A 144179-nucleotide genomic window follows, 5' to 3' on the forward strand; every position below is an offset into this window, starting at 1 on the left:
AATATCAGTGTTTAGATAGTATCTACATATCCTCTTTGTTATGAAAACAGTCTAATCTAATAATAATCTGTTAATCTAATTATTAATCTAATAATTGATCTGTAATTTTATATGTAATATTTAAGTTATTTATTTATTTATTTCCTCTTGTATTTTGTATCAAGCTTGTGATGTTTTCCTGCGAGAAAATTACCTGGTTGCTTGCGATTATGGAATTCAATATGAGACTCCATGGGGCAACTAATTTCCATTTCATCTCTGTTGGGAATAAGCCACATAAAGAATAAAACTGAGTCAATTCACTTACTTTATTTTTTGATTGTTAATTAAAAATTTTTAATTGAAGTATAGATGATTTACAACGTTGTGTTAGTTTCTGGTGTACAGCATAGTGATTCAGCTATATGTGTGTGTGTGTGTGGGTGTGTATGTATTCCTTTTCCTATTCTTTTTCATTATAGGCTATCACAAGATATTGAATATAGTTCCCTGAGTCAATTCATTTATTCTTATTACTTGTTGAACACCTATTATGTTTAGGTGACTGTAAATAATACCAAAGTGCATGACATTCAATGGGTTTATAAGCTGGTTAGGGAGATCTTATTTCTACATAAATATCTGAAATGCAGTTGATAAGCCAAATTCACAGGAAGTAATACAGTTAAGAGTGCATTCTCCTCTCGGTTAGGGAAGAATTACATTTCTGGTCATTGCTGCCTAGCTTGGCTATGCTTTTGCTTCATAAAAGCTTAATAATTTTGATTATTCTTACCTTAAAGGTTATATTACCATTTATCATAGTGAATTTAGGGTAAAACATGGGTTTTTTTTTTTATCAGTCTTCAGATTTAGTATTAGATACAGAACATATTATAAGGAGCCTTGATAAAGCCATTACTTCCAGAACTTATTACAGAAATAGAATTAGAAACCCTATGCCAAATCAAAGAAAATCTTATTTGAAATTATATGTATTGTTCAAATATTCACCTCCCTCAATTCTAATATTGGTGATCAATAAATGGTTACTGAATGAGTGAATGCAAGCATGAATAGATGATCCTGACTTTCTGCCTACTTACGGACCTGTCTGTCCATCTAGGTGGAGAAGTTTATTTCTGTTGGACTGTATCTAAGTCCTCTTATGGTGGAATTATTGTATGTGGCACTGAGTCTAGTGGTTACCTCCCTGAGATCTTCCATGAACTAAAATCAGTGGTGACTAGCTTAAATAAAATATACACAAAATCTATCAATATTTTATGGTATATATCATCATATGAATATGATCTAAAGAAAGGTGGGGGAGGTGGTGGTGATTTGTGGATGAAATCACTCCCATGGTATTGGCATCTTGACTCATTCTTCACCCTCCCTGAACCAGGGGTGGAAGTTCAGTTACTTCCCATATAGCTGATAAATTCTGGCTGCTAACAAATCCGAGTGCTCTTCTTGCTTATTTTTTCCTTCTGTTAGAAACAGAAGGAATCAGGCAAAAAAAAAAAAAAATCTTGTGAGAAAACAACAGTTCCTTACTCTGTACCACCTGCTTAAATGCAAGCTAAAGGCATCCAAATGATGCAACCCTTGAGTGTGGAAGAGGCTGGCGGATGGGCTGTCACGTCTGGCTGATCTGATGTCAGAGCAGATCATGTGGTGCTCTGTGGGCAGCTGGGACTGGCCCGCCGAAAGCACATGGATTACAGTCTGAGGCTGTAATGGGAAAGTCGGCTCCTGGACTACCGTCTCATAGACATCAGCCTGCGGGGAAGCTGGGGGCTCCCTGATTTGCCCTGCTCTGGGGCCCCTCCTGCTGCGTGACTCACAGGCACAGTGCTGAGAGAAGCTGCCGCTCCCTGTAAGTGCTTAAAGAAGGTCTTTATTCAGAGCATTTTGGAAGCGGAAAAGAGGCATTGGTGTTGATGGGGGTTCCTGGAAGCCCTTTGTAAAATACTCTCCCAGGGTCTGGGCTGGGCAGCTTTGCTTTCTGTGTCACCCTGGAGTTCACAGGCTCAGCTGGTATGCAAATGTCCCTCCAGCCACGATTTCAGTTTGTTCTCCACGTGATGCATTTTTCTGAATTGTATTTTCTATTTTTGTAATTGAAGGATAGATTTTTTAGATCTGGTTAATGTGAATCAGTTTCAGATTTGCAGACCCTTGAGTGGACGTGGTATTCTCCATATGGTGAGCCGGGAGAGGGGAAAGAGGGTGGTGGCTCTCTTGGTCAAAATCCCTGATTATGTTCAGATACTGGCTGTGTCTGTGCTGGAGAAATATTTAGTGGTTGCCGCCTCTTTTCTGCTTTGGGTGAGTAGGTGGTGAGAGAGAAAGCAGGGTGAAGCAGCAGGGAGGAGTGTGTAGCTTTAGGTAGTTACTGGTAAATTGCCTTCTTTTAATGGTCAAATTGATATTAGGTGGTGTCAGCTGGCAGAACAGGTGCCGGTAGTGGGAGAATGATGGAGTTCTCTCTCGCTTTTTCCAGCAAGCAAATTGTCTTTCCTGCTTCACAAGCCCAATTAACGAGCGGTGAGAAGTGCGAGAGTACAGATTTCTAAGCGTTGGTTTTTGTTTTTTTGCTGGTAACAAACATCACATTCCCACACCCATGCATCAGGAGCGATCCTCACCTTGGCTGTTTAGGTGTGGCCTTTTGGGAGAGCAAGGGAATAAATCCAATTAACATCTTTCTCTTCCTTCTAGGCATATGACACTAAATTTGTTTTAGAGACTGAAAATAAGTGTGTGTGGTTGGAAGGGGCTGTAAAGGGAAATTTAGGAGAACAAATTGTTTATTTGCCTTCACACTTTTCTATGAACACTTAACTGAATTTTAGCTCGAGGTATAGGATGTCCACTTGAAAGACAATGGCAAATAAAATAAAATATTTATTTTTCGTTTTATTTTGAGGGATGATCCTAGTCTCTTCTGTGAGTATCTGCACGAACTGTAGGCTTTGGGGCCAAAGACTGATTCCAGAAACATTTAGGCATTAAAGAAACTTTTGGGTGGGAATGATGGTGAGCTGGGAGCAAAGACAGTAAGGTTAGATGAGGTCTATTCTTTTTTATAGCCTTTTGCAAGAGATGATTTAAGTCACAGAACATCACACAACAGACAAGGACTTGCCCCACCCATAGTGTTGTGAACATTATTCACTTGCCATTTTATTCCACTGAATTGCATGGGCACTAAGTGCAGAGAGGGTTCTAATTCATCCTCTGAGTTCTGTGAAACAGAGGACAAGTGAAATAAAATGAAGCCATAGGAAAATGAAGATTTCCCCGTCCTGCCCCACCCACCTTGTTCTCCTTCCATATTGTTGAGTGAAGCTAGATTTGTGCTGGAAAGGGACCTACCACTGCTTGTCATTTTGTTAGTTATTTCAGAGAAGCTGACAAAGCGCACAGGACCTACAGCTAGTACTTGCCAGGGGTGAGTGGGTGAGCACAGTGTGAGGAATGTTTTCAGAGGTGCTCTTACTGACCCTCAATCTCTGCCTTCTCTGCCGGACCTGAGACCACACCCCCTTTATTGGCTACGTGCCAAACACCATCTCTCTCTGAAGGGAAGCCTGATGCAGCGATGCCCGTGCTTGGGTGTGTTAATTCTTTGGACATAAAACCGAGGAGCCCTCATCTTTCTGTAAGCAAACAACACCTGCTTCTCAGGGTAGTGATGACCATTTATGGGAGTTTTAGAATTTCTTCTCTTCAAAAATTGATCCACTACTATGAAAAGAAATGGAAGAAAATTACGCATTTCCCAATCTCACTCACACAAGCTTCATGTTACTGTCTTTGTGTTCCCTTGTCTTAATCGTCACTTTCGGCAGGCTATGATTAATGCAGAGGCCATCTACACCCCAGATTTCTACTTTTCAGGGAAGGCACATGCAGTTAGGGACTTATTGCTGAACAAACCTTCAGGACTGACAGTTCATCCCTCTCCCTTTTTTTTTTTTTTTTTTTTTTTTTTTATAGAGGGGAACACTGGCCAGAGTTATACATGAGATGAGTGACAGAATCAGGACCAGAACCCAGATCTCTTGATTTCTGACTCAGTGCACCTTCTGCAACCACATAACTTAAGGAAAGAGCATTTTCCTACAAACTTAGGTGTTTCTTCCATTTTAGGTTATTTTTCTCTTTATTGAGCTGTAATTTTACTAGAATACCACTGCAATTTCACTTTCTAAGAATATCTTGGAATAGATTGAAAAGTCCTTAAAAAGAAAATTATTTTATTTTTTTAGAGGCATAGCATGTATATATTCTTTGCAGGTCACGTGATGAGATCTCAAAAACGTGATCATTAGTCTTCCAATCTTGCCTTACTGGGATTGAGGACCACCCTAATTAATAAGGGGATGATTGTTCAGTTTTGGCCATCAAATCAAATGCCACAAGAACATTTAGAAACTTTTTCCAATTTGGGTAGTTTTCTGAGTCATATTAGTGTTCTTTCTTTATGCAGGTCCTGTTTATAGTGACATATTTAAAATCATTTAAGAGATGTTTAATTTAAAATAAAGCTTCACTCTAATTCGAAAAGATACATGTACCCCAGTGCTCATAGCAGCACTATTTACAATAGCCAAGACATGGAAACAAACTAAATATCCATCAGCAGATGACTAGATAAAGAAGTTGTACTAAATATATACAATGGAATACTACTCAGCCATAAAAAATAACAAAATAATGCCATTTGCAACATGGATGGACCTGAAGATCATTATTCTAAGTGAAGTAAGCCAGGAGGAGAAAGCAAAAGAAAAATACCGTATATCTAAAAATACCATGTGGAATCTAAAAAAATTATGCAAATGAACTTATTTACAAAACAGAAATAGACTCACAGACATAGAAAACAAACTATGGTTACCAGAGGGGAAAAGGTCTGGGAAGGGATAAATTGGGAGTTCAAGATTTGCAGATACTAACTACTATATATAAAATAGATAAATAAGAAATTCATATTATACAATGCAGGAAACTATATTCAATATCTTGTAGTAATCTATAATGAAAAAGAATATGGTAAAGAAATGTGTATATATGTATGACTGAAACATTAATTACATTGTATGCCAGAAATTGAGACAACATTGTAAACTGACTATACTTCAATTAAAAAAAAGAAAAGAAAAAATAAAATAAATCAATAAAAATTAGAAATAATTATAACTGTACATGAGCTTGAAGAATAAAACCCAGCTCAATCTGTTTCACCAAATGTGGAAGCCATTAATTCAGTTAAAAATTATTTTCAAGCAAATGCTGTTTTCAGCTACTTTAATCAATAAAATTTTGCCTGGAAAAAAGTAAAATAAAATAAGCCTTCATCTTGACTTACTCTCCTTAGATTACTGCTAGACTCAAAAGAGATTTTTGAAAAAATACTTATTGATTGAATGAAAGAATTTACAGAACACTACAATGCCTGCTGATGAGTATAATGAATTTTAAAAGGTAGTGCAATGTTATGCCATCCCTTAATGGTACTAGAAAGCCCATCTGTTAATTAGTCAATCTAATTTTAGTCAGGGTGAGATTCACATATTTGTTTGAAATCAATATACATATGAATAAATGTCACATGTAATTCATCTATGTTAATGCTGTTTGTAAAAGCATTAACACATAATTAGATTGGGTGTGTTTTAATTACATTTTTTGGAAACCTTGGCTACTATACAGAAGCCCTCTGATTATATCCTTAATGTGCAATAATCAGTTTCTACTGGTCTAGTGAGGGCATCTTTTCATTCTAGATGTTAAACTATAGTGATATATTGGGAGAAATTAGTTCTGGTCGCTTTGAGTGGTTTCAACAAGAATAATTGGAACACTGTTCTACAGAGCCTGCACTCTAGCTTAGAAACAAATGACTGCATGTGTGGCATTTCTAAATGGTGACATATTCAAGGAACCCTCTAGCTGATTTTTTTTTTAAGCTTCAGGTTATGGAGTGGGGGAAAAACACAGAAAAAGGAAATTAGGCATTAATGTTCCTAATATGGAAAGACAGAGACTCCAAATAAAGGTACCACTTATTTTAAAAAGATGTAACTGAGAGGAAATGGAAAAAAGAAAAAAAAACCGAAAACAAAACAGATGTTCAGTGGATCCTCAGTACAGTGAATAGCTGTTGTCTTGGATATAAATTTCACCGTTTAAGGTCTTGGGTGCCTTTAACCAGTTCCATTTAGGCAGAAAGCACAAACAAATATCTCTTGTTGTAAATAAAGCAACAGATTTAAGTTCATGCTAATGTGTTCACAGCCATAGCCAAAAGCTTTTCAGGGTTATTATAACACACTGAGCTCTTAGCCCATCCATCTAAATGTCTAACATAGACTGAAGTTATGGATCAGTCCATTGTATACACCATCCTTCTTGAGAGCCAGATGCTACTGTTTACTGTGCTGGTGACTTTGCCAGCTTCAATATGAAATCTGAGCTTGCTATTAGAAGTTATAGACTGATTTTTCTGATCATGAATTCAAGGCCCTATATTCCAGTCTGTTTTGATTAATGCTGCTTTTTTAGAACAATCTCTTAAATCTAATTTATACCCAACTGTCTAAATTGTTTAGATGGAGGGCTTCCTTATGAAAACTGTTTATTTATTGTCTTTTTGGCTCTGGGTTTGATGTAGGTCTTCAGCATACTTTTAAAAAAAATTATCAAATTTATTTTTTATTGTGGATATTATAGCAGAATGTAAAAATTGAATGATAAAAATTTCTTCTAAGAGTACAATTTAACTTCATCTTAAAAAAGGTTCATCTTTTTTTTTAAACTATACATATTCAGGTAAAAAAAGGCTCTTTGACTTAAACTTATGGCTTCAGAATTAAACTCTAGAAATAAATGCTATGGCCATCTAAAAGTTTATATTGACAAACTGCATGTATTTTCAAATTATAATGCAATATTTGTACACAGAATAACTATATATACACTTCACTTACATTGCTGATATATAATAGTTACCCAAACTGTCTTGAGAAATGAGGCTTAATATAGATTCAAACTAAGTAGATCACTCTCAATTACAACGTTTCTTTCACAACTAAGAAGAGATAATCCACAAACATTTGCTGAATGTAAAAAAAAGTCCCATCCTTCGTGGTGTGTTCTGGGAATTCCAGTATATTTTAGATGAGATGTTGACCACGAAGGAGTTCACTTCTGTGCTCACTTGTAAAGCTGGAGGAACTCTGGTCCAAAGGAAGGGATTGCCCTCCATCCATTGGCCTCAGTGCAGCTCAAATGGAGATCTGACTGAGTAAGTGAATGCAGCCTGACCGTTTGGGAGGCCTGAGTGGAGGGGAGGGAACAGCACAGCTTTAATACAAGGGCCCACTCCTGGGAAAAGGACCATCAGGACTTGGTGCTTGGTCCCCTGGCTGGTTTGTAAAAGCCCCTTGTGATGTGCTGATTCTCATGACCTCTTCCAGGAACTTGAGCACTATTAGCATCTCCGCCATTGCTTCTCGTATAGACTGCAGGGATCTCTCTATCTTCAGTTCTTGGAGGAGAAAATTGATTTCCTTCCTTGAACTCAGGTTGACCACCGTCATCAACTTTCTGTAAGTGTCAGCGAGACTGGGTATATTTGCTGGCCCCTTCTCTAGCCTGGCATTCTTTAAAGTTGTCTCCATCTTGGCATACTCCTTTTTAGCCACACAGATCTTGTCAACGAGGTGGCATTTCTCCTCAATCTGTGCAGCCAGTGTTTTTGCCAGTTGCTTTTCATGTCTTCCATTAAGTTGACTTCAACAGACTGAATAAATCTGAAAGAAAGTAAGACACCCACCAATAAGCTGAGGACAGGCAGACTCAACACTGTCTCCCAGTGGAGGCTCTGGAACATGAACTGGGAACACAGGCCATTGGGCAGCAGCAAAACCAGGCCCATACTCAGATTTCTAAGGATCAGCCCGAAGCCAAGCTCCACAGAGGACAGCAGCCCCTCCATGGCACTGATCCACTAGAGGGCTCTGCCCAGTTACCGTGGATCCACCAGCCACAGCAAGCCCCAGGGGACACCCCAACATTCTACCTAGAACCCAACCTGCAGCTGACATCCTGGATTGGTCAGTTATCTGGTCATTGTCGGTGGGGAGGAGGGGAGGTTGTCAGAGGATCTTCAGCATACTTTCGTCCTTTGTCTCGAGCATGTAAAAGAAGTCATGAAGATCTATTGCACCAACACACCACTACCACACAGCCTTTGAGAAGATTGGGTAGAAAAATAGTTCTATGTGTACAGATAGAAAACAGCTATCTACTGCTCTCAGTTGAAAAGAAAATTCCATTATTCAAGACCCAGTACTGGGTTTTGTTGACTCAGTTAGATCCCTTGTTTTAATCTTACCCCATTTGATTTGTGCCTTTTTATCATATTTTGAGGAAATATCATAAGCAGTAATAATAACAATAGCAATTGCCATAGGCTGGCACTTCCTATATGCTAGGCCCTTTCAACATTACCTTTATTTATGGACATTTCAAAAATAGGAAGAGTAACTTGCACCAAAGTACATGACTTGTCAGCCAGGATTTCCAACCAGGTCTTCCCAAGTCTAAAGCTCTCTCTCTCTGTAAGTTAGAAACTTATGCTTATTGTTTCAACTATCAATTTCTGTTGAGTTGTGTATACAAACATAAAAGTTGTGACAAAACAGTTTTTATCTACATACAACACAGATTTGGTGATGGGGGGATGTTGACTTACAGATGAGAGAATGCCTTTATTTTAGAGAAGATTTCATTATGTTAATAAATTGTGGTGTGATACGGTTAAAAGGCATGGAGAATGCTTGGAAGTAACACTTACTGCTTGTTAGTTCTACTGTAGGTATCTAGAAGATAGTCCCCTTAGCAAGTTCCTAATGAAAATATCATAATTTAATAAAAATTTGCATTATAGGACCTTATTATTAAAAGGATACTTCTTTTAACTTTATCCAAAACATGGTAGACTTGAAAGTCCTGCAATGATTAAGGACTTCCTGAAGGTAATCAATGTAACTTAATTCATTAATAGAAATATTTCACATAGCAATATTACTAGAAGTCTGAAAAAGCACATTGTCATATTTGTTATATTTTCCTCCTTTTGTGTATCAGTTCACGTCCCTGAAATTGGGTTGCCAGTTGCCCACTTACCTTAGATTTCCTTAAGTTCCTTGAGAGAAAGGCCATGTTTTACCTGTGTGTTCTCAGAGCTGGTCACAATGGCTGGTACAAGATGTTACTTGTTCACAAAATTGCCACCCACCTGGAGGGCAGCTCTCTAAAAAATGTAAGCTTAGTGGTTGGAACTTCAAAGTAGGATTTCTTTGACTTTTTAGGAGAATATGTTGTAGAAAAGCAGGAAAAAAATCTAAGTAATCCAAACTGAATTGCTTGTGTCTTGTGTTTTAGCAAAGCAATTTGACAAGTCCTTTCATGCTAGCCATTCAGAATACCTATCCATTGTTGCACGTCTTGTTTGTGAACTTAAAAGTATACCTAAAAATGTGCTATTCAAGTATTAATGAAAAAGAGGTTCCAGGAAGTTTTACATGATTAGATTTTTTCTCATCTTGGTGTTGATACATCAGTTCTACAATTTATACTTTTTCCTTACAGCTCAATGTCATTGGGTTTTATAATAAAAGAACCATTAAGCCATCCCTCATGAAGAATGAAGCTGAGTTACAAAGTAGATTCTGCGTGATTTTACAGTTACACAATTATTTTGTTTTGCCTGTAAAAGACTATTGTTCCTCCATGTTGTATACTTAATGCTTACTAAAACTGTTGGTATGTATAAAAGCACATTCTTTCTAGTTGTAAATTTCCTTGTGGAATAGTACTGCAGAATTTTAAGTGTCTCATCCTGATATTGTACGGTATTTAATTTCAGAATAAACTAAATCTTATAAGAACATTTGGCCCAGATGTTACTAAAAATAATTGTTGCTCTAAAATTTCACAAAAGGAATAACATTCCATGATTTTCTACTTTTTATGTACTCTGGCTTCATTTTCCATTTGGGACTGAAAAAAAATTTAGAAAAAATATTTTAAAAGGAGATGTGCTTTATAAGCTCCCAGTATGCTGCCTCAGTTAAATCTAAATTGTTGCTGTAAAAGACAACTGTGCACTTGTGTTTAGGCACTAATCTGTTTAAATTATTTAAAATTTAATTTGGAAAAAAGACAAATCCCCTTAACAACAGCTAGCCCAGTATATGTTACTTAATCAATGCTTAGCTAGGTTGGAAGGACAGAAAATGATCTGTAGCAACTGGACTGTAATACAGATCTCATTTGGATGTGGGACAATTTTGAAAAGTGGTCTTGCTTTCAGTTTAACCACCAGAGAAATAAACAGAGAGAGGCTTTGCTCTACTGAAGAAAGACTTGGAACACAAATATAGAAAGATTTGAACCGGAATAAGCCAAACTTGTCATAGTAGGTAAAGGAGATGACAGTACGCTGAAGTGGCGATCTTTTAGACCACAGTAGCTCTAAAACCCGAACACAGTATTGGATTAGACAGATGGCTGGAGATTTCTGATTTTAGAGATAGAAGGGTAATTTTCCAATCTAAATCTGGTAGGATACCAAAGTTAGATTATTTTAAGCTGTGACTGGTAATCATAGTTAATTATTTGTTTTAATGATATATGATACATCAAGTGCCTGTACATTGTTTTTTTCTTTTAATTTATGAATGATGTATGTTTTTGAATAGATAATATACCATCCTGAATCCAAAAGATGCAGAAGGATAAACGCATCTTCCTTCTTCCCTGGTGCTTTAGTTCCCCTCCTCAGAGACAACTGCTGTTTTTATTTCCATGTGTATTTTCCAGTTATATTTCATGACTCTCTCTCTCTCTCCACACACATACACACACACACCTCTATATATCTTGTTAAACCCAAATTGTAGCATAGTACATATACTATCCTGTGTCTTCTTTCACTTAACATGTCTTGAACATTGTTCCATATTACTACACAGGAAGTTGCCTTATTCCTTAAGCAAATGTTTCTTCATGAAAAATGTCAAACATACACAACATTAGCATGTATAAAGAACCCCCCAGGTATCTATTATCCAGCTTCAACATATATATTAATATTTTGACAGTCTTACTGTATGTTAGAAAATATTGAGACTATGATTAACTTTGATGTGATATTGGCCAAGTCGTTATGTGAAAAAAAGTCTCCTTATTAATTGATGTGTGTTGATATATTTGTGAGTGAAATGATATTTTGTCTGATGTTTGAGATTTACTTTAAAAAATACAAGAAAAAAATACGTGTGAGAGGAATAGCTTGAATCAAGATTGGCAAAATGTTGAAACTGGATGAATACAGATTCATAGTATTACTTCTCTGCTATTGTGTATGTTGGACGATTTCCACAGTACCTTTCCTTTGGTAATCTGGCTTCATCTATAGCTTCCCTTTTTTCTCTGGAGTATATTAAAATAAATCCAAAATATTATGTAATTTCACCCATAAATACTTTAGTATGTACTCCCAAGACATAAAGACTTAACAGAAACCCATTATAGTGCCATCATCACATCTCAGAAAATGAATATTTTTAATGTAATCTAAAATCCAGTCTATTTTTCAATTTCCTTGATTTTTTTTCAAAAATTTCATTTTAAAATTATTTTGTTTGAATCAGGAGCCAAATTAAGTCCACATATGGCATCCATTAAAACTTTTAAGCTTCAATAATGTTCTTCCTTTAAAAAAAAAAGTCATTTATTTGTTCAAGAAACTAAATTATTTATCCTGTAGAAGAGCCCACCTTCTGGATTTGACTGTTCCCTACAGGTATTGTTCAACTTGTTCCTCTGTGCCTCGTATTTGAGGCTTGATTGGATTCAGATTGAATATTTATGGCAAGAATCCTTCCTAGGTGGTGCTTGCTGTGTTCTTCATGCTGCGTCACCTTTGGGGGCTCCTATATCTCATGTTTCACTTTGAGTGATTCTAAGATTGAGCAGAGGGTTTGGGTGGTGTCAGCCTTATCTGCCCATTGTAAACTTTCCCATCAACATGTTATCTAATGTTTTATCCAGTGATTATTACTGCCTTGGTCCATTATTCCATTAAGGGTTGCAAAATGATTTTCTAATTCTTCTACTTCTTTTTAAAATTTATTTTGCCTGAGATTGTCTACAAAGAAGTACCCCTTATCAACTTGTTGATTACTCTAAGTACAGTTGGTTTATTCTTTCTAAAGACCATATAGCATTTTACTATCCCATAATTTAACTGGTACTCTATTTATGGGTACTTGAATGTTTCTTTGACTATTTCTTGGATTAAATGTTTTTTCTTACCATATTTACTATTCATTATAAATACACAAGTATATGAATAAACTATGGAATTTTAAGAGATTTATATTTTGATGGAAAAATAATTATTGGATTTTTTACCTTCCACACATTAGTTTGGTATAAATATGAGAGTTAGTCACACAGACCTGTATTTTAACCCTGGATCACTTATTAATCATATGACCTTGGGCAAATTATTTATCCTAAGTCTCATTTTTGCCATTCATATATTGGGAATAATAACATCCAATTCCTGATTTTATTTAATCTTTAAAACAATCTTTCAAAGTGCTTGGTATAGTGCATACTATATAGCAAGTGCTCAGTAAGAGGAACTTTGTTAATATTTCAGGTTTACATGAAATAGCACATGCGAAGTCCATTGCACAGCCCCAGGCAAATAGATGCTCATTAAATATTGCTACTTTTCTCCCTTTCTTCACTTTCCTCCCTATCTAAGCATTAATGATTATTTTTTTTCCTAGACCATTTTTAGGAATGAAAAAAATAGAAACAAAGAACCTGAGCTGCCCAGAGCTTTTTGCTGAGAGAAGTCATCTTATCATTCTGTCTACCTTTGTAGATACCCACCTGGAATTTCTGGGGGTCACAGCTTACTGTTGCAGAGGCCTGGCTGCATACTGAGAAATGGCTACTTTTCAGGTGTTCTCTGTTCCAAAAAAAGAATGCAAACAACACTGGGTGTTAACAGTGAGCTGTGGAAATAGAATGTTCTTCTCCTCTGCCTGGCCCTCTCTGCCCAGTAGAATCATGACAAATGAACATTCCCATCAAACATAACCTTATGGGGGGAGGGTGTGGCTCAAGTAGTAGAGCACATGCTCAGCATACACCAGGTCTGGGTTCAGTCCCCAGTACCTCCTGTAAAAATAAATAAAGTAAACCTAATTACCTCCCCCCTCCCCCCCAAAAAACCCCAAACAAAAAATTCTTTAAAAAAATGGCATTTGCCTGAAAGCTGATGCTAAGTTATTTTTGCTAGCAACCCATGAGAATTATTTTCGCCTGCTTTCTTGGCATTTCTCTTTTCCATCAATCCCTCACATAGTGAAATCTTTTTTTTTTTCAGTGCATCTACCTAAAGTTTGTTTGTTTGTTTGTTTGTTTTAATTGAGTTATAGTCAGTTTACAATGTGTCAGTTTCTGGTGTACAGCAGTGAGGTCTTCATCTTGACTTTATTTCTCCACTTTCCCCTATCAAATCATGGCTGCTTTTCCTCTCCCCTATGGACTTAGGTTTCTAGCATCTCCTCTTCTTACTTTTGCTATATTCTTTCAATTCTCAGAAGCACCATCTGTCCATGAAGGAGATGTTTTTGCATGACTCCTTTGTCCATGTGATTGGATAAAACTGGCATTTCTTAGCATTACCTCATTTCTTTTTCCTGTGTTCCTATAAAATAGCTGACAAGCACTGTTCATTCACTGGTCCCAGGTTTTTAGATCTACAGAATGCAGAAAGGTTGATTGATTTGAAAAGATATGCCGAAGATAATAACAGAGTCAGCACTGCAGACTCTAAAAGAACAGTCGGCTCCCGGACACGGGATCAGGCTATTTTCAGTGAAATCTGCTGAAGGAGCACACACACATTTTACTAACAGCCTGGTAAACAAGAGGTGCTTTTGGTATTTCTAGTGATGTTCTATCTACTTGGAGAGAAAGATGAACATGTGCTGATCTTTAAAGAGTGGTAAATCTAAATATTTTGACAAATTTGAATGAATTTTCATATTAAAGTGTGATTTTGGTTAAGATTAATGCCATTTGTTGTATTAACTGAAATTTGGAGCATCATAATCTCTCATGAATGGCATCCCTACTTAACTAAAAAAGTAAAGTATAAAGCAGAAGAAAAAGATCAGGAACACAGAGACTGCTTGTTTTTTCAGTCACCTTATGATTAATCCATGACAAGTAAGTTCAGATGTCAGTAACCAACTTTAAGCCATAATGACCCATGTCTGCTCTTAATCTTTGGTGTAGATATTTTTCTATTGAAGGACGAGTTAAAAATTATATGTAGCAGTTGAAATTTTGTCTTGCACAATCTCTGTACCTGGGATTCCTTCAGAGGAAAACCTGTTTAAAATACTAACTTGTGATCTTTCTCTGCTAGCTTTGCACTCCTCTGTATGTTGGGCAGTGGATTGTTCTCATCTATGAAGGACAAGTATTATTCCTTCTGCTCTCACTCATTGATGCAATGATAATTCATTAAGCAACTACTATGTGCTAGATCTGGTGCTGGGTGCTGGCAGTGCAAAGATGAATGAGACATGGTCCTGTTCTGGGAACTATATTCAATAACTTGTAATGGCCTATAATGAAAAGGAATATATATATATATATATATATCACTATGCTGTACACCAGAAATTAACACATTGTAAGTTGACTATATTTCGATAAACAAAACAAACAAAAAAATGGTCCTTTTCAAACAGCTGGCACTATGTTTAGTGTCTCTGCCTGGAACAGGCAGGGTTTCTCAGAGAGTGGTCCGTGGCCTCTCCTGGGGCCCTACCCCAGCTCCTGAGGCAGGGTCTAGAGATAGATCAGGGATCTGCATTGTCACCAGATGGTTCTTGTGCACTGGCCCAGAGCATGGTAGGAGTCAGGTGGTTGAGGGGGAGAGTCACAGCCTGCATGCAATGCAGGGCATCCCTCAGAGAGAGCTTTCCACTCAGCATTAATATTTCTGGGAGGCTCCTCAGAGGGAAACACCTTGTCTGTCTTGAAGGAGCTTCCCCTGGAGGGGGCATGCTGAGTGCTGAGATAAAGACTTCTGGGAATGGTGTAAAGTCTGTCCTCCAGAGAGTCTTAGTCCCAGACTGAGGGGCAGATTCTGGGTTAGGCAGGGAGTGGTGGTGGTGGGGATTAGGGCCAAGGTCTTACATCCCTAGAGGGTCCATAATTTAGCCCCTGGATTCTCCAAGGGAAGACTAGAGCTGACAGCTGAAATTTTGAGGATTCATTTACAGAGAGAATAATGCAGATATAAAATCGTAAGAGCTAGTACATATATAGTGTCTTGTTACTCCTAGGTGCTTAGAAGCACTTTACATATATTAATTCACTCAATCCCAACAACTTTATTAGGTGACTCTGTTAGTACTATCATCCTCGGTTTACAGAGGAAGAAATGGTGAGGTTAAGTAATGCCCAAAGTCACCTAGCAGAGCTGGGATTCCAACACAGGTGGTGTGGTACAGAAGGTAAGCTCATCACCACTGCAGTCAACTGCCTCTTAGAAGTATCATCATTTAAAATGGTAAAAGCAGAAGTACATAGACCATTCACACTGTTCTACTTAAGCATTGGTTTCCCTCAGCTTTCCACTGAATTGTATCCTCCTCCGCCTTGGACCACAGAAAGAACACTTCTGGGAGCCCTGACAACTGCCCTCTTAAATGCCTTCAGAACTGGTTTCTTCTGTTTCAGAGAAGAGATTACATGCTTCTTTTTGCTATTGCTTTATAATCTAGATGCATGTGAAAATCCCCATTACAGAAGATCTGGTCCTTCACTTCACTGCCTGAGTGAAGACTGGATGCACTATTTTTAGAGATAACCCCCCAACATCCCAGTCCCCAACATCCCAGTCTTTGAGTGTGTGATACCAGAAAGCCCCAGAAACCAACCTACCAAACAAAAAGCCCCCCAAAATTCACAGCACATATTTAGAAGGCTGAATAACCTTTCAGTTTCTTTTATTTGATTTTAATTTCAGATTGGGTATCTAAAAGCTTTCATATTGTGTATTCAGTAACTTGGATAATTATTAACAAGTTTAAAAAATGTTAACAAGGGAAAATACTTTCGAACTTTTGAACTGTGTCTCAGTTTCTGACATGAAGAGTTATTTGACTTGAGTTCTTTTTCAGAAGCCATTTAACATTTTTACATATTGCACCAGATGACAGAAACCTGGCTTACAAACTGATCTGAAGGTATCTTGAATCAGAAGGTACTTGATGACTGAGATCGCTCTCTTTTTTTTCTGTAGAATGAGGAGCAAGAGGCCTGCCATTTCTTGGAAATTTTGCCCAGTAACCTGGCGCTATAGACATCTTCCTGGCTTCCTTGGTGGAAGAATTACACCTGCAAAACATGATCTTATTGACCAAATCATTCTTAGGTATAGGTTTGCTGCATAAACAATTATTCTTGCACTCAACAATAGGCTTGCCTTAATGGGTCAGCTCTTGTAGCTGTAACTGTAACTGAGGGGCATGGTTATTTCTGACTGTGAAAAGATGCATGAACTTCTGATAGACAGCACTGAATATCCAAAACCAAATTATTTTATTAATTTAAACTAATTATTTTCTGTTAAAATAATATGCTCCTCTTATAAAAAATTCATTAGAAGAAATGTTTGAAGTAAAAGTGAGTGATCCTCGCCCCTCAAATTCTTTTCTTTTAAAAAATTATTTTTTAATATGTTTTACTATTTTATTTGGGGGAGGTAATTAAGTTTATTTTTTTTTTAATTTAATAATTATTTGATGGAGGTACTGGGGATTGAACCCAGGACCTTGTGTATGCTAAGCACATACTCTACCACTGAGCTAAATCCTGCTCTCCAACCCAAATTATTTTCAATGTCCACAGATATCTGGTGCTTCTCTTAAAATAACATTTCCACTGAAGAAAACAATAGTTTAAACTTCTGAAAACTAGAGTTATTGATTCATAAGAGTAAGTTTTAAATTTTTGACTATTAAGAGATTGTATTAATTTCCTACTGCTGCTGTCATAAATTTCCACAAATTTAGTGGCTTAAAACAACACAACTGTATTACCTTACAGTCTGGAGATCACAAGTCCCAAGTGAGTTTCGCTGGGTTGAAACCAAGGTGTTGGTAGGGCTGGGATTCCTCTGAAGGCTCTAGGGGAGAATTTGTTTCCTTGCGTTTTCCACATTCTAGACGTTGCCCGCATTTCTTGGCTCCTACTCCATCCACCATCACCCCGACCTCTGGTTCTGTCATCACGTTGCCTTCTCCCTTGTTGACCCTCTTGCCTCCTTTTTATAAGGATCCCTGTGGTTCTATTGGGCCCACCTGGATAATCGCCCGTCTCAGAATCCTTAGTTTCATCACACCTGCAAAGTCCCTTTTGCCATCCGTGGTAACTTTCACTGGTTCCAGGGATTAAGATGTGGACATCTCTGGGGAGGGAGCATTACTTAGCTACCATAGAGAGATACACCTCTGATTTACTAAGGAATTTTGTGTGGGAGAAATTCATATTAAATTATCACTTCTCCCTCAACGATCCTTTCTGTTTTCATCCAAATACCAGAAGCTCCATTAAGGTCTCGCATTTGGTTTATCTGAGAACACCTGACAGTGATGTGAAAGAAGCCCCAGAGCAATGTTTACCAGAGTTGCCAAACTAGTGGCCTATGAAACGTTAAAGATGTTCTGTGTTAAAAAGTATACTGAGTCAATAGGATTGAAAATCATTGCATGCTTCTTCCCACCCACCTTCCTCTTTAATACACATTAGCAAATAGGAAAGTACTGAGAATTCTTACTATTGCCTGTGATTCTGAATGTATTTTACAATGAAATCTTTTTTTTACTATTTTTTTTAAAAGAATGCTTATTAATGATTTTCTCAAGGATACCAATGTATCACATTCAGGAAATGTCCTTAATGTGGTCTTCCATTCTAAAACTTAACTATATTGCCCTGAAAAAATAAATAAAATAAAAAGGTTATATTGGAGCTAACCCTAAATATCTCCTAAGTGACATCTTTCCTATTTAATTCTGTCTCTGCTACCTATGTGGGACTTAGTTTCTTTAGACTTTAAAGCAACCAACTTTCATAATTTAAATTCAAAACCTAATATTAAGAATAACTTATGTTTCTGTTAATAAATATTTAGAGTAATATTACATGCATACAAACATTTTGTGACTATGACAGCACAAACAAGATTGTTTTGAAAACTGAGATAATGTTTTGATGTTTTTCAAGGTGTATAAAATAATTTTCTATTGTGAATACTATCCTTGAATCATTGGACTGGGATCCATTAATTTCTTAAAAATTATATTCATCTTTTTCCTATTTTGAGAAGACATTTCCTCTAAAGTGGTCCAGAACGGTACTTGATAACTTATGCTCACCCAAAAGCTCCCAACAATGGTATGAGGACAGCTTTAGCCTCCTCTACTGGATTCAGGGAAAGATGGCCCTGAGCGTAGGTTGGCAGTGCAGTCTTCATCAGATAAGACTTTCATTACACTTCTTTTTTTTTTACCTTTAACATTTTTTATTGATTTATAATCATTTTACAATGTTGTGTCAAATTCCAGTGTAGAGCACAATTTTCAGTTACACATGAACATACATATATATTGATTGTCATATTTTTTTCTCTGTGAGCTACCACAAAATTTTGTGTATATTTCCCTGTGCTATACAGTATAATCTTGTTTATCTATTCTACAATTTTGAAATCCCGTGTATCCCTTCCCACCCTCTGCCCCCTTGGCAACCACAAGTTTGTATTCTATGTCTATGAGTCTGTTTCTGTTTTGTATTTATGCTTTGTGTGTGTGTGTGTGTGTGTGTTTTATATTCCACATATGAGCGATCTCATATGGTATTTTTCTTTCTCTTTCTGGCTTACTTCACTTAGAATGACATTCTCCAGGAGCATCCATGTTGCTGCAAATGATGTTATGTTGTCGGATTTTATGGCTGAGTAGTATTCCATTGTATAAATATACCACATCTTCTTTATCCAGTCATCTGTTGATGGACATTTAGGCTGTTTCCATGTCTTGGCTATTGTAAATAATGCTGCTGTGAACATTGGGGTGCATGTGTCATCCTGAAGTAGGGTTCCTTCTGGTTATATGCCCAGGAGTGGGATTCCTGGGTCATATGGTAAGTCTATTCCTAGTTGTTTGAGGAATTTCCATACTGTTTTCCACAGTGGCTGCACCAAACTGCATTCCCACCAGCAGTGAAGGAGGGTTCCCTTTTCTCCACAGCCTCTCCATCATTTGTCATTTGTGGATTTTTGAATGATGGCCATTCTGACTGGTGTGAGGTGATACCTCATTGTAGTTTTGATTTGCATTTCTCTGATAATTAGTGATACTTAGCATTTTTTATGTGTCTATTGATCATTTGTATTTCTTCCTTGGAGAATTGCTTGTTTAGGTCTTCTGCCCATTTTTGGATTGGGTTGTTTATTTTTTTCTTATTGAGTTGTATGAGCTGCTTATATATTCTGGAGATCAAGCCTTTGTCAGTTTCATTTGCAAAAAATTTTTTCCCATTCCGTAGGTTGTCTTTTTGTTTTACTTACGGTTTCCTTTGCTGTGCAGAAGCTTGTGCATTTCATTAGGTCCCATTTGTTTATTCTTGCTTTTATTTCTACTAGGAGAAAATTTTTGAAATGTATGTCAGATAATGTTTTGCCTATATTTTCCTCTAGGAGGTTTATTGTATCTTGTCTTATGTTTAAGTCTTTGATCCATTTTGAGTTGATTTTTGTGTATGGTGTAAGGGAGTGTTCTAGCTTCATTGATTTACATGCTGCTGTCCAGTTTTCCCAACACCATTTGCTGAAGAGACTGTCTTTATTCCATTGTATATTCTTGCCTCCTTTGTTGAAGATTAGTTGATCAAAAGTTTGTGGGTTCATTTCTGGGCTATCTATTCTGTTCCATTGATCTGTATGTCTGTTTTTGTACCAATACCATGCTGTCTTGATTACTGTAGCTCTATAGTATTGTCTGAAGTCTGGAAGAGTTATTCCTCCAGCCTCTTTCTTTCTCTTCAGTAATGCTTTGGCAATTCTAGGTCTTTGATGGTTTCATATTAATTTTATTATGATTTGTTCTAGTTCTGTGAAATATGTCCTGGATAATTTGATAGGGATTACATTAAATCTGTAGGTTGCCTTGGGCAGTGTGACCATTTTAACAATATTGATTCTTCCAATCCAAGAGCATGGGATATCTTGCCATCTTTTAAAGTCTTCTTTAATTTCCTTCACCAATGGTTTATAGTTTTCTGTGTATAATTTTTCACCACCTTAGTTAGATTTATTCCTAGGTTATTTTATTACTTTGGGTGCTATTTTAAAGGGGATTGTTTCTTTACTTTCTTTTTCTGTTGATTCATCATTAGTGTAAAGAAATGCAACTGATTTTTGAATGTTAATCTTGTAACCTGCTACCTTGCTGAATTCTTCGATCAGCTCTAGTAGTTTTTGTGTGGACCCTTTAGGGTTTTCTATATATAGTAACATGTCGTCAGCATATAGTGACTCTTTAACCTCTTCTTTTCCAATTTGGATCCCTTTTATTTCTCTCTCTTGCCTGATTGCTGTGGCTAGGACTTCCAGAACTATGTTGAATAGGAGTGGTGATAGTGGGCAGCCTTGTCTTGTCCCAGATTTTGGTGGGAAGCTTTTGAGTTTTTTACTGTTGAGTACTATGCTGGCTGTAGGTTTGTCATATATAGCTTTTATTATGTTGAGATATGTTCCCTCTATATCCACTTTAGTGAGAGTTTTTATCATAAATGGGTGTTGAATTTTATCAAAAGCTTTTTCTGCATCTATTGAGATGATCATGTGGTTTTTGTCCTTTCTCTTGTTGATGTGATGTATTACATTGATTGATTTGCATATGTTGAACCATCCTTGTGTCCCTGGGATGAACCCCACTTGGTCATGATGTATAATCTTTTTTATGTGTTGTTGTCATTACACTTTCTTTATCCCTTTCTTATGACACTGATCATGTTTAACCATACATTATTAGTTATGTATTATGGCTTATCTGTACAAAGTAAAGTTCCTGAGGGTAGGAGCCATCCATATATCCCTTGTGTGCCTGTTTCAATGTTTTCCCTTAGCAGGGACTGGACCAGTGTTTGTCAGATGAATGCCTCAATGAATGAACTTAGGATGGGCATCCTAGGAATATCAGCTGTGTTTGTCAATCATCCATCAGTTGATCTATCCATTTATATCCTTCCCTAAAAAATTTGAGGAAACTCTCAGGGTATATATAGAACAAGGAAAAAGTAAATTAAAATTAGGTAAGATAATTAAGGCAAAGGAAAGGTAAGGGTTGGAAAGTAAAATGGATTTAGGACTGAGCTTAGTTCTGAAAAATATATACCATAAAATCTTATGCATTTGTAAGGGTAGAACATTGATTTGGTGCTAAGCGTACTAGAAGCCTATGGAGGAAGCAGTGGTTATTTGATTTTCAGTATCTAGAAAATTAGGATGTCAGTTGCTCACATGAAACATAGTTATTCCTAGAACTAGGGCCAGAGAGAAATTCTTCTCATGGTGTATCAGAAGGAGTTTACTGTGTGGTATAAAGAATAACATATTCAGCATATCTTTACACTAAACACAGCAGTGCATTTCAAAAAGAAATTTCTTATATTACCCTCCTTTTATACTGATAGTGCCCTCCCCATAACCCAAATAAAGAGTACAGCTGTGGAGGGGGATAAACAGTGGTTCATGAAATCCTGTTATGCAAACAAAATTGCAAAACAGCTATCAAATATTTCTTGCAAAATCCATACTTAGCAATTAATATGGATGTAAAATTTCACTAGCAGGTAAAAGAAAAGAATGTGGAAATAAAGCAAAATCTAGTGCCTAATTATTAGAGAAAATAAATTGTAGTCAATTAAGATAATCAGTTATCTGAAGATGGGGCTCAAATATTGAGAAGCATCCTTTACTGTGTGTTTTCTTTTTTTAATTTTCTCTCTTACTATAACTACAGAATGCAGCAAATTGGACTAGTTATTAAACAACAGGGAAAATTCAGTTAAATATAGAATAAATTTCTTCCTTAGGCTGCAATTTGAGTTCCTTTTCAGTAGAAGGAAATGGGTTCTAGTGAGAAGTCATTGTTACCAATTATCCCAGAAAATGATGACTTGGAAATGGAAGGTGAGAATAGAAACCAATTAAAGAAGAGCATGCACCTGGAGCCCTCTCTTGGGGATGGGGAAGTTGGATGGGACTGTCATAACTGTAGGGATGTGATAGATGGATACAGAGTATGTTTTGGGAAATTAATCATCACTCGCCTCCCGTCTTAATGAGCCTATGTGGATTTTATATTGCCATCTTGTAACAGAGGTGCCACCAATGTCAGTTTGGAAATATCTGTCAACATGCAAAAATTTACTAAAGAATTTACAGAAATGTGAATTCCCAAAATTAATTATTAAATCTTAGAGATTTTTCTTGGAATGTGGTCTTAATATTGGAAGTTCTGAGGTTAGGATAAAAACTCACCCTGACTTCCTCTCTTACTTCTGACTTCTGGTGTTGGTACTGGCAAGGTTACCCAGTCAGATCTAGGATGGTAAATAAGCCCTCTTATTTGGTTTCTAATTCCTTTGAGCCACTATACATTTAGAAATTTTAAGCCTATTTAAGAAATTGTAGGTGGGGAGGGTATAGCTCAGTGGTAGAGAGCATGCTTAGCATGCACAAGGTCTTGGGAGGAAAAAAATTAAAAAAAAAAATGTAATCCTGACCCTCAAAATACTTTTCTCCATTTCTTTTCTTCTCTTTACTTCTTGAAACAGTAGTCTTCCCCAACTGTATCTGCTTCCTTCCTTCCTATTAAATTTTTTTTCAGTTGAAGTATAATTGATTTATAGTATTATGCTAATTTCTGGTGTACAGCAGAGTAATTCATTCATATACACGTATATATTCCTTTCCATATCCTTTTTCAGGATAGGCTTTTACAAGATATTGAATATATCTCCCTGTGCTACACAGTAGGGCCTTGTTGTTTATCTATTCCTATTAACTTTTAATAGGCCATCCACCCCTACTACTTCGCTGACTTTGTTCTGGCAAAAGTCACCAAATTCATTAGCCTCTTTTCAATCTCCATCTTAGTTTTCCACTGCCGCATTTTTATTTCTAAACCAGTCTTCCTGTCTGAAGTACCCTCCTCTCTCTTGATCTCCCCCACCTCTGTGGCTATTTCTTTTTGGTCTTATGAAAGAACATTTTCTCACTTTTTAGAGACTGTTGTTCATTTTCATGTTCTTCTAAGTTTTCTCTCCATTTTCTGGTGATCTCTTTCATCCTGAAGTTTCAACTATATGCTGATGATCCCTGTGTTAGTCAGAGTGAGGCTAAGCTGCTGTAACAAAGAGGTAGATGGGTGATTCTGCTCCATGCAGTCACCCAGGAACTCAATTTTCTTCTCTCGTTGCTCCACTAAGGTGCTGTCTTTTTCTGCACAATCCACGGTCGCCCAATAGCACCATGTCTGTGTTCCAGCACCTAGGAAGTGAAGGTCAAGAATTTCCTTCTAAGGAAGTGAAAAAGAAATTGTGTGTGACATTTCTACTGAAATTGCATTGACAAGGACATAGTTTCCTGACCCAATGTAGCCTCAAGAGGGGCTGGGAAATGAGTGGCCATGTACTTTGTGAAAACAGTGAGTTTAATAAATATGAGGAAGATAGGGATAAGGCAAAGTTTGCGGTCTCTGCTAAAAATACCTTCAACTCTACTCTTTATTGTTCCAGATTCATAGATCTGTCTACTTTGTGATGTCTTTTTTTATGGTTCATTAGTTAAAAACATTTTTTTAGCTTCATGGAGGTATAATTGACAAAATTATAAGGTATTTAAAGTGTACATTGTGATGGTTTGATATACATGTACATTGTGAAAGGATTCCTCCACGAATTAATTGACATGTATCTTCTTCTGTGTGTCCTGCAGACACCTCAAACTCAACATGTTAAAACAAAACGAATTCTGAACTAATTGTTTTCTCCAAGCCGACTCCTCCTACCACTTTCCCAATCTTAATTAGTGGTCATTACTCTAGTGCTTGAACTAGAAGTCTCAGCCATTCTTGATTTTTTAAAATGTCTTATTCCATACAGCAAATTTATCACCAAGTTCTATATATTTTAAGTATTGAATTTACCATTCTAACAGTGTCTGTGTCTCTCTAGACCCTAAAAAGCTCTATCTTGTATTATTCCTGAAGGCCCCGATTGGCATCCAGCCCCTAAGTTGTTTCCTTAGATGACCGTCCTCCCTACACAGCCACCATATTTATCTTTCTAAATCACATCTGGATGATCCACTTCTTTTTCTTAAAAGTCTATAATGATGCTCTGTTTGCTCCTGTGGGTCTTTAAACATGATTTTTAGAAATGGAACTCTTTAAAAAAAAAAATCCTACCCCAAGTTCCCCACATAGAGAATATGCAGAACTTCTTGTATGGGCATTGTCCTTAGAATGTCATTTGAATATTACTGGCATACAAGATTTTAATTCAGATGACTTATTGCTAATTAGAGGACCCTTAACCCAATCCCAGCTGACTTTTCCAAACTTACCTTTAGCCAGTATTTCCATCATCTTCTCTGCTCTAGTCACATGGCATTAATCACTCCTCTTACATGAGACAGGCATTCAGGGGTCTGTCTTTGCTCCTGTTCCTTCAGTCCTGTTGATCACTGGGCATACCTTTACTCACCTGAAAGAGCATGAGCTCTGGCGCTAGGCAGACTCAGATTCAGAGCTCATCTGAGCCTTGGCTTCCTCACTGGAAAAATGGATTTAGTAAGAGAATCTACACAAAGTACCCAGGTCATAGGAGAGTCTCAAATGTCAATTTTCCTTTCCCTCCGTCCTCAAATGTCACTTCTGTTTTTTGGTGTGTGTGTGTGACTACCACAGGAAGAAGTAGGTTTTCCCAATCTATGTTTTATAGCATTTGATAATGCTATAAGAGAACTTTTATTATTATATTTACTTATGTATGTGGTTATCTCACTTGTTGGACTTTGAGCTCTTTGAAGGTAGGAGTCTTCACTCACTCACTTTTGATCCTTGGGGCCAGGCCAAAATAGACATAAAATAAATGACTTTTAAACCGAATTGCATTGCATTGAATTGAAATGGATTTGTGGTAGAAAATAAAGGTCAATCAGTTTCCTTGGCTCTGAGTCATCCTCCCCATAAGGAATGGAACAAGAGTTTGATGGATGGGCATATGCTATTTTGTAATAAAAAGGAGCAATCTTCTGATTCTGAACATGAAATAGCAACTGCTGGACTGTGAAACAATCTGCAAAATTGCATTTATCCTGGAGTGTTTTGTTTTGGCATCAGTAGGGTAGAATGTTGTTTCATAGTCCATGTTTATTGAACCATGTAAGGGATTTACAGTAGCATCTGTATGGAGGCCAAAGTTAAAGTGGGGCACAGTCCCAAAAAAGTGACATGTAAGACAAATTGATGTGTTCAAGCATTCAGAGTTGACAACATAATCTCCTATTTTTATAGAGGACATTTTGGCGCTAGGAGCAGGGTGTGTATACATGTGACAAAATCAAGCTCAACATCTACTGCCCCCCCCCCAAATAAACACATTCCTCTTCTTTACTTTTCTATTTTTAAAAAAAATTTATATTTTTATGATTTATAATCATTTTACAATGTTCTGTCAAATTCCAGTGTAGAGCACAATTTTTCAGTCATACATGAACATATATATATTCATTGTCACATTTTTTTCTCTGTGAGCTACCATAAGATCTTGTGTATATTTCCCTGTGCTATGTATTTCTTTTTTTTTTAATGTGGTAAAAAACATAACATAAAATTTACCATTGCAACCATTCTTAAGTGTCTAATTTAGTAGCGTATATTCACATTATTGTGCAAAAGATCTCTGGAGATTTCCCATCTTGTGACAGTGAGATTCTACGCCCACTAAACATGAATTCTTCCTTCTCCCTTCTCCTTGTCCTTGGCAACCACCCTTTTACTTTCTGTTTTGGATTTTGACTACTTTAGATACTTCACATGAGTGGAGTCATACAACACCTGTCCCTTTGTGACTGGCTTATTTCATTTACAACATTCTTAAGGTTCATCCATGTGGTAGCACATGACAATATTTCCTTTTTAAGGCTGCATAATATTCCATTATATGCATATATCACATTTTCTTTATCCATACATCTGTTAATGGACATTTGGATTACTTCCATCTCTTTGTTATTGTGTTAATGCTGTGATGAACATGGGTGTGCATATATCTTTGAGATCCTGCTTTGAATTCTTTTGGATAAATATCCAGAAGTGGGATAGGTAGAACATAAGGTAATTCTATTTTTCATCTTTTAGGGAATGTCCTTGCTCTTTTCGATAATGGCTGTGCCATTTTATATTCCTACCAATAGTGCACAAGTGTTCCAATTTCTCTTCATTCTTACCAACACTGTTATTTTCCATTCTTTTGATAGTGGCCATCCTGATGGATGTGAGGTAATATCTCATGTGATTTTGATTTGTATTTCTCTAATGATTAGAGAATAATATTGACTATTGGGAAGAGAGTATATCTCAAGTTGTAGAGCACATGCTTAGCATGTACGAGGTCCTGGGTTCAATCCCCAATACCCCCACTGAAAAACCAAATGAATAAATAAACCTAATTACCTCCCCTTGTGTGTGTGTGTGTGTATATATATATATATATATATATATATATATAGAGAGAGAGAGAGAGAGAGAGAGAGAGAGAGAGAGAGAGAGAGAGAAAGAGTATCTTTTTTGGAGAAATGTCTATTCAAGTCCTTTGCCCATTTTTTAATCAAATGTTGTTGTTGTCATTGAGTTGTGTAAGTTCTTTATGTATTTTGGATATTAGCGCCTTATCAGATATATGATTTATAATTATTCTTTCCCATTCTGTAAGTTGCTTTTTGACCCTGTTGATTGTTTCCTTTGATGTGCAGAGGATTTTAAGTTTGATGTAGTCCTCCTTGTCTATATTTGCTTTTGTTGACTGTGCTTTTGGTGTCCTATTTAACTTCTTTCTTTCTTTTAATGGCATTACCAGTCTTTGTATTATACACGCCTCAGGTTTTGAAATGATATCTCTCTCTTCTCCCTTGTCCTCTATAGTTAATAGCTGCCTAAGACCACTCAGTTCCGTAGTAGTTCTCATATTAATTCTCTCTCTCTCTCACTCCATTCCACTGCACACCTGGTTTATCACTCCTCTCTGGATTTCTCTTGTCTCCTCCTTATTTGGTATCTCTCCCCTTTCCAGGCTAGTGGATATACTGCCTCTAGTTTATGCTTCTTAAAGGTGCACATGTCTAGTCATAAATCTGTTCAGAATACTTGTGGTTTCCCCATTGCTTTCCAAAAATGTCTAAATTTTTCTACAATCTGGCTCTGACTTACCTTTCCAGCCTTATCTTTTGTTCTTTTCTTCTATTCTCTACATAGACTTTATAGTTTATTCAGCAGGTTTAATAGTTTAATCGCCTTTGTCTTATATTGCCCCAGTTTCCTGACTTGGCCTGTGTTGGTCTTTTTGCTTTGAATGCGCTAGAATGCGTTAGTGACCCTCGTTTGGTCATTCATCTCTCTGTCTTCCATCCTCGGCTCTTAATCCTTTATTCTCACTCCTAGGGAACCAGCCTTAACTTTGACCTATATATTGATATTTCTTAAATCATCATCTTTTTATATGATCTCATTGCCTGAAGAATATTACTGAGGTTTTAGGGGGCCAATGGATAGAACCCATCTTCCACACCCAGGATATGAGCCAGTTAAGGGATAAGAGTAAGACAAATGAAACCAAAAATGCCATCTTTATTATTAATAAAGCTGCAACTGGAAAATGTGGCTTATACTTGGGATAAATTGACTTCTTAATACTGGATGTAAAACCAGACAGTCCTCTTTAAAACTTATTAAACAGGTGGCATAAAGCAGGATGCATTTCCTACTGGCAATTGCTGCCCAAATATAAAGAAAAAGGAGAGATGCTATATGTGTCCAGCTTTAGCTCCCAAGTTCCCTGATCAGCCTCATGTGGGGAGGAATGAGTGAGGAGGTAGAGTGAGGCTGAGGGAGTCACACTGCTGGGCAGCCAACCACATGCAGGAAACATCGGGAGTGGGAAGAACATTTCTTACCCCCCCCACACACACACATATCTCTGTCCTGATGTTTGGCTCTCATTTCACATCCATGTTCATCATATTGTCCTCAAAGACAGCCTTCCTCCTCAACTACTTTTGTTACACTAGAGCTTTTCTTCCCCTTTGACTTGACTTCCCTCATATGCCACAAAGTCGAGTATTGTTATGGATTTTCTTTAAAATGCTTCTGTTATTTGTCTATTCTCCAACATTACCACCACTACTTATGACAAACCCTTAGCACCTTGAATAGATTTTTCCAATCTGTAAGTGTTCTCCTTTGCTTCTGGTTTGCTGCCTACAGAAGATTGTTCATAAATCTGAGGTATTTTGGATTAGATGCACACTGGCATTTAAATGTCTCTTCATTGCCCTAATAAATGACATTCGTTTACAACATCCTCTAACTTAGACAAACAGCACTTTAGAAAGCTAATGTTTTTGGAACATTTCATGTTCATTCCTGTTGCATCTTTGCCCAAGTGGACATTTATGTGTGGAGAGCGGCCTTGTGACCCTTTATATTCTTAAATTTCCAATTCAACTTCCATTTCTCCTAGATGGCTCTCTGTGTACTCTAGTTGGCATCTCTACTATTGTATGAAAAATTATTATTTTATAATTCTCAAATAGTTTATTTTTTGGTTTTATGTTTTTCAACTGATTTTCTTTAGGTCAGGAGGATTTCCTTTACTTATTATGTCTGGCCGCCCTTTCTCCGTATATCTAGGATTAGCTAAACACAACAAAACATCAGTGGAACTGATTAGTAGAGAAAGTTACAGTAACACAAGTTACTTAATACGTTTGAGGTTAAATTTCCAGGCTAAGAAGGCTTTTACTTCTTAAATAACAAAAAATTTCTCTATTTCCTAGTTAGGAATTCCTGTAAATGAATTGGCATTTACATGTGTCCTATCTAAAGTTCTTCTGATGCATTCCTTGTTGGATTATAAGACCCTTTTCTTTGGTGAGTCCTAAGTGAGAGAATTAGAATAGAATACTGACAGGACAAAAAAGCTCTCAAGAATAACACATGGCCTCAATCAAGAAAGCATCAGAAGGAATTAAGCAGGAATTTGGAGAAAAGAAATGTCATCTGGGCTCATTGACTTTAAAAGAAAACATTTGGATACATGCAATATTTAAAGCCACTTTCTGAACACTTCATCTTGGAAAATAAACCAAATTATTTGTTTGTTTGTTTATTTTTATTGACGTATAGTCAGTTTACAATGTTGTGTCAATTTCTGGTGTACAGCATAATGCTTCAGTCATACATGAACATACATATATTCATTTTCACCATAAGTTACTGCAAGATATTGAATATAGTTCCCTGTGCTATATAGTATAAACTGGTTGTTTATCTATTATATATATACTAATTAGTATCTGCAAATCTCGAACTCCCAATTTATCTCTTCCCATCCCCTTCCCCACCATGGTAACCATAAGCTTGTTTTCTATGTCTGTGAGTCTGTTTCTGTTTTATAAATAAGTTTGTCTTTTCTTTTTTTTTTTTTAGATTCCACATATAAGTGATATCTCTTTCTTGTTTACTTCACTTAGAACAACAATCTCCAGGTCCATCCATAAATTATTTATAATGATTCTGGTTTCTCGCTGATGTATATAATGGTAAATTTTTAATTGACCTTGCACAACAGCATAAAATATTATAATTGAAAGGTCAACAAGTACTCTGGAAATATCTACTAGAATTTAGTTACTAAAAGAAAACCTCAAAAGAAGAAGCTTTTGTCTTACTTACATCCATGTAATTGTTTTTTATAACAAATACAGAACAACTTGAGAGGTTGGTTCCTTAAGCTTTTATTTTATTTATTTATTTTTACTGTTTTTTTTTTTTTTTAATTGACATACAGTCAATTACAATGTGTCAATTTCTGGTGTACAGCATAATGTCCCAGTCATACATATACATACATATGTTCTTTTTCATATTCTTTTTCATTAAAGGTTATTACAAGATATTGAATATAGTTCCCTGTGCTATACAGAAGAAATTTGTTTTTTATATGTTTTTGTATATAGTGGTAAGCCCTAAGCTTTTATTGTTTTAGACTTTCAGTTTAAAAATGTGTTTCTTTTAATAGCAGAAGAAAAACTATTACAAGTTAGCTAACCACTTGAGTCTTCCATGTTTATGAGTATTTTGGACAGCTAAGAATAGGAGGAAATCTTGGAGAAATAGGGAATGTTTCTTAATTCACAGGATTTCAAGATCCCGGAGAAGGTGCCATTTCTAGGAATGACCACAAGATGGTATCGAAATAAATCCTTATACATGTGTCATTCATTCATTCATTCATTCATTCAGTAAACAAGCATTTAATAATCCCCAACTACATGCCAGGAATAATGTTAGGCACCAGAGATACTGAAATGATTCAGATACAGTTCCTGTCCTCAAGGAGCCTAGAGTGTAGTAGAGGGAGATGTATCTGTACGGAAATAAGGGCAATAGAGTGTCACTAGGGCTCTGCTAGAACTACATATGACAAAGAATGGGGACCCAAAAGAGGGAATGGGCACTTCGACAGAAGTTGGGGGATGGAGGAGGGAATGTGGGTTTGTAAAGGCACAACAATGGAAATGATTCTTAAATAGAATCTTAGAGATTTAGGAGGGGATTACTAGGAAGTAGATGACATAGGATGTAGACCAGGAGGAGGTGGGACCTGGGAGCAGAGGCAGTCTTTCAGGCAGAAAGAGAGACATGATTGAAGGATCAAAAGTTTCAGAGCCCATCTGGCACGCTTAAGGAACTTTAAGCAGCCTAGTGTGATTAAGACACGTGGAAGGAGAGGAGGCTGTAGACAATGCGAGTAATGGATGGCCCAACGTGCTGTGGTGCCGTGCTAGCCTTGTGTTCGAGCTAGCTCACTTTGGTGGAGGTGTCCATAAGTGGTGGCAGGGAAGCAGGGACACAAGTTGGGAGACTGTTGTAGACTCCAGAGGACAGATGCTAAGGGCCAGTACAGTAGGAATGAGAGGTTAAATCCACACGATTCAGCAATTCAACTGTCTGGAAGAGGTTGTATTTTAGGAAGGCATCGAAGAGTTCTTGCTTAAAAGAGAATGATAAATGATTGACCAAGATTGGAGTTACAGAAGGAAGAGTGGTTTCAGGAGCAAAACATTATGATGAATTCATCATGAACTTGTGTCTGGAGGGTTCAGTTAAGGACTGATGGTACAGAGGTGGGGGCAGGGGTGAGAATGGGAGGACCATGTGCTGAGAAGGTGCCCAGCATGGGAGGACTGGGGTAGCATGGGGGGCGGTTATTTATGTTTTTGTATTGCTTGTGTTTCTGATTGGGTGTTAAAGATTTAGGTTGAAGGCATATAGCTGAACCTCAAAAAAAGTTTTAGTTGGTTTCTAAACATTAAGCTCGGAATAATATGAGTGTTGACTTTGCAGTTCAGTTTCTTAATCCATCAAATACATTGATTAAGATAGGCTGTCCCGTCTCTGGGCACCGATCATGAACTTGGGCCCTACATGACGCTGGACAAATTAATGATTCTTTCCTCAGTGTCGTCATTTTAAAATGGGAAAATTTATTAAGCAGGGGGCTAGTATAGAATACTCCTCTTCTCCCCATGAGTTGTGAATTAGCTGAGAATGACAAAGAGTTCAGGCAAATGGACAGCAAAATTCTACCTTCAACCCTGAAAAAGCTGAATGAAAGGATGTGGCTCTGATGTGTGGAAACGGGAAGCTTCCTAATATTCTCCTTCTCTCGGTGGAGACCCTGCAGTAGATAAGTTGCACTGTAAGAAGGGATACTTTCTGCAGTATTTTGTGAAAATTGAAAACAAGTGTCTGGACTGAGGGCTACCTTCCAGGTGGGCTCGGCCCGGCCTCACGCGGTTATGACTCCTGCCGGGTTGCATCGCCTCCTGCAATCACCTCCTGCAATCACCTCAGTGACAGCTCCTCGGGTCCAGAGCCCCGTGTCCATCTGCATTCTCTCAGCACCCACCAGCCTGCTCAGGCCAAAGTGTTACTGACATTTCCATTCTGTCGTCTTTGTGCATTTTAAGCACCTGCTGGGACCGCTTTCAGCTATGTTAAGTTGTCTGCCCGGGCAGTCCAAGCAGTACCAGGTGTAGTTTTTGGTAGTGCCCTGAGGACAGGATGCGTAGGTTCTGAGAGGTCCCCCTAGGCCTCTTTTTCCCCCGCCCATAGACCATATTTTAAAACACAGTTGTGTAGAATACAGGATTTTTTTTCCCAGAAGGTATACATCAAGCTATAGCAGAAGTACCTTTAATTATAATAACTAATAGCTCTCTAGGACTTACTGTGTGCCAAGCATTGCCCTTCTCGAGTTACACACCACCACAACCCTATGAAGTAAGTAAGTACGACTCTATGCAAGGAAACTAGAGGCACAGGAAGGTTAAGTGACTCATCCAAGATCCCACATCTGGACAGTGGCAGAACCAGGGTTCAGACTCAGGCAGTCTGGCCCCAGAGTCCCTGTGCTTAACCGCTATGGCACCCATCTCGTCAATAAAACAGCAAATGGCAAACAACCGTAGGTGCCGAGATCACCTCTATTCTCCTCCCAGTACTCTGCTTTCTCCAGTCCTCTTCCCATTTTTTAGTGCCCTCAGTGATTGTGTTTCATCTTTCTGAATACATGGGAATGGGAATTGCTTGTGAGCTGCTGCCACCAGGCTGGGCTTTCCCAGTCCTGTCAGGTATAGGTATGTCACTCCAGCCCCATGGGCCACCTGAAATGACTCTCATCCTTCGTGCCTGTCCCAGTGGGGCTCTCCTCTCACTTCCTAACTCTGTCACCAGTAGTGGCTCTTCTGGGTGACTATAGTCTACCTGTAGGCTCTCCACCTTTAAGGGAAAAGCAAAACTTCCTGATTATTCTATTTGTTAAGAGATAAGAAATTGATGCTGGTGGTGTGTGTGTGTGTGTGTGTGTGTGTGTGTGTGTGTGTGTGTGTGTGTGTCTGGTGAATGCCATACCTTAGTCCTATCCTTTATAAGCTTCACTGATAATGTAACACACCCTTTCCTCCCAACTCCTCCACCTTTTCTTTCCCCAAGAAGATGAAGTCCTTACCATAAGGTTCAACAATTTTTGATGTGTGATTCACAATGTGAGATTTAAAGAAGTGTTCTGTGGCAATTGCATTTGAAAAAACCTTGGATCAGAGAAAATTATACAGGCTCCTTTCCTTCAGAACTTTTCAGACCCATGTGAGTTAGAATCTTTTATATACTAATGAACACATGAATCTTTAAGCAGGGAGGATTGAGCATGCATTCTTTTCCAAGTTTACTTGATCAAGAACCATATATATGTGTGTGTATATATATATATATATATATATATATATATATATATATATTTTTTTTTTTTTTTGAGAACGTGGCCTCGGGAAACAGGTGTGGATAATGAAGCACGCAACCAAGGAGATGCCTGTAAAAGTGGCCTGAAAATGTCTTATCATCTAACCGTATTTTAATATCTGCATCTACTTTGACCTATGTTGTTAATTTTTGGACCTGGGAGTATTTAGAGGTCTTTTAGAAAATATCTCCAGTGGGGCTGCTTGATATGATGGGACAGTGGTGTATAGAGTGCCCGGCCCTTTGGAAATGGACTGCCCTGATGTCATCTTGACAGCCTTTGGGGAGATGTGAGAAGAGTCTCCTGTTCTGGGACTTAAATAGAGCAGTGTGAGTGAAACTTAGATGTGGGACCTGGCCAAGAGGTGAGTTAATGCAGGATCACTGGGCCTCTATTCAGCTTGCTCATTTCGATTTATACTCCAAACAGAAATAGATCATTAACATTTTGGGGCTTCACATTTTTGGACTGTTGTTTAGATGTTTGATTTTATTTAGACTATCTCTAACATTATGGGTCAAGTCAAAGCCTTGCATCGCTTAACCTGTTTTTGTGAAGTGCAACAGTCTCAAATATACTTCTAATAAAATAAATTTTATTCAAACAAACTGTTCCAAGTGTTTTACAGCTGTCTATAGATAAGCTATAGTTCTTGCCAGTGTGTCTGTGCTCTGGCTGCTTCTTAATAAGAATTTAAAAAATGCATTGTTAAAGAAAAAAATTATTCTGACGTTTGTTAAAATGGTAAGAAAGACTATTTAGGACTATTATGAAAGATGTCAAGACTATTGTAATAGAGGTGAGAGATCAGGCTCAAATCCCAATATAGCGAAGAGAGCTGGGGATTTACAGCCAATGAGCAGAGTGAGGGGTCAGTGGATAGAAAATTACTAAGAGGAGACATCAAGGGTAGGAGGATTCTTGCTGAGCAGACTTAACAGGATTCTTGCTGAAGGCAAGCCAGGGTGACTAGACATCAAGAGTGGGAGATGGAGAGTTTGGTCAGATGTCCAAGGTGAGAGATTCTCTCCAAACTGACTTCGCAGGATTATTTCTAAATGTGTGCTATCCAGCCCCAGCAAGGATAGGGGCCAAGACTGAGGCTCAAGGGAGCCTAACTAAAGTTTGGTAAAGAGACTCTTTGTCAATTAGTACCAAAGGAAAAAAAAAAAAAAGATAAAAAATTTTAAAAGGACTGTGAACAATAGACATGTGGATGAAATTAGTTTTCTAAGAAATGGATGAAGGTATTCCTCAGACTTATTGAGCATTCATATTTCAAAAAGTCAGGGGAACGTCAGGAGATATTGGATCAGCAGTGCATGTAAGATAATCTACCTACTGAGTTCATCATTAACATATTATGTAAAATGAGGTCCTACCATATAGCACAGGAAACTATATTCAATACTTTGTAATAGCCTATAATGAAAAAGAATAAAAGGGAAAGAAGATGTGGTATACACACACATGATGGAATATTACTCAGCCATAAAAATGAAACAATGCCATTTGCAACAATGGAGGGACTTAGAGATTATCATAGTAAGTGAAATAAGTCAGATAGAGAAAGAAAAATATTGTATGATGTCATTTATATGTGAACTCTGAAAAAGTGATAAAAATCTTATTTACAAACCAAAAATAGACTCATGGACATAGAAAACAGACTGTGGTTACCAAAGGGGAAGAGGTTGGGGAGGGATAAATTGGGAATTTGAGAATAACAGATACATATTACCATATATAAAATAGATAAACAGCAAGGACCTACTGTGTAGCATAGGGAACTATATTCAATTTCTTGTAATAACATATAATGGAAAAGAATCTGAAATATATGTGTATATACATATATGTATGTAGCTGTATAACTGAATCACTTTGCTGTGCACCTGAAACTAATATTGTAAATCAACTGCACTTCAATAAAAAACAAAATTATGAAAAAAGAATATGAAAAGGAATATATATATATACACATATATATATAAATATACACATATATATAAATATATAACTGAACCAGTATGCTATACACCAGAAACTAATACCACAATGTTTTTTTTTTTTTAATTGAAAAAGCCATATTATGTAAACTGTATTCTCTGCTACAATGGCCATAGCATAAAAGGCAGAGATGCTCATGGTTTGGCTTAGGCAGCTTGAAAAACCATAAGGAAATACTCATCTAGTATTCTGTCATCATGTTTAAATCCACAAGAACATATTTGTCCAGAATTTGGCACCATGGATATTCCGAGCCTTTTACACTTTGTACAAGGCCCTAATTGGGTTTTTGAAAAAGAAGTAACATGTTACTATGCTGCAGTGATTTACTTAGTCACCTCTTACTGATTAGAAACAGAATAACAGCATGCTACCACTCCAAGTTGGTTGAGTTTAGAGTGTCATTAAATATGCAAGTTGCGGAATATGGATAGTAAGGGATTCAGTGCTCCTCAGACTTTAAAGTGCATGCAGATCACCTGGGATGTTGTGAAGATGCAGGTTCTGACTCCATAGCCCTGGGATGGGGCCTCAGATTTTGCATTTCTATCAAGCTCCCATGTGATGCTGATTCTGCTGGTCCTTGGATGTGCAGCAAAGATGTAACTCAAAAGAAATAGCACTAAGTGCTCTTTTGAGCTCTTTATTTACTTGTCTCCCCCAAAATTAAGATGAGTAGTTCTTAGTTTCAAATCATATATACATTTGTAGGGGAAGAGAAAAAGAAATTTTTCTCTACCCTCTACCTTCTGTTATTGGGATTGGCAAATTAGGCTGAAATTGACAAAAGACAGATTAACAGGAGCAAAGGCATACAAATTTTATTTGATGTCAATATTTTAATTTTTGTGTGCACAGAGTCCTTCATAGAAAGGAAAAGAAGATCTAAAGAAGCAGTTAGGCTTGAGAGTTTATATACCATTTTAACAAAGGGTGTGAATTGTGGAGAAGTGATTAGACAAAGGAAAACAGGTTTGGGCTTCTAGGAACAGTAGACTGTGGGAAGGTAAATATATGGGAGGAAGCAATGGAAGATAAAGGTTATTTTAGTAACGTTTGCTTGTGCAGACTCACCTTGGTGTTGTCTTCCTGTCTCCAGTGATAATGGTTGTTTTCCTTTTTATGGTATGGGAGAGGGAAGAGAGAACACCTTCACAAAGGGAAATTTCTGTTTTGCTTTTAGGCGGGTAGGGTGAAGGCAGAGATATCTTTCTACATTCTACATTCACTGCATTTTAATTGCCTTCGGCTCGAAACAATTCTGATGCCAGAGTGGCATATTTTGGGGTGGCATATTTTGATCCCCTTCACATTCTTGTCACATAGTGAAGAAAATCAGAATTATAATTTATTTATTACCTCCAGGAAGTGACTATTTCATGGATATGTTGTGCATTATTTATAGATAGCACTGCTTCCTTCGTTCTAGTAGTTCTTATTAAGAGGAAGCATTTTTGTGGATATAAGCAATATTATTATTCACAAAAATAAGGTCAATCACAAAAGTAATAAAAGTGTCACATACTGAGCACAGACTATATGTGAGGCATTCTTCCAGATGCTCTTTATATATTATCTTTATAAGTCCTTACAACAACATTGCAAGATATATTGTTAGATATGTTTTGATTGATGGATGAGGAAATCGTAGTTCAAAGAACTTAAGGTACCTGCAATCAAAAAAGGAAAATTTGAAGTCAGACTTGCTTGACTCCAAAGTTGTTTTAATCTATAAGAGCAAATTTGGAGGCAGTAATAGGAATGATGCTCTTTTATTTTCCCAGGGGGATTTTATTCTATTCTTCACATTCCATCTTAGTTCTTGTATTGACTGAAACAGAAGGAAATTAGAAAGGAAGACCAGCTTGGCTAAATGATTCCATTCAGGGCTGTGGCTGTTGGTAACATCATTGAGGACATAGATGATTTACAGAATATTTATACTCTTATTGTCTCTCTTGAAAGTTTCTCTTTTCTTGACCTGGAGTCTTGATTCTTGATTACGTACTACAAATGCTAATCAGTCACTTCTGAAGTATATTAACACACATACACAAGTATTTTCTTCACAGAAGTGGGTTCTGGTTAAAAAAAAACAAAAAACAAACAGCAGCAAAAGGCTTAATATATAAGCTGACAAGGTCTAAAAACAAAACCCAAAGCAAAGGACCTGAAGGATCCTATTTACTGTAAGGGATGTGCATTTCACAGCTCACCAGACCTTCAGAGGCCCAGCCTCCAGCCATCCTGGACTCCCACCCTGATCATCTTAGCAGCAGTCAGTGGGATTAACAGAGTATGTCACCCATATATACCATTCTTGTCTTTACTGTTTTATCATTTTGCTAAGAAGCTTGGAGATTCTAGAAGTAAATGTAACTTCACAACTTTTACAGTACCTTGTTCTATACGGGGACCTAAGTGTAGGAAATTCCCCATTTAATTTCCCCCCATTCAGGAAAAACAAACACAAGCAGACATGGGCAGTGGTGGGGTGGGTCCAGTGGCACATCTCTTGGGGCCGTGGCCAGCCATGGTTCTCAGATTCTTTTTGTGCACAGAGTAGCTGCTCTGAGTAGAGGAAATGAGCGAGGGTTGTTTTCTATTCCATCTGCACCCTCATTACCATGTGATATGATATAATAAAAATGGGTGTCGGACCAAACTGTGTCCCATGGACATACATTTCATAGCGAGCAAACACAAAAGCAGTCGTACAACCTGGAATGCAGCTTCTAGTCTGCAGTCTCCTTCATGCACTCCTGCGATCACCAACATAAGGGAGATCCATCTCAGGCAAATGTTATGATGGTCTGGCAGCAGGGTTCCTAACCGTGTAGTTGGATCAGGTGACAGAATCCTCTGATATGTGACAGACACAGGAAGAAATGAAGTTCTAGTCATAAGAACTGCCTCAAAGTTGTTATGCTGCTGGGCAGACAGGTGCTAGACCCTGCAGGGCAGAGCTGTCTGTCTAATATTTCCAGCCAGTCCCCGTTGCATGAGCACCACTCAGTTCACTAGTCATAGATTATATCTCAGGCCCTTGTGTTAATTCATGACCCGTCTTGCATAGATTCAGAGGGAGATGCTTGAAGTTTTTTCCTTGGGAATTTGGACTCCTGGTCAGGGTTTGTCCAAAGCGAAAAGCCACCCCTCATGAAACGTGGTTTAGCTGCCCTCAGAGTGTAGATTAAAATCAGTGTCCAACCACGTTGTCCCACTGACGACTCTGAAGTCTTTGAAGTAAATGACAGATAAATGTGTTTGGGCCATGGGCTAAATAGTCACTTGGCTAAATAGTTCCTGGGCAAAGCTAAAGAGCGAACTTAGGGGTTCTCTTAGCTATGCTCTCTCAAAGGGTTATGGTTTTAGATAAGTTCATTCTGATCATTTGTTTCAATGTTCACATTAAAGTCTCATGCCTTTTCCACTCCTGGTACTCTTTATTTTGTGTGTTCTGGATTTGGGAAAGGATGAGGGGAGGTGGACCCAGATAGATGTCAGGCTTTCTCAGTGATTTAGCCTCAGCAGGCACCTCCCCTGGGTCCAGGCGGGCTCCAGCCCTCGGGGGAGCTGTCTTGCCCTAAGCTTGTGCTCTTCTGTTGTCTCTTATTTGCTGTCAGCTTCTATGGCAGGAAGCCAGAGGTTTTTGTTCTGCTGATTGAAGTCTCTTTCATGAAGTCTCTGCTGAGAAGCAATCAGCATGGGGGCAGCTGCATTGCTACTCATCTGTGACCACCCTGCCCAGCCTCAGCCCCTTCGTGGGGCTCCCTCTCACCTGGCCAGCTTCAGCTTAGATCATTCAAAGGGCTAGTACTCTCCTGAACAGATGACCTTTATTGCTTGGAAAAAAACCCAAAAAACAATGAAAAGATGAAATTTTAGTTGCTTACTTAATTTGTCCTGGTTTCCATGATGTTGGTTTGATCCCTAGCAGACTGGACTGCACTGGCTGGTTGCTGCTCTGCTGGTCATGGAGCGACCATTCTGCAGAATACAGAGTACCATTCTCTACATCGGTTGGGTGGCACCTACCAGCAAATCTGATCCATTCTGTTGGGGAAAATAGCTCTAGTGAAAGGAAGGTTTATGTCAGTGTTTCATTATTACAGCATCCTATCACTCAGAGAATAAAACGTTTATTTGATTAAGTGCCATTCACTGTACTGCTTTTCCCAGTCTCTCCTCCACACAGTCCCTTGGAGTCAGATTTACCATTTAATTGTGACCCAAGATTTTAACAGAGGTTTTTTTTTCTTCCTTTAAAAAAAAAAGTCTTTATTTGAACACTAAGAAATAATTGAGAAGATCTGGGTTCCGGACCCACCCTGCTACTAACTGGAAAAGACACTTGAACCCTCTGGGCCTTTGATTAGAAAAATGAAGCAGTTAGAAAAATGATTACTGATATCTATCTTTAGGTCTAAAATTCTATCACCAGAGAGTTACAACATAAGGCAATACTCTCTAAATTAGGAGCTTGCTTCATTATGTGGGTTTAATAAGTACTGGTAGAGTATTTAAAAAGTTAACCTCTTAAAGTGGAAAGATTTTACAATGGCTAATTTTTGGATGTAAGTTTTGCTTTCCAAGCTTGGGTGACTGGGGCTATTGTGATTTGGGGCCCTTAGCCATAGGGGCTGCCAAAGGGTACAAAAGAATTGCTTCACTGTGAATTCTGCTGGACTTTTCTAAGGGTAAACAAACTTCCTTTGACATGCACAAGTTTCCAAAGCGGTGCTCTCCTTAGGGAAGGTAGTTGCAGCTAAAAGGAGCCAAGCCTTTTTATTCAGTGGGTGAACATGAAAGCCACACATAAATCTTAGAAGAACTGTGCTTTGCTGGGAGGCAGAGAATTCTCCCTACACTCTGATGTGGGATATGCAGGAGGAACCCAGGAGGTCCCTGGGAGGGTGCAAACCAATTAAGTAAAAGTCTTGAGCTGAAATAGCTTTTTATCATCTGGGTGAGAAGCCACAGTTTTAAAGAAAAGGACTATTGTTTGACAAAGACCTAATTAGCTGGGCTACACTCAAGCTCTTGGATTTATGTCTTCTTAGGGAAAGGAAAGGTTGAAATTGCATATGGACTACTAATTAGGTTGGGATTCCTTGAAATTTGGAACTTCTAAATCCATTTCTGAGGAATTAGGATTCTCCTAAAGGCTGATCATATTTGACTAAGGAGGATTTAGATTGAGACCCAAACTATATATGTGGTTACTCTGATTTACTGAGGATTGTTTTAAATATTCTCTTTACCGCAGGCTCGGTAGTGCATATATTTTAGCCTATTAAAGAGCGTGGACTCTGGAGTAAACAATATGTGACTTTCAAATTCGGCTGTACAAAATCTCAGCTTTATAAATAGCTACTAAATAGCTATTTGCTCTGAAGGGAGTTACTTGAATTACTTGAGCTTATGTATAAAATGGGGTACATAAAGGGTTATTGAAAGGATTAATACAATTTGACGGTATGGTTCGGGTCCCAGGGCACCTGATGGGGCTTCTAACCCTTACCTGGTACGATGTTTTAACACGTAGCTCTTTCAGGGTGGCAACATTTTATCATAAACACACATTGAGGTAACTCTTTGTTGAAAACAAGCAAATAGATGGTGAGGGGAAAAGAGGGGATAAGAGGGGAGGGACTCAGAGCTATGTAGAGAATATAACAAAGAAAATTTTTTCTTGTTCTATAAGAACATCAAGAACTTGGCCCTGAGTTCAAATCTAGATTCAAATCTAGTGTGTCACTCACTAAGTGACTGAAGCAAATTATTTAGCATCTCTGCTTCAATTTCCTCCTCTAAAATGCTGAAGATGGGGGGCAGGGTATAGCTCAAGTGGTAGAGTGCATGCTTAGCATGCATGAGGTCCTGGGTTCAATCCTCAGTACCTCCATTAAACAAACAAACCAACAAACCTAATTACTAACCTGTCACCCTTCAAAAAAGAAATGAAAAAAATTAAATTAAATGGTGACAATAATAGTGGTCTTAGTGTTGTCCAACCTATGTTTGTGAGCATGATGCACTGTGAGGCCAAACAAACTGAAATGTTGGAGTTTGGAGCAGAGAAATGTCTATTTCAGGGCTGAGCAAGGAGAATGGGTGGCTCTTGCTCAAAAGATCCAAAGTCTCTTCGCTTTCAGGCCAGGATTTTTAAAGACAGTGTGAGGGGAGAGGGTTGTAGGATGCCTGATCAGCTAGTGGACCTTCTTCTGATTGGTAGGTGGTAAGATAACAGGGTGATGCTTCTGGAATCTCCACCTTCTGGTTCCAAGCAGTATGGGGTCTATGTGCTTGTGGTCAGCATGTGGCCACCATCCTCCACCTGGGTGGGGGGTCTTAGTTTCTGTAAAACAACTCAGAGATATATTCGTCAGATTGTTATCTATATCCATTCAGGAGGAACTAGGAGGCCTGCGACTCTACTGTCCTAATCAATCGTTAACTGTTGAGCCTGCTCCTTGGAACTCAGGGGAGGCCTTGGAGACTAAATCCTTTTATTCCCCTACAAACAAGAACTGGCGGGGGGAGCACAGAGGGGCTTTTGTACCCAGGAAGGCCTTATACTATCCTGCTCAGTTTCAGTCCCCCTTTTTCTTAGATACTCCTCAAGCTTGAGGGGGAACAGATGCAGGACAAGAAGAGGAATGAAGTTTTGGATAGAGAGGTTCATCATAAACTCGACAGGGGAACTCAGTTTTAGGGGGACTCAATTTCACTAGAGTAGTTGTGAAGATGAAAGGAAATAAAAGTTATAAAGAAAACATCTGGCATGTGCTCAGCACCCAGTAAAAGTTAAGGATCATCATTACCTCCACCACCAACATTAAACTGCTGAGCTCTCAAAATCAAAAATAGGGACAAACAGCTTTCATACAGTGGTATTTGACAGATTTAAGGAATGATGCCTCCTCTTAAAGTAAATTCATTTCATTATATTTTAGCACCCAATAATTACTTTTTTGATTTCATAAAGAGAGAGATGTTTTGTCCAAAGAGGACAGTTCTAAGCTACATTTTTAAACATGCTAATCTTTCATGTGAAAGCTGGGCTTCATTATTTCTGGAGTGTTCCTGGCCAAGGCAGATCAGAGCTTTAATTTTTGGAATGCTAACAAGGACAGCTGTATTCCAGAGTCCCAGTTGTTTTTATGGGATTTTGTTTTAAAAAGCACAGAAATAAAACTAATGGAGAAGATGTTTATAGACACTAGTTTGAGAAGGGTTATTTCTCTTCAAATTATATGGCAATAAAATTAGTCAATCTAATACTCAAATGTGAAGTCTTATGACCTAATTGTATTTTAGACGAACTAGTTTTTTTTCTCTGCAATTATTTTATATATTTGACTTGGAAAGCATTCGTAAGGCATGAGATAAATGTTTTTCCTATGAGTAAAAAATTAAATGAAAACCATTTACTCTAGAGGATTCAGGAAATCCCAGAATTTGAATTTTCTTGTAAATACAGTTTTTATATGTAAAGTTATCATATGTGTACCTTTAGTGATGAAGATTTTGGAATCTATTAAATGCTTGCCATGTTGTAATTTATTCTAACCTATGTTTGTGTTTTTTTCTAGAACAAAAGATTATCTTTTTTCCCCAAAATACACTGTATTTCATTTTTGAAAAAATGATTTTGAGATACTAATTTCTACGTAGTCAGTGTGATTGTAACAATGAAAATCTAAAGGGTCTTTCAGTAGAGAAAAGGCTAGGAAGAAGAGTGGCCATGTGAGGGTAGTGGAAGCATTGGTGATTTAGAGTTTTTTTATCTTTCCAATATTCTTATTAAAATTGTTTTGATGATCATGTATTACTCCCAAATTAAAAAGTCATCATTTCTAATTTTATGTAAGGTATAATAAATTCAATAGCCTGAGATTTCAGCATCATCTTAAAGGTTGAAAAATCTTGTTTTTTATTTTTTTATTCCTACATAACTTTTAGGAAAACTTCCAACTTTAGTGTACTTTTATATATTTTTGATGTAGTATAACTATAATTGGTCAACTCAATTTTGTGTATTATAAGGAAAATAATCAAATATTTGTAAATAAAGGAAGGTCACATATCATATAATAAAATACTGTTATTAAAAGAATTAATGAAAGATGAATGACAGTACAGTCGGGTATCCCCACGAGCCTTACATTTATGTGGGAATACATAGCAACCAGAATGACTCTCTAGATGGAGAGGTCATGAGAAGAAGAGACAGGGATTAGGTAGGGTATTATGAAGAAGAGCCAAAAGTTATTTGTAGAAAGAAGAACAACAGAGTCAGAATAATAGAGAGGGACTAAAACAAGAGTTCTGGTTAAGAAATGAATGTTAACATTCATTTAGCATTCATTAAAGATATTGTTCAAAGTGGGATCAAGGTATCCTTAACCAGATACATTACTGATTCTCAGTGCCAGCTCATCATTTTGACATTATGACATTTTGGGAAGGACCAGTAACATTTTCATTAAATGGTAAGGATTTTTTAAAACTTAAGTTTTACTGACTTATAATCGACATACAAACTTCTAAGATATTTAAAGTGTACATCTTGGAGATTTGGTACATGTATACATTGTGAAAGGAATCTCCCATCTAGTTAATTAACGCATTGATAAGAATTGTTTAAGATTTTGTTTTGACGGGCATTGCCTATATCTGCATCTATGACTTCCCTTTTGTGTTCTTCCACCACTGATGAATTCTAATTCAAAATAGTGTATTCTTACTTCAGATAAATTCATATAGTAAATGAGATCTCAGAATGTTAATGATCTCAGAAACTTGCCACCCATTCATTAAACAAATATTGTCAAGTCATGAGACTTACATTCCTTCTCTTTATTTTAACTTCTGCTACTCTACCTCTTTAAGATGACTTTGCACTATGGGCTGCTTTTATAGGTTAATTCTCCGAGGCAATCAAATTTCTCATTTGTGACTGTTAACATTAAGTACTTCCTGTAATACAAAAAAATAGGCAATACCTTTTATTAGGGTTTTAGAAAAGGGAGAAAGACATGTTAAGTTCATCAGGTGATTACAGTCTTGAAGTCCACACCTCCAAGATTTTTTTTTTCTAATGTTTACTTGGTCGAAAGTGATTCATGAACTCATGCTGTATTTTGAAATCATATAAAAACAACTGGGTGCTATGCTGATGGCCCTTTAATTCGAATGATTGCTAGGAGTAGAAACTAGGGATTTGTTAGCCTTAGAAATGGCATTAGCTGAGACCTGTGCGTTGTGATGGCTTTGGTCCACCCAGTGTACAGGAAACTTCATTTGTTGCCAAAGTAATGGGGAGAACTCTAGCTCAGGATTTTAAGTCATAATCTCTCATGTATATAGTCCTGAAACTAATGTGGAGAGTTTTAAAAACTGCAGTAAAGAAATTAACCTTCCCATCTTTCATTTTCTCAAAACTTTTTGAGAGCTCTGTTGCTTGCAATTACAGTGAATTTTGGTTTATATCAAACTCACAGCTGTAGAAGGTGTCAATGAGAATGCTTGTGTATTGTTTTTAATTCAGGTTTGTTTTTTAAATCTCTTTTAAAAACATTTCTGGGTATATGAAAAGCATTACTGTGTCACATAAAGAGGATGGACTTTGTTGCAGTAATTTCATACTGCAGTTTCACCCATGAGAAATAGATGAATGAAATACTTATGGAATGGTGAGGGCAAAACAAAGTGTGATGTGGGGATGTGGAGGTGGGAGCATCGTGAATCAAGTTGAATGAAGTTTCGCTGCAGTTAGAATTTATAAAAAGTGAAATGATAGGAAATACTATAGATATCTAATTAAATTACACACCATAACCTTAGAAGTATACATAGTCACTTACCTAAGATTAATTTCCTGACATAATACTTGAAACACTGAAGATAAATGAGTTTCACATATTTCCTTACAGCTCTAAAAAGTTCTATGATTTGTAGGATTGGTCTACTAGGCTTCTTATACATTCATTCCAAAAAAGTCATGCTCCAAGTTTTAAAGAAATTAAGTACCCTGTTATTTTCCATAGAAATGTGCATTTCAATTGTTTAATAATGTTTTGTGGGAAATTAAGATTAATTACACACAGGTACACACACACACACTTTTGGCTTTAAATCTTGGGTGGATCATTTTACTACATTTATGAAGCATTTTAACAAGAGTCAGCACTGCTGTTTTTCTTAACACCAGCCATAACTATTTTTTAAATTGGGATGTGGTATATGGAACAGCAAAGAAAAAATATGTTTTGGAGAATTAAATATTCTTAACTATTTGCTATTTGGCATCTACTTTGTGACTGTATTTTATGTCCTCTTACTACTTGTAAATCCTGGGTGGAAAAAATCCTTAAGCAGTGTGATACAATGGGTGCTGCTTATCCAGCTGCTGGGTCAGAACATCAAAATCTTGATCATAGCAGAGGTCCTGTTAAAGTCCTAGTCAACATACCCGAGGGACCCATTTGTGTGAGATTATAGAATGACAATAAAAAGAGTGACTAAACCCAAACTTCAGAATAGGAACGACAGGAAGATGAGAATGCTTCAGGTACCTTAAACATAATTATATTTACATAGCAAACTAAGATTAATATATGGCATTGCTCTTTTATGTTCTTTTATTATGACTTGGTTATTGCTGAAAAATGATAAAAACATTAACAAAACAAGAGCAAAATGAAAATAATAAAGTTCATTTATTATCCAACCACCCAGAAATTAACAGTTAATTTTTGACATTAGCACTAGTATAAATGTCTTATATATTTTTCCTCATGTTTATTATTACTTTTTAAAGAGCTGGCAGCACTATGCTTTGATGTTAAAGTCTTAGATTTTTCTTAAAAGTGAGTTATGTCTAAAGGAAAACTATGGTCTTTTCCTTTTCCCTCACAATTCTACTTTGTCTGTTGATAATCTTTTGTGGTGGTTTAATCTTGGTCTGTGTCAGAATAGTTACTTCTTTGTATCAAAGCTTATCATAAATTGTAAATAAATCTATGTTTCTGCAGTTACTTCAAACTTACTTTTCATGCAGTTAAAAAATTATTTGTATTTCTATAGGTCTAGCTATTTCCCAGATCCACACTATACTTGGTTTCTAAGTTCTTCAATCTACTTCAAAAGACCTTATGTTTTGTCTGTAATGTACTTCTTTCTGCTTTCACAATGATTTTCCTTTTTGAGGTATTTTAATTTTTTCTTTCATTTTTTTCTTGAACTCTGCCAGCTCATGTTTTTTCTTCTTTGAAAATATTTCCTTATCTTCCCTAAGTACTTTCTACTTTGTGCTCTTATTTTATAAAGGCAATCACTTTTTAAAGTTTAAAAAAATTATATTAATATATTTGATTAATTTTGTCTCTTTTGGGGAGCATTTTTCTGGTCAATACTCTTAATTTGTTATTTATGTTATTTATTTCTTCTGTTTTTCCTTCATTTTTCACATTATTTTTGTATAAATTCTGTTTTAAAAAATTGAGATGTGATAGATAGACCATAAAATTCACCATTTTAAATCATACAATTCAGTGGGTTTTTTTTTTTTTTTTTTTTTTTTAGCATATTTACAGTTGTTTGTGGTGTTCCCTTATGTTCCTTTCTTATTCCCTGTAAGATTGGTAGTAAAGTCTCCTTTTTTATTCCTGATTTTAGTAATTTGAGTTCTCTCTTTTTTCTTGGTCAATTTATTAAAAATTTGTCAGTTTGTTGACCTTTTCAAAGAACCTATTTTTGGTTTTGTTGATTTTTTTCCTCTTCTCTATTTTGCTTATTTATGCTCTAATCTCTATTATTTCTTTCCTTCTATTTGCTTTTGATTTAGTTTGCTCTTCTTTTTCTAATTTCTTAAGATGAAAGATTAGGTTGTTGACTTGAAATTTTTTAACATAGACATTTACAGCTATAAATTTCCCACTGTTATCGTTGTATCCCATAAGTTTTGATGTGTTGTATTTTCATTTTAATTCATCTCAAAGTATTATCTACTTTCCCTTGTAATTTTTTTTTGATCCATTGGTTATTAGAAGTATGTTGTTTATTTTCCTCATATGTTTGAATTTCTAAAATTTCTTCTGTTATAGGCTTCTAATTCATTTTATTGTGGTTGGAGGGTATACTTCATGTGATTTCATTCCTTTTAAGTTAATGACTTGTTTTATGGTGTAATATACTGTCTATCCTGGAGAATATTCCATGTGCCAAATGACTTAGTGAACATTTAAAAATTCATATTTTAATTTTAAATATGATAAATAATGATAGATATAACTCATAAACTAAAGCTTTTTGAGGTTCCCAGTAACTTTTAAGAATGTGAACAGGTACTAAGCTGAAAATGATTGATAACCATTGATCTAAAGGAATGGTGAGAAATGACTCTGGATATAAATTTGACTCTGATTATGAAAAATGGTGATTGCCTTGCCAGTAAGTATAGACTTTCCTCTGTAATCAATAGGAGTCAGTGAAAGTTTTTAGAAGGAATGAATAATTACATTATCTGCTGCATCCCTGGGGTGTAGAGCAGCCTTGTACTTAGAGCTCAGCAAATGTTTGTGGGTTGATAGTCTGAAGTGTGGATTGAAACATTGAGAGACCAGAGGCAAGAAAACCAGTTTGTTTTTAGAATTTTAGGCAAGAGATGTTTAGATGAATGAAAGCCATTCTGATAAATTATGTTTCAACTCCAGTTACTTTTTAATTTCTCTTTATCATTAAAGCAAAGGTGAAATAGTCCCTAGATATTTGGGAGGTTTTCTCCTGTAGAACATTCATTGTCTTTCCAACAGTTTAAAGTGGTTTCTTGAATGAGTATAATCAGTCTTTGGCCAATGCTGTTTTTCAGATGTTTCTATTTTGAATAAATAGAAAGCCAATATGTAAACTGAGCACAAAACACCTTAAAGGTATTCACTATGGTGATAATCACAGTATCTCTTTCAAATAGTGAATCCTGCTTGGAGTTTCTTAACTGCTTTGAAACATATCAATTTAAATCGATGTAACTTTGCATATATTGTGGGGGTATTTTGAGATTTTGCAGCCTATGAATCAGGATTCCAAAAGAGAGCAGCTAGCTGGCACACTGAAAATAGGATTAATTAGGGAGAGGTTTTATTTATGTTGAAACTATTTACAGAGGTAAATAAAGAGGAAGAGGAAACCAGAGGAATGGCAGATATTTTAAAAGCAGGAAAAAAAATACGTGTGGGTTAGAGGGCACAGGTATAGGCTTTAACTTTGAGATGAGGCGTACCACTTCCTTCAACCCTGCAAGGAAGGATTAAACAAACAGACATAAAAATGGATATATCGCAATGAAAAGGTGATGGGAAAGCACATGCTGCTTATCTGGGACTGGACTAACTCTTGCCTTTGATTCTCACAAGACCTGTTGGCTGGTAAGGGGGAGAAGTTATCCTCATCCTCTAGTCAAACAGCAAGTAGTTTAATTTGCTTATTGTAGACACAGAGACACCCATACAGGTCTACATGGGGTTAATCTTCCTCTCCCCATACACCCAGGTGTCAGGTAACACACACTGCGGTGTCCAGGATCACTGATGTACCCCATCCCCATTAGCCGAGATATTTTGTGGCACTGGAGAGATGAGAAGTGCAGTCTGGTTGTTCTGAAAATGACACAGATCTATTTACTTAACCTATAATTTTAAAATAGCTTTATGAAGTTATATACATTATATTTAATATGCAGAATTTGGTAAATTTTGACATGTATGGACAACCATGAAACCATTATCACAATCAATATGGTGATCATATCCATCACCCCAAGTGTTTCCTCATGCCCCTTTGTGTGATTCCCCACCCCCCCACCCCATCCTGCCCCTCCTCTACCCCCAGGCTTGTTGTCACTATAGATTGATTTGCATTTATAATGTTATATAAATGGAATTACACAATCTACTTTTTTTCATCTGACTTCTACTCAACATAATTATTTTGAGATTTGTCTAGGAAAAATATTAAAATACGAGTTAGACTCTCAGTTGAAATCAACCCTTTCACCTGCTTTTGGTGAACATTCTGTCCCATTTCCTTCTGGTTTAGTATCTTTTTCTTATCAATTTTCAACTTCTCTACCCAACAATCTCCTCTGCCTTCCTATGAATACATGACTTTTGTTTCCCTTCATTGAGATAAATAAGCCTTCAGAACAAAACTACATTACTTTCTCCCCATTTTTACCTTTTGTTCTCTAGTCTCAGGGATGACAAGTCTGCCTGGGCTCTGTAGTATTCGTTCCCTTCTTTCTCATCACTTTTTGACTCTATCACCCGTCTCTTCTGTCTTCTGTACCTTTAATTTCTTTCCACCATTGCCTCATTTCCCTAAGCCTGTAAGTCTTTCTCATCCTAAAATAAAAATGTTAACAACAATCAGAACAACCACAGTAATTAAATAGAAGAATGTCTGCTGTCTGTACTTCCTCCCTACTACCTCATCTCTCTTGCCTTGCTTGGTCAAGATTCTTTAAAGTACGGTCTAAACAGATCTGGCTACAGAATTTGCAGAGCTCAGTACAAAAGGAAAATACGAGGTCTCTTGCTCAAAATTTTTCGGGATTTCTAGATGGCAACAGCAGATTAGTAAACCAAGTGTGGGCACTGGGGCTTGTGTAACTTCATAGGTTGCATGTCATGAAGTTGACTCTGGGTCTATACGCCTCACTTCTACTCACTGAGTGCCCATTCACCTCTCACCCCGCTGCAAGCTATCTTTGACCTCCTTCTTAATGCCATGTGGGATTATCACCCAGCTAAAATCAGTGAATAGTTTTCAGTTCTTATTTTGAACTTTTGCATTACCTAATCTTGCTATATATTTCCATTCCCAACTCCCTTTCATGCATTGTGGTTGCTAGAAAATTATCCCTTGAGTGAATGAATGGGGTCATTCTTGGACTTCTGCTCACTGGATTCTCAGGATCCTACAGTCTTCTCACTCCATACCTTTACCCTAGTCCTTCCAGGTTTTCACGTAAGCTTGTGACTTCAAAATCTATATGTAAACTAGTCTAACTCTTCCCCTAACTTTAGGCTCACACACACACACACACTCACACACACACACACAGAAATACATATTTGTTGTCTCTGAGATATCATTACTTGGCTGATCAATCGATACTTCAAATTCAACATTTCCCAAATCAAACTCATTTTTATCCCCTACTCCAAAGTTTTCTTTTTCTCCTGTGGTTCTTATTTTTAAATGGCATATCTGGGCACAAAATACTAGGGAGGAATCCCTGAGGGAGAAGTTGTATTTTCTGACCAGTGTAAGGAGCTCAGGAAAGATGACAAGTCTGAAATAGGGCTTGAAAGGTGACTAAATTTGGAAAGATGTAAGTAAGGTGGAATTTGCGTAACAGATAAGACATTTTTCTTCTCTTGGAAAAAAAAAGATAGGATTATGGTAACCAATTTCTAAGACAGTGTCTAATGATTCCCACCTCCTGATATTTACACCCTGTGTAGTACTTGTGAACATATAGGATATTGCTGAAATAATGAAATTTGACTTCTGAGGCGGGGTTGTAAAAGATATGCGAGTTCTCGCTTGTTCTTTTGGATCATTAGCTCTAGAGGAGGCTACCTTCCTTGGTGTGGGGCATCAAGCAGCTCTGTAGAGAGGTCATCTGTTGAGGAATTGAGGCCTCCAGACAAGAGCCATGTGAATGTCTCTTCTTGGATGCAGATCCTCTACCCCAGGCAAACCTTCAGATGCTTGTAGTACTGGCCTCTGTTTTGATGCAACTTCCTGAGAGACCCTGAGACAGAATCACCCAACCACACCATTCAAATCCCTGACCCACAGAAACCATGAAATGATAAATGTTTATTGTTCTAAACCATTAAGTTTTAGAGTAATTTGTTACATAGCAATACATAACTAATGCAGAAGGCTTTTTGTTGTACACATTTTTAGAGGTATTGAACTTTTGAACCATGGGAGTATATTATCTGTAAAACAAACACAACAGCAACTACAAAGGGAGCTCTGAAAATGAAATCCCTGCCTAAACCCCCCAATGGTTTCCCATTGCACTGAGAATTCCTTGCACTTACCCATCTATGTGATCTGGTTCCTGCTTCCCACTTCTGCATCTCCAGCCAGGAGATACTTAGTGCTGGTTCCCCTGGACTTTCATCTATGTTCTGACATTTCAGAATTTCAGGATCAACAAAGATCAGCCTCTTGAATTGAAACTCCAGCTGTATACCCTAAAGCAGCTCTTTAATGAAAGTGATATCCCCTCCGTGTTTCTAGCACAGTGGGACACACACACACACACACACACACATTTACAGCTTTATAGAGGTATAATTAAAATAAACTAAACTACATATTTCAAGCATATGCTTTGATAAATTTAAAATACATCTGAAATCATCACTCTGCTCAAGATAGTGAACATATCTATTATGCTTAGAGTTTCCGCCAAGCCCCCTCCTCTCACTTCATCCCCGTCTTCTCCAAACTGCTTTGACATATGATGCTTCTCTGTATAAATTATAGAACATTTCCACCATTACAGAAAGTACTATTGGAAAGTGGTTGTGTAAGTCTGTTACAGAATACCCCATTGAATTTTGTTGTAGTTAATATACTAGTTGCTTACAAAGTCAGTGAGCGTTGGAACCTAATAGTGCAGGGAAACAATTCCATCCATTGACAGCTGCTGATGAGAGAGCTCTTGCGTTTTAGAGATCTGTTTGCCAGATAGGGTGAAATATAGGAAGTTTCCACCACTGTGCAGTGTGAAATGCCAACAGTAAAGCATCAGTTTCCTCCAGGAAACTAGCTCTTGACTGTAATTAGAAAAGTTAGCTTTTTAGGTTGAAAGAGAGATTTGAAGTTTTTGATTGAGGTGGGGGAAAAGCAGAACTTGTTGCATTCATTGAATTATTGCATACGAACTTGATCAGAGTATCCTCTGTTTATATCCTGTGATCCTCTTTCCTTTCCCTCTTTTCTCTATTTGGTTAGACCAGAGGTTGGTAACTTCCCTATAAATTCCTCAAAGAGATTGATGGAATTAGGAGGGGTCTTGTTCGGTCCCTTTCACCTTCACTTGGAGGCCTAGACTGAGGGGAAAATGGGATAATACAGTCTTTTCTTAGAGAATAGCTCTGATTTTATTTGTTTCTTGATAAAAAAGTTTATTATTAAAAATTAGATGTACAGATAAACTAAAAAAAGAAAGTAAAAATTATTAGTATGCTTAAATACAGGAATAACTACTAAATATATATAGTTTTCAAATAATTATTGGTTTGTTAATTATTTTATGTTTAGTATAAAGCTGAATTCTCATTCTTTATAAGAATAAAAATACACTACACATTTTAAGTCTTACTTACTTACTATATTGTGAATGTTTTAAGTTATCAACTATGTTCTATAGCAAAATTTAAAATAACCAATGGAACTATATACTGTCATTTAATGACATTTGAATATATTAGCTGCTATGAATACATACTTCTTTTCCCTAACGTTCTGACCCTTGAATTGTTTTTACAGTCCCACATTTAGGGAAATTTATACAGAAGTTATTTCCAGCAATGTTAGGGGCAAGATTGCCAGCTTAGAAAAGAAGATAATATTAAATCTTTTTTTCAGTTGCTGAAATAGTCATTAGTAGTTTAAACGTATTTTCAAACTCTGAATGGTGTTTACTAATTGGAATGGTTGGAAATTGGAATGATCTGGGGAATGGAATTTGACAGCTGTCCAGTGGTTCAGAATAATAAGAATGTTGGTTTAGGATTGGACTCAAAGGATGCCATATCTCACTGAAAATTTGGGCAACTTTATGTAGGCGAAACAGAATTACCCAAACTAGAATTAAGCAAGAATACCAGGTCTAATGCATCAATGTTTGAAAGATTGAAAAACAAAACAAAGCAAAAAAAAAAAAAAAAAAAAAAGAAAGAAACCAAAAACCCTAGATTCTGTTGATTCCATCACTTAATATAGGCTGAAAATATTTAATTTTTTTAGGAATTCTGAGAATATGAAAAATATTTCTAGACAAATTCCATGAAAATAACAGTGTCTTATACAAAGGATACAAACCTTTATTAGCTTGTAACAGGATACAGTAAGTGCTCACAAAGTCATCAGGCTGGATTAACCTAATGCTCCTTTCCCCTGGAGATTATGTTGAATGGGGCCAGAGTGCGCTGAATACATGTGGCTAGGGACCACTGTCTGGTTTGCCTGGGAGTTGTGTGCTGACTCACAGTCAGGTGTGTTTCTGGCTACTTGTATTTGTTATTATAATTAGGCAAACTGATTAAATGGTACATAGGTAGAGGAAACATATTTGAAAAAAGGTTAGTTCTATGAAAAATGAAATGCTTTAATAAAGATGAGTCAATGTGGACCAGAAACTGTAAAAGATTAGAGAGATGTTCCTCTTAAATCTTGAAGGATCTGTATTCAGATTGCCTCACATTTGGCTTGACATGTTCCCTCCACTTAAAGAAGCTGAAATTTGAAATAGTAGACTATCCATTGAAGATGTGGTTTAGCTACGAAGAAGACTGGGAACTCCATATTGTAGACATGAAATTAAACAAAGGGTCTTGGCCCTATTTAATAAAATGGTGAATAAATGAATGTTTAATTAAAATAAAATATTTAAGCTATTTATGTATCTTTTAAAATAATTCTCCATCCTAAGTTTTTCAATTTGTCAGTCAACACCTAGACCTGATTACTCTACATTAGGAGATAAGAGAGTGAGTTTACGCTGTGAGTGATTTTCAGTAGAGATTAAAAACAAAAAAAAGATTCAGTGAGGGTTCAACCACATTTAGTCTCATTTCATAAATTCCCCTGAGTGACTATGAAAATGTGACTTAGCCTCATCAATGCTTTTGGTAAGTAATTACAGAGAAACTTGAAATTCTGGTAAAAGATTTTCAAAAAAGTGATAGACAATAATATGAATTTACAGTCTTTAAAATTCTCTCTAGTAGTCTTATCACAAAAATGAAACAAACTGACCTATTTTGACTTAACTTTTTAAACTTGTTGGTCTGTGGGTAATAGACTAGATTAGAAGTCTCAGTTTTTTAGACTATGGGTTGCAACTTTTTTGGTGAAGAACCAAGAAATAAATATTTTTGGCTTTGTGGATTATATGGTTACTACTCAATTCTACTCTTGTACCAAAAACAGCTATAGACAACACATAAATGAGTCAGGATAGTTGTGCTCCAATAAAACTTTATTTATGGGCACTGAAATTTGACTTTCACATAATTTTCACATGTCATGATATATTATTCTCTTTCAGATTTTTTGGCAACCATTTAAAAATATAAAAACCATTTTTAGCCCACAGGCTGTTAAAAAAATGCAGTAGGCTGGATTTGGCCCTAGACCCCTTGTTTGCTACCCCCCAATCTAGATCTCATTCTAGTTTTCCGACATTGCCTTTTCATGACCTAATCAGAATGTTTCAGTATCACAGAAGCACATTGTGTTCATATTTGCTTACACATTTTTCACTCATATTTTTCTTGCCTGGAATAACTTCTGTTGTATCTTCTAATCCAGAATTAGCTTATTTCCTCTGTCCTTCCTCGTAAGTTTTCCTAGCTTCTCTCAGGAGTCTCGCTGGCCTTCAAATTCTTTTCAGTACCTTCAGTCTCTTTTCTGTGAATAGTGGGAATTATTCCTTTATTATTTCAAATCTGTGAGCTTTGATTCTTTTGATTATAACTTCTCTGATCAGAGATCATGTATTATGCTCCCTCTAATTCCCCTCAGCATAGTTCTGAGCACATGGAAGGATACATGCTTATTAGATTGGCATGTTTGCTATCAAAATACAGTATTTATTATTCTTTCATTAAGTTTTAGAGCATTTTTATTTGGGTCTTTGGTCTCGATATCCTTTCCCCCTCACCTATCTTTACTTAATCTTTCTCCATTGAGTTACTTCCTCGCCCATAATCGTGCTCAAGTCTCCTCTTTATGAAAAACTAACAAGAGTAACAATAAAACTTTGTTTGTATTGGTATTCATCCATTCCTTCCTGAGTTAAGGAATTTGTTTTTACCCTGAGATAATATTTTTTGGGTATCATAGGATAGGGAGGAGGTGGCTCTGAGAACACTTTCCTGCCATGACACATGGAGATGGAGCCCAAATGGAACACAGTCTTACTGGGCTTAGGAGGCAGAGATCAGAGATTGGGCCTGAAGAAGCAGCTGGACGTTTTAGGGTTCTGGAGAAGAGGAGGAGAGTCACAGAAGTCTTCTTAGAGACTCACTGTGCATCCTCAGCCAAAGGCAGCCCTGCATGTGTACCCAAGACTCCATGGGGCCTAGCAGAAAGTGCCTGCTGCAGGGCTGAGAGGTGCACATGATAGAGCTTGTGCTGTGCTGGGAGGTGTTTCAAGTTCTGGCCCAACAAGAATGGAGACACTACATGAGACACCTTAAGTGTTCAATTGACCTCTTCAAAAGACTACATTTCATTGAGTGTGTGGAGAAGGGATGAGGACTATGCCTTAAATCTAAGGTCAAAATGAACAGACTTGCCCTAACAAAGAATGCAAAACTGATCCTGATGGGACCAAAAGTATCTGTGAATCACTTAACTGCTTTCCAAGAAAAAAAAAAAGCTTGACACACTTTACAGGAAGATGTCATAATCCAGACTTCCTACAATATATCACCCATGGTGTTCACCAGACATTAAAAATATTGCTAGTCATGTGGAGAAGTTGAATAAAACCTATGTTAAGAAATAGACACAGTCAATAGAAAGAGTACCTGAGATGACCCAGATATGGCCATCCCACAAAAACCCTGTAGTACCTTTTCCCTTTTTTTTTCAGTTAATATTTAATACATCCTTCAAGATCCTATTCAAATGGTAGAAAAATTTCAAGAGGCTGCCCTGAATTCCTCCTACTTGAAATAATTTATTTCCTGTTTGACTTCTCACTGATTTATGTCTCTTCCATGGTACCTAATTGTATTACATTATAATTACCTCCATGTATATTTTATTTTCTTGGCTGAGGTCAGGGACTGCATTTCCATATCTTTTTAGCCACTAACATATTTACCTGCCAAAGTTGTATGGTAAGCACTCAAAAATTATTTTTGAATATATGAGTAAAAGATGTATGTGTTCTGTATTCGTCCTGTTTTAAAAATACTTACTTTTTGAAATCTTTGTATTTACTCGTGTATTTATATGTATGAGTGGAAAATCTTCCTCAGCGTTAGCATGAACTGTGAGTTTTCATAGAGGTTTCCATGAATTAACAGTCTAAAGTGATGGATCTTTTTTCCCTTTGTATGCATGAAAAAAGTAATAGCTTATTGTTCTTATCCTAAAATACTGAATATAAATTTATTTATTTATCTTTTCCACTAAAATGTAGGCTCCTTGAGGATAGAGACTTTGTTTGTATTCCCCAGTATTTTCAACAATTTGTGGCACATAGTATATGCTTCATAAATATTTGTTAAATTTCTTACATTGACTAGTATTTGGCCAAACTTTGCTAAATACAGTACACATTTTACTATTTCATGATACTTTATTTTAAACCATTTGAGTGTGTCAAGAAAAGCCTTCAGAGTTTTCAAACAATTTTTCTCAGAAATGATAGTTGCAATATAAGGCCTATTAACTAAAATCTATATTTTAACAAAAATTAAGTAGTCTTTTCCTTGTTACTTTTTTCAAGTTAGTTTTTTTCTTAGCTGTAGATTTTATTTGCTATTTATACATATTATACTGACAGTAATTTTATTCTCTCTTTGATAACAGCTTACAAGTTAAAAAAAATCAGTTGGTGGCAATGGTTAATAAAAATTACTCTCATCATATTCTAAAGCTAAAATGGCCCCAAGATATTCATTTAATCACTAGAGGTGATGAAAAATGATTTCCAGAAAGTTAGAGTGGTTCACATATTTTGGATAATTAATAAAACTTTTTTCAAACAAAAATACAGAAGGAAGTTTTTTTTGCATTCTGAAAATAAACAAATGTTTGTGTTTTAAAATATAACTAAAATAAATACTCAGTATAAAAACATATTTTGGGGGAAAATTTTTAGCAGGATAAACAGTTCTAAATTACTTTAATGTTGATATTTTCTTTTGACTTTACAGAAAGGGAATCCTGTTTTCTAACCTCTTACCCATCCACCCCCCAAAAAAGAAACAAACTAACAATGCTCAAAGAGATAAATCCAGCCTTTGTTCCACCAGATTCTTTCAACCTGGCACTGGCACTACCACTGGCTTGGTCTGATTATAGTTAATCCACTGCCTACAACATGACAAATGTTTTTGGTCCAAGTTGAATGGCAAAGTCTTTTCAAACAGGAAAAGCAGTGGTCAGCTGTCGTTGTTGTGGTACCAACATGTATCATGTCAGGAGAGCCCAACAAAGAAGAGGATGATTCAGAATGCTGACCCCAGTACCCTGAACCTTATTGACTCTGGTTAAAACCCACATTATGTTTGGTCTCTTTGATGAAAATTTACCAACTAACTTACATCAAGTGGTGTTACAAAACTGTGAACTGCAACTTCTAATGACATGTTTCTCTTCTCCTTAAAAATCTCAGTTTGTGAAGATTTGTAAATGACATGTTTCTCTTCTTAAAAATCTCAATTTTGAAGGTTTTCATAGAATAAAAATATTTTCTAATATTTTAAGCTTGTCAAATAGAAATGATTTCAATTACAGTTCTTGAATTCTATAAGTGCTATTTCTCTTGAAGTACTCATTCAAAAAGATAAACTTTAAATTCACTAGAACACTAGGTCTGCTCTCTTTATGGGAGGCATTGGCCTCTTTTCCCTTTGGGGAGACTGGTGTATGATGTAGCTTTTGTAATACAGCACTACATACAGACTGTTAGACACGTTTAGAGATGTGTGCTGTATGTGGCCTCCATTGATCCTTCTAGGGACAGTAGAGCCCACAGTTCTGCAGAGCTACCCTGAGTAGAACAGAATAAACACTCATGTCAACTGTATTTTAGATATCCCTCTTCAGATTTGGAGTATCATATTTTTAAAGCACTTTCTTTTTTCCCCATTTTTTTGGGATGGGTTCCTAATGTTTTTCTTTTTTTATTTTTCCTTTTAAAAAATGGCCAATTTTTTTATACTTTACAAAGTTTATCTGAGAAGTTAAAGTACACCATGATACTTTCTTTATTAGTAAAGCATGTTATGATACAATAGGTTTATGTTTTAATTTATCCTTGAAAAGAACTGTATTTATGGTCTTTATTTCACATCCCAGCTGTTAGGGAATTACTAAATCCATAGGGAGTTGCATGAGTTATGTTATTGGCATGAATTATTTAAGTTTAAAGAAACATAATCACCCCACAATATGATAGCCAGTGCTGGATAAATCCACATTCTTCAAGGAGTCAGTGTTCCAGAGGTCTGTGGGACTGGGATGTTTTCTTAGTTGAGTGCAGTTTTAAATTTATTTCTTCTTTTATAGGTGAAAACACATAATTCCTTAGCACTGTGTGTCATGACTATCAAGCTAAGCCATGTTACGAAGAGACTACTTAAAAGATGAAATAAACAATTAAATAGGCTTAGAAAATGTTAAACTAATGATAATTCATGGTTTATAATACATTTAGACCCCCTCCATTCTTTTCTACCTCTTTTTCTTCCTTTACAAACAGTATTTCTTGCCAAATAGTTCAGTTCTTTCAAGTGGGAGAAAGGGAAAGAGTTTCATTTTACCTTGCTGCTCAGGGATTTCCTGTTCCCTCAAGATGTCTTGAAATTTGGCTCCTGAGTCTTTGAAGTCCCAGAGTCTAGAATAAAAATGAGTATCCACAACCATGGTGTGGTTTTGCTACTTCAACCTACATGGTAAGACCACCCTCAATGAGCTGATACTTGGGCTGTCCGAATATTGTGTGGCCTTCATGGAATGCATTATGGAATGGATTTACTTACATAATAATTCCCAGTGCTATCACCCTGAAGACCACAAATTATAGCAAGACTTAATGGTATAAAGTTCTGTTGGCTCTGAATGTTAGGTGCCTATCCAAAGGCTGTTTAATCCCTCAAGAACTCATCTTCACTTTGCAGCAGAAAAATCATGTAGAATATAAGAGAAACTGTTCCAAAGAGTGACTTAACATCTATTTTTCAGAGACATTGTCATGTTCCAGGTACTTATCCTATGTAATCTTTTTCCTGTGTAATCTTATGTGCTTTTCATCACAGCCCTAGGAGTTGGTTTTTTTAAACATTATTTTATAGAGGATATTAATTCAGACTCAGATTATGCATCTTGGCTGATGCCACATAATTAACTAGTTGTAAAACCTGGTCTTGAATCAAGGTCTATTGACTTGTAGTTTTTTGTTTTCCCTTTTTCTCTGTACTCCCTTTCTATCCCAGTTACTATGCTATATAGAATTCCTGTGCTCTTTTCTCTTCCAGCCATTGATTGGAAATTGGGTGACAGTATAATTTATTCTTCAAAGAAGGTCACTTTTGAGAGTGAAAGGGGGTACTACTAAATATTCTAAGAAAATAGGCTCCTCTTAGAATTATCCCAGGCAAATTAGAATGTATGCATGCCCTAATTATAAAAACAAACAAAACACCCTAGAGCAAGTATAGCTTATTATGAGTAGCAGCTCTCAAGACAGAACTTAGTTCAAACATGATTCTGCTATTTGTTAGCCAAATAATTTTTGTCAAAATATCTCACCACTATGCTTCAATTTCCTCATCTAGAAAATGGGAATAATATTGTTAGTACCTATTTTATAAGGTCATTGCCTATTTTAAATGAGGTAATACATGTATAGCATTAAAACACAGTAAATACTTGGTGAATATTATCTACTGTTATACACAGAGAAATTTGAGTGCCATCCAAACACTTGTCTGACAATAAATATAGCTTCATTGGTTCTTAGAATTAAAGCATTAGTTTTTTGGAAGTATTACATGATAAGTTCTCAATAAATATTTATTAAATGAACGAATGAATATACTGTTCCAGAGGAATAAAATGCATTAGCATGCATTTGTGCTACAAAGGTAATCTGTATTTTAGAGACATAAAAGCCTAGCAATGGGTAGTAAGTTCTGACGATGGCAGTGGGAGGATGGGAGTTTGGGTGGGGAAAATGTGGTATGGAGCTTCTGGGAGGGCAGACTCAACTGGGATGCGGGCATTCTAGACAAGATCTCCGGGTTAGTGAACCTTCTGGATTTTGGGTGGAAGGAAGGGGTAGAAATGGAAGAAGCCCTCAGACAAATGTTATTTGCACAAAGATTTTATTGGCATGATATGCTTAGAAAAGAGAAATAGCTCTGGCATAACAGGAAAATTTAGCCCTTAAAATCAGATTATCTTTATTAATCTTGAGCAAGTCCCTTGGGCAAGCAGCCTCAGCTGCTCCACTGGAAAGCTAGGGGTAATAGTATTTATTTTATAAGGCTGTTGGAAGGATGAGAATGAAGTATGTGTGTGCTTGTGTGTATATAATGTTTGCTCACAGTAGAAATTCAACAAATAATAGCTTTATAATTCCTCAGGATCACAACAACTACCTGATGTAGAATTTTGAAGAATTTTGCAGTCAAGTACTTGAAAGCTCTTTGTGACTGTAAAGTGCTTGACAAAGATATGGCTTTGCTATGAATGCTGACATTGTCCCAGTTAGAAGTCCCGGCCCTTGGGTGTGCTGTTCTTAGGAAACAGTAGTGTTCCATATTCACATGAGCTGAGCAGAAAGGATTCAGAGTTGAGGTTGTGACTGATGTGTTTGCTAAGAGGGTAATGAGGTTAAACTTGAAAGCATTATTACTTTTTTTTATTCCCTTTAAAAAAATATCCCTTTGATTCCTGGAGTCATAAGATATGGGGCTTGAATCATTTTGAGCTTAGTAACAATTTTTGAAAAACCAGTTTGACTTCACATATTTGGCCACTTAATGTGCCATGTCAGTGGCATTTTAAGGTGAGAAAAGGATAATCTTCATGCATTTACATGCTCTTCAAGTATCTTATTTATATATGTATATTTTAAACAAATTATTCATTAAACAGATAATATATTCAAAAAATAGTCATTTCAACTGCATTTTGGATAAATCTTTAAGGGTTTTTCAGTAAATTGTTTTTATGGTTTTTTAAGAGTCCATTCTGATAGTCTGACTCAATATTGTGAATATACCTAGAATTATGAACTTCAATTTTCTCAGATATAAAATGGAAATTATACTACATTGTTGATTGGGTTAACATGATAAGCATTATAAGATGGTTAGAAAAGTGCTTTATACCTATAAGCATGAAATATTATTATTATAATAATATTAATATTAAATGTTAAAATGAATAATAATTACGTCAAATCTTAATTTGCTATAAATAACCTTAGGAAATGATAAAATGTATTAAATTTACCATTTTGATACTATTTATCAAATTCTACATTTTACATGTATTCTCTGTTCTATAATAGTCTTGCAAGATTCTTCTTTTTTCTTAGAGATGGACAAAGTCTCTACAGAGGTTGAGTTATATATTTAACATCACACAAACAGGAAATGGTAAAATCAGGATACAAACATAAGCCTGTGTGACCCCAAAGCTTGTGCAGTTTCCACCATGTTATGTTGATTCCTCGTCTCTAAATCCCGTGAAGTCCCAATTGAAGATGTCCTCATTGACTACTTGTAAGCATGTTTTTTAAAACCTAATTCTTTCATTTCTTGAGCACCTTCCGTGTGCCAGGTGTGTACCAGACCCCAGCACTGTAGAAGTGAATACGACACTGGCTCTGTCTTTGAGAAATTCTGTGGGGAAGGTGGACTCCATGCATTTGTATAAGATGGCATCTTCTAGGCTTTTCTTTTTAAGGAGACTGATATTATTGACTGAGATAAAAGTTTGGGGGCTACTTGTTTTCTCTGGGTGTGCTATGGAATGTTCCACTAGTGCCTGCGAGGTAAATGTAGAAAAGACGCTACAATACAAATACTCAAAGCACCATGTCATTCCTCGTTGGAAGCATGATGTTCTCTTGGATTTAGTTGCTGCCCCAGTCTTTCCATGACCCCCTGCCTGTTCCAGCATGACTTCACAGGAGTGAAAACAAGAGGGGAATTTGTTATACTCATGATTTTGCTGTGGTATCTCTGAGTCACATCAATGAAACATGCTTTAGAACAGCAGGGCTCATGGATATGGTGAGGCTGCATGGGCTGGATGCCAAGTCTGAGATATAATATTTCTTTTTTTCCTCAATCTTCATGACCAACAAGTGATAAAATTTCTAGCAATTCTCTAAATGCCAGGCAGGGTTAATGTACAAATTATATCTCTCGTGACATCAGGATGCTGGTGCATTAGACACATTTCATGCAGTAGCTTTGTAAGGCCACTTCTGAGGGAGACGCTTAGAAATGAAGCATCAACATCCTGGTAAGTGACCTAAGTGTAATTTAGTTATCCTGAGTACTCTTAAACACATTTTCCTAATGGAAATTTTTATTGTGATATGCATTAAACCACTTAGTACCGTTGTGATTGTATTCCATTTGTCTGAGTGAAAATACAGATGGCACTAAAAACAGGCCTAAAGCATAATTAGCCTAATGCCACAGTGGATGACATCAATATAGTACTTAGGGAGAACTTGATACACTCACCATAAAGCCAGTGAATCTTCCCTTTCACAGACCTGAGTGGGTATGCCTATTTTCAATTTAAAAGAAAAAAAATCATTCAAAACAGGGTTTGCAAAAGGAATTTTTATTCATTAGTAAAGATCCAGGATCACTTTCTGCACCAATTTGATGACCTTTTCGGTGAAGAATGCCATCAACTTCTCCCCAGAGTGGCAGAAAGTCATCATTGTCTATTCTTTGGGGGAATTAAATAGATTTTTTAAATGCTCCACTGAGGTCACAGGTTTACTTTTATGCTCATATAGTTCCAGAGCTTGGAGATGCTGGCACTTGTCTGTTTTTCAGACAAGTGATACAATCACCATAAGAACCCAAAGGAACACTTGTAAGTCATAAGCAACTGCGTTTCATAGTTCAGTTACTTTGAAATTCTGCCTAACGCCCTTCCATGTGTCCCCAAACTAAAGAGTCATGCAAGACTGATGTTTAAAAAAATGCCAACAACAACAACAAACCAGGCGACATGTCCAGTCAAGTCTAACTTCTTAAGTATTCATGAATTCCAAAAGCAAAATGTGAACAAAAGCAGTTTAAAAATAGTTTTCTTGGTTGGCAGTAATTTCAGAAACAAGCTAGAGAACTATTCGACTCTGGGGGTGTGTGTCAAAGTGAAAGCATTCAAACCGTCTGTGTTTCAAAGTTGGCGCACCATGGCCTCTGCGCTGCCCCTAATTGTGTTGTATTTGTGAGTCAAACCCTCATTTTGTCTCAGCAAGCCACACAATGGAAGTGCTTGTTCTCAGTCTCTTGTCACCCCACTGCTTCAGTTCCAGGCCACTATGCCCAAACTCTAATGGAGAGAAAGGAACCCACTTTAGGGTGCTCTGAAGGGTCAGCAGGATTGCAGGACTTGGAGTAAAGCACTGACTTAATTTTTGTCTCTTGGTGATTTTGAGAGCTTAAGCTGTTTGTATGTTGTTTCCCAGCCACAGGGGGAGGAACTACTTTCAGAAGTTACTTCTTTTGCCATGTGTGATATAGATTATGGATTGAAAAAGTTCTGTTTAGAACAGAGCCATTTATTTACCAGGGTCATATTTTCAAGTGCAACAAACATGAATTTCTCCTGCATTCCGTTTGTTGCCAAACCCTTTGCTTTGTCTAAGAAAGTAACAATTCTGAGAGATAAATCTGTGCATTGTTAAGAAAGTTCAGATCTTTTTCACCAGAACAAAATAAAGAGAGGGAGAAAAAAATTGAGGGACATAGCATAAAACTTCTCAGTTTATTGAGACTGCTCTATCCTTGCAGAAAGAATAAACGAACATCTGGGTGCTGGTAACCCTTTTCTCAAGGTAAAGAAAGACAGCCCTCGAGTTCTCATTTAGGGCATATCAGATGCTGAGAAAGGGGTTAAAGAGCTTTTGGCCAAGGTTTTTATCACTTCTCTGGGGCTGGTTTGGATGAACACTATAAATGCTGGACTCACAGTGGTGGCTTTGTCCATTGTCACTTATGTTGTCACCAACCTGAGACCTTATTAGGGGCTTCTCTCTGTTTTCAACCTTGAAATCATGGCCATGGCCACTTCCCTGCTGTAAGGACAGCTTCTTCCTATGGGTCATCACTGACTCTGTAGTCAATCTCTCCTTGAGAGAACAAACCACTTCACTCCAAGTAGGAGGATGCTCAGCACGTTAAGGGTACACAGACATGCCAGTTAAAGGGCAGCCTCTTGTATTACAGGCGAAGATCGTTCCTCAGTCACGATTTCCCTTTTTCAATTTCCTTTCTCCAGTGCACTCTCCCGCTGGTTCTCTTCCAGCTAGTGATCTGACAAGTCTTCTTTTTCTTACAGCCAAGGCTAGAGTCCCCTCTCCCTGAGCTTTTCTGTTAACTGGTCACTGAGAAAGTGGCCAGTTCTTTAGAGGTCTGGCAATGGGAATTCAGGTGTTCACTTAAGCAAAACAAAAACCATATCTGCCTCCAAAAAGCTGTATGGCCATGGCTTCTGGTTCCCCATGACAGAACTTTCTCCCCTCTCCTGGGTTTTCCCATGAGTCTCAAGTTCATTGACATCGTCTACCAATCCTCTCTTTCTTTGCCCAGAGCCTCCATTTGTGACTGTGTGCTTGCTACTGTTTGCATTTGCACCCCCCTTTTTTTGCTAGCACATCAAAGCATATTTCTTTTAATAAAAAATTGACAGTATGTACATTATTTACAAAAGAAAGAGAGAAAGGAAGAAAGGAAGAAAGGAAGAAAGGAAGAAAGGAAGAAAGGAAGAAAGGAAGAAAGAAAGAAAGAAAGAAAGAAAGAAAGAAAGAAAGAAAGAAAGAAAGAAAGAAAGAAAGAAAGAAAGAAAGAAAGAAAGAAAGAAAAAGAAAGAGAAAGAAAAATCCAAGTTAAAATTGTGTGTGTGAGTGAGAGAGGGAGTAAAGCCGGTGGGTGGCCCTAGGGTAGACACGTAAAGACACAGGCACAAAACAGTTCCACGGGAGCTGAAAAGCATGACTGATTTGAACTCGTTGAGACTGAGAACCAGAGGAGGGAGTAAAGGGTAGGCAGCACGGAGTTGTCGGGAATCAAATCCAGGAGATGAGTTCAAATGGAAAATCTCTCAAGCAAAAATTATTTGCATACATGACGATAAAGAAAAGAGGCTGATTTTCCTCTAACCTCTTAGAATCAGCCTCTTTGTTTTTCATGTTTCAAAAAGGGTTGAGAGGATTACTTATCAGAAATTAGTTGGCCGTTAAAATTCTCTCATCTGTGAAAAGGAAGAGATTCGAGCAAATGACCTCTTAGGGTCTTTCTAGCCCTCAAAATTGCCGTGCTCTGACTATGTTCTGTCTCCTTGTGGGAGAGGACAGATGGAGGCTCGGCTTCCATACGGCGCATCTTTTTGATCGATGGGTTGGACATCTGTTTGGGATCTCTGATCCCACTGCACCGCAATTCCCACACTCACCCTTTCAGCTGGTAGCAGCAGAAAGCCTCTCCAGGAGGCATCAGGCCTCTTGTCTCTGGAAGAGCTTTTTTTTTTTTTTAATTGAAAAATACAGTTGATTTACAATATTGTGTCAGTTTCTGGTGTCCAGCGTAGTAATTCATATGCATTTTTTTCATTATAAGCTTTTACAAGATATTGAATATATATTCCCTGTGTTGTACAGTAAGACCTTGTTGTTTATCTATTTTATATATTGGGAGAGCCTTTTATTCCTATTATTTCCAAGAATAATATAAGAGCTGGTTTCCTCCCGATTTCATTTCTGAGACTGGGGTATCTATTTTGGGGTAATGGAGAAAAAATATATATTCTTCTCAAGTACCTCAAAAGAACAGAGATTTAGTATCCAGTCATAGTATTAATTTATAAACTATAAATTTAAAAGGTAAGGCTATCTTTTGACTTATTTCATCAGGGAGAAGCAAACCTTTTAAAAAATTAACAGACTTTATTTTTTAGAGTAGTTTTGCATCTACAAAAAAATTGAGCAGATAGTACAGAGAATTCCCATATTACTCACCCTCCTTGTATTTCACATATTATTAACATCTTACAATAGTGTGGTGTATTTGTTATAAGTAATAAGAAATTATTATTAATTATATTTATTAGTTATATTATTATTGGCTAAAATCCATAGAGATCACCTTAGTTTAACCTAATGCTCCTTTTCTATTTTAAGATCCCATCCAGGAGACCACATTACATATTGTCCTGTCTCCTAAGTCTCCTCACTGCAGTTTCTTCAGGCTTTCCTTGTTTTTGGTGACCTTAATAGTCTTGAGGAGTTCTGGTTAGGTGTGTTGTAGGATACCCTTCCATGGAAATTTGTCTGATGGTTTTCTCATGATTAGATTGGGTTCTGTGTATTTGAGAGGAAGATCACAGAATAAAGTGCTGTTCTCATTACATCATATTAAGGGTATTACTCTCAATATGACTTGTCACTGTTGATGTGAACCTTGGTTGCCTGGCTTGAATTAGTGTTTGTCAGATTTCTCCACTGAAACCAACTAGTTTGAAACCAGTGTTGACTATTTCTTCAAATAAACATTCTAGATTCTAGATTTGGAAATTAATTTGGAAAATAACCCGAGGAAAGGGCCTTTGGCATAATACAAAACAAATGACATAATCTGTTTTCCTTCTTCCATCTAAAGAGCACAGACCTAGATAGCCAAGCTTCTGACTTACTCAGACCACTCTCTCCATGGGAGGTAAGTTGTGTGTGTGTGTAGTTGACACACCAGAAGATAAAAAGGGAGGAAACAAGAGATGATCTTTTCCTCTGGGAAGGGTTAACCCCTTGAAGGATTCACTGTCCTATTGATGGTGACTGTTGACTCAAATATTTCATTCTGGTCTGAGAGACATTTAAAGAAATGACCATGCAGGGGTACTTGCAGCATTTTGAAAGACCTTGCTGAGGGAAGGAGGGACAAAGCATGTCCTCATCCTTGTCTGCATCTTTCTAGCCTGACTCTACCCAGGTTGATGGGGTTGGGAAGCCTTTCCTGTGGCTCATTATTTTTATTTAAAATTGAGTGAAAGAAGTATTATGAAGACTAATTCCAGGTGTGTAGTTAGTTAAATGTCCTGTTACATATTTTAATATTTGTGAAAGTTAAGAAAGAAATTTCCTTGACAGAATACAGATGTGACCTTAGTAATTAGATTTACTTTGTAGCATTTGAATTCTAAATATCACATATTTGACTTTAGTAAAAGGAGTTTCCTTTAAATAAAACCCATTGCATAGATTAATGTGTATTTACATACTTTTTTGTGACATCCAAAATGATTTTTATAATGTTTATTTATGTATTTCTCCATACTTTTTTTTCTCATTTTGTTAGTAAGTACATTATTACTGCTCTGCATATGTATATACAATTTCCTTTTTCCTCCTCTGGCCCACATGTACAAACACCCTTTTCTTAGCCATTAGCATAGATGGCAGGGTCAAAAATGTGATTTTCTTTACAGAATTGGGTACAAAGTAGGCACCTAATAGAGACAACTATTTTATTATTATTAAGAAAAATTATAAGTACTATGAAGAATTCTATTACTTCCTTAAAATTTCTTTACATTTTATTTATTTATTTATTATTTACTTACTTACTTATTTATTAAATTGAAGTATAGTCAATTTACAATGTTGTGTTAGTTTCTGATATACAGCATAGTAATTCAGTTATACATACATATATACTAGTGAAATCATACAGAGAAGGACAAATATCACATGATATCACTTATATGTGGAATCCTTAAAATTTCTTGTGTCCATCCTTTCTTTAGTGCTGCTGCCTCAGTTCCCATCCTCATTTTCTGCTTTTCTTCTGTCTAGTAAGTACCTTGCAGCTAGAGTGAATTTTCTAAATGTTAAATTTAATTACGTTCTTTGTGTCCCCACTGTAACTTGTCCATATCTGATTGCTGTCACTAGTTTTCTGCCGTGCCTCCTCTGCAAGATTGGGAGATTTCTGAGGGCAGAGACAGTGTCTCATTCACTTGGAATAACCCCCAATACATTGTAAACTCAATAACCGTGGCCTGAAGGAATGAATGCGTATAACTGTATTTGGAGGGCACCTGGTAGACATCCTCATGCATAGACTAAAATATTGGCATTTTTTTTTCCAGCCCATATTTTATAAGCCTTTAAAAAATCTTTTATGGACATTTTCAAACATGGACCAAAGTAAGGAGAATACTATAATGAATCCCCATATATTCAATAGCTTCAAAATCATCATTTTGCTAATTTTGTTCCATCTGTCTCCCATCTTACATTTTTTGGTTTGATTTTGCTGGACTAGTTGAAAGAGAACACCAGACATCATGTCATTTTACTTGTAAATATTTCACTATGCCTCTACCTAGAAAGCCCTTTTTAAAATCATGTCATTATCGCACCTCTTTAATATAACTTAATAACAAATATCTAATATTCATATTTTCATGATGGTCTCAAATCTGCCTTTTTTATGGTTGATTTGTTCAAATCAGAACCCAAGTAGGGCATGTACATTCCATTTGGTTATAATGAGGCCTTATTTAATCTTCACATATAGGGGAGTGTGATTTATGTCAAAGATGGGTAAATGATGGTCTGTATAAAAACCTCTTCACTTTTTCTCTATTCTACCTAAACATTTAATAACATTAAGCCTAGAATTAGCCATTTACATGATTGAGCATTTTGGCTCATGCGTTCATTCATTCAATACGTGTTTACAGAGTTGCCTACTCAGTGTTAAGCGCTGTTCTAGGCACAGAGGTTTAACAGTTAAAACAGCAACTGCAGTCCCTACCTCATGGAGCCCATATTCTAGGGGCTGAGGCCTCTGCAGTTGTTAGCCCTAGATGTGACCTGGAGGGAGGAAAGGATGTGCAACCACCAGTAAATCCAGGAGATTTAACTGATGTAGATTTGTTTGGCATTTAGGAGCTGAAGTATAATTCTTAAGCCTCCAAGTGTTTGGCAGTTGTCAGGTCCTTATTAGAATATTATTTCTGTTGTGGTTATTCCTTTTTAACCCCCGTCCAAGCTGCCTGCCCACTCACTAGATGAATATCCTTAAAACTCCATTTTGATTATGTCTTTCCCTTTCCAATAAACCTGAAGTATGATTCGTCATACTCTATCAATAAAGGTCAAACCGCAGAGCTTGAGACCTAAGACCTTTAAATGGCCCTAACTTACATTTGCAGTTTATCTTTCTGTTTTGTTAACTATACTGCAGCCAGACTGATTTCTTGAACTTGCCTTGAGAAGTCTTGTTCTGTCCCTTTACGTTAAACCAACATGAACTCATCTTACTTTCTTCTTTGGGTCTTTCTCTTCTCTTCCCTCTCCTTCCCTCCAATTTCTTGTTCTTTTCTCACCTCTTTACTACTTCAAAGCTCAGCTCAAGTGTCATCACCTCAGTAAAGATTACACACCACCAAGCCATTTAATGCTTGATCCCCATCAATATGCCACTTAGTTAATATTACCTTCATTTATAAAACCAATTGCGGCAAAGGCCTCTGTTTTATAAATCAGAAAGACCTGGTTTGATTTTCAGTTCAATCACTTATTAGCAACATAGTCTTGGGCACATACCTTTATTTCTCAGAGTCTCACTTTCTGTTTATAGAATGTAACTATAGGATGATTTTCACGGGGCTGTTTTTGAAGAGCAATTGAGATGATATATGTAAAGTAGTCAATGCAGTTTTTGGTACTTGGAAACATTCTATAAGTGATTGGTTATTATTATTATTATTAACTTTTTATTTATTTGTGTCATCTCCAACTGGATTGAAAGGCCCTTAAATAATACCTTGTACACTGTTGATACTATCATTTTGTGGGCAGTCATTTTTTCAGGTTTCTGACCTACCACTTTTAGCCCCTGGGGTTCCTACATAGTCATCTAAATATTAATCCAGTTGTTCAGATATTGTTTTTAGTAGTCAGTTGTGAGTAGATAACTATAAGCTATGAATGAAAACATATATTCTGAAAAATGACTAGAACATGAAGGAAAGCAACTGTACTTATTATTCCTATTAATGCAGTTGTTAAAATAAGGCAAAAAATATGATTCAAATTAGTGAGTCTTTATCTTCATGTAGGATTTCTATTAACTAAGAAGGAAAGAGGCGTTGAGAAACTGATGCTGAGAGTATCTGTCTTGTTAATATTTTATTTGTTTCATATGGTTTTCCAAGCTGTTTCTCTGCCAACCTCAAAGCAAAATACTCTGTCTTGAAGGAAGAAAAATCAGAGGTGTGATATATTTCTACATGGGAAGCTATTCACAGTCAGAGGCCAGGAGAATCCAACTGAATTGTGGATTTGAAGAAGGCCAAGAAAGTACATTTTAAACCGAGCTAAGCATAAGACACTGCCTCATTAAGAGCAGAGAGTTACAGGCTCATAGTGAAGAGGAGAGCACGTCAATTGCTCTCGATTCTCCTGGAGACGAATAAACACGTCTGCAGAGGCCCAGGAGCTGGTTTTCAGTTTCAAAAGGAAATAATGCCTATTCTGTCAGTGCAGCTCAAGCTATTCAAAGGCTCCACAGAACAGCCCGACGGGAGCTGGATGCGAGGACTTCAAGCAGTAGCTCTGTGTCATTGGCAGTCTCTTGAAATTGGGACTAAAATTAAAAGTAGTTGAGTGCAACCAGTTCTGAAGGACAGATGGAACACTTTGCTCAGCATGCGGAGTACAACGTTAATTTTCCTGTTGTGTTCTGCATTGTTGCATGAGATGTTGAATCAGGTCCCTGTGAGTGCATTCACAAATATAAGAGCTGGAAAGCAACTCGGTCCACAATGACTATTCTGTGATGTTATTTGCTATTTGCCTTGAACTTTAATTGGGCAAGGTTTTTTGTGAACATCTTTTATTCTTTTGACACCTGGAGGCAATGTTTTTCTTTCAATTTGGTTGGTCTTTTCCATGGAAACATCTTATGAATGCGTAAATGTTGTACTTTCTAAATTGGTGCTAAGGCGCAGAGAGGATTGTTCATCACATACAAAGTGAACCAGGGGAAGACTTTTTCTAAGAAGTATTACACAAACTATGTGGTCTCTATGGTTACGTACACGATTCTAAAGGAATCTGAAATGATCGTTCTGATTTAAGTGTTTATGATTTTGGTGGCTCCTAGTAGGATTATGTGAATGTGAGCTCTGCACCTGTTGAAACTTTAATCTTTTAATCTAGACATAAGGTAGATCAAATAAGATAAGGGCAGGGAAAGAGATGGTGGTCATTGAATACTGTATGTACCAGAGAGGTCTGTTTTGGGGAGTTAAAGAGCCTCCTGGGAAAGTGAAAAGTGACAGTGCCTTGGCTCCATAATGGCTCTTCAATAGTCCATAAGTGGAAAAATGTGAATAGGACAAAGGATCCAGGAAATGGCTTCACAAAGGGCAGCGGTCCTTACACTTTCACTTGCATCAGAATCACTTGGAAGGCTGGCTAAAACACAGATTACTGGGCCTATTCCCAGAATGTCTAATTCAGAAGATCTGGGGTGGGGCCAAGATTCTGCGTCTCTAATAAGTTCCTAGGTGATGCTGATGTACTGCTCACCCAGCAATCACTGAAATAAGGCTTTTATTCTTGCCTTATTTTCTCAAACTTTAATATGTGGAAGGATCACCTTGCAGAGGGTGTAAAAAGTATAACATCTTAAAAATTATACTGGAGTGAGGCTCAAGACTCTGTGGTTTGAAAAAAAAAAAACACCCTTAGATATTCTGTTGTAATTGGTCCAGGGACACTGTAGGAACTCCAAGCCATTGGAACATCACTAACCCTTTAGTACTTGAGTCCTTCATATTTTCATAACTATTTACGGCTTGACTATCAGGTAAAGACTGTTAAAGTTTTACTATTTCTTGACAAGTAAGAGAAAATAAAATGGAAACATCACAATATTCTAATGACTTAATAATACCGTGGACCAAATCACATCTTATGAAAATATGATGTATTTTGATACAATAAGATGAGCATTTAGCAAAACCTGATACAATATAACAAAACTTGGGCATGATATCAGGTAAAATGTAAGTATACCCAACCTTTTATAGGAGGCAGCAAGATATAATGAAAAAGAAGAGGAATTTGGAAAGGGACAGGGCAGTTCCTGGCTTCAGCACTTGGAGCCTAGGCACATTACTTAACCTATATGATGATTAGTTTTCTCGTCTGTGAAAGGGATTTAGTAATTCCTGTCTCACATGGCATGAGGAATAAATAGATAATATAGATACAGAGAGAGACTTACTATAGATGTTTAATAAATAGTAGGTATAAAAGGAAGAAGAAATGATAGGATAGACTGACTCTGAAAGTAAACATTTCCCATCAAGTTTCTTTCATGTAAGAATTATGAATACAACCCTTGAAGATATAAATTAAAACTAAGAAAATTTTAAACTGATTTTTTTAGATAATAGAAAATGTATCTTTCTTTGATTAAATAGATATGTGGTATATGCATATTTTCTAGAATGCTTAGAAAATATTTAAACAGATGAGTGAGGTTGTATATACTGACTTGGCCAAGGTCCATCTGGATAAAAGGAGCAATGTTTTATAATAAGAATATTATATAATATTTAAGACAATAATTCTATGTATGTATATAAAGTGAACTCTGGAAGTAGTGTTTCTTATTATACCTAGTTATTCCAAGAGCATCTTTCTCTTTACTTTTATATGCTTTATACATAGAATGTCTTCTTTTATGCTTTATATGCTTCCATTGTTTTTGAATGAGAAGGAATAGATGAAACGCTCAGTCAGGATTCTTTTTTTTTTCTTTTCTTTTAACATTTTTTTTTATTCAGTTATAGTCATTTTACAATGTTGTGTCAAATTCCAGTGTAGAGCACAATTTTTCAATTATACATGAACATACATATATTCATTGTCACATTTTTTTTCCCTGTGAACTACCACAAGATCTTGTATATATTTCCCTGTGCTATACAGTGTAACCTTGTTTATCTATTCTGCTTATGCCTGTCAGTATCTACAAATTTTGAAATCCCAGTCTGTCCCTTCCCACCCCTCGCCCCCTTGGCAACCACAAGTTTGTATTCTATGTCTATGAGTCTGTTTCTGTTTTGTATTTATGTTCATTTTTAAATTTTTTTTAGATTTCACATATGAGAGATCTCATATGGTATTTTTCTTTCTCTTTCTGGCTTACTTCACTTAGAATGGCATCCTCCAGGAACATCCATGTTGCTGCAAATGGCATTATGTTGTCATTTTATGGCTGAATAGCATTCCACTGTATAAATATACCACTTCTTCTTTATCCAGTCATCTGTTGATGGACATTTAGGCTGTCTCCATGTCTTGGCTATTGTAAATAGTGCTGTTATGAACACTGGGGTGCAGGTGTCTTTTTGAAGTAGGGTTCATTCTGGATATATGCCCAGGAGCGGGATGACTGGGTCATATGGTAAGTCTATTCCTAGTTGTTTGAGGAATCTCCATAGTGTTTTCCACAGTGACTGCACCAAACTACATTCCCACCAGCAGTGTAGGAGGGTTCCCTTTTCTCCACAGCCTCTCCAGCATTTGTCATTTGTGGACTTTTGTGTGATGGCCATTCTGGCTGGTGTGAGGTGGTACCTCATCATAGTTTTGATTTGCATTTCTCTGATAATTAGTGATACTGAGCATTTTTCATGTGCCTATTTATCATTTGTATTTCTTCCTTGGAGAATTGCTTGTTTAGGTCTTCTGCCCATTTTGGATTGGGTTGTTTGTTTTTTTCTTATTAAGTCGTATGAGCTGCTTATATATTCTGGAGATCAAGCTTTTGTCGGTTTCATTTTTTTGCAAAAATTTTTTCCCATTCCATAGGTTGTCATTTTGTTTTACTTATGGTTTCCTTTGCTGTGCAGAAGCTTGTAAGTTTAATCAGGTCCCATCAGCCAGGATTCTTGATGAGACTTTAATGGAGAGATGGTTTAAAGGGAATTGACTCGGGTGGGGTAGGGTATATAGTTCAGTGGTAGAATGTATGCTTAGCATACACAAGATCCTGGGTTCAATCCCCAGTACCTCCATTAAGTAAATAAATAAATAATACTAATTACCCCCCACCTCAACAAATTAAAAAAAAACAACACAAAACCAAAAACCCAAACAAAACAAAAACAAAAAGCAAAAAAGAAAATTGAGTTGGGTTGAGGGAACCATCAAGAGGTGGTGAATTACCATGGGGCAACCACCCTAACCCTTAGGCAAGACCTGAAAGACCAAAGGAAAGACCAAGGTGGAGGAAACTATGTTACTCGAATGTAGAAGGGGAACCATCTGATGGAGGCTGTAATACTAGAGGAATGCAGCTACTGCCATGAATACAGATTTCAATCTCTGTCTCATTCCACTTTGGGATCCGTTGCTGGCACATCCTACTGAACAAATGCAAATGGAAGCCAGTGTGCAGGAGAGCTTGTGTGACACAGTGTGTAGAGATCACACACAGGATGAGAGCAGGGCAGAGAAGAAAAGTGAGCAGATGGGAGCTCAAGAGTGCTGAGAAAATAACCAGCACAAACAGTTACTTCTTTTGTAATAAATTAAAAAAAAAAATGAATTGTTTTGAGATAAAGCCTAAGGATAAGAAAATGAGATCAAATTTTGCAGGTATGTAAAAGGAAATAGCAAAGAATTTGGTCTGGTTGTAGGACAAATAAAGGGAAGTAGTGATGATTAATGTTGGAAGAGGCATTTTGAATCAGACAGATAATAACGGTTTTTAATGACAGTTTCAAGATTATAGACATTATTCACTGGATTTTAAAGTAAACTTGAAAAGACTCTTTTTCAGTCATTTTAAATTAAAAGGCAATCTGTAGAATATTATGAAAAGCCAGAGCTTAGTAGGGAAAGTAATGAAACCAGGAGACAGGTGGCCATCGTGGAGACAACATTGACTTAGGATCAGAGAGCCAATGGCTAGAATTCTGAATCAGCACTAATTATTACTGTGAACTTGTTCAGTATAGACTCTGAACTCATTCATCATGGACTAAATGTGCATAATATTTCACATGGCTATTGTGAGATTAAATGAATAAACATATGTAAAATGCTTAGAATGAGGTCAAGACATAGCTTTCTGTCAATGGATGATGATACCTATCAGTCTTCGAGTGCCAGAGTTATGCCAGGTGTATCCTACCTACTATCTCTAAGCCTCCAAGTAAACTCACTGCAGGAGAACTTGGGCTCGGAGTTAAGCCCTTTGTGAGGGGCCTGTTGTTAGCAAGTGGCAGAGTCAGGTCTTGAGGCCAAGCCAGTGGGATTCCAAAGCCAGGCTCTTCCTGTGAAACCACAGTTTACATCCTTTGACTTTTTCTCCCGTAAGGTGCAAACACACCTAAAATAGCTTTCTGAGAAAAGCCAAAGGATATAATTGTGTAGTAAGTTTTCTTTAAAAATCTGTTCGGGGAAACTATTTAGTTTGGTACTTACAGGCTCCTAATGCAAAGATATAAAATATTTGAATATTTGAATATTATATATGAGGTCGTACAATTTCCAAATGGAAGGACACACTAGAATCAAAGCCTGCTTTTGAAATGTGGCTCAGTAAGTCATCTTAATCATCCTCACTCATTAACTCCATATTGTTCTGCATATCATAGTCTGTCTAATAATATTAACTTCTGTAATAGGAATACTCAGGAAGAATTTGTGAATTTTCCTTATAGTTTTAAAAATTGTGATGTAATTAGAGAAATGTCAAAAACTTTCAAAAGCCTGTAAACTTTCTAATGAGAATAAACACAAAATGACAGTGTAGGAATTAATAGTAGTAATGTATATCAGAGAGAGAATGTAGTGAGAAAGAAGATTCTGTTGATATTGCTGGAAAAAGTATTAAGTACTTCATAATGAACTTAGCAAAGGGTATACATGGACCATACAAAGAAAACTGAACACTTTTTTGGGGAGATGAAAAGGGAGATTTACATAAAGGATGGATGAGATGACAATTATTGGGATGTAGATTCTTATCAAGTCTATTTATAGACTGAATGCAATGTAATAAATCTAGTTGGACTTTAAGGAATTAAACTGTCAACAAATTGATACTAAGCTTCAATTGGGAAAGACAGAGGCATGACTATAAAAGTATATTCTGGAACAACAAGAACGAGGAAGGATATATTTTACTAGATGTAGGGACACACATAAAGCAGCAGAAGTTAGGACTAAGGATGAGTGGAACTGAAAAGAAAAAAAGGATATGTATACACACATACTTAAATTATTATTATTTATAGAAATTTGACAATATTTAAATATCATTAAAAAGATAATGGCTAAGAAAATTAGGAAACAGCAGCTCAGTGCACAAATTTGCAGGTGTTACAATGACATGTATGAACAGTAGGCAGTGACATGGAAAATAATTATAATAATATTAATAATTATAATTTATAATAATCATCTCATATATTTGTTATATAATTTTATTATATGATATTTATTATATAAATTATATGTTATATAATTTATAATATATTGTAATTATTATTTATAATAAAATAATAATTATAAACAATAAATAAGAAAAATAATGCATTTTGTACTTACATGTCTTGTGTATGATATGTTTAAAGGAGAACATATTTGTACTTGTGCTAGATGTATGTTCACCTGTTTAAACAAGTACATATTTATATTCATAGATTGAAAGAGAAAGAACATGGATAAATAAAAACAGTGTTAAATTCAGATAGTGGAATAAGAGTGATTTTTGTTGTTTCTAAAATTATTTTACTATTTTTGTAATGTTTAACATTAAAGGTTTTAGTATAGATTATGTGAACTTTCATACAGAATATAACAAAAGCATCAACCACAGTGTATTGGCTAAATATTGTTTGGCATACTAAACTTGAACCAATGAAAATAATTCTCAAGTATAAACACAAGAATTTATCTTGTTCTCAATTATCTTGACCATCTCAAATCTGTTAATGTTGCTTAAAGTTCCTTATGAATAGACAAACATTTTCATAGTTTCTTAAATCTGTTCCTCTTTTTAAAAAAATATATTTTTATTGAAGTACAGTCAGTTTACAATGTTGTGTCAGTTTCTGGTGTACAGCACAATGTGTATGCTATTTTTCCATCTTTTCATCTACTCTGTTTTGCCTAGTTTTCTGAGCTCTTGAAATATTTACATATTTTCAGTTGCTCTTTTGCATTTATAATGGAGTCACAATTTTCTTATAAATGAATTTATTAGTGCATACTATAGACCTATTTTTATTATAAATGTAAAAGCTGTTCTTAATGATAAATTGAAGTGATTTCAAACTTATATTTCCTTTTTTGTTCTTTTAGGTAAGTAACTGAACAGGGACATGAAGAACTGATATTTCAAATGACAGCCATGTTGCAAAAGGTACTTTTAGTATTTTAATATTATTGTAGAAGGAATTCTATAAAAAGACACAGAGGTTGGAATGTATAAGTTCTAGTTTGGTAAAAATAAACTTTTGTGTAAACAGAAATATAAAGATGTTATAGTTTTAATAACAGTGTAATTATGAGAAATGTAACACCTATATGATAGGGCTTTTCTTTCTGTAGTCTAGGAAATTGTTGTCAGCATTATCTGGGAAGGGAAAGATGAATAAGTTGATCACATTGCCAACATATTCATTGGTGGAATGAGGGAGGTGGGGGAAAGAAATTAGATACAACAGATAAAATGAACATATTGGGATTTGTGCATCAAAGTCATTTATTTTCCCTAAGGGCTTATGATTTGTTTTCTGTGATCAAAAAATTATCTTCAAAATAGCTTAGCTTATAAAATTGATTGCTCTAAGCTTGTCAATAAGGCAGTTTGATTCTGGATAATTCAAATAGATTGCATCAGTGTGGAGAATTCTCCAGATTCTATTTATATTAAAAAAATTTAAATAAAAGGGAGGGAAATATTACACTTAAAGAAATAATAGAACATAAATGTCTTGGATAGCTATTGTATGCATGGTTTGGGGAAATCTGATTTCTTTCTAAAGTTATAAACCTTGTCTAGAAGAATCTCTTTATTTCCAAAAAGAAATATTTAAAGTATTATAGAAACCATGGTGTCTGGTTACGAGGAAACAATTGCATTATGAACTATTGCATGAGCTGTGTGATGTCATTAACTGCAGTCACGCAAAAGACCAGTGACATTTTAGATGCAATGAAGCGTATTGGTCCTTTATAGTAAATTAAAAATTCATTACAATGAATAAAAGATATATGAGAATACTAAAAGGGAAGAAACCAACTCAACATTTATATAAAATTAGAATTTTAAAAAAATTTCTAATTTTTGCCTAGAAATTTCCTGAAGGGCCTTACAAAACTCTGGGCAGGTACAATGAAGAGACTTAATTTGGAGAGAAGTTAAAAGAAAGGAAAATAATTTTACACCAATAAGTTTATACTCTTCTAATGGTCATTTAATTAGCATGAATTTTATTTACTTTGTGGAAATTTTTTGAGTGTCAAATGAGAAATTAGGCAATTTAATTAGTACTGATGATGAGAGAGCACTAATCAGCTTGGGCTATTTTTAGGAAGGGCAGATATTCCCCTGTCTTATTGTATTACTATATTACAATACAATTTACTTCACTTGAGACACCAGTAAGACTTCTGAGTGTAAGTGCTAAGCTGGCAGTCAAGTAGATGAGTCTTAGAAACTCAGAGTAGAGATCTGTGGTAGATTTTGGAAACCATTGTCTCACATTTGGTAACTAAGACCATGGGGTTCATGAGACCACCTTTGTAGAGATTATATAGAGACCACTTTTGTATAGAGACCACTTTTTGTAAGATATCTTTATCTGATAAAGAACAGAGGACCAATTCCAATACTTAAAAAAGGGAGAGAATGGTAAGATGAGATGGAGTGGCAAATGTTGTCAACAGGTCAAGGAAGATGAAAACTTCAGTAAACCTACGCTGGATTTTTCCAAATAAAGGTCCTTAGGGTCCCTTTGTCTTAGGGAAGTTCATTCCAAGGGAAGTTGTGTGGCATGGTGGGCGCATAAGCCATCTTGGAGTGGGCTGAAGAATAAATAGGATGTAAAGTGATAAAGTTAGCAAAAAATATCGTTCTTGTGAAAAATTTCATCTGCGAATAAAAGTGAAGAGAATCCAGTACCTGGACCAGGATGTTGGGGTGACACAGGGTCTCAAACATGTTTAAATGTTAATGGGAACAGTGCAGAGAAGGGGAGAGCTTAAAGGGTTTCTGAGAGGGAAGGAAGGGACGGAGCAGCAGTGCGGGAAGGGGCATTACCCAGAGCTGATGGGAGGATATCCGCTTCAGCATAACTTGGGCGATGACGGTAGGAAATGGACAGACACAGATAGGCTTGTAGACTTGGTAGGGGAGGTTTAGGGGAGTATCAACAAAGGCTTCTATTTCCTCTGTGAAAAGGGTGTGGCCAGAGTAGTTAGGAAGCATTTGAGGAAAGGAGGAAAGCTTGAAGTAGAGTTTGTGGAGGACGAGAGAGGGGAAGTTGCATTGGGGACACTGTTGTTAGACAGGGCTGGTACCAATGACTAGGAATTTGTAGTGTCATCAAACTCCTTAAATTTTTCCAGTGGTCTTAAGCTTCCAACTTGGTTACAATTCTCAGTCAGCCACTGTAGATCATGACAAGCCTTAGGTGGGAGAAGGATTTTTTTAAACCTAATACATAATGACCTTCTCCCATAGAAGAAGAGCCATATTAAAAGACATATAATCATATTAAAATAGAGCCATATTTGAAGACCTAGAAGACCTTAACCTAAGTAAGGTGTTTTCCTGTAATTTGCATGAACATATGTGTGCTTGTAAGAGTCTATATGTGTGAATATTTCTTTCTAAAAGTCAGAAATCAGAGATCTTTGGCTTGGAGGTAAAGGATGAGAAAGATATCGAGTATTCTTTTCTCAGGTACTCATTATTGGTGTGTGTCTCCTAATGATAATATTTGTATGGCAAAATTTAAGAACACTATTTGACCTTGAGGGATAGATGACTTTTTTAAAAATCCAAAACTTATGTCTTGTTTGCCACAACCGAAGGGAGTCTGCTGTTCGTAGCTACTCAAGTGTCCTTGGCTTGGCGCGTTCTTCCTACTCTGGAGCATGACCTTTGCGTGGTAGAGTTAGACTGTTGAAGTATTAAACAGGGTTGAAGATGAAAACTTGGTTCATTGACTCTGAATATGCCCATTTAAATAGGAACTCTAAATTTCCATTTCCCATTTTGATTTTTTAGAGTGTTTTTTCTTGAGAGTGTAGAGATTTTTATAAAACTGAAGAGATCTTTTAGTCCAGGGACATTCAAATGTTTTCTTAGCTATAAAACCACTTTGCAAGATAAAACCTGGTGTAAATAAAGATAAAAAGAGAACTATTCTGGTTCCAGTAGGCATGGGGGAACTGGAACCCACTTACTTGGGTCACCTCTTTTCTCTCTTCTTTATCCTACTTTTGGGTAGGTCCCCTGAGACATCACAGTTGAACCTCCATGGAACATTGTTTGAAAATTACAATCCTAGGTGGTCACAACTATATTGAATTTCATTAAAATATAAAGTCCTTAAGATAAATTAACTGTGGTTTTAAGATAAGTTTTTTTCTCTCTAATAAAATAGGTTAGTGTCTATTTTGACTCAAAGTGTATAATTATCTTATGTTGCTAATTTTAGTGATAATAGATACTAATTTTGGCCAAAGAAACTCCATAAAAACTATTGCTATGTATGTTACGAATCTGGGGTTTGAAAGGCCAGGTACTCAATTTAATTAGTTCTCATTTCAGGATGACAAAAGTTTGTAAATGGGAACTGTTTACTAAGCTCCAGAGTAGAACTCTTCTTTATTGTCTTCAAAGGATGAACATATGACTATGACAAAGAGGATTTAACTGCCTTGATCTTGAGCAGCCATGAAAGTATGTGGTATAAGTTATGAAGATGTTGCTCTTCCATGAGGGTTTGACTTTGTCTAAGGCTAACAGTATCCACAGACACGGAATTGGATGTTTTCAAGAAAATAATATTACCCTTTTGGGAACTAGACATTGGATAAGGTAGATACAGGGAATGGTGTTAAAAAAAAAAAAAGCTAAATTGGAGTACATAGAACTCAGGGTAATAATCTCAGACTAATATGGGACATTATTGAATGTGTGATTGGTGCCACAATGTCAAATTGTTTTCTTGAGTTATTTTTGATAGTCATAGCAACTGAATGAGATAAATGTTATGACTTGATTTTATATTTGATGCACTCTCGTAGAGGTTAAGTCGTTCTTCCAACTTGCACAGTAAATTACCAGCAAATGTAGTGGAATCAAGATTTAGATCCAGATCATTTTATTTCATCACCAGAGTGGCCTAGTGAAGTCAGACCCAACAGCCAGCTGGGGTTAGAAGTCACTGAAGTGAAGGCGACATTCAAAACTGTTAGAGACGTAGCAAGAAGAGGGCTGGTCTTTCACTGCAGAGTTCTTCCCAAGAAGTTAAGTACCTTCAACAGCTCACTGAGAAAGAGTAGCTCTGACAGTCCAATGAGGGTTTGTTTCCTTAGAACCTATTGCCTTTTTCATTGCCTCCAAACAATCCTTTTTTAATATTATGCTGATTAGAGGACTGTCTCTCAGGGCTCAGGCCACTTGGGGCTTATGCCGCCAATAACTTTTAATATTGAGGCCAGGTGGGAAGAACTCTGGCTGGCTGAGCACTCCTTGTGATATCCTTGGCTTGGTGATCTGGCCATTGAAGGGGAGAGCTTTGTCTTTTCATTCCAAGATTCGTTTCCTGAGAAAAGAGAGGGAGTTCAGTTCTGGGTTATGTCCTGACATCTTCTACTTAGTGGTATATCCCTGAGTGACACATTAAGATCCATATCTACTGGTCTGTGAAATCTTGTTCTAGTTATAGAGAAGAAAGTGATGGAAGGAAATGAGAACAATTAAAAGGGTTGAATGTGACATCATGTGGGCCAGATATAAAATTTACAGTCTTGAGTTTTTAAATGGTTTTTCAAGGTTTATTTAAACTGTGTAGGACTACTGGGAAAAAATAGCAAAGACTAATAAACTTCTCTCATGTTAAGGAATAGAATACCCTGCATTGACATGATTATTGCTAATGTGTGTATTTTTGTTTGCCTGTGGTGTCAAAAAACGCTTAGACCACAGTGGTGGCAATTTCTTATCTTTTTGTTTAAATCAAATGTAGTATTTGAAACATTTCCTACAGTGATGGATAACTGACTTTTGTTCTGATCAATAATTATAACAATTTGCTTAAATTTAGAAAACTCAGGCTCTGTATTTTCTATAATATTTTTCCCCTGGTAATTATATATAATTGGGAGTAATGACAGAATTAAATTTGTTCCTCTTAATCCATTTAAGTGTTAACAACCATCAAATCAAAGTGGGAGTTTCTAGTCTCTTTTTTTCTTTCAGCCAAACATAATAGCTATATTATCCTTATATTATTGTAACATACAATTCTTGTGACTGAAGACAAGAATCTTTTCTTTCATCCTATTTCCTGTTTTGTTATATTTTGTTTTTGGTTAAAGCTGTTTATGTTTGGCATAAAAACCCTTTTTCTGTCCTCACTGTGAAAAAGGGAGAAAATGAAAATTCAGTAAACCAAAGTACTACCAATTTTTCTGAAAGGAAAAAAAATAGGATTTTTGAGGGGGAAAGTGTTCGCTCTATGATGAATTTTTCTGGAACCAATCCCTCATTCTGTATTCAGTCTATGTACAACATGGACCGTGTAGAAAGAATTGGTATCCAATAAAGTGAACAAAGCTCTAATGAGCTAATTGATCACTTAATCTTTTCAAAGCAAAATTTGCCTTCCTCTCCCAGTCCCTCCATTTGACTTGTACAAATTATTTGTAATTCTAGCAATGCTAGTAATTTTTTATTACAGTTACCATATTGGTCACATAATTAATCAGGGGCACAACAGTAAAATTTGTATTAGTTATTTTTATCCACCATGTTCTTTAGTGTTTAAAATTTTGTAAACAAATAAACAATGGAGTAAGCATGTTCTTCTTGGGCAAGTTGGAGAGCTTTTTTCCCCTACAAACTTATATAAATCATAGTGATCTCCGATGTCTGAATCCCCATGCTTAGAGACAAAGCATATGAGGAAAGCAGGACCTTACCCTCAACAGTGGACTAAAGCTGGAAATACTGATCTCACAGAAAAGATCGTGCCCTTCTCAGCATACATCTGGCCCTTTTCATTTTGCTTTCATCAGCTGGGGCTGTTCAGTGGTGCAAAGAAAACATTGTAAAATGCTTACAGCTTTTAGAAGTGCTTCTGAACTCTTCAAATAATGGTAAGAATTGCAAAACTTATAGGAAGAGCTCATCACAGAAAAGCTTTATTCAGCTCCACAGGGAACGGTGAACGCCAGTTAGAGAGCTGCTCTAAAGTAAAATACTTATAAGAAGGGGATACTGAAGTATGCATTGTCGTAAAGCTTAAAGGGAACAAATGTGTGTTTCATCGCATGTCCAAACCTAATATCTGTGAAGGGTGTCTGTGACCGCCAGCAGAGGGAGAGTGAAATTTTGCAGATGGAGAAAAAGGAACTTTCAACAATCCAGCTTAGTTCTTTGGCCAAGATCCAGTGCACTGGGAATTCTCCAGCAAAATGGGTTGAACTTGGCAGATATGCAAATATGCATATTTCTACTCAGAACAATAAGGCAAACATGGAGACTTCCAGAGGAACTAATTATCTTTTGTATTTTTTACCTTAGAACGAGGGTAATATTTGGAAGACAATTAACTGCTAAGAGATTTTAGAAGCAGCGTTTGAAAAATGTTTAAAGAAAAACCTGTATTTAGCTTTTTTCAAAAAGGGTTTTAATACCCACTTGTGTTCCTCAAATAATTTATTATAATTGACAGAAACCCAAGCCATATGGTTTACAATTTGAAGACATTTGTTTATTATTTGCTGTTGGCCTTTTAACGAAAAATTCTATTTCATTATCTTTTGTTTTTCTCGCTGCTTATTGCTATAGTTTCATTATGAAACCAGTGCCATCCTTTCTCTTATGATGTGTCCATATGAAACAAACCCTGTTTACTGACTTACATTACAGAAAAACAAGCTACAAAAGAGTAACAATGAGTTTATCTCCAAAGAATACTTTCTGGAAAATATTGGCATATATGAAAATGTTCTGTATATATCAACATTAACAGATAGTAAATGTTTTATATGTGTTTGCATGACTATATATGAGAAGAGTGATGCCATGGTCTTTCAGAACAAATTGCTATAGTAATTTAAAGTAATTTGACCAAAGTGTTTTTAAGTTCTAATATACATATTTAAAGTATTTCATTATAAAAATTAAATCATACAAAACAGTAGAGAGGATGACTTATTTGAAGTGCAAATCCTTGATTTTTCACACTCTGTAGAATTTTTTAGTTACAGTTGGGGCATTACAAAATGTTTAATGTGCTTAAAATAGGCACCTTAAAAGAAAATATGCACGTTTAAGAGTGGACTGGTGAATAGAGAGCTTTTTAAATAAAATAAATAAATGTGTATGTTCTGGGGTGGAAAGATGGCCAAAGTAAAAAAAGAAAAAAGAAGAAAGAAAAGAAAGGTGTAGAATACTATGCTTGAACCTGCTTCTGTGCATTGCCTGCGTAGCCATAGTAAAGCTCTGAAGGACACGAAACTGTCAATGGTGGGTTGCCTTTGGTGAATAGGACTCTCTCAAGTTGACATAAGCAATCTTAATAAATACATTCTGTATTGCTTGGATTTTTTTCAATGAGTGTGTTACCAATACATATGTATTAAAACAGACATACACACACATATAAGGGAATGTGTATATATTTTAAAGGGAATAATGCAGTGGAAAGGCTACTAGTCCTGACGTTGCAATTGAGTGTGTGACCATCCAAAAAAGTAAACAGATCTATTTATTTTACATGATTATTATTATGTAATTATATATTTTGTAATTATTATGTTATTATGAGACTCATTTGAAATTATGGATCAGGAAGAGAAAATTAACTTTTCTGCTGTTAAACAAGGGCACTGACAACTAGAAAATGTGTCAGTTCTATTGAGAGAATTAGGCTAAGAACTTACCCTATAGGTCTGATTGACTTTGCAGAAAGTGTAGAATTAGGGTAGTGTCGAGAGTAGCACTGACATAAAGTTATTTCTATTGGTAAATATTACTCTGAAAGGACTAAAATTAGGGAATCACAAACACATCAGCGTGATAGAAAAGATTGGATTTGGTGGAGTTACAAAATACATCATTAGCCATTGTTAATGAGTGGAAAAATAATTACTAATTAGGTTTTTATTTTCCTACATAACATATGTAGTTTTGGTTTGGGTCCATCAGTTTCACTTACTACAAATCTACATTAAAACTGCATACAGACTGTATCCTTCAGAAACATGATAATGACTACATCTAGGAAATCATCATTAGGGAAAAAAAAATCTACTGGACTGAAAATCCATTGACATCTCTAAGGTTTCTTCCAGATGTATAATTTTCTGATATAATAGCTCAATCAATGATTAGAACAAGATACACCATGAGGCCCAGGTTGCCTGTGTCACAGTAAAAGAACTAACATTAGCTTGTGTGTTGGGGTAGTTTACATAGTTGTTCACATCTGTTGTTGCTAGTTCTTCCCATTGTAACTATCCACACTATCTGATAACACTAGAATTGTGCTATATTAAATATTGCCTGAATAGTTAATATTTATGATATGAAATATTTATATAAAATTTCAGTGATCAGCACTTCAGTATCTTTTTGTGTACAGTTTTATGGCAAGATGAAGCTTGTTTTAAAGGCATTAGACAAGTATAATTCCTTTCCCTGTTCAATAGGTAAAGTTACTATCATTCCTACTTTCTAAGCAAGGTAATTAGGATACTGAGAGGATAAGAGATTTGCTCAATATAATAATCCTTAATAAAAGTTTAAAAAAATGAATACAATCTCTACCATTCTAAAAACAAAATAGGTAGAAAGAAAGGAAGGGAGAGATGGAGGAAGAGAAAGAAAGTGAGAGAGACTTTCCAGTGAATCATATGAGCACTTTATCAAGTCCATATGAGCCCCTTTTAAATGGAATATTTTAATGTTGAAAATTGATTTGAGTTTGTACTTTTTACTTATTTTCTTAACATTTTTTTGATCAGGATTAATTTTTGAGTAATATATTTTGAAAAATAATATGCTTGAATTTTTCCAGTTAGATTTTGGAGTCTATATTTGAGTTCAACACCTTGAATTCTCTAAATGTTTCAAAAGTCTCTTCTATAGATTCTATTCTCCTTATCTGTATTGGCCTCATCTATAAATGTGTTAGACATATACCATAAAGTTGTTCAGATATACCTATTTTTGTTCAATAGCTTAAAAGCCCTATTTGGAAACCATAGAGAAGTTTTAGTGTTTGGAATGGAATTTGAAAAGAGATCCAAGTCTTATGGAAATGGGACAATTTGCTATGACATTTAGAGATAATAGCATCTTCAAGATATTTTTTCTGTATTTATGTTTTCTTATATTAGGGGACTTTCCACAGATACTTATTCTGTGTTCTCTTCAATGGCAATGTGTTATTGCAGTAATAGCTGACATCTTTAGTGCCTACTAAGGACCTCAGACATATCATACTTTGATGTAGATTTTTATTATTCCCATTTCATAGAAGTGGAAACTGAAGCACAGCATGGCTGTAGAACTTGTGTAGATCTCATCAACTGTGACATAGCTAGGCTTCAGATCCACACTTGCCTGATTTCAAAACTCACGTGGTTAATCGTAAAATCAAACTGTCGCCTATGTATCTATATACATAGATAACTGTCCTATGTCAACATAATAATGTGTGTAACCTTTATTGCAGCCTATCATTGATGGAAATGACGTAGGGTAAAATGAGATGTGATTCCATAGCGTTTCTAATGTGAATAACAATCTGATTGCACACCTGCTCAGTTATCTTTCTGTAACCTGAGGGAGAAAAGGCCCCAGCATGTGGGTATTCAGATTGTGAAGGAGTGGCACCTGCTGTTTCCTAAAATTTCGAGCCAATAGGGGCCTTAGAGAGCTAGTCCAGCTCCTGATTTTTTTACATTCAAGTCTCCGAATTGTGGTTTAAATGATAGTCTAGGAAGAACATAATGTTTCTCTGTTGGAGGAGAGATCTGTTGGGGATACATAAAGGAACATGTGAATTTGAAAATGTGAATCCTATTTTTGGAAAGCTTAATGCAACACAGTCTTAAGGATAAGGGTGATGACTAGTGCTGCTGGGGCTGAGTCCCAGTGACTGCTGATTTCTTCTAAACAGTTACTAGAAAATACATCTAGACTAAGGTTTGTGACTAAATTTAGGGTCTATATTTTCTGATTTTCCTCAAGATAGGTATATGACTCCAGGGAATTGAATTGAGTTGTAGAAATTAGATTTTGATTTCTTCTCTGGTTATTATTTCTCTTTCTACTTCCTTGTGTGTTCTAGAGAAAGCTTTTTTGTGGCAGGAGCCTTATCTGTTTTTTCAGTCTCAGGATCCTCAGTGCCTGGAAGCTAATGATGGGAGCTCAGTAAACATACTGGGATAAACAAGTAAGTGGTAAATGTCAAACTTGATTTAAAGAAATCTTTACCAAGAACATGAGATTTGACAGGAAAATTAGACTCCAAAGAAAAATTTTTTAAAGGAAAAGTTAAAATTGTCAAAGAAAAATATAGGCTGGAGTGTATCTTGAATAATATTTTCAGTTTTAAAAACTGGTAACAAGGTAACATCATTTGTTTTTCAATTTGTTTTGTGTTTTAGTCTTGCACTTGCTGTCATTATCTAGGCTTTGCAATTTTGTTTGTGGGCCCAGGACTTTGCTTAGTATAATTATTAAGTATACTTTGTATAACTTTGTACAGCATTTGCCTGTTAGCACAGAATTTTATACCTAGAATGTAAAAAATTAGCATGCAAATTTTTTCCTTTTCTGTATACTTTTTAGTGTTTTTAATTGATATTTAGGTGCTGCATTGAGAAAAGCTGATATATGAATTTCATTAAGATAAAAAAATGTTGTTAAACTATAGTAAATATATTCTTTTTAGGGGTCAAACAACACTTCTGTTTTGTGGATTCTAAATGTTACAATTACTGAATTAATAAACCAGACACATGAATCTGTAGCATTTTTGTTTTTTGATGTGGTTTTGAAGAGGAAATGGGCTAACGTTAAACTGAATAGTTTGGACATAAGTAATAAAAATCTGCCTTTGATTTGGTTATTGAAGGTTAATGCACTAAATGTACTGTTTCATCATTATCACTGAGCAAGTCAGTGAGTCTCAGTAATGGAAAATTGGGAGAATGTGGGGTTATTTGTCAAATTCATCTTTGATGCACATTGTAGTTCTATGCTGAAACTATGTTTATTAAGCAGAGGAAATTAATCTATAAATGTTGCCAAAACTTGGCCCTCGTACCCCACTTACTGAATTGAGACTCAAGAACAGAGTTTTGGAAGAAGTAGAAGAGGCAGCTTTATTTCTTTGCCAGGCAAAGGAGGTCACCGTGGGCTAATGCTTCTAAGACTATCAGCCTACTGGGGAAAGAAGACAAGGGGTTTTACAGTAAAAGTCCAAGAGTTCAAGGGGCAGACCTAGTTTCCATAGAGAGATCATATACAAGGTAAAGAATTGTTGCAAAGTTGTTCTTGTTTTCGCAGATGCAGTGGTCCCCTTCCCTCTGCTGGGTGTGAAGTCTACCTCCAGCTTTGGGATTCTCTTAATATTCTTGTACCTGGAACAAAGGATGCCTAGGAAGGGGCTCCATGGAAGAGAGTCCTAGTGAAAAACTTGTGCATTTTAAAGTCAGGCTGATAAATGCTTTTAGACTTTTAGGCAGGCTGAGGCTTGGGACCTCCTGCTACAGGCTGAAGCCTGCAGCTTGAACAACAGGATACAAGGAAGTCGCAAAGAGTCAAGAGCAGGGCACTGAGCAGGATCCCTGCACACAGCACCATGAGGTAGTTGGGTGGACCACCCAAGCCTCCCTCCTCTCCAGCCCAACCTTGGTCAGCAAGAGCATGAGAAAAACCCTTTAAACCATTATGCAGTTAAGCAGTTATGAGCACCATTACAGATATCAGATGGTCACAAATGATGTCAATATAGTCCTGCTCAGTTACATAAAGACTTGATGAATAACCAATGCATAAATTAAAATTCTCACCTTTAATCTATTATTTAAATAGTTCAACGAAACATTTATAGTCTATGTGTATTTTGTGGGAATTTGGATAGCAACATGACTGAGTAAAAGTGTCAACTTTCTGCTAAGACTGTAATTTTCTTAATGGTCAAGATTGAGTCACTTTCATATCTCCCATTCCTGGCACAAAGTCTGACACGTTAAAGAAGTAGAAAACAAAAACCTCAATATGCATTTGTCAGATAAGTGAATAAATATCTTCAACCATTATAAAAGCATCAAGATTTCCCATCAATATATTATAATGAGTAATTCAATGATCAAATTACATATCTTTGCTGTACATAAAGTTCTGTGAAAGGCACTTTAATGAAATGAAAATGACATAAAAAGGGCTCTGCTTTTAAGGAACTTACCCAATTATAAAGGAAATATACAGGGACAATTTAAATTCCAATTCCGTAAATGCTGTGGGAGCAGAAGGAGGGGAAGGCTTGAGTAAAGGGATATTTTGGAAAAAAGGAAAAGTATGTGCGAAGGCACAGGAGTGTGGGAAACATACCAATTCCAGAGCAGCAAGTAATCAAGATAGCTAGACCTAGGGTTTGTGCACAAGGTTGGTTTGAGTAGAGGGGTACAAGAGTCACGCAGCTGCTTTCAGCTACCGTCTTTCTGCCAAAGCACGAAGCATCACAATACAACAGAACTCCTAAAAGTCTCCTTATTGATAGAGCTTTTGGATCTAGACCCATTTTCCATATCATATTACAACCAGGTTAATACTACAAGCTTTTGATGCTTCCAACTTCCAATGTTGTTTATCATTCTCCTATTTTATATTTTGCTTCATTAACTTGAGATTCTATGCATCCTATCTTCTTTCACCAACACTGCAGTGGGTGACACTCCTGCTGTTGGTACTAACTGTTGGACTTCATCAGAGGTAAAATTGGTTAAAAAAAATGAGGCTCAGATCACAAGGGACCTGTCTTCCATGTGTTAAATTTTGAGGGTCTGGTGGGAAAGAGGTCGCATTAGCAATAAACTCCAGCTATTTCCTTGTTATGATACATCATAAGATGACATAGATTTTGGGGAGAGCATCATGGTTCTGGATTGAATTCTTACTTTGTAGGCTCAGAAATTATGTTTGTCAACACATCAAGAATTGACCAGTTTCTTAGAGGTGAATTCATGTTAACTGTCCTCACAGGAAGTGATGTATAAAACAGAGTTCCAATGTATTGTCACATAACATTTTTTTTTTTTTACTGTGGTAGGTATTTATTGAAAAAAAAATCTGCCTATAAGTGGACCCATGCAATTCAAACCCATGGTGTTCAAGAGTCAATTGTAATTGGTAAACAAGTATCATTATTTCGGCTTAGTGAGAGGAAGGCATTTGGGGTTGTGTGGGTTGCAGAGTGAACTCGTTTTGTTCTCACTCCGTTACAGTCCCAGAGTGACCTTGTCTAACACTGAAGTTCATGTTCTGTTATGTTCTCCAACAGCAGAACAAAGCTTAGCTGTTAATGATAGTCCAAGTTGAAGTGGCGTGCGTGTAAGACCTAGTTGTGAGCATCAGACCGGTTTCTGGACATTAGAGGTTACTTTTCTTCTCTCCTACTGTGGAGTCAGTGGATGGGGCAGATCTATGACTCCAAGCTGCCAAGCTTGCCTAGACCTCAAATGGAATGGCTAGGTCACTGTAAAGAAAACTTTTTGGAAATCTGCTTTTACAAAATCAAACCATCGGATCAAAGCAGAACAAAGCAGCATTTCCTATCTACTAGCGCCACAGTAATGTAAATTGGAAAGCTAGCTAAATCTGACACCTGGAAAGAATTAGGTTTGAGTCCTGGCACTGCTTCTTGATTACTGTGTGACTTGATATATATGTGTCACAAAACGTTTAAATAGTAGTGCCATCATGGGCGTGGTATTCTAACTCTATAGGCAAATAAAATTGTATGGGAACGAAATATTAACAGAAGATTTTTACATAAGCAGGGGACCAGAGGAAGAGGAAGATAATTATATAATTGATTGTCAATGGCATCAGCCTAGGATCCCAAGACACCATCTGCATAAAAGGATTATCTGGCCAGCAGGGTAAAAATGCAGGTGACATGGGGCCCACACATCACTTTCCTTACTTGGACTGGCACTGTCTACATCTTTCTTCTCTGACTCTGCCCTACCTGTGAATCCTCTGCTGCCTAGACCCTCCTCTGGGCAGAGCACTCTTCCAATTAGCAGTGTATTCAGGAGGCAAATAGGTTTTATTTCATGGCCGTCTTTGGTTGATTGGAAGTGGCTGCCTGAAGCAGTCTGGAGAAAAACTCCCAGACTCAGGCAAGCTAAGTGGACCAGAGTGCCTGGGAGGTTGTGGTTGAGGAATGCTCTGGGCTTCTGAAGGGGGAGAGTGAAGATGAGTTACTGTATTTGCCTCCCATGCGTGAATAATTCATATTATGCACAGCACCTAAAAAGAGTATAAGCAGAAAAGTAACATCATCAGATTTTCAGGGGAAGGGTCCAGCTCAGTGGTAGAGTAAGTGGTTAGCATGCATGACATCCTGGTTTCAATTCCCAGTACCTCCCTTAAAAATATAAATAGATAAACAAACCTAATTACCTCCAGTTGCAAAAAAAGAAAGAAAGAAATTTAAAAAAAGAATGTAAAAAAAAAAGATTCTCATTTAAGGAGGGACACAAGATGATCAAATCACCTGTCCAGATTTGTTCCACCCAGTACCACTCTGAGCGCAAGCTATTGGACTAGAAGCAGCTGAGGGACAGAGTGGAAACATCTAACTTCAGACACTAGTTCTCTGTGATTACCTTCACCATGGCTAGTGGCATTGGTTGTCCCAGTGAATACTATTGTATACTATTTTTTCCTGTTTGAATAATAATGAGAAGCATATTAAAAATCTTGGCTTTGTTGGGCAAAACTGAGGAACTTTTTAAATTCGGTCAACACTCCTCAATTATAAAGCGGAACATTCCTATTTAATTCTTAGAAATGGTTTATTGAAAGACAAGTCCATCATATTTTATGGCTGAAATCTATCTACTTGTGCCTTTTAATTTGAACACTACTAGTGTTCAGACCATTCCACTAAGAGCTTTTAATGCTCACTACCTCACTTCTATGTTCACGTCTAAAGATTTATAGTCTGTTTGTTGCTTTATTTCATTAGTAAGTGGAATCAATTTGATAAAAGACTATTTAATTGACGAAGAGGGTCATTTTCATCAGTTTTGCTTTGGTTGGATTAGGCAGCCCTGGACTGCAGATGAGTTGAGTGCACACCTCACTAACAGAGTTAAGCTGAGAAACTTTCTTGAGCAGATTTCTTTCCTGGAAATAGGAGACTTTTTAATGACTTGAGTCTCATTTGCATGTTAAAGATTATTTATAAAATATTATATATGAGGCATTCTGCTTAAGGATATAATTTATTGTAAGACATGGCTATTTTGCCAAGTAACTACAAGCTAGTAGACTTGGGCCTTTTATGAACCAGATGCTTTTTATGTGCTAGACATTTTGTGGATGTAATTTTACATCCCTACATCTAATCTTTGAGGGAATATTATTAATATGCACTTTGAAATGTACATTATAAGGAACAGCGATCAAATAATTTGCTCAAGTTTAGACAGCTAAAAGTGATATTTAAATTGGAACCCAGGCCTGATTTAATGACAAAACCTACAATCATTATAACTTCATAGGAACATATGTGAGGGAGTATAGTTTGCAAAATACAATAATTTGGGTTTTTTCCTTTTTTAATTTCATTTAAAAAATTTTTTTAATTGAAGCATATTCAGTTACAATGTGTCAATCTCTGGTGTACAACATAATGTCCTAGTCATACATATACATACATATATTCATTTTCATATTCTTTTTCATTAAAGGTTATCGCAAGATATTGAATATAGTTCCTTGTGCTATACAAAAGAAATTTGTTTTTATCTATTTTTATATATAGTAATTAATATTTGCAAATCTCGAACTCCAAATTTATCTCTTCTCACCCCCTTACCCCTTGGTTACCATAAGATTGTTTACTATGTCTGCGAGTCTGTTTCTGTTTTATAGGTGAGTTCATTAGTATCTTCTTTTTTCTTTTTTTAGATTTCGCATATGAGTGATATCCTGTGGCATTTTTCTTTCTCTTTCTGGCTTACTTCACTTAGAATGACCATCTCCAGGTCCATCCATGATGCAGCAAATGGCATTATTTTATTCATTTTTATGGCTGAGTAGTATTCCATTGTATAAACATATCACAATTTCTTTATCCAGTCATCTATTGATGGACATTTAGGTTGTTTCCATGTTTTAGCTATTGTATATAGTGCTGCTATGAACACTGGGGTGCATATATGTTTTCGAATTTGAGTTCCCTCTGGATATATCCCTGGGAGTGGGATTGCTGTATCATATGGTAAGTCTATTTTTAGTTTTTTGAGGAATCTCCATTCTGTTTTCCATCAAAATACAATAATTTGAATTATTTGTGCTGTTGTTCCCAAAGGATTCTGCAGGGCATAAATTGATGACACTATTTACATTCTGTCTCAAAATCTCTTAATCTGAAGATTATGCCACATTCTAACAAATAAAATAAAAAAGCGTGACAGTAATACTAATGATATTCTCTGCTATCTTCTTAGTGCTTTGCATTTTAGATTTATGTTGTTTGGCATGCTAATAGAATTATTGGTTTTGGATTACAAATTGGTTTTTTGTGTCCTTTAATTTTTTTATTTTCAATATTCATGCTGATTACTTTCTGTTTTTGAAAAATTGTTACAGTTTTTCCATGGCAGTTTATTTTCCTATGTTCCTACCTGTTGTTTACTTGGCTATTATTTATTTGGCTACTTCTGGGACTGGGATTAGTGTTTGCTTATCATCATTTCTGCATCATTATTTAAGTCTATTATACTGCTAATCAGGGGTGGCAGTATCCTCTGCTTTAATTGACTTCCCCATTACTTAAGCTTGCTATTGAATTTCTATTTTCTTCTACTTTGTATTTAATAAATATTTATCATTTTCTACACGCAAAGACTTTTTGGATTGACTAAAGTGGAACTTTTCTTAGCTTACGAGACATTTATTAGTATACTGGGATATGCATATTAGGAATGTCCTCTGGCCTTAGTTCCATATTGAAAATTGGCAGATACATCTTCTAGAGTAAATGAATTTATAGGTGACAGTGAAGACTTGTAGCAGCTCTACAGAACTGTAGTTTATAATTCCATTAGCTTTAGTCAGGTTACATTTCTTTATCACAGATATTTTTCTTTATAAGTATTAAATATGCTTTTAAAAAAACAAATGATATTTTTAAATAAATAGAACACTTAACATTAGCTCACTCATTGGCATTAACGTTGGTTGAAATCCAACCTTTCAGGTGAGGAAATAAAACAATTAGTTTATTTTATGAAAGCCAATAAAATAATTAATGTAACTAATTTTAATATATAGTGAATTATTTTTAATGCACCTAAATCCTAACAATTTGAGATGCATACAGCTTTTAATATCTTTTTATTTTTCCTAAGACAAATGAAATAGGCGTATTACAAGATAGAATTCTCTTAGCACAAAATAACAAGCAGAAAATTAATAAACCAGCATTTTGTTCATACTTCTGTAATAGGGAATAATCCTTTGTTTGCTTTAATCATATTAAATGTCTTGCTAAGGCTTGCAAATGTAGCTAAGTGCAGCCAAACTAAAGTTCTAGTTAGGAAATGCAAAACTGAACTTTAAATGCACTAAAATGTCTGCCAGTAATGAAAATTGAACATCATAATGAAAAAATTATTTGTCTAGATAAGAATAAATATCATTTTAGTTAATGATGCTGTCAGTATGCCTATAGTTTTTCCTTATGCAGATATTAATATAATTTATTATACTTTAGAGGGGAATAATAAAATTATAGAATTTTATGTCTACTGGAAAGGACTCTTACAGACCATTCAGTCCAGTGATCTTACTTTAAGTGCTATGGAAGTGAAGGTTCTCCACCTGGCTGGTTAGTGGCAAAGCTAGGTTTAGAACTCACATCTCCCACTTCCAAGCCCAGAATGTTGTTCCTCACACAATGCTACCTCTGATTATGGTATACAATACCCACTAAATCTTTTATATGACCCAAAGTAAATCTGCATTCCTAATATTGAGGAGATTCAGCTCATTTTTCTTTTCACGAATATTTATAAAATACATTCTGTGCAGGCAGCAACTCCTGAGATGGTGTCAGGTATGAGGCATGGTCTTATGACATCTGAATGGGAACTGTCGATATAAATATTCCCCTTCCCACAGCCAAGCACAATGTGTTTCTCTATCAAAAAGCAATTAGCTAAACTTTTTAGAAACAATGAATAGCACATATATGTAAATTTTAAAAATGTACAGTGGAAAAAATTTTTAATCCAAAAAAAGAAAAGAAAAGCAATTAGCTAAGAAATAATAAATGTCTCCAGAATATCAGACACATGACAATGGATAGAGAATGTAATGCTAAAGAGACAAGATATATTTTTATGAAGATCTGTGCTTTTAAAATCTGAACAAAATAAAACAATCTTCAAGGATTTTTGATTACTAAAAATTATATATATTATTTTCAACTATGAATAACAATTTCGGCATTGAAATCTTAAATTCTCTTGGCTTTTTAGAAGGATTTACCACATTGTTATAAATAACGTGCAGACTGGCAAAGAGAAGCCATTTATTTGCTTAAGTTCCTCGTAGATACAGTGTGTGTAGATTTTTATACTGCCACCAAATATGGTCTGTTCTGTTCTTATTTAATTGAATTGTCATGTTTACTCTGTAGACTTGCTTTAATTCTGGCTACACCTTATTGCACACACATACTTAAGAATCAAGAATTCTCCTTTCCACCCTCCTTCCCTTTCTGCTTGATATTGCCTTAAACGCTAAATATAAAATTGTTAAATTTTACATTTAAAATCCAACCTTAAATCGAAACTTTGGCTTCTATAGCTCAGGTATATCTCGTTAAGAAACATTCAGAGACTCTTATTTATTTAAATTCATCATGTTATCTGAGTGTTTTTAATGGTGACTAGTCCAAATGAATAATTCTAAGTATATTTTCTCATGAGAAAATTTTCTGCATTAGGTTTTCTTTCAATCTTTTTATAGTCGCTATTATATACTCTGATACAGAGTTAAGTAAAGATATTTTGAGAAATATGAAATACCATTTCTCTAGTTTTTATCAGGTTTTTAAGAGTGAATTTAAATACAGTTCCACGTTTTTGCATCTTCCTCTATTTGTTCCTGTATTTAAGTTTGTTACCACGGCAACTTAGAAAAATTTATTACTTGTTCCTTTCAGAATGTCAAACAGCATGATCTCCTGTGTATAGTGGTTATAACTCACAGCAATTCAGCTCTCATTCATTTGTCCTTGAATACACCTGCCTGGGGACCATCATCTGACAGGCAGCAGAGGGAACAGAACTCTGGTCTGGAAGTCAGAAGACTGGGATTGCTACTTCCAGCCCCCAGTGGTGCTCAATCTTGTGGCCTTGAACACCTAACCAACATCTTTGGGCCTCAGTTTCCTGAGTTGTTAAATGAAGACATAGGACTGGATGGTTTTTAAGGTTCTTGTAGTTCAATTATTGTTAATTAATGAAGTTGTAGGGCTGCTCTAAATGATCTTGGGAGTGCCTCAATATACTAATCTCTAGAACCCTCGATTCCCTTTAAACTGGACAGTTAGAGAGGGAAGGCTGGTTCTTACCTTTGCAATTTTTCAGGAGAGTAAGCAATTTTTGGGTAGATCTCTATTGGGTTGCACTTGAGTTATCCATCTACTGACCTGTAATTTTCTTGAGTGGTTGGTCTTTCAATCCTCTTTTTCATGGAGTCCAAGGGTTCTACGTCTGCTCAGTATGCCACATTCAGTACTGCGATCAGGTTCTTTATTATCCCTGTGAGCCATAAAGTGATAGAATAGTTGACAAAGAATATTCCCCAACTGTGAAATCTTTCTCAACTGACTTAGCCCAATCAGGATTTATGTTGGCAAACTTTGAACTTTAGTAATGTTCTCAAATACTGCTCTGTGTAAACTGATACAAAGAAGCAAAAGAGGACTTGAATTAAGGACATTTGAGTAGGAGCAACTCACTTCTCTGTGTCTCCCCTTTACTACTCACCCAGAACACTTCACCTGATACTTCTGGACACCAAATTTGTGACCTCCTCCCACCCCTCGCCCCAAGCAGGGTGTTCTACAATTTTTTTTTAAGTTTTTTTCTTTTTTCTTTTTTCTCTGGGGAGAGGGTTAATTTGGTTTATTTATTTATTCATTTATTTATATTTATTTACTTTTAACAGAGGTACTGGGAATTGAACCCAGGACCTCGTACATGGTAAGCATACACTATACCACTGAGATATACCCCCCAACCCCCCAAGTGTCCTACAATTTAACTCAGTTTTGACAATATTTATCTGGAGATAATGTCAGATCCCACACATTAAGGGCTCAAGACTGCCTCCACCCTTCTGATGTCAATGGCAAGCCCAGGTTGTTACTGGTGTTTCTGACCGGCAAACTATAAGTTGGAGGTTCCCATGACTCCCTCTTCTGCATTCTATTAATTTGCTAGGCGGGCCCATAGAACCTGGAAAACAGTTTACTTACTGTTTCCTGGTTTGTTACAAAAGAATATGATAAAGAATACAGATGAACATCCAGATGGAAGAGATGCATAGGGCAAGATATGTGGGAAGGGGAGACGAGTTTCTATCTTCTCTCCTAGCGTGCTACTCTCTCAGCATCTCCATGTGTTCACCCTCCCCGAGGCTCTCCAAACCCACTACTTCTGGGATTTTTTTGGCAATTTCATCAAGTAGTATGATTCATCATTAACTCCATTTCCAGTCCCTCTCCCTTCCCTGGAGAATTGGGAATGAGGCTGAAAATAATAAGTTTCTAATTAAGGCTTTATCTTTCTGGTGACCAGCCCCCATCCAGGATCCCACTAAGAATCACCTCATTAGAACAAAAGGCACTGAGATCACACAGGAAACTCCAGCTCTATGTCAGGAACCGGGCTCAAAGATCAAATATTGAAACAGAAGATGCTCCTAGTACTCTTACTATTTACATGAGTTTTAGGAGCTCTGTGCCAGGAACCAGTGGCAGAAACAGATATATATATATATATATATATTTTTTTTTTCCTATTATCTCACAACACTAAAGTGCACATTGAATAATGTAGTTTTGCTTAGGGTTACTTGAGATAGTTGCAAAGATGACTCAGCCTGTGTCACAGAGTCAGAAATGGGGTGGGTCACTTATTTTGCGCAGATTTCACAAAGAGTTTACTTAGAGTATCAAAAAGAAGATCTTGAAGTTTGATGCTGACTTAATACACTATCAATTCAGACAGTTCAATATCAATGTTGCATTTTAATCAGGTATAGCCAAACCCTAGAAAAAAAGCTATAATTAAAAATAGCTATCTAATATTCATTGTCACTGACACCAACCTATCAAAACTCAAAATGTGGTAGCAAAGGGAACAGAGTGGTTTTTTTTTTGGATATATGTATTTTTATTGAAATCAGTTTACAATGTTGTGTCAGTTTCTGGTGTACAGCATAATGCTTCAGACTTACATGAACATACATATATTCGTTTTCATATTCTTTTTCACCATAGGTTACTACAAGATATTGAATATAGTTCCCTGTGCTATACAGTATGAACTTGCTGTTTATCTACTTTATATATATTATTTAGTATCTGCAAATCTCAAACTCGCAATTTATCCCTTCCCACCCCCTTCCCCTCCTGGTAACTGGAAGTTTGTTTTCTATGTCTGTGAGGGAAACAGCGTTCTTATTTTGGGCTGTCTCCTCTTTTTCTAGTATAAGTTGTTTTTAACATTCCTTTAAAAAAGGAAAAAACAGTCTCATGTAATGCTACAATTATTTTTCTAACTACAAAGCAAATAATATCTTAAATGTATTATTAGAAAGACATAGATTTAAATGTCACAAGCTATGTACTTCCAAAACAGAGGTGCAGTTTCATTTATCAGTATAAGCTAGTGGACATGTTATTCTATTTTTAACAGTTTTGTATTTTGGCATTTAATAGCACTGGATTCAAAGCCATCTCACTTAACACGTAGCACTAAACTAGACATCAGTGAAATTTTATTTATTTATATTCCAACACTTTAAATAATTGCTGTAGAAGATAGCAAAGAGTTTTTTTAAATGTCTTTAATATTGTTGCTTCTTTGCCTTTCCAAATAAAATGCTAAAACAATTGCTCTAGTTGGAAATGTGTGTTGTGGGTCCTTAAATCACTAACTAAAATGTTAAACTCTGTAGTATGAAATTACTTTTGGAATGAGGCTGATTATTAAGCGGATTGTTGCTATATATATATATTTTTTTTTTTTTGACTGAACAGATCTTGCCTCAGGTTTATTTGTACAAACAGCACAGGTAGATATGAGCCCCATGCAGACAGCAGCCCAGGGGTCATACTAGTCCTTCTATCCTCACATCAGTAGATGAAAGCCTCTACTCTGGAGACTTTGTAGGGGCCTGGGTGCCTTTGGGAGCCTGAGCTGGAGCCAGAGCCAGAGCTGGAACTGCAGCTGAAGCCGTGGCCTTGGTCTGAGTCTTGTCCTTGTCCTTTGGCCGACAGAGCCTGAGACCCTTGGTGATGCGGGCAGGAGCACGTTCACTGAGCTTGGGGTGAGCAATGTAGGCAAGTCGACTGAGCCTGCGGCTGCTGTCCTCTGGGATCTTGGGCTTGACCTCCTTGGGCTTTACGAGAGCCCTGACAGCCTCAGCACGTGCACTCGTGGCCTTGGCGTTGCTGGCCTGCATCTTCTTCAGGCCCTTCTTGTACTTCTTGGCAAAGTGCATGTTCTTCAGGAACTTGGGGTCCACCCCCTTACAAGATTCGTATCGTTGTGATCAGGGTTTTTTTGATGCTGTTTCTGTGCCATTTTCAGGACTGGTTGTGTGTGGTGTGATTCTTCTACATGGCTGTGTCTGCACTGGAGCCAGGAGATCCTGAATCGCCTGGGACCGGAAGAGAAAGAGTGTTGCTATATTGTTTTAAATGAGCATCGGGCCAATAAAACCCAACAATAGCAAGCTCCAGTAACACATGAAGTTGGGGGAAAATAACAGGAACAAGATATTTTTGAGAAGAAAACAAGACCATCTTTTGCAAATACGAATTAGATATTAAGTAAAAAAAAAAGTTCATGACTGCTCTAAAATTAGAATGTTTAAACACTCCAAAGGGCCAAGCGCTGAAATTTGAACAAAATGGAACCAAAATATTAATATTAAGTAATCTCTTGAGTACAACTGTAAAAAAAAAGAATTGGTCACTTTTGTTATGTTGTTAAGATATTTTAGATATTGGAATAGAGAGGGATGAAGAATTTGGAAAGGAATATAATGAAACGCCCAAATTCTTGGAATTTGGTTCAAACCAAAAGGAAATGATCTCTGAAATTCAGGACGGATTTAAAAATAATGATTCTTCCAGTTGTGAAACACTTTAGTCACACCTCTCTTTTAACGACCCCAAAGATAATTCGATAAATCCTGGTGTAAAAAACAAAAGGATGGTAAGTTAAAATGATTTTTCATATTTAATTATTTATTTTAAAAAATCTTTTTCCCATTTTACTGAGAAATAAATACATCACTGTGTAAATTTAAGTCATACAGTATAATGGTTTGATTTACATGTATTGTGAAATGATTACCACAATAGGTTCAACTAAAATCCAAATTCTCATATAGATACAATAAAAAGAAAATAAAGAAGAAAAAAGGAATAAAACTCTCCTTGTATGATAAGAGCTCTTATAATTTGCTTTCTCAGTAATTTTCCTATATGACATTCAGCAGTATTAGCTATAGTCATCATGTTGTATATTATATCCCTAGTACTTGTTTATTTTGTAACTGGAAGTTTCTATCTTTTGACCACCTTCCTCCAATTCCTCCTCCCCACACCCTCCACGTCCGGTATCCAGAAATCTAATCTCTTTTTCTATGAGGTTTTTTTTTTTTTTTTAATAATTCCACATATGAAAGAGATCATACAGTATTTGACTTTCTCAGTCAATTTATTTCACTTAGCATAGTGCCTTCAAGGTCCATCTGTCTTGTCACAAATCCTCATTTTTTATGGTTGAATAATATTTCATTGTATATATTTATACCACAACTGCTTTATTCATTCATCCATTGATGGACACTTAGGTTGTTTCCATGTCTTGGCTATTGTAAATAATGCTACAGTGAACAAAAGTGTGCAGATACCTTTTAGAGTTAGTGTTTTTGTTTCCTTTGGTTATATTCGCGGAAGTGGGGCAGAAGTGGGATTGCAGGATCATAGATAGTTCTATTTTTAATTTTTGGAGTATCCTCCTTTCTGTTTTCCATAGTGGCTGCATCAATTTACATTCCCACCAACAGTGTACAACCATTCCCTTTTCTCTGCATCCACACCAGCATTTGTTGTCTCTTATCTTTTTGATGATAACCATTCTAACAGGCATGAAGTAATATCTCATTATGCTTTTAATTTGTCTAAAAATCATTTTGAAAAGTATATACTGACATTTTAAAACTAAGGGCTTTTTAGATTTCTTGAAACATCTCCAGAATATTCAAGTGGTTTGTCTATGGATAACACTTCATCTTAGACAGCTAGTGCATAATATGAATATTATTTGGTGAGAAAACAGCTTTTTAAAAGCTGATTTACAATTATTATAATGACTCCAAATGGAAAATTATCTAAGTATTTAATAATAAGGAAATTGTTAAATAAATTATGGTTTATCCATGAAATGGAATATTTTGTAGCCATTCTAAAAGTAGTTTTTAAAAGAAATTTTAATGACGTGAAAAATACTATTTATTAATTTAAAAATTCAGGGTGAAAAAATGCATGCAGTATGCTCTCAAGTATATTACCCATATGCATAGAAACATACAACAGAAATACATATATGTCAATAGTAGTTTTATTAGATACTTCTCATTTTTCTTCAATTTTTTTGTTAATTTCATTTTTTTTTACAGTGAACCTTTATTACCTTTTATACTTAGAAACTATATATTTTTTTAAGCTTACTGAGTCCAAATATTATTGCAAACTACAGTGGTCGAAAATAATTATTATCAATTGCATATGTTAAAAGTTAGTTTTTTTTTTTTCCTGAAACATGTTGGGGAAAAAGCAACAATGAATGCAAAAATACCTTTGTTATTCTGAAACTGGGACCGGCTGCTTCAGTTCACCTCTCAAGATTAGCAGTCACTGTCTTAGAAGAGTAACATTCGTGTTTTCCATCTGCCATGGAAAGTTGTATGACATTTTTAGAAATGTGTATATTTTTATCATATTAATACAGGAGATACACCTGCCTAATGTAGATCCCATTGCCTATACGAATTATGTCCTGAAAGAAAAATGTCACATGATTGTAAGAAAATAATAGCTTAAATCTGGCAAATCCCCACAAAGAGGAACCTCGCATAGTCCTCCTAATACCCAATGATAGTGATAGTAAGTACCTCAAAGGAATTTTTAATTAATAAAATCCAATGGTGCAAGTATACTATAAACATTTTGAGGCTACTTGAAGTGGTGTAAACTTAAGAACTTTGAGAGGTTATTCAGAAGAGTTAGCTGGTACAGACTGTAATAATTTAAGTTATAGAGCATGAAATAAGTTTCTTTCCTGGACTTCACTGGTAATCAATCCATTCTTCCACAGTTAAATGAAACTATGGGCAGGTAAAGGAGAAAGTTTGTAGTGATCTTGAAAAGAAAATATAGTGATACTTTGCTTTTAATAGAATAGTTGCAAGTAAAGTCAAGCATTAGTTTGTCTTCTGGACTCCGCAGCAATTTGAGAAAATAACTTCTTTGAACCATTTCAGTCAACCAACAGCATGTCTTTCCTGTGGCTACACATCAGAATCATTTAAAAAGTTCAGAGAATTGGATTCTGTGCCTGGAGAACCTGATTCAGTAGATTTCAGTAGGGTCAGGATGACTATTTAAACAAAATAAAACAAAACAGAAAACCTATCTAGTCATTTTGATGTGTAGCTCAAATCAAGATTGACTGGGCTGTATGTGCAAGTAAGTCATGCAGGATACGAAGAAGTAAAACGTTAGGCTGGTCCTCACATTGTTTACTCTCTGAAAGAGCTCAGAGTCTACTCTTTAAAATAGATAAAATACTTATTTTTCTAATAGAAATATCTTTTCTCCTACATGCTGATAGTTTTTATGTCTGTTGTCTAAGGTTTTACCAGGCCAGGAATACAAGGGCAAAGAACAGGCTGATTGATTGATTTAACTACATCAGAATAAATTGTCAAAGGATCCGAAACCGGCAGAAGAGATTAATGGGTGTCTGTTCAGTGGCATTCTGGGCATTGTCTAGCAGACCTTCCAGGAATTATGTGATTTTGTAAGAGTTTGCTTATTTAATTCTCTTTTAAGACCATTTTACAACTTTGTAGAGGTAAAAGTTAATTTGTAGAAAGCTGTTGGGGGTTGGGTATATCTCAGTGGTAGAGCATGTGCTTAGTATGTGAGAGGTCCTGGATTCAATCCCCAGTACCTCCATAAAGAAATAAAGTTAAATATTAAAAAAAGAAAACTGATAGGAATGCAAATGATTTTTTCCATAGAAATGCTAATAAATTTTGTCCAATATGAAAACAATTAATTTGTCTTATAGAAAAGGTAATCCCAGACAAAGTATTTCATTGTCAAATAGGATATTAACTAGTTTTGTCTATATTAGCAAATGATTTGAGCATATGGCTTGTTTAATGGTCCATGTATAAATCTGTTCTTCAGATTCTCCTTTGAACACTTTTTAACATCTTACTGATCTTGTCATTAATTAGCAACAGCAAATCTTTGACATGTTTCAGCTAATATTTGAATGATAGGTGTGATTTTACCTTTTGGAAAATTGTGCTTTCTCAACCATAAATCCCTGCATGATTTCATTTGCCATTGGAGAGGATTTCCCACCAAGGACATTTCTATACCTGCTGCTCTTCCAGGTGGAGACTGTTTTCTCACTTATCACCACTTGCCACTTGGGCTGGAGAAGCTCTATATCCTCCTTGCCCATCACTCTATCTTTTATAAATTGAGATGATTCCTTCGCTGATATCACACAGAGAAAATGCATAAAATCATCTACGCTGGCTTTTTCTGAAAAATTTATTCTGGCAGACTTATTGACAAAAATTAACTATCCTGCAGCGTTTGATTACATCATAATCATTGTTACATCTTGTACTAAGCTATGGTCATAAACCCCATTGCATTCACTGGAGAGACATTCCTTGCTACTATAGCAACAGGGAAAATATGTCAAGTTATATATATATTGTACTTATTTCTTTGACCTGTTGTGTGGAGATGTGACTTTGCTCTTGAAACAATTCAAAGATATTCTCTCTTGCTTTCCAGACCAATAAATTTTCTCATACAAGATAATCAGAGCCAATATAAGGCTGTCTCTAGGTACTCTTCATATTTAATTAAGAAAGTCCCTGCTAGAGCCATTAGCCTATAGAGTTTATAAGCATTTTCTGATTTTCTAATTGTCTGGTACATTCATTTTGACTTAAAAAGTCAAAAAAATAAAATTAATATGTACACTTTGGGAAATATCAGAAAAAACATTGCCATAGAATCATCTGTGACAACATATTTAATAAGTTTTAAAACAATAATTATAATTGCATTTTTAAGTCGCATAAATATAGAGGAAAGAATAATACATTGGAATTCAGAATAAAACAGTTGCTGTGTTTTTTTTTGAACCAGCGTTTGCCGTAATTGTAACTGACAGGAGGAAGTGCCTTTCATTTTCCTAAGCTGATGCAATTAGGAAATGTTTTAAATAGGAAAATACTATGTCCTCATGTCATTAGCACTTATGGTAGAAAACACCAATGATGCTATGAGATATTTCCATAGTCAATCATAAAAATATACATTTTTCTTAAAACATCTAAGGTAGGAGTTTTTTGAATAGTAACTGTTATGGACTGAATTGTGTCCTCTCCAACTCAAGTGTCGATGTCCTAAACTCCAGTACTTCAGAATGTGACTATATTTGGAGACAGATCTTTAAAGAGATAATGAAATTAAAATGAAGTCATAAATGAAGGGTAGGCCCTAGTCCAATATGACTGTTGTCTTTCTAAGAAGAGTTTAGGATACAGACACACCCAGAGGGAAAATCATTTGAAAATCCAGGGAGAAGACAACTGTCTAAAAGCCAAGGAGAGAGACTTCAGAAAAAAACAACCCTGACTACACTTGATCTTGGACTAATTGTTGAGAAAATAAATTTCTGTTGTTTAGTACACTTAGGCTTAAGGTTTTTTTTTCTCCATTGAGTTCAATGTTAAATAAGGAACCATATATACTAGAGAGTCTGTAAGTAGATTAATTTGTACTTACTAGTCAATATTTATTTGGCTTTTTTTGGTCAAAGTCAACTTCTGTTTTTAAGAAGTCCCTGATTTATACTATTATATATCTCTTCCTTTAAAAATGATTGACATACTATTTATTCCTTAGACATGTATCTATTTTAACAAGGGTTTGCCGTCATAAAAACAAAGTGCTTTTAGGATTATGAAAAAAAAAATGAAGAAATGAACTGAGCGAGAAGCTCCCGAATTAGAAGGCTTGCTGTGACAAATACTCAGCTTCCTTTTTGGATTCATTTGTAATTGTGTTCATATGCAGCCATTGCATTAATCTTTCTTTTTTGTTTCTGTCTTGACCGGCATAGGCACTCGCCAGCTGGCCAAGCTCATTTCCCCCTAGAGATCTTCTGTTTCTTCACCTCAGATGACTGTCTCTAGGTAAACTCAGAGATAAATGAGTCTGAACTACTAGGAGCAATTGTTCTTGCGTCCCGAGGTGGGAGCGCACCCTGATAGTCTGCACTGCTTAGCCTCGATTCTCCCTCTCTGATGACCGCAGACCTAGTAATATCCCTCTGTGGGGTGAGCACTGGTGGCCTGTTCTCTCTTACTCCCAGAAAGTAGTACTCTATACAGACTTTGGAAGGACTCTCCCATACCCTGTTTATAGTGAGTTCTAAGTTGCCCGGTGAGGAGACTGTGATAGAGTCTCTGACTTGTGAAGTGTTGTCTCTTTGAGTGAGTGTTTTGCCACTGGCAGAATAATGCACTTTTTGTTTCCAGGCCCATAGAATGGAGTTGATGAATAAGATGGTGCCGAAAGGGTACAGGAATAGAATATTTGGATGTGGAAGTTCTTGTCAGAATGGGAGCTCACATTTTACAGGCACTTTCCTGATTATTGAAAATGTTTAATTGTTGTTTCAGTGTGTAACCTGTGAATACCAGGCAGAGGAGTTAGGTGTGAAGGGCAGAAATAGAAGGCTGGATTGGACTGTGTGGGTGGGGAAAAAGTGATGTAAGACTAAGGCTCAAAGTGATAAAGGACAATGGACAGGAAAAGCAAGTGAGGTCTCTAGACTTTTACAAATGTAAAATGTCTAAGGAGGGAAACTAAATTAAGCAAGGACTGAGAATAACTGCCAGGGTTTGGTCAGAGCACACTGGGATAGGACATAGAGGCATCAAGGTATCAGGGGTGTAGGTGAGCAGAAAGTTTGCTGATGTGTAACAGTACTTTAGTCCTTACCTTGTTGAAGAAAAATGTGTTACAGCTCAGTTGTGACAGCAACCTGGATCTGGGCGAGAGACCAAGCAGCACTCCGAGGGTTGGAGAACTCAGGTTTATTATGCCAGTGGACCCAGAGGAGTTAACACTCCAAGCTCTGGACCCCGCCTGTAGGTTTACACAGGCTTTTATAGGCTGCCAGTCTACACTTTGCAACATCATATGCAAATAAGTTGTAACAAAGTTGACTAATTAGTAATGAGCTTTGTAGAAATGGACCAATCAGGAGTGATAGAAATGGACAAACCAGGAGTGAGCTCCATGCAAATGAGGCACTACAAATGGACCAATCAGGAGTTAGCTCAGGGAACCAATAGAATCTTAGGGGTAAGTTCCACTTTCCTAGAAGTAAGCCATTTCAGAGGCAAAAAGTGAGATAATGCCACCGGGCCAGGGAACCAGATGGTGCTGGCAGGAGAGTAGTGGCCCTGCCTGGGAGTCCTGCCGTCTTTTTCATGGGGATTCCCACCTCAACCTCTCAGTGATAAGGACTTTTAAACTCATTGTGGACTCTGCCTGTGACTAGGGAGAAAGCCTGGTGCAGATGATAGGGGAACTTCTCTGGGAAAGTGGTTGAGCAGGACAGAGTGTTGGAGACCAGAGTCTCAGTGCTTGGAAATAGAGAGACTGGCATCCTGCAAAACTGATCTTCCCCTTAATCTCATTTTATTATAAACTTAAGCATAAAAAATGAGAATTCAAGAAGCCATATATTTTTTGTAAGTTAATGACAATCTTGATTGCATACTCTTATTTTATGTACAGTTCCAGGATTTCTACCCTAACAAGTCCCATAGAGGCTCCTCCCTCACTTAAAGTAACTGCAGGTTAGTCTTGCTGCCTTGATTAGAGAATCATGTGATAATTCCATCGAACAGCATCCCATGCTGATTTATATCTTAGTACAAATGCACATTTTTTACAGGCAATATTTTCACTCATATTTTGGAGCTGTCATGAAATCAAACAATGAGAGCTTACTGTGACTCTGAAAAATTGGAAATTGCTGCTTAGTATAGGTGCTGATGATTCAGATTAATCCATATTTTAAAAGACAACAGAATATCATAATGTTCCTACTGCTAAGAACCAGCTACTTATCAATGAGTGTAAATTGGTTGTTTAATAAGTGCAAGGGTCAGCCTCTAGCCTGGTGAGTGATAAATATAAAATATTTGGCCAAAGTGTTGAACAATCTTAAACAAGCTAGCCTCATTCTCATGTCTGCAGCTTAATCCAAAATTTAAGTTGTTTGTAATCAGATTTAGTAGAATATTTTAAGGCCAATGAAAAAGAAAACTTGAAAATATTTCACAGATTATTGCATATAAAAAGTCACTCTTGAACCCCAGTGTTCATAACAGCACTGTTTACAATAGCTAAGCCATGGAAACAACCTAAATGTCCATCAACATATTACTGGATAAAGAAGATGTGGTATGTATACACACAGACTTACACACACGCACACACACACACACACACACACACACACACACACACACACACACACAGAGGAATATTACCTAACTATAAAATAGAATGAAATAATGCCATTTGCAGCAACATGGATAGACCTAGAGATGACCATATTAAGTGAAGTAATTCAGACAGGAAAGACAAATATCATATGATATCACTTAAATGTGGAATCTAAAAAATATGATACAAATTCAATTTACAAACTAAAACCAGACTCACATACCTTCAAAACAAACTATGGTTACCAAAGGGGAAAGGGTGGGGGAGGGATAAATTAGGAGTTTGGGATTAACAGGTACACATTATTATCTATATATAAAGTAGATAAACAAGAACCTACTGTATAGCACAGGGAACTGTATTAAATTGCTTGTAATGAGCTGTAATTGAAAAGAATCTGAAAATAAAAATATACATGTATGCGTATGTATAACTGAATTGCTTTGCTGTACACCTGAAACTAACACTGCAAATCAACTACACTGCAATAAATTTTTTTTTAAAGTCACTATTCAAAAGTCTCTTTCAGGGAGGAGGGTATAGCTCAAGCGGTAGAGTGCATGCTTAGCGTGCACGAGATCCTGGGTTCAATCCCCAGTACCTCCACTGAAGAACCGAATAAATAAGCCTAGTTACCTCTCCACTGCAAAAAAAAAAAAAAAAAAAAAAAAAAAAAGTCTCTTTCAATTAGTTTTCAAAGTAGTTTCATTCTAGATAAGATTAAAGTTTCTCTAACGTAAAGCTAAAGGAAAATGATGTTTAAGTAAAAAAACTTTAATGAAAGTTTGATAATATAACTTTCCCTCATTTAATCAGAGGAGTTAACTTCATGACCTCTGATATTCTCTTATGTCTTCCTATATTGAGGAAAATGTAAAAATCAGTTAATTGATTTTTCAACAATTTCCCCTTCATCTTTGCTTCTGTAAAACATACCTTTTTCCATTTTGTTTATAATCCCCATAGTAGAAATAAAAATAGATCAAGAGTTAAGGAATATGACTCATGAATAAATTAATTGCAAAGAAATCCAGTTGTTGGGAAACAAGTGGAGAAATTTGAATATGGAGAATTAGATGATGTTAATAAATTATTGTTAATTTTGTTAGATGTGATAACAGTTCATGGTTATGTAAGCAAAGGTCCTTATGTTTTAGAGATGCACACTAAAAGATTTAGTGATGAAATGCCATGATGCCTCTGCCTGAAATTTGCTTTAAAATAGTTTACCAAAGAATAAAAAATATTTAGATCAAGCCAGTGTTAATAAATGTTAAATCTAGGGAAAGAGAATATAGATGTTCACTTTATAAATCTCTCTTTGCTTTTTGTATGTCTGAAATTTTTCATAGTGAAAAATTAAACAGAAACAAAACTAGAGATAGGTATTTGTTATCAGACCTACACTCTGTCGTTTTGGGTATGTCAACAAGCCCTGCTGATTCTGTTGTTCTGATTCCAACTTAAAATTGAAAAAAAATTTTTTATAATGAGTATTACACAATATAGTTCACATGAAAGAACTCCGAAAAAAGTAGAAGGTGATTCCACAAATAAGATACAAGTTATTAATGTAAACATAATCACTTAAGTTTGGCCTATCTTTGTTCAAATAATTTTTTAAAGAAGCAAATTGAAAAATTATGGTAGCTCTAAAGGAGACTGACTAAGAGGATGACCATCTGGAAACTATGTCATATAGAATGGCCAAAGATGCTGGGGAGATTTAGCCTGGAGGAGGGACAGTTGAGGGGGTTGGGGCCTGTTTATTGATTTTGAATATTTGAAGAGTTGTGGAAAAAGAATCAACGTGGTTCTAGAAGGCAGAATGTGACCAGTTTAAAATAAAGTGGAAGGTTTGGGTTCAGAATTTGGAAGAACTTCTTAGCAGGAATTTTCTCCAAATAGAATTTAATTATCTTGTAAAATAAGACTATTTCTATGTTGAAGCTTTCAGTTGAAGCTAGTGACCTACCATAGAGCCCCGCTGAGGTGTTTCTGTCTTTAAACAGGAGGTTAGATCCTCTTGAGCTCTGAGGAACCTTCCAGCTGTCTGGGTTTCATTGATCCCTGTTACTCCATGTCTTTCTATTTTTCATTTTATCCAAGACATGACTCTCTCTCTCAACATTCTTTTCTTCTCCCTCTGGTCTCCTAATTCCTCTTTACTTGAATTTTTAGTCAACATCTCTATTTTTTCAACATTTAAGTCAATTCGATGGTATTTTATTAGATTCCATTATCATATTTTCTCTTTAGCCTCTAAAAATCAGTATCAATCCACCGCCTTTTTCCAATATTTATTGTAATTATTTCTTCATATTTTGTTGAACACATGTTAAGAAGATGATGTAAAATTAATTTGTAATAAATAACTATTGAGCATCTTCTACACGCCAGGCCATATTTTGGATACTGGAGATATAGCACTGAACAAAATAAACTGAAAATCTTTGCTCATATGGAGTTTATATTCTTGGAAGAAGACAGAAAACAAACAAGTAATAATATATTTGTTAGATGGTAATAAGTACTATAGATTAAGGAATAGGGAGTATAGAGGATTTTTTATATAAATATAAAATGGACAGGAAAGACCTTTCTGATTAGATGACATTTGAGCCAGGATCTGAAGGAAGTGAGAGAACAATGTGAATACTGGAGGAGGGAACCTTCCCTATGCAGGGAACTGTGAGTAGGAGCCTGCTTGGCTTGTTTCAGGATTCCAAGGGGGCCACTGTGGCTGGAACAGGGTAAGTAAGGGAGAGCGTAGAAACTGCAGTCAGAGACTTGTGTGTGTGTGTGTGTGTGTGTGTGTGTGTGTGTGTGTAAGGGGTACAGCTGGGGCACTATAAAGGCCTTTAGTTTTCCTCCTAGTGTGAGATAGGGTGCCATTGGAGGGTTTCTAGCTGAGAAGTGACAGGATTCAAATTGCCTTTTAATGTTTTCTTCTGTTCAGGATTTGCACCCTTGTAGGTGAAAGTAAAAAACAAAATAAACAAACAAAAAACTTACTGTAAAGCCCTGAAGGCAAATATGATATCATCTTTTGTTTATTTGATTAAGTATTTTGGGGCACCTACCATGGGACTGTAACACCTATGATTTCTGATCAGTGGTGTGAGAAAAAGATTATCTAAGCCATGTCCCTGTCCTTAAGACCATCCCTCTGGTGTCTTTTCTTCTCAGTTCTGGGGTTTGGGGGAGTATGCAAAAAGCATAACATGGATGACAAAAACACCCTTTAAGAGTCTTCCATGGTCAATATTATGAAGGCTATGAAAAAAGGCAAGACCCTTTCTCCAAGGAATCTAAAATCATTCATAGCAGGAGGCAAAGAAAGACATACAGAAATTAAAATTTAAGAATGACAAAGGAATAGCAGTGATGTCAAACAGAGAAAGTTTATCCTTCTTGGGGTAGAAAGACTTGCTAAAGTAATCGGTCACTGGTTCAAAATGACAATCTGTCAGTGACCACTGTCACCCTCTATCAAGGAGAGACGCTTTTCTTGTAGAGCGTTGCTTTGTCTGTTGCTGGAATTGTGTTAACTGAGAGTTTGTAAGTGGGGGTGCTTCTGTACTGAACAGCACTAAATGGCAGATGATTTGGCCACAGAGTGTAAAGGGCTCATGTGACTTGACTAGTAGGAACAACAAGAATAATGTTAACATTTCTTGAGCTCTTACTAAGTGCTAGGTTCTATTTTAAGCATTTTCTATGTATCAACTCATTTTCCTCTTGCAATTCTAAGAGGTACTTGTACTGTCCGTATTTTACAGATATGGGGGTTAATAACTGGCCCAAATCTTTTAATTGGCAAGTGGGGAGCCAGAATTCACCAGAACAGCCTGTACTCTACAGATAGATCATGTTCCAAATTATTCTACTGATAAAGTTTCTTTGTATGTCAACATTTAAAAAATTACCAACAAATAGACCTGGGGGTAGGGATGGGCGGATATAGATCAGTGGTAAAAGCCTGTGCTTAGCATGCATGAGGTCCTGGGTTCAATCTCCAGTACCTCCATTAAAAATAAATAAATAAATTTACCCTGCCTCCCTAGAAACCAAATAGATCTGAACTTGCTTTCAAAGAGCTTACAAATATTTGAAGATCTGAATGACATAGCCGTAAATTATCTTTCATAACTTACCTTTTGGATGGCAGGATTTGTGTTGGAGCAGCTATAAAAGTACCAAAGATATGTGAGTATAGACTTTATTTGTATGATCACAGTTCTCAGCTTTTTCATTTTTAGCATCTATAGGCCCGAGTAGCTTGATCTTCATGTATGAAGCAGTTATATTCATTACCCTGTCGTGCTCTGAGAATTCCTGTTCTTTAGTTCTCACATACCCTTGATGTTCTGTTGGTTATGATGTTTCCAGTGGCTCCTTACACAGTAGTGGATATGGTTTAGAGAAATGAGATGGTCCTTAGGAAGAGATAAGCTCTGGCATTTAATAGTTGGGTGGCCTCTGGCAAGTTATTCTCTCTCTGTAACACAGTTTCCTCAGCTGGAAATGAGGATAATAGTAGTATCTACCTCACAGTGTTAAATTTAAAATGTCAGATGAAATAATATTTTAAAGCAGTTGAAACAGTTCATGATATCTAGTAAGCACTAATTAAAATACCATTTATTATGTTTATAATTCCAAAAATCATATATTTTCTCCTAGTCAAAATATCTTGTCAGAACCACATAGCTAAATGTGTCCTCAATAGCACTTGCACAGTCTTTAAATCATTTAATCTTTACAAGACCCCCTTAGGTGAGTACGGATATATTACTCCAAATATTTTTCTAATGAGAAACTTAAAGGTCATGAGATTTGTCCTATTTGGCCAGGGTGAATTGTCCCTGGTTTCTCATCTAAGGTGGGTTAAAGGTCAGCTAAAACTAGGACATGAATGCATATCTCTAGACACCTTCTCCAAACGTCTGTTCCATCATTCCATCCTATACTATTTCTTTTTAGGAATTCTAGTCATTTGTGGTGAAGAGTCTATCCAACACCATGTGTACTGGGGAGTGTTGAGTGATGGGTCATACATTTACTTGGCTTGTTAAAAGGTGGTGTGTTCCAGCAAACTCAGACTGATATCTCATCTTATTGGATATATATTTTTTGTTTTCCTTCAAATGGTATATTTTAAGCTATGTTTTGGTCATACACACAAAAAGCAAGTTAAAAACAAAACCAAAGGAGACAGGAAGAATACATTGGAAACGACCGAAGTTACTTTTATTCTGATTAGTGAGACAGTGCCACCTAGTGGATTTTTTCTAGATAGCTGAACTAAGAAAAATTAGAGGAGGCAAGAAGATAAGAGTGGAAAATACTGAAATAATTGGAAAACAAAGGGGAGGTGTAAGACATGGGGTCTATTGACTACCTTAGAATCTCTCGTATACTGTTAACCATCCATCAGTGGAAAATTACCTTGGAATGTAAGCACCATAATTTTTCTTTTCTGTTCACTACTGTATCCCCCAAACCCAGGACAATGCCTGCCACATAATAGGAACTCAATCAGTATTCACTAAAGAAATTAATTGTTAAAGGTGAATTCTTACTTTTGTGAACAAAAAATACTGCAAACCATATCAGTAAATAAAGAATGCTGAAACCATCAAGTCATCAGTGGCTGCCGCCACCCCCCAGTGAGGACAAGCCTGCAGCCCAGCCTCTGCAGCCACTCACAATGGTGCACCCTGAGGGGACTCAGAATAAGAAAGGACAGGATACTGGCCCTAGATAGTTAGGTGCTTGTCAAAGGAATGAATTCAATGAGCCCAAATGTTTACTTCCTCCCATACGTAGAAAAGCGCTAAATTCTTTAACTTGAGATGCCTGGTTTTCTTTAGATAACAAGTAATCTTTTAATGTTCCAACTACCTGGTCTTTGTCGTAAAGGTCCTACATACCCTAGCTCCTCCCCTACCTCTTTGGAGCAGTCCCCTAGAGCGATCTGGGAGGCTGTCATCCTGGGCTCGAAGGGGTTCGAGTCCTCAGAAATGTCCACCACATAAAACATAACTCTCAACTTTTAGGCTGTGCATTTATTTCAGTTGACACTTTTAAATTTAAAATATTATTCATATTTTTCCTTTTACTGGAGAATTTTCTGTAGTTCATATATAAAAACAAGTTTGTCAGTTTTATTCGTACTTTATAATTTTATATCCCAGCTCCTATCATAAAGTTAGTTTGCAAAAAAAAAAAGTTAGTTTGCTAATATTTGGGTGGAAATTGAAACACTTTTTTTTTTTTAACTGAAATAAAGCTTGTGGAGATATTTTCATGAGCTTGTTAAATTTACTTAGGCAGTGAACGGCAAGTTCATCAGTAGAAAACGAGAAAGCTAGTAGGTATATTAATCAAGTCAAATTCAGGAAAGACTGAGTTTAAAAAACATGATATAAGGGAACAATCCATTCTTTAAAAGTTAAATTCTATTTTAAAATTAGTTATTCATTACAGTGACTCAAAATTCAGAAAACATAAAAAATGTGTGCTGTGGAAATTCCTCCTCTCTGTCTCTGTCCTCCAGCTACTCAGTTCCCTTCCCTGGAAGCCACCAATGTTATTTTCCCATGTGTCCTTGAGACTTTTTAGATATTTGCAAGTGAATATGCCTTTCTATAAAATTGCACCTATTATTATAAAGAACTACTATGCAATTTTAACCTATTATTATGAAGAACAAAATTTGATGGAAAACGTAGTTGTCTCAACTTTCACAATAAGCTTTTAATTATCAAAAATGGCAGTATTTCCCCACTGAAAAAAATTCCTTTTAGTAATCCTTGAATTATGTTTAAATAGGAATTTTTATTTTAGTTTTGTCAATGTCTTGTTAGTTTTCATAATAAACTTGTATTTGTAAGCTTTTTACACAGATTCTCGGTATGTTGGTTGACAGTTTCACCAGGTTGATGGAAGTGTCCACCAAGCAATCTCATGTTTCCAGTGCCTTCGTAATTTTCTGCAGTCATATCAGCAGGCAAGAGAAACACAATTATAAGCACTTTACCTTATCAGATGTTGCTTGCCTGTTACCCAGGCCAGTTTTTGCCCAATTTCTTTATTTTGCTATTAGGAAAATAGTAAAGATGTAAGATACATATTCATTTGACAAGTCATTCTTAAATACTCTGATGAACCTAAAACTATGCAAGAGACTATGGAAATCACCTACTAATTATGCAGAGCATTTGTGGTACAGATTCTACCGAGGGACACGTAAATAAAAGAACCTAGTGACGTTTAAAAAATTGTCTCTATCTGAATACACACAGGGAATGTCTAATTAAAAAAAATTACTGACACCAGATCACTTTCAGTATTTGGTTATAATGAGAAGTGACGTCATTAGCATTTTAAAGACTGTTCCAAATGCCAGAGGCATTGTATAGAAAATAAAAATACCCATTCATGTCGTGCGCTGGGGTTTGGACTGTCTGACACATGCTCGGTTGGATAACTGTTGTAGGACTTCATTTATTTAGCAGAACTGCCTCTGAATCATACCTACAATGCCAGCGCAGTATTTACATTTCAACCAAAGGAACCCAAGGTGGGAGTCTATTGAAAATCTTTGAGGATTTTTTTGGTTTGTGTTTTGCATGGAAAAGCAGCATTTTTAGTTCAGACAGCTTAAAGGGCATTGATTTGCCCCGAGACATCGGCCTGTCTTGGTAAATGTGAAGCCAAATGGGGATTCTTGTGTCAAGGCGGATGATTTATTTATGTGGTGGAGCACAGACTTTAAAGCTCGAATTCCTATTACAGACTTAGGATCAATGGGAGGAAGGGACAGATACTTTCAACCCACACAGACAGTTGTAGATAAGATACTGGCATTTTTTAAAAGGTTGAGAAAACATATACTGAAAAATTGTCAGAGGAGTTTGGCTACTTCATCTTAAATGTTATTAAAAGCATCTTTAAGATATTTATATTCTTCATTTCTATAATACCCTATTAAAATAATATGGCAGAAGACTAGTGATTAATATGGGAAAATGTTCATGCTATTTTGCTGAGTAAAAAGAGCATATTAAAGCATATTAGAAAGAAATATGAACTGTATTTAACTTAATTTGGTTAAAAAGAAAAAATATATATGCGCAGAAAAAATGGAAAGCTATACATCAAAATTTTGGTGTTTTATCTGTGCCTCAGTTTCTTCAACTTAAAAGTGAGGATAATGACAAGACCTATTTCATGGGGTTGTTATAAAGATTAAATAATAGTTATAAAATGCTTAGGCTAGTGCCTCCTATAAATTATAGCTTTTATATTGTCATCTTTATTGCTGTGAATAGTGTTTTATTGGTTATTGTTATATAGACTTATTTTATTTTGTTTCCTTCATTTTCCTAATATTCCATAATCAACATATTAATTTTATGGTTAAGTTATTTAAAAGTGTATTATCTACTAGGATTTTTTTTTTTTTTTTAGTTCCCAAACACTGTCATCCAAGTGTTACGGGGGCAGATAGGATATTATCATTCTCCTTTGTAGCACATACTGATACTGTAATTCATTAATTATCCGTTTGAGGATTGTCTTCTTCCGTAGCCGTAGCCGTAAGCTTCACTGGGTGGGGTGGTGTGGGTCTTGCTGATTTTGGTTTCTTTTGTATCTAATGCTTTTCCCGTTCCTAGTCTGTTCTCAGTAGATATTTGTTGAATGAATGAAAGGTAAGGCAAAGCAGTTCATAGTCACTTAGTACTTTGCGGTTTGGTTTTATGAGTTATGTCATTTAATGATATTACTCCCATTTGATAGATGAGAAAACCAAGCTGACTCGCAATAAGTAAGTAATAGGGTCAGGATTTGAACCCAAGTAATCTTATTAAAGGGTACTGCCTCCCATAGGAAAATGAGGAAAAATGATGAAAGCAATACTATTAGGGAATTACACCAACAATATAGGACTTTTTTGAAATATTTATTGGGAATAAAACAATAAAACTGAGAGGAATGGAACTGAATGAGTAGCATATCTAGCATTCTTCAAAATGTGTTTGCATGTGAACACACACCAAATTCTTCCCTTATAATTTCCCTGAACAAATCATTTTTATTTATATCAACTTTAATTTTATATTTATTTGATTATCTCTTTATATTACCTCCTACTTGTAAAATAAAATTAAGAAAACAAATTTCTCCATCAATTTCTTATATACTGTCTCTTTTTGGGGAGGGGAGCTTTTTAAAGTAATGGTAAAGTATTAGCAATGTCGACTGAAATAAATGAGCAGCCTAAAAGTTGAGAGTTGTTTTATTTGGCGGGAGGACTCCAGCCAGGATGACAGCCCCTCAGATCACTCTGAGGAAGTGCTCTGAAGAGGTAGAGGAGGAGCTAGGATATATAGGAGCTTTACGACAAAGACCAGGTTGTTGCAACATTAAAAGTTTACTTGTTATCTAAAGAAAACCAGGCATCTCAAGTTAAAGAATTTAGTGCTTTTCTGTGTATGGGGGGAAGAAAACATTTGGGCTCACTGAATTCATTCCTTTGACAAGCATCTAGCTGTCTAGGGCCAGTATCCTGTCCTTTTTATTCTGAGTCCCCTCAGAGTGCACCCTTGTGAGTGGCTGCAGAGGCTGGGCTGCAGGCCTGTCCTCACTGGGGGGTGGCGGCAGCTGCTGATGACTTGGTTTCAGCATTGTTTGTTTACTGATATGGTTGCAGTATTTTCGTTCACAGCAACAAGACAAAGTGCTAACTTGAACACAATTTTTCTTGCTCAACATATAAATAATTAACCTTGGTAAACATCTTTGCAGCTTTTAATCTTTCTTTTCTTTCTCTAGATTTCTGTGGGCAGGGGGATGGCAGAGTCTAAGTCTCATAATAAACCTGTAACTCTGAGATCAGATTTAAGCATAAGGAGGGGGTTTATCAGGTGGCTAATTCTTCTTATCCTGCATCATAGATGCTGATGCCTCAGATGTAAAGCTTGAAAGGAAAGTGTATTCTCTGTGAAAATGCTCTCACAATAAACTGAAAGTTTCTCTCTTTCTCTCCCCTCCCCTCTTTCCCTTCCCCTTCGTTTCTCCCTTCCTTCCACTTGGAAATGTAAGCAGCCTCAATTAACAATTAACTGTAATGACTGAACAACTGCTGGGAAAAACATTAGAGATATTGGGAGAATCAGAATCTGTTTTTCTTCTCCTTTCTGTTTATTGTCACTTGTGGCCCTTGTGCCATGGTGGGAGCAGCCCTTGACTAGAAGTTCTATTATCTGGATTCCAGTGTTGGTTTTGATTTCTGTAGGAGTCTGTCTTCTCATTTTTGCAATAGTGGCATTAGGCATCTAAAGACCCTTTCAGCTCTGAACTCCTCCAATTTTATTGTCTATCAAAGATCTCTCTCTGTATAAGCTAATGTCAGGATTAATGGATTAATGAAGTCTCATATAAATAATAGTAAAATCGAACCTATAATTTTTTTTTTTACTTTCTCCTCTACCTTGTTTTGCTATAAACATTTGGGAGGTGGAGTAGGAGTGATGGAAAGAGAAGATTACTCTGAGGAAATATAATTTAATTTGTTTCCTGGCATTTTGGGGTAACAATTTTTAATTAGGAAGGCAGAGTTGATATTCAGTAATAAGCTCTATGTATTCAAACCTAATTTGTACATCAGATGTAATTTAGGTGACTTCAGACTATTTATATGAAATGGGAATGGGTTTTGGAAGCCCTTCTTTAGAGAAGCCTGAACTATAGTTTGCAGAATTTTCAGTCCATTGAAGTAATATTTATATTTAGCAAGGACTAGAGAACACATGTATAAGGTCATCTACATTGGACATCAGCCATTAAGGCCCCTCCCCTTTCTGGACAAGCCTTTCACTTATTGTTCTGGGAGGGGGGTTCAGGCTTGGTCTGCATCTCTTTGTTATGGCCTATTCCTAATTGACAAGAAATGATATACTGTATTAGCTGCTTTGTCTATTTGTCTACCATGATCTCACCGACAGACAAGTATTTTCATTTCCAGTTAATAATAAACTGAGTAAAAGACTTTTTCAGTTGTCAGACCTGCCAAACATAGTATTTTCTTTAATGTGGGTAAGTACAATCATCCATTAATTTGGAATTTTTCAAAAGTGCAAACATATTACCTCTTTGTGATAGGATAATGGGAAATTATTATGAAAACACTGAATGAATGCTACAGTGCATAAAAGGTATCCTCAACTTTAAGAGCCTAGGGCCATATAAACCCTAATTTTCTCTTTTATGTCCACCTCCTCCCTCATTGTTGGTGACCTCCGAATAGGTAGATCCCTGAGGTTTGATGAGCAGGGTAGTTGCTTGCATATGGCGGTTGGAAAGTGATTCCAAGGTTAAGGCTTAACATAGAAAAAGGAATGAAAATACAAAGCAAACCAAGCTGAGGTACATAGTATAGAATAAACATACGGCTTGTAGAGGACATTAGAGGGAAAGAGAGGTAACACAGCCATCAGTGGACTGGTGGGGATGACACCTCGCCTTTGAGGAATAGGATTTAGTGCAGGGAGCTCTCCTTCTCAGGGCTGATTACCTTTTAGGAAAAGGTAGCTTACTGAAAAAGGCAATGCTGTAGTGAAAGTGAGCATTCTCAGATCAAGAGTGTGATATCCAAGTTTTTTATACAAGTTATTACATAATATTCAACCATGTACCAGTCAGAATGGGCTAGGTTATACTGAATAACAAGGACAAAACTTACTGACTTAAAACCACAAAGATTTGTCTTTTTCTCATACCACATGTGCATCTTGGGTTGGTGGGGCCCCTGCTCCACATTGCCCTCATTCAAGGCAGAGGCTGGCAGAGCTTTGACCATCTACGGTATTGCTGTCTACCATGGCACTGGGAAGCAATAGGGTGAAATGGGTACTGATTATCAAAGGCTTTTCCTTGGAAGCGAGAAATGTTACTTCTACTCATACTTCATTGGCCAGAGCAAATGCAGGAAAAGGGCAGTCCCACCTTGTTTCCAGAAGGAGGAGAACCAGAAATATTGGTGAATTGCACCAACCTCAACCAAAAGGAGCAACATTTATTTCCAATTACTGTTTAGTATCAAGATTTCAGAAAAATGGACATAGTGACTAATCACGAAAGTTATTTAATAAATCCCTGGATCTGGGTTCTCTCGTTCGTTCTCTTTCTTTCTTTTGATTTTGCAAAAGGAATCCAATCTATTCAATGTAGTAGTCTGTGGGATTCTGGAAAGAGGCAATATTGGTCAGGTCTCAACACTCTTGGCATCCCACAACTGGGACGCCTACTAGATGCATTACGATGTTCACTCTCTGTAAACCCACGACAGCCCCACATGTCACTTACCCTGTCAAAAAAACCCCAAAAAACAAAAAAACAGTTCTCCTCCAAACCAAGGAGGACTGGGTGATAGCTAATGATGGAGTCCACCAAATGCAGCAGTGCTAAGTGGAGATGGAGTGGGGAGCGTAACGGGCTGCTGTTTCTTATCGGTAACTGTATAGCCATCACTCGGAGAAGTATATCTGAGAATGCTACCAGATACGGCAGTTTGAGGAGCCATTTAAGATTCAGCCATTCAGATTTAAGAAACGGAAGTTTTATTTTCTGAAAATATCTCTTAATTGCAAATTATCACTAAGGCAAAATGTATTTCCTTTGAAAGGGGTAAAATAATTCAACACGAGTACAATAGCAGACACAGGAACCCACTCTCTTCCCCTAAGGAGTCTGTTCAGCAGACTTCAGTTTGAGAAATACAATGTTATATCCTATGGTATTTATAATATAAGTGATGGAGGTATTATAATGCCTGTTTTGTAGACGAGGCACCCAGGCTCTGGGAGATGAAGTAACGTTTCCTGAGTAGCGCAGAGCTTTGCAGGTCTGGCCTCGAAGTGCACGTGCTCACCCACACCTTCCCCTAGCTTGCCACACGCCTGGGCACGCGGGATACCTGACCCCTGGGGCCGTAGGTGGGTCAGGAGACAGCGACTGGGGGAGTGTTGGTGTGGCTCAATCAGTTGGACTCGGAGGTGACTGACTGATTTCGGCACTCTGAAAGAGTCGTGCTCAGAATCTTACCAGAAAAAAGAAGTATTTTTAAATTAGCGGTTTTCTGGGCTTTTGCCACAGAAGCCAAGCTATTGTTGTTTTTCCTGGGCTGGGAGAGGAGCCGTGTCAGAGGCTGGAAGCCAGGAGTATCCCAGAAGATGAAGACCAGAACCCTTCCTGGAAAAGAGCCCTTGCCCGACAGAGCTGGTCTGATGCTCGGATGTGGTGGGGCGGAGGGCGAGGGGGGTGGCTTTTATGAGCCGGAGCGCTGGGGAAATGGACCGGCTGAGTGATAACGCCCTAAGTGCTGCTGAAGTCAGAACAGGGGTGTAAATAGCAGGGCCTGTGACGATTCTTGTAAGTTGAAGACCTCCTATAATTTGATTAAGGCACAGACAGCTAATGGACCTTTAAAGGAGTGCTTAAAGCTAATCAAACGAGGAAGACGGCACTTGGGGAGAATTAAACAGCAAATAGGGTGAAACTGTCAGTCAACCAGATGCAGCTGTCCATTATTCACCATTCCTAACTTAGAAATGAATTAGGTCTACATCATTTATTCACCACAAACAATATCAGACCAAGTAATTTGGGGATTTGGAACAGGGAAAAAAAAATCTACTTTTTCTTAAAACTGACTACTAAACAGTGCCAGGTACTATGCCAGACACAGATTGTTGATTGGCTCCTCAGGACAACCTTATGAAGTAGGTATTATGATTCCATTTTATGGGAAAGCAGACTGAAGCCTAAAGAGAGTAAGTAATTTCCCCCATGGGGATACGGCTGGAAGGTGGTGATGCTAAATTTCAGATATCTGCTTTCCTCTGAAGTACACCTGCGTAGGTGGTTATTTTCCGTGGATCAATTCTTTTAAGTTGAAGAATTTTATCTTTTTGAGTCTCTATTCACCCCTCATTTCTAGACTACCTTCCCCAGTTAACACTGTTAAGAAACCGATGCAGAAACAGTAAAGCAGTGTTTCCTCTGGAATGATTCACTCTTCCAAATGGGTGCTGCTGGCTTGTTAAGTCCGTATTATCTTCCACATAATTTTGTATGCCCTTTGGGAGTAGGAGCCATAGCTAAACAGTTATTTAATCCCCATTATTATTCTTAGTGTGGTGCCCTTCAATTAATGGCTGATTTTATGAAGTGTAGTTATTTTATGGTTAGGCATTTTATGTAGCTCATTAACTGATGACATATGCCCAAAATTTTAATGAAAATCTTTGCTTTGGGATCCTGCTATCAAATAAGGTCCTTATAGTTTGTTCTGTGTTACACCAAAAAATGACTAGAATCATTTAACTATGCTATGATAAGCTTAAGATATGAACAAGGGAAGCATGCAGGCATCTGGAGCAAAGCCACAGGAAATGGGCACTGAAATCTGCACAATTGAAGGTTATAATTTTATTGTTTCCAGATGATGAGAAAGTATATATTTAGCATAGGTGTTATACTGATAAAGTCAAAAATATTAATTCATAAAATGAAAAAAAGGGTATAATTTATAATAATTAGCAGAGAGCTTGTGGGAAGAAATGAAAAGCACACAGGGCAAAGCCTGTCAGGTAGATTTGGATTCACACCCAGGCTCTCTCACTAACAGCCGTGTCACCTACAGCAATTGAAATAATCACTTTGAAACTAACTTTTAAAGATTTCTTACTTGGAGTTTGCAATTCTAGCTTGTAAGATTGTTCTGAGGACCAAACGTGTGAAACAGCTAGACCTAAGCAGGCCCTCAGTAGACAGTAATTACTATTATCATAACTGAAGCCCAACACTCAGGACTATTTTAATAAGTTGGGGAACCTAATGAAGATGCCATGTTTTCTGTTTTTCTGGAGAACACATTGTGGCAAATAGGGGGATCTGACGATATCTTCCAACCTCATGATGAGGTTTAAAATTTCTGGTCTCAGAAAGTGCTCAGAGACACTCTCCCCTCGTTAACCCTGGTCACCCCTGGTTGACCCTGGTCATTGTATTACATGCATTTCCTAATGTCACAGGCAGACCCATGATGATCAATTTCCTCTTCACACTTTTCTGCCCAAATTAGAAATCAGAGTAGGGAAAGATGGGAAATGGAGATTTTTTGGGGGGGTAGGTTATGACACAGGATTAAATGTGTGCCATTTGCCTTGAGTAACTGGGCAATAACAATCGACAAGGCTGCTTGAGGGGCTGGCAGCTGCCTTTTGCCTATTTACTAAAAATCAGCACCTTGGAGAAGTCATATATATATGTGTAGATGTATACCCTGTGTTTACTTTCTATGGTTCATTTTTGTGAAAATTGATGGAAGTTTTTAACTGTTTGGATTAAAGTTGAACATATTTGTTATTTGTGTTTGAGCAATTTTAAGTAACAATAATTAGTCATTAAAACTGGCCCTGGTGAATAGAGAGACAGACAGATCAATGTGCCAAGATGGAATCCAGAAAGATATCCAATTATATGATACATGTGTAACTGGCTTGATTCAATGAAAGGGTTACACACAGGAAACAGCTTTAATTTTCTCTCAACGTTTCATTCAAGCTCTGTCATCTCTCTTTCCTGGCCCTGGATAGCATCTCAAGTCAGCCGATAGTGTTTTGTTCACTTTCATGTGACCAAATGGTCTCATTTTCAGACCTTAAAAAGTCTAGTGTGTGTACATTGGTGCTGTCTCCTTTTAGCTCAGGTCTGACTTTTGGTTAAATTTGTAATCAGCATGGGGTGAGGAGTATGGGCTGTTCTTTTACTCTTGTTGCCTCACATTCTCCTCACTTTTGGATCTTCTAGGGCTAATTACTCTTTCAAATGTTAAGGTGCATGCCATACAAAAGTCTTTAATTTTCGCATACCTCAATTGAGCATTCCTTTCCTTTAAATATGACAGAAAAAGGAACAAAGGCTCAATATTTAATAGGCAACTCAATAAAGAAGAAATGCAGTTGATCAGAAAGCGTAACTATGATTACATGTTCAGTCTAACAAATGACTTGCTGTTTGGTCTCCATTAAATATTCCCTTCCTTTCCTCACAAATTTTATAAGCTTGATTCCTTTTCCCTCAGGTCTTCACTCTAATGCCCCTCAACTCAGTAACCTTCTGTGTCACTGCTTACCTGTCTGCCTCTGTTCATATAGAAGCTTTTTAAGAAAATTATTTGACAAGTACACAAAGATATATGCACATGGTTGTTTATCAAAAATACTATATGTGATAGAGAAAGTTATTAGCAAGTGAAATGTTCATTAATAAATAGAAAATTGATATATTGTGGTACATCCAAGCGACCAAATATTCTGCTGTCACTAAAAATAGATCTGTATTTCTTGAGAGAGAAAAAAGTTTGATACTGTAGGGGGAAGAATAAAATTATAAATAAGTATGTGTAATATGACCTACAAGGATATTTACCAAAATATTGACAGCACTTAATTCTTTAGTCATTTTATGGGTCATTTTACTTAATTTAAATGGCCTAATTCATTTTTCGAATTTTTTATACTGAACATGGGTTATTTTGATAACTAGCTAGTACAGATTAAAATTAGTCATAATTTTCTTTTCCAATATTATTTAATGAATCAAATGAGAAGAAAACAGATGAAGTAATTTCTTTGTAAATTCCTTTTTCCTTTGTTTTCCTGAGATTTTCTTAATTCTTTTACTGCCACCTAGTGGATGAGGAATTGTTTGCTTTTTTACTGTTTGAGAGTATAGCTTGTTTTTTCCCCTCAAAGATAGCTCCTTCTATTAAAGAGTTTAAAAAAATCACCAGTGGTGTACTGGTAAATGTCTAACAACCAGCTCTCCAAAAAACTGTATATATCTATAAATTTTTAACAAATTTTACTCACATAAAAGATGCACACAATTTATGTAAAGGTAGCACACAATTTACAAGTAATAATAAAATAGGAAGTACTTTTAAAGCTATATATCTAATTAATTATGACAAAATACTTCAATTGATTTTTGCTGAGCTCACATGTCTATAGCTAACCAATGGCTGCAGTTGAACCATGATTATTTCTTAACTGAAGTATAGTTGATTTACAATATTGTGTTAGTTTCAGATGTACAACAAAATGATTTAATTTTATATATATGTGTATATATTATATTTTCAGATTATTTTCCCTTATAGGTTATTACAAGCTGTTGAATATAGTTTCCTCTGCTATACAGTAAATCACTGTTGCTTATCTATTTATATATAGTAGTTTGTACGCATTAATTTCATACTCCTAATTTATTCCTCCCCACTTCCCTTCCCTCTCTGGTAACCATACATTTGTTTTCAATGTCTGTGAGTCTCTTATTATTTTGTATATAGATTCATTTGTATTATTTTTTAGACTTCACATACAAGTGATATCATATAGTATTTGTCTTTCTCTCACTTACTGCACTAAGTACAATATTCTCTAGGTCCATGCATAGCTGCAGTTGGCATTATGCCATTCTTTTTTATGGCTGAGTAATATTCCACTGTATATATATCACATCTTCTTGAGCCAGTTGTCTGTTGTTGGGCACTTGGGTTGTTTCCATGTCTTAGCTATTGTAAATAATGCTGCTATGAACATTGGAGTGTATGTATCTTTTCCAGATACATACCCAGGAGTGGGATTGCTGAATCATATGGTAGTTCAATTTTTAGTTTTTTAAGGCACCACCATACTATTCTCCATAGTAGCTGTACCAATTTACATTCTCACCAGCTATGTAGGAGGGTTTCCTTTTCTCTGCATCCTTGCCAGCATTTATTATTTGGAGGCTTTTTGATGATAGCCATTCTAAATGGTGTGAAGTTCAACTTCATTGTGAGTTCAACCATGATTTGACATATAAGAGTTGTATCCCAGTCCACTAACTCTCTTCCCAATTATGTATGATCTACTGTATCATTCAATTCAAAACTCAGTCTTAGTGCTATATCAAGCCCTTATGGGTAGCACTTGTAAATTTCCATTGTGTAAATATTCCCACCATGGTCAATCTCAGTCTACCAATGTGACATCACTGAACATGGATTTGGGAAATGACGCACAATAGCATACCATTATATATTTTCACTATACAGATATGATAGGCATTGGTAATAGTAAAATGTAGTAAACATAGTAAAATAAACATCAAGCGATAAGTTTGAGGTGTACATTTATCTTTACTTTTAATATAATGTATTTAATTGTAAATTTGTTAATAACTGGCTTGCAGAATTCTTGAAAATTGAACGCTTGGCTCTTGCAAGCCTGTGTGAGCCAGTGCACCACTGAATGTTGCTGTTATTTTTGCTTTCTGAGTTATCTTTATTGTTCTAGGAAAACTGCAGAACTATGAAAGAGAACCATTCTTTCTGTTTCTAATCTGTATTTGTGCAGCATATTATGGCATGTTATATTGTTATCTACCTCTAGTACATGTTAAGGAAGAGTAATTGCTTCCTTAACATGCACTAATTAGGGAGATTACTCTTCCTTAACATGTGTGTTTTAAGCCCTTGAGCTTCTTGTTTAAAAAAAAAAGGAAGAAAGCATAAAAGAGATACACAAAGTTCTCAATTATCAAGTGAAATTATTACCATGCAGATACAATTATCTGAACTAAAATATCTTGTGGAGATGCTTTTGTAATGTAATCCTTTTACTTTTTAAATTGTTTCTTGATGTTGTCTCATTTGACCTTCTTAACAACCCTGTTTAGGGGGATATTATTACTCTCATTTTGCAGGTTAGGAAATGGAGATACAGTGAGGTTAAGTGACTTGACCAAGGTCAAAAGAGATTAGGAGAGATATAATAATAAATATTACAGAGCAGCAACAGTCACTATAGGAAACTTTGGCTGACCACTGGAGATGTATTAAGCATTATTCTAAATACATTGCAGGTAGTGTTTCATTTAATCCATTCAACAACCTTATAAATCTCCATTTTTCAAGTAAGGAAACTAGACCAGAGAGGTAGAGCAATTTGCCCAAGATTATAAAAGAACTGGGGAACATGGGATTCACAGCCGGGTGTGTCTGACCCTTGAGTCTAACTTCAAGAGGTGCTATAATCTCCCGCCCCCCATTTCTAATCTGTACTCTGCATATGCAGATAAGGAACTAGAAATGCAGTTTAGTGTTCTACCCACTCCTCGGGCAGGTATAGCTTATTATAGCTTGAATATTGCAAAAGTAGTTCCAGGAAAATATCATTAAATACAACCTTTCTCCTTAAACAGGATTGTTTTTCCTTTTTATTTTTTAAAATTTCTGTTATTTTAAGAGGCTGTGGGAGATTTTTAGCATCTTTCCTATAAGTAAAGAAATTGTGATGAATAGCTTTAAAAATTTTTTCCAAATATGGATTAAAGGTATTTCTAAAACAAAGATACTATTCTGATTTCTGTTTTTCTGGTTTTAACTGTGTCTATACTTTTTTTCTCCTTTTCCTTCCTCTGAGAATTTCGATCTGCTCTGCTCACCCTTGACCTCGCCTGAGAGTCTTCTCATCCAAGATTTAATGTGTAGAGTAATTTCTCTTCTTTTAACATTTTAATACTCAGCAGAAAAATGCACCATAGCTATTCTTTATAATAAATGAAAACTAATTTCTTACAGCACATATACTCTATCATATCACATCTTTATGGGGTCTTGTTTGTTGATTCTGGTTGCATGTGAGTTTCTCTCTGCTAACTTGTTAAACTTAATATTCTGGTGTTTTGGGGATTGCATATTTTTAAACAATTAGTCACTCAGTAGTACAGTTTCATTGTTCTCAGCTACATATGTTCCTATTTTGCATCATTCTAGAAAAAAGTAAAGTGCAGAATTCAAGTATTTGATTCTATGTGAAACTCAAGGACCAGAGTTCTTTTCTGATGTTCCAAGGAGGGAGTTGTTCACAGTGAGGGCCACCCTGCCTGTCATCCCCCAAGCCTCCTCACATGGAAGTGATGAGAATCCCATTAGTTTGCTGAGAAGATTACGTATGTTTAGTTCACATTAATTTAAGAGCTTTGACATTAGTATTTCTCATATGGGATCCTTTCTGATAGATACTAATTTCCTATTAAGGAAATTGAGCTTTTGACATTCTCTAGAGGTCTAATCCCTGGCTCTCTACTCTGCTAGAAGGTAGTTCTTTTGCTTGATTGGCACAAATGCCTGCCCCTTGAATTTTGATAAGGATTATTACTGAGGGTTTGGTGGTCTGATATTAAGCATTTCATACATTGTGAAAATAAATAGGAACTAGCCACAGAGATCTTACCTACCTTGTTCAAATATCCCAATATTTCAGATTTCTGTTAGGTGGTTAAAATTACACAAACAGATATTTTCTTCTTTCATATAAATGTAACCTCTCTGCCCACCCCGACTCAGAGCCTAGAGAACAGGATAGGTTGGCACTTTATAGACTAAGAAAAATGCAGCAATTTCTGTCCATATTTTAAACACAAACAGGATTTCATTACTTAATTACTATTGCCATGTGAGTAATTTGGTTCCTTTTTATGGAATTACATTTGCCACTTGCTATTTATACCTTTTTCCCTCCCATTTCTTTCCTTCCTTCCTTCCTTCCTTCCTTCCTTCCTTCCTTCCTTCCTTTCTCCTTCTCTTTCCATAAGTCAGTTCACTAATATATCAGCCCTGAAAAAGCATAGTACCCCCTACAGAGTTAGAATGGCAAAAAAACACTTCCATTAACTTATTTCCTGAACCAAGGAAGAATATTATTTGAACTCCAGTTATGCCATTTACTGTCCACGAGAGTAATTAGATAAAGTATTTAAATGGAAGGGATGATGCACCAGGAGCCCAGATGGCTCATATCTAATACACGATTCAGATGTTAGCATACTACTAAGAACGCCAAACCATTGCACAGGTGGTGGCTTTGTGGCTTCATTTAGTAGAAAATAGTACTCGCTCCCTAGACCAGTAATTCCTGGTTTTCAACCTCCATTGATTGTTTGATAGATTTAATTTTATTTGACCATTAACTGATATTTACTTCAAACAGAAAGAATAGCAAAATATAAATATAATCCAGAAGACAAAATCTTCTTAAACTAGAAAGATGCTAGTTTTAGAAGTGAAAAAATTCAGAGAATAAAAAAAAATCTGCTTTTTGTATGTAAATACAAATTATATGTAGATATAGTGTTATAAATAGAGCTTGTCTGCTGGTATGATTATAAGATGGGGTAATATTTTTTGAAAATAATTTGGGAATATATACTAAAAACATGAAAATGTACATAAGCAAGAAGTCAACTTCTATGAATCAGTCCTAAAGAAATAATCCTAAATATATTTAAAAAAAACCCAAAACCCTGCATGGCCAAATATGTTTATAATTGTGAAGAATGTAAATCTTTGGCAAGAGGTATAATTATGCTGACCATGCTCACATTACAGTTATATTAACAAAAACAAGGTAATAAAATGAATTTTATGACGATGTAAATAAAAAAGAAGATAGAAATCTTTTTTTTTGATACAAATCATATAAAGATCACTAAAAATAAGCAACAACTTAAGCTATCTATGGAAGAAAATGTTCAATATTCTAATAGTAGTTGTGGTCTAAATATTTCATCTTTTTTTAAGTTCAAAAGATCATATTACTTTTATAATAAAGAATATGAAAAATAAGAAACTGCATTCCTAACCCAGAACTAGGCATCAAATTACTGTAGGCCTAATGACTGTACAAACCATCTTTCACCCCTATCATAATTTAAGATGATGCTAAAGGTAAGAATTTTTAACAGTGAAAAGGCCAGAACCTTAGAGATCGCATATTCTAAATTTCCATTTGACATGTAGATGGTAGCAAGGAAGACTGAAACTCTAGTCTTTTCATTTTTAGTCCAAAATCTTTTAAACTCCAAAACACCTTATTGTAAAAAAACTTTTTTAATGAAAGTGAAGTTATTGTGTACTTGATTACATCAGGAATTACCAGTTTACTACATGGCATACAGCCTGATACAATGAGATTCTCATGAATGTTACTTATTGAAGACAAACATATTATACACAGTAATATGTTGGGCATAGTAAAACATTAAATATATAATTAACAATATTTATGTTCTAATCTTCGATTAGTAAGATTTGAGAGAGGAGGCAAATGAAAGACCTATCTCTTTATTTAGGAAACTTTGTATGGATGTCATCTTGTTCCCTCCATTTTTTTTTTTTTTGCAGCAAGCACAGGCATTTATTAATTTATTCATTCACTTAATAGGTACTTATCAATCACCTACTATGTGCCAATTGCTGTACATAGTGCAGGAGAGGAAATGGTTAGCAAAGACATACGAAAACCCTAAAAAAGAATTCCTTTTTTATTCTTCCCTTCAAAGAGAACTGCTGCATTTTATAAATATGCAGCACCCCTAGATAATCATTGTGGATGATCCCTAAGTCATTACCACCTCGGGTCTTGATGAAAAACCTAAAATTGACTGACGGGAAAAAAGTGGATAAAGACATTGAGTCCTCTGGATGTTAATTAAATGTAATGGGTAAGGATAGGAAAGTGGACACTATCTATACTATGTATTATATAATATAGTTCTTTAAAGTGGCCTTTAAAATTTTTCTAAAGTGAACCTGCAGTATTGCTCTTGTCTTAAAGATTTAATATGTACAACATAAGATCAATTGTGTTTGAGTTGACTGTACTTGAAAAACAAGTAATGATGAATTATTATTAATATATGGAGCCAAGTGCTTGTCCCTATCCTATGATAGTGATTCTCTTTTTGGGAAAAAGGGGGTTGAAATGCAGAGTGGAATCCTAATTTAACCACTAAAGAAGCAGGTATTTCTGGAGAAAAAAGCTTCAGTATTTGAAATGTTATTTTCTTAATGAAGCCCTCTCCACTGACATAAGTAAGAGGATGTTCCTTAGGGATTTAAAAAAAGTTATTTTTGAGTCTCTAATGCTGTTATCATTTGCCTAGTTGAATTGATGCAAAGGTGAAATCTTGGGAACTTCTGAAGTCTTGGGAAGTCTTGGGAACATTGTGAAGATATTATGGGACGCACATGCATATAGAGAGGTAGATAGATAATAGTTTGTTCTACTTGAGATAGTCTGTGTCTGTAGTCTAATTGCCTTTTATGACCAGAATTCTTAACTCAAATGTGTTGATGTGCAGAAATATATATGCATTCAAGTTTTCATGTTTGTAAACAGTACTGCTATTACTGAAAGTGCTGGCAGTGAGATTAAAGAATGGAGGTAAAAGAAATACTGACTAATAGACTCTAGAAAGATTGGGAGAGGAATTGTCAAATCCATCTGCCAATACTCTCTGGGTGCATGAGGAATACATTATATCAGCCCAATTTGAGAGACCTCTTCTTTGAAATCTGCCTCCAAACTGCCAACAATTACAAATGTTCCTGGAGTCTGGAGGCCAAGGCTTAGACTGAGTTAATGTTAAGCAGCTGAAATAGCTTGCAACTGAAAAACGAAATGCATAATGGTAGCTCTGATGAGTCTTTCACTGTGTTGGTCTCCTGTGGTGGTACTGGCAATAATAATTTATTGAAAATAACCTAGGTGGAGATGGATGTCTTTGTATATCTAAGTCAAACAACTCAGATGAATAATATCATCTGAGAGAAAGACTTTTGAGAAAAGCATACTGTGGTAATATGAAACTCATCTGTGTCACTAGTATTGGGAGGTGCCACTAGGCTGGAGGACCTACATATATGGTCAGAGAGCCTCCTTCTGGGCAAGGTTGTCTAAATGGGGTGACCATGAACATAGAGAAATGTATGTAGAGTAGATTCTAAACCAGAGAGGAACAGTGTGAATGTTTGATGTATTTTTTAAAAATATTATTGTTATCTTTTGGTATCTCATTTTCAAAACCACTCAAAATGACTGAAAATAGATGAGTTGAGGATTACACCAGATACATAAGAAGTTTCTATTTTCTAACATAGTTTTTGTGGCTCCCCAATATAATCGCTGTTTGTTTTTTCCTGTCTTTTGTTTGTTTTTTTAAGAATCAGAACCAAAACATCTTTTATTTTAGAAGAATTTGTTATTCCTAAACTTTGGTGCAATCATAATGCCTTAAATTAGATTGTATTTAGCTCAGGAACAGAATTAAATCAACTTTAAATAAACAAACACTATTATCTTGATAAATTTACTCTTTAAAAAATAAATTAGCAATAATTCTTAACATTAAAATTGAACTCTACCAATGGTTACCTTAACTACAGCATTTTAATTCTATTAAGAGTAATTAGTTTTATACATTGGCTTGTCAAGTTTCCTCCCAGGCTCTTCCCCTTTTAACTTTCCCAGCATCCCTATGAGGATATCAATGTAGGTATCATTATTCCAATTTTATAGATTAAACCAAGGTTCAGAAAAGTTCATTTTTTTTCCTTAGGGCATAACTTCCAGGTTATTCTCAGTTTGCCACAATTGCCTTCTCATGAGATGCCTTCATAAATTATCAGATTTGTAAGGTACTTGCAGTACTCAATTTTCGTATCAATCTGTATAGCACTGTTATTTTTTTTAAAGGTATACTGTAAATTCTTTAACTTCTGTAAATTACTTAAGTAACTGCTATTATAATGGCGGGCTTAATAGAGACAAACAGGCTACAGATAAAATTCCATTGCACAAATGTCACTAGAGAGAAGAGTTCTGTACCAACAGCCATTTCCTTATCTGGGCAGACAGCCCATGGAGTGTCTGATCTAGCTGCAATGAATTCTGTGTGAAGAAAAACCAGTGCTTTTCCTGGATTCTAAAAGTCAGTGTAACAAAAGCTACAGTGCTTTTGTGTGCTATTTTCAGCGTCAGTAGGAAAAGGAGAACTGAATTAAGGTATAGTTTTGGAGTATATAACAGTAATAGTTACTTGTTTCCATCTCAAAAAAAATTACTGAACAGAACCCAGAACCTGTCTTTACTTCAAAATTACCAAAACAAAGCTATGAACAAAAAAATTCTGAACATAGGTTATAGAAAGGAGACGTATGTGTTTAATCAGTCCCTCATTTCTTTAATGGTGTCTAAATACTTTAAAGTGCCTTAGAGCCTAGGCCTTGGCTTACCTGTGGGTACTATAGGTAGAGAGTAAATACCATTTGCTTTTCTGCAGACTATGACTCCTGTAACCAGAATGAAAGCATGCTGAATTTCCCTTCATGTTTAAGACTGTTAAACCATATGTCAATGGTCAACTTTTTGTTAGCAGTGTTCTCTCCTTTTTAAATTAATGTAAGGTAATGTGTTAATGATCTTCAGATAAAAAATTGCCAGCGTGGCTAGAAATGACCAGAGCGATTTAAAGAGCTTTCATTAAGTCAGATAATGCAGTGGTTCTCAACTCTGTCTGACCATTATGATGACTTGAGGGCCTTTAAAAAGTACTCATACCTTCTCCACAGATTCTAATTTAATTTGTCTGGGATGGGGCCTGGGCCAAGGAATTTTTGTGAAGCTTCCAAAGTACCTCCAATGTGCAGTCAGAGTTAAGAACCACTGATCTAGTCTGTAGTCCTCAAACTTTGGTTCCCTGTAGATAAAGGGAACTAATTAAGGAAACATGTCTAAGCCCCTCCCCAACGTAATGAATCAGAATCGGTGGGGAGAGGACTGCCAGCATCTGGATTCGTAAAAGCCTTTGAGAATCACTGATTTATGGCAAGAGTAGAATGACATGACTCCACTAAACCTTAATTAGACTTTAATTTTAGTCTGGAGTCACTCTGTGATAGAAAAGGAAATTATTTACTCTGTGAATTTACAGTAGGTTATTGTGAATCGTTTATGTGCTAAATGATTCTCTTTAAACCCTAGCCTTTTTTCAACCACTGGATAAATATTTCCTGATTTATTTACTTTGTTTTCCATCATTTAACTTTTTTTTTATACTGCTTAATAGTCAGTTACCTAGGAGAAATATTTAAATAGGTAGTGACGTGTTCTGACTCTGTTGTGCTGGTGATGAGATTGACCTTTCTAAGTGATCTCAAGCTGTATCCTTCTCTGAAAGCAATATGAAAATGTATTTCGACTTAATTTTCTCTTTCAAGACCGTGTGTTTCCAAGTATATGTTGGTTTTATTGGTTAATGCTCTTAATTTTTAATGATCTCAACAATACTGAAACCATTTCCACCTTTATGCTGTATGAGGCAAAATCATTCTTTTCTGGGAAATAGATTTCATGCATCTATTATTGCCTTTTAACCTCTAATAGTCAAAATATCACAGCACCAAAGGTAATTACATCTTGGGTTGAGTGGGTTTTGGTCATTCTTGAAACTACAGAAATAATTTATTAGTTCAAAATTTTGGTAACTAAAAATAATCCCTGGGCCACAGTAAGAGAGTAGCACTTGGCTTTACAGTGGATGTTCAGAGAACAGAGTTAAATTTCTTTCCCAATTTAATCACTCTTTCTCTCCACAATATTTTTCAGTCTCAGTGGGTGCCTCTATAAAATGTAAATAATAAAATATTTGTTAACTTCTTACAGATTTTCTTCAGGGGAAAACATACCTTAAAAATCCATCACAGAATGTGGAAGCTTAACTGTGTCCTTACAGAATGTGATATTTACAAGAATCAAACAGTTATATTTCAAAATATCTAACATTACTTTAATACAAAGTGAAAACAAATGACAATATCCACATACTAGCACAATTTCATGTTTTGTGACCCTTTACTGTCTTTGTCACCTTTATTTATAGTAGCTAGCTATTTACATCTATTAATGTTGATGTTTTGTAATCACTTCATAATTGTATACAATCTTTCTATACATCATGCTAATAGCTGCATTATATTATTATTCAACTATATCCCTGGTGCGGATTCTTATATTATTTACAGTAAGGCATGACATTCAACTTTTACTATCCTTTTGTCCAAATGATATCTTGAATCACATTTGTTAGAATACTCCTGTTATAGCAAACAATGGAATGCTATTTTTTATAATAAGTTACTACCTGATTTTACAAAACCATTCAAATTCATAAAAAGAGTTTTAATAATACTTTCGGATTAAAAAAGCCCTCAAATTCAATATGTTTAGATAGGATTATACTGTCACATTGTTAAGTATAAAACTTAAAATAATTGAAATTTTATAAACATCTTTAATTATAGTAATTTAATTATTTGTATCAACTAAGTTTAAAAATACTTTAGAAAGAAACTATGATGGTATATTTCCATTGCCTCATGAATACTTATGCTGTGAAATCAAATTATATCCTAAATTTTTGATTAAATTTATGAAATCTTTTGCTTATTCCTAAAACACTATATGATTCATTAAAAAATTAAAGTATACTAAAATAATTTGTTTATGCAATTTGAGTATAACTCTTTTCAAATGTATTTTTTATTATAAAAATTTATTGGTAGATAATTTAGAAAATTATTCCCATTAGTCACATTAGTCATATAAATTAGTGTTAATGTTTTATTTTTTCAGTCCTTTTAAAATGTATGTATATATATATACATACACACATACACACATATCGTTTTAAAACTAAATTTGTAATCATGTTGAACATTAACCTTTCAACTTAATTGTATAATGAGAATTTCTTCATGTTTGTAAATAGTCTCAGAAATTGCTCTTACCAGTGTTGTGTTTTTTGTTTTTACTATTTCAAGTAATGCTATAGTGAATGTTTTTGTACATAGAGTTGATTTCTAGAGAATTAAAGATGTCCCATATGTGAGTATCACTGAAAACCACAGCCATACATAAGATGGTAGATATAGAAAACAGCATACTCTACACAAGGCTTTTAAAAATCTATTATATAAAACTGTTTTATATATGACTAAAAAATCTTGATCTGTTATGTTTGGTTGACAATGCATAAAGTGTTGTAAAACCTTATTAAAGAAAAGTGTTACTCCTCTGACCCTTTCCTCTTGGAATGGCAAAATCTCATTTTCAGCCTGAACAAGCACTGTCAATAAATGTAAGAAAGCTGGATGAGAGCCTTGGGGTCAGCATGTCAGGGCAAATTGCTGGTTCTGTGGCATAGCAGTTGTTTGGGGATGTTCTTAAGACACATTAAGCAGTTCTGTGTGGTAGGAGAAAATATATTCTCTACAGATAATTCGGAAATTTTCTCAGAAATATTCTACAGATGAGTTAGAAATGAAGTAAGTACTTATTAATTTAAAATGCTGAAGTATTATGGTATTGTACTGAGTTCCAAACAAAGAAGTAAGTGCAATGTAATCTCCACCTTCCAGGAGGGTGCACCTGGCAAGTTTGTGTGCGTGGCCTGCTCTCCCTGGTCAGGTACAAGGGCTGAAAACCAAGAGTCAAGATTAGACTAATCCAGATCTTTTTTTTTTTCCTTTTTAACAAGTGAATAAAGTGATGCTTAAAGAAGGTAAACAATTCCCCAAGACATATAATTCCAGGCCAGAGCGGAAACCTGTATTTGTGGGCTCCAGTTTGATCACCTTTTCTCTCACCATCATTTAATACAGAGGTTCAGAAGTCTCCTTCCTTCATTTTACCATCAAAATAGTAGTTTAGGTGATGAAAGTTGCCCATTGTTGAATGGCTTTTGCCTTTTTTTATCTGTGAAAATGGCTACTGAAATGATGTATACATTGCCAAAGGTGTAAAAAAATAAAAATGATCAGAGATGAAACCAAAGTTGTAGTAAGTCAGAAGTGTTAATGATTTCATATTACTCTTTTTTTTAGAAGAGTCAAGCCAGTACATTTTTTATGTTATATTGATTTTTATTTTAGTTAGATCCTTCATTTCTAGCTTGTTAATCACACTCAGACAGATCTTAAAAGCAGTCTTTGGTGTGGGTGGCAGAAGCAGAGAGATAGCAGCTTGCTTATTTTAATATTTAATCATTTCTCCTCTCAGTTTGAGGTGAACAGACAGAGGCTTGTGGGTATGTCAAGGAAGATTGTGGAATCCACTGTCTCTCATAAAGGGTAATCTAGCTGAACCATTTTGTCTACCATACAGACATCTTTCCCTAGTAGTTGATGGTAGATTACTTATGCTTGGATGCAAAAATATATGATTCCTATAGTGATTTTATTTCCTCTTTGGCTTTTCTTTTTAATTCCAGAGAGACTTATTTAGTCACAGAATATGTAAATTGTGAAGGCCTTGAACTTCCTTTCAATTGATTATTTATGTGAAGGACTTTCCTATGAATCATTAATTATTATTTAACATGAATTATTAGCGGGTTAGTGCGGATCTTGGACTTAGATCTGTATTACTGCACAAGGTTCAAAGAGGCAGTAGTGCTATTGACTAATGGTCAGATGCATTGATCCTCTTAGCCACAGATTTTATTTTCAGGTGTTAGAGCATTTTGACTGGGATGTTTATCACTTCACCATCAACAGGGCTCATCAGACCGACTGGACAGTGCTTTCCCTCCCTGAGCTCTCCTATACCATGCCCTTGGCTGATGAGGAGAGCCATCCCGGAATAAAGAGTGAGTCTTTGGTTGAGCAATTGCTCATGCAACCCTAGGCCAGATTTTTTTCTTCTACTTGTCTCTAGTACATTTATCTGGCCACCGAAATGAAGAACAGAAGGATAAGGATACAGAATTTCTGCAAAGACAGATTCCCTGTAGAAGCATCTTTTTCTGTTTTTCCTCTTTTCCCACATTGTGACTGCCGTTGCCCATAGCAACTGCCGTTATAACATTAACAGCAATTTTTACTATGATGGGAAGGAATCCCAAATGAGAAATTATATGCTTTTTCCATATAGAACACAATCCTTTATTACTTAATTAGCTTAGTATAGGGTTAAAACATTACACAATCTGTTCCAGAGAGCTCAATATTTTTACTTACCCTTTAGTTGCTCATTTCCTTACTGATTGTTTACCTTTCCTGATTGTTTACACCATTTAAAGCTGCTCCTGGATTTCTGGAGAAACAGGCTCCTTTTGTGTCTTGGCCTCAGATCCACCCCCTCAGAAAGGATCTCTTCCTTAATAATTATAGTTTAGAGTTATTTAGTTAGCACTTCGTATAGTCCAGGAACTATAGTGGAGGCTCTGCATACATTGTCTGATCTTCACCTTATTCTTGCAAGGGAGGTGTGAACATCCATATTCCACAAATGGGAAAACCAGGCTCTGGGAGGCATTTAACCACGGCTACATAGTTAATAAGTGGTGGTATCTAAATCTTTCAGATTTCAGGCACTGGAGCTCTTTTCTTGAACCCACAGTGATTTTGTTGGTGAGAACTACTTGTAGCTCTGCTTAGTTTTCAGGCCTGAGAAATGCCCTGAATACTCTTTGCCCTGGACATGCAGCATCTCATTTCTCCTGGGGAAGAGTCTACCGTTTCCTGAATATCTAGGGTATAGGTAGCCGATTCTCATCATTTCCCTCTTTGCTTCCAAATCTCTCTCTTCAATTCTTATCCTTTCATCCTTCTTTTCTGACTTCTCATATCATTGGCCTTGCCCAGGACTTAAGTGTTGAATACTTTATGCTGTTTCCAAAAGAAGTTTACATTCTGCAAGGGCAAAGCTTAAGGAAAATGAAGGGTAGAGAGGAAAAGAATAGAAGAGTGAACTTGAGGCTGATGTTCTGAAGAGTCAGAATATGGACTGAATGGTGTGGAGGAGAAAAGCTCAAGCAAACCTCATCTAAGCAGCTTTTCAAAATATTTTAGGAGATTTTGTACATGAAGTAGTTGTTCCTACATCTTACCCAGTGTTTGCCCTGTAGAGTGAGCCAATATCCTCTTGTTCTGTCCTAGATGGATATGGTTAGAAGTTATTCAGCAACTTCCTTTTGTATTTGATAGTAAGTATTATGTTTCTTCAGAGCTGACTCCTCACATAGTACTTTAATATACTATTTTCATTAGTGATAGGTATAAGAGGGCTAATATCTAACTCAGAATACTGTTTTTGAGGCAAGCCCCTGTCATATTGTTTTATTTGACAACACTACTAAACTATACATATGATATAAATCACTCTCTATATGTTATCTATCTATCTATCTATCTATCTATCTAAATACAAAAATGGTATATGACATAAATTACATGATTCAGGATAGCTTACAACAAAATACATATAACAAAATGGGAAACTATAAATAGAAATTAAAAAATGATTACGTAAAATATGTTACAGTATGATTTTAAAAACAAAAGAACCCTGACTCATGAAAATATAAAATGAATGCATGTCATAGAGTTCATTCATCTTATTAATTGATAAGGGAACCAGTAAAATGTTAAAAAGTAGTCCAAAGAATATTTGGTTTTTGTTACAATTTATTTTAGATTGCTAGATTAGATGCAAAATTGGCTACTGTCCAACAGGGCCATAAACCATAACCTTCTGATTCCACTGGACAGACATTATTTACATTTCTACTGAACAAAATATCCACATTTTAACTTCTGTCCCTACAGAGCCACTAAATGAGACTGTCAAGCTCAGTACTGCACTGAAAGCATACCCAGTAATTTCCTGCCTATTTCCAAGTTTTGGATAATGTTTCTGACAAATAATTCCAAAAATTAGGGTTGAGGATTAAGATCAACGTGGGAAATGGACCATAAGTGCATAGTCTAACTGTAAGTTCCTGTGTAATGGCTGTTTGAAATTTGCATTTAGTTGTGGGTTTTCTGGTAGCCAAAGTGAATAGAAGATATAAAAGATTATGGTTGGACAAAAGAAATATATCAATTCTTAAGAAAAGACAAGTTTATCCTGAGAAGCTTTATTTTAGGGACCACGGGATGGGGGCTTGGAATTACACATCCCACAATCCTCAAAACAGTTTTCTAACAAATGCAATAACAGATGTCATAGGGCTATTTTCTTAGAATACCCTGTGATGGAAGCCTCAAACATAACATTAAAATCCACTCAGAGAAAGCAATTCCAGTGGGACAGGGATAGGGTGAGAAGGAAGTGGAAACAATAATTATAGTCCAAGAATCCGACTTTAAGATGGCCTACGTGATCCACTTCTAGCAATAGTTCTTATCAAAGGGAAGTAGAAGAATCACCCAAGGTTCAGTGGGCCCTTTTCACAATTGTGCCAAGAGCAATGTGAAATTTAAGGGGGAAGAGTTCTGCCAGGGCAGGAACAATGAGGTGATATTGAAAACATAGCATGGTGCCTGGCATGAATTAAGTGTTCAATAAACTGTAGCTGCTAGTATCATCATTATAATTATTACACTTATTATAAAATAAACTTTTATATGCTTCTTAGATATGCAAGTGGAGATGTCAGGTGGGCTGACTGAAGTTCAGAGGGGAGAAGGGGCCTAGTGATGAACGTTTGAGAGTTGTCAGTGTATAGGTGTTATTCCAAGCTAAGGGTGGGTCTGGATGGGAAGGGTTAATGTGTGGTAGTGGCCTTGGCAGTAGGACAAGCACAAATAGTGAGTGTGGGAGTGATAGTAATCAAACAGTATTCCACAAATATAATCTCCTAAATAAAATTTCCATATGAAGAGAACAACAGAGAATTGAGGTTATTTTCTCTAGAATGCATGTTCACCATGTTTTTATTTTTAAAATCAAATGAGCAAATGTGGTTTGAGTTTCACAAAACTTTAACAAAGAGGTGTGGTAGGAGATTTTTATCCCCATTTATAGTTTATAAATTATAAAAAAGCAAAGTGATGTGCTCAAGATTTAAATATATTTATATGTAAACATATATCTTATATAGTTATAATAATACATTACTGAATACATATTACATAGTTATGTATGATGGCAGAATTAAGTCTTGACCTCAGAGCTTCTGACAAGCTCAGCACTTTTCTGTCTTATCTTTCCTCCCCTCACTGTGTTTGTTTGTACTCTCCTTGCTGAGTTTTGATGTTTTGCTTTTGAGAAGGATCCAATTATACATGGTCACAGAGAGCTGATTAGTATTTTCTCAGATGCTAATCACTGCCTTCCTTCCAACCTGGCTTCCTATGCAGACTTAATAAGCATGCTCCTTGTGCCATCATTTAGGATGCTGACTGATATTAACTAATGCAGATGCAGGACCACTTCTGGCCATTGTTCCTTCAGGATAAATTGTCACACTTTGAGTGATGGGTTGTGTGATGTAGGTGGTTCTCCATTAGGGGACTGGATTAAAATGAGAAACTTATTCCTTACTGGCCACTGTGCTGTCGTTAGGGGTCAGTCACTGTCCATCTGACTGAGTAGATAACAGATTCATTATAATCTTAGGAAGGCCTCCCACTACTCATATCACCAGCTACCAGACTTGAAAAAGCAAGTCATTAAAAGGTATAATGATTAAAGCAATGCCTCGTACTGACCTTGTCGCTTGATTCTCTGAGACATAAAAATTGTTTGCAACATCAGTCAGCTTTTGATTTGTGATGTCTTTGAAAAGTAATTCAAATCACGTATTGGAAAGAGGCCAGTAGACCCATCTGCTGAGTTTGTCTTTCTAAATTGAGTGCAGTGCGTAGTGCTGGGGGAAATGACATACCTCTCTTATGCATATTTTCATGAACCTTGTCAGTCTCTAGAGAACCCACCCATGCACTGTTAAATTGTGTCATTTGTGGGAACATAATGACAAGGGCCTAAATTGGAAAGCAATGTAGATTTAGCAAGAAAACGTTTTTCGCTCAAAGGGGACCCTGCTAATTTCCTGTGTCCAATATAAAGAACCAGAGGAATCAAATGAACAACAGAAAATACTAATCTAAACGGCCTACTTTCTCTTGTTACTAAATTAAGATACTGCCTGATATTTTATATAGATCATCACACAGAGTGAAATGAAATTGTAAATGTTTGTGAAAAGAGGGCAAATAAAATGAAAGGAAGGAAAGAGGACATAGATGATCCTGGCCTAGTCCTGTTCCTCCGTCTATCTCCCCACCATGAATAAACAATAGCAATGAAGGCTGGAATTTATTAAGTGCTGTCTATGCAGCAGGTTCTATTCAGCAGGGACTACATATGGATTATCTCATTAATCCTTGGGGTAATTTTGTTATTTCACTTTATAGATGAGGACAGTGAAATTTACAGAGATCAGCAAATTGGTCTAGTTTCATTTCCTTGGTTAGTTTTCTATAAAGAACTCACATTCTCCATAGAAATGTCTTCTCTGTTTCTTCTCTCCAATTTTGCTCCAGTCTGGCTTTGGCAAAAGTAGAAAAAAGAAGAAAAGAAGTGAGCATAGGTATGGTCCATTCCTATTCGAAAGTGGAGAAGCAGTGTTCTCAAAAG

The 144179-nt window shown here is 36.1% G+C and overlaps 1 protein-coding gene and 3 long non-coding RNA genes across 4 annotated transcripts; 2 read left to right on the forward strand and 2 right to left on the reverse strand.

Moving 5' to 3' along the window:
* Positions 1 to 1443: 1443 nt before the first annotated feature.
* On the reverse strand, positions 1444 to 17772 carry LOC116658032. The gene is made up of 3 exons (XR_004313251.1): positions 17403 to 17772; positions 4044 to 4051; positions 1444 to 1454 (listed from the first exon to the last, which is right to left on the reverse strand). It is a non-coding gene; the product is annotated as an uncharacterized LOC116658032 (long non-coding RNA).
* Positions 1465 to 101778, forward strand: LOC116658024. Its single transcript, XR_004313249.1, has 3 exons — positions 1465 to 1861; positions 78497 to 78557; positions 101525 to 101778. It is a non-coding gene; the product is annotated as an uncharacterized LOC116658024 (long non-coding RNA).
* Positions 39429 to 60137, forward strand: LOC116658036. Its single transcript, XR_004313252.1, has 3 exons — positions 39429 to 39439; positions 54331 to 54335; positions 60015 to 60137. It is a non-coding gene; the product is annotated as an uncharacterized LOC116658036 (long non-coding RNA).
* Positions 100388 to 101495, reverse strand: LOC102524379 (60S ribosomal protein L29-like). Its single transcript, XM_032462325.1, has one exon. The coding sequence runs from the start codon at positions 101433 to 101435 to the stop codon at positions 101085 to 101087; it is 351 nt and encodes a 116-aa protein (XP_032318216.1). The 5' UTR covers positions 101436 to 101495; the 3' UTR covers positions 100388 to 101084.
* Positions 101779 to 144179: the final 42401 nt, after the last annotated feature.

The sequence above is a fragment of the Camelus ferus genome, chromosome 2 (assembly GCF_009834535.1).
Source record: "Camelus ferus isolate YT-003-E chromosome 2, BCGSAC_Cfer_1.0, whole genome shotgun sequence".
Classification (NCBI taxonomy): Eukaryota; Metazoa; Chordata; class Mammalia; order Artiodactyla; family Camelidae; genus Camelus; species Camelus ferus.

Excerpts from the sequence above, each read along its gene's own strand:
- LOC102524379 (XM_032462325.1), bottom strand. The coding sequence starts at position 101,435 with ATGCACTTTGCCAAGAAGTACAAGAAGGGCCTGAAGAAGATGCAGGCC.